Source organism: Poromitra crassiceps, assembly GCF_964638095.1.
Source record: "Poromitra crassiceps genome assembly, chromosome: 2".
In the NCBI taxonomy this organism is placed as follows: domain Eukaryota; kingdom Metazoa; phylum Chordata; class Actinopteri; order Beryciformes; family Melamphaidae; genus Poromitra; species Poromitra crassiceps.
The window spans coordinates 94341259-94485437 of NC_139624.1; the positions used below are offsets into that span (position 1 = coordinate 94341259).

General features: G+C 43.2%; 1 protein-coding gene across 1 annotated transcript; it reads left to right on the plus strand.

Moving 5' to 3' along the window:
- Positions 1 to 990: 990 nt before the first annotated feature.
- Positions 991 to 117600, plus strand: zcchc2 (zinc finger, CCHC domain containing 2; the record flags this gene model as incomplete). Its single annotated transcript, XM_083631852.1, has 18 exons — positions 991 to 1156; positions 2027 to 2491; positions 2737 to 2993; positions 4227 to 4730; positions 8138 to 8968; positions 14683 to 14782; positions 16700 to 16770; positions 37037 to 37108; positions 46190 to 46290; positions 65762 to 65865; positions 73267 to 73329; positions 77072 to 77126; positions 93035 to 93158; positions 98495 to 98562; positions 99951 to 100021; positions 107657 to 107773; positions 108431 to 110059; positions 117525 to 117600. 18 exons carry the CDS (start codon positions 991 to 993, stop codon positions 117584 to 117586), a joined length of 4860 nt encoding a protein of 1619 aa, XP_083487978.1. The 3' UTR covers positions 117587 to 117600.
- Between the last annotated feature and the right edge of the window lie 26579 nt (positions 117601 to 144179).

Here is a 144179-nt window from a genome sequence, read left to right on the forward strand (position 1 = left end):
AGGATACTAGTTTCCACACGGACGGTTGAGTGTGTTACACCAGGAACAGGAGTGTGTGTGGCCCCGTTCCAATACCCATACTTGTACTTCTTTCTTGTAGTATGTACTGCCGCTGCCCTCACAAAGTATGGATTGTAGTGTGCAGCATGCCGACGTCCGCAGCGCCACATTTGAGTTTTTTTTTTTTTTTTTTTTTTTATTCAATAAACAAAGTCTGGCAGTAACAAACAGTACATTATACAAAAAATTCAGACTAAACATTTACAAAATTGGAACAGACAATCAAATAAACAAAATAAAATAAATAAAGCAAAAACATTAAGTCAGAGATCTAAACAGGAATCAAGATATGCATGTTTTGGTACACACCATGCTTGTTTGGTTTTAACATATTTCAAGGCTTCATCTCATTCATGAACACGCAGCTCAGTCAGTGCGACGTAACTCTAGTATGTGGCGGTAATGCACAAAAAGTTGTTTGCCAACCGCCATAAAACATTAGAAGAAGAAGAAGAAGAAGACATAACTTCCTGCTGCGCAAAGGATTGTGGGGAAGTTTGGCTGAAGCAGCATGCATCGATGCATACTCCGAAATAGGAGCTGATGTAGTACAACATCCTGGTACTCTTGGCATACTGCATCTGACATACTATGTATTGGGACATACTAAATCTTTTTTTGCCTACTAAATAGTATGGAAGTATGGGTATTGGAACGGGGCCTGTGTTTTGCTATCAGTCTGAGCATGTTCATCTGAAGACTTGATTAATAAATAATAGTGTAAGCCACTAAAGAGCTTTAATCGTCCTTTCTATAGATACAAGATAGAATGAAACATGGTGGCAGCGGTAAGCTACTTTATGAAAAAGTGGTAAAAAATGAACTTTACCCAGCGCTAGCGCGAGCTAGCAGACCAGCTAGCAGCTAGCAGAAACAACGCAGGAGCTGGAGGGGGATAGCGAGGAGGAGTCTCCGGATCGGCAGGTGAAGATGGAAGGCTTGAAGCCGCCGCCGACGCTATGTTTGGACTCTGGCAACCTGGCGAAGTCGTGGAAGTCATGGAAAGAGGAGTTTACACTCTACATGGATCTTTCAATACCGGATGCAGACGAAGGTATGAAGATAAAGCTGTTCTACTACCTCATAGGAGAGACCGGTAGAGAACTTTGTGCAACCTTGATGAGCGATGCGACTTCTGCCGGAAGGAAACTGGATGATATGATAGCAAAATTTGATGAACATTGCAACCCGAAGATAAATGAGACAGTAGAAAGATATCGATTCTTCATGAGAAATCAAGGCAATGAGGAGAATATTGACTCATATGTGACTGATCTCAGAGTGCTAGCCAGCACATGCAACTTCGGAGACATAAAGGACTCACTTATACGTGATAGGATTGTCTGTGGCAACAACAACACAGGACTGAGAGAAAGGCTACTCAGAGAGGAAAAGTTGACATTGGACAAGTGTCTACATCTGTGCAGAGCTACAGAGCTGTCACGTGAAAATAGCAAAACCCTGCAAGGAAATGCAGTGGAAGAGGTCCACATGACGAGACACACGGCTGAGCATGATAAAAACACAAAGACAGTGTCATGCATGTTCTGTGGGAATACGCACGAACGAAACAAGAGCAAATGCCCAGCCTTCGGAAAACGCTGCAAAAAATGTGGTAAAGAAAATCATTTTGCGATAAAATGTAAATCCAAACAAGAGAAATTCAAACAAGAGAAATGGAGAGGAGGAAAACAGGTACACTATGTAGCTGAACATGACGGTGAGGATTATGAAGATATCTTGAGTGTCACTGCTACAGAGATTCAGGGGGAAAGTGGCAATGACAAAGCCAAGAGCAGCCAGCTTTTTGCAGGGATGCTGGTGGACGAAGAGCTCGTGAGGTTTCAAATAGACTGTGGAGCTACGTGTAATATAATCCCCATAAATCTAGTGAATCCAGACACTCAAATGGAACACACTAAAAAAGTGTTGGTAATGTACAATAAAACCAAGCTCTATCCACTAGGCAAATGCAAAGTGAAAGTGAGGAATCCGCGGAACCAGAAGCTGTACCGGCTGGAGTTTGTGGTAGTGGATAAAGACTGCAGACTGCCACTGCTGGGCAGAAAAGCAAGTGAAGCTATGAAGCTAATCAAAGTACAGTATGAAAACATACTGGCTATCGACAGCATTGTGACAGAAGAGGAACCATCTCAGAGTGAAACAATAAATATGGAGAAGATAAAGAAAGAGTATGGAGATGTGTTCACAGGTGATGGCTGCCTGGAAGGGGAGTACAAGATTGAGATCAAAGAAGAGGTGGAGCCAGTGAAACTTCCCAAGCGACGAGTCCCAGTCGCCATGATGACTCCGCTGAAGGAGGAGTTAAAAGATCTTCAAAGGAGAGAGATCATCACTCCAGTGGAGAAAAGCACAGACTGGATCAGTAGTCTGATCACCGTGCGTAAACCTAATGGGAAGCTACGGATATGTATAGATCCTAAACCACTAAATAAAGCACTCAAGCGCAGTCATTTTACCCTTCCCACTATTGATGACGTCCTCCCCGACCTCTCAAGAGCAAAGGTGTTTTCTGTCTGTGATGTCAAGCATGGATTTTGGCATGTTAAACTAGAGGAGAAGTCAAGCCATCTGACCACATTCTCTACACCATTTGGCAGATTCCGGTGGCTCAGGATGCCCATGGGAATCAGTCCGGCCCCTGAGATTTTCCAGCTGAAACTGACACAGGCACTGGAGGGACTGCCGGGCATATACAGTACATCATAGCCGATGATGTATTGATCACTGGAGAGGGTGATACACAGGAGAAGGCCAACAAAGACCATGACGAGAACCTGAGACAGTTCCTAAACAGGTGCAGGGAAAAGAACATAAAACTGAATGCGGACAAGTTCAAACTGCGCCAAAAAGAGGGGCCATACATCGGACACCTGCTGACAGATGATGGACTAAAGCCCAACCCAGATAAGGTTAGAGCGGTGAGAGACATGCCGAGGCCAACTGACGTGAAAGGCATACAGAGACTCGTCGGCATGGTGAATTATCTCTCCAAATTCTATGAACACTTATCAGACGACTGTGAGATACTGAGACAGCTCACCCACAAGGAGAATATGTGGGACTGGACGGAAATGCATGAGGAAGCATTTAGCCGTCTCAAGGACAATATGACCAAAACGCCAGTACTGAGGTACTATGACCCAGTAGAAGAGCTGACACTGCAGTGCGACGCATCAGAGACAGGTCTAGGTGCGGCGCTGACACAAAAAGGGGAACCTGTCGCATTTGGAAGCAGAGCACTGACGCCAACAGAAAGGGGCTATGCCCAAATCGAAAAAGAATGTTTGGCTATTGTTTTTGGCATGAAAAAATTCCATCAATACACATATGGTCGAAAAGTGACAGTACAGAGCGATCATAAGCCGTTGGAGAATATCGTAAAAAAGCCACTGTTGAGCGCACCAAAGCGGCTCCAAAGAATGCTGCTTAGGCTGCAGAGGTATGAGATAGATGTGATTTATGTCCCTGGACGTGACATGCTGTTGGCAGATACCTTAAGCAGGGCATACCTGCCAGAGAGCTCAACGGCAGGGTCGGTGGAGTCTGAGATCGAAACAGTCAACATGGTAGACTACCTACCTATCTCCACAGAGAGACTGAGCAAGATACGCTCTGCCACCCAAAATGACAAGACACTGCAGACACTGATTAAGACCATTCAAAGCGGATGGCCACAAGACAAGAATCACACACCGAGTGATATAATGCACTATCACTCGTTCCAAGAGGAATTGAGCTTTCAGGATGGAATCATCTTCAGAGGTGAGAGAGCCGTCATTCCAAAAGCACTCCAACATGAGCTCACTAGCCGTATTCACTCTACTCACCTGGGGGTGGAGGGATGCCTCCGGCGGGCGAGAGAATGTTTGTACTGGCAGGGAATGAGCGAGCACATTAAGACATTCATACAAAAATGTGACATTTGCAGATCTGTAGAAATGAGACAACAAAAAGAGTCATTGCACCCACACAAGGTAACAAGCAGACCGTGGGCCAAAGTTGGCACAGATTTGTTTACATACGACAACAAAGATTACCTCATTACGGTAGATTACTACTCAAACTTTTGGGAAATTGACTATTTGCCAGATACAAAGTCGTGTACTGTGATAAGAAAGCTGAAGGCTCACTTTGCCCGTCAGGGTATTCCAGACATTGTTGTTTCTGATAATGGGCCACAGTACGCTTCCCAGGAGTTCCAGCGGTTCCGTCAGCTGTGGGAGTTCCAACACAGAACTTCATCTCCCGGATACCCACAAAGCAACGGGATGGCGGAGTCGGCGGTGAAAACGGCAAAACGACTGATGATGAAAGCCAAGGCAGCGGGAGAGGACCCGTATCTGGCTATGTTGGATCACCGCAACACGCCAACTCAAGGACTACAGACAAGCCCAGCTCAGAGGTTGCTGAGTAGGCGGACCAGAACTCTGCTACCAACGAGGGAGAGTCTTCTACAACCAGAGGTGAAACACACAACACAAGCACGGATAGACAGACAAATGAGACAAGCCAAATACTACAACAGGACAGCTAAGGACATGGACACACTACAGCGAGGAGACCGTGTTCGAATCCAGCCTTTTGAACCCCGCACCATCTGGAGAAAGGCTACAGTGGTGGATCCAGTGGATCACAGGTCCTACGCGGTACGACTGGACACCGGCGGTGTGTTACGGAGAAATCGCCGTCACCTTAGGCGGGACCGGGGCACTGAACCCGGTGTGACAAACGAAACAGGGACGCTAGAACCACACACAAAACCAGACACTGTTGCAGCACCCGACATACGTGTTGGGGACACACAACAAACTGTGACCACCAGATCTGGGCGAGCAAGTGTGAGGCCAGGGTACCTTGCAGACTATACAAGTTGAACTGGGGTGAAAGAGGGAAGAAAATAAATGAATAAAATATTGAAAAGTAAAAAAATAAATAAAAAAAAATTGAAAAATAGAAAATAGAAGAAAAATGAAATAACGGATAAAGCATAAGAGAAAATGTGAAAGAAATGTACATGATCTGCTGGAGGAAAAGAAAAAATGTTGACAGGTTGGGAAGAACGGATTGAAATGTGTTCGGAAATGTTTTTGTGTTACAGTGATTGTTGATTACAGTAATAGTAGGCTATTGTTTGAAATGCCACTAGAATGTTTAATTTACAACAGTAACAGATTGTTGATTACTACAGCAGTGATGATAAGTGCCACTGAGATTATTTTATTTTCTAAGTTAATATAGAAAACATTCTGTTTATAATATTCAGTAACTGATTTGGTTATGGTTATTGTTAACAGGAGGTCACTTCAAAAAGAAAAGAAAAAGGATGTTACAATATGATTGTATCTGTGTATAGGATACTAGTTTCCACACGGACGGTTGAGTGTGTTACACCAGGAACAGGAGTGTGTATGGCCCCGTTCCAATACCCATACTTCATTCTTCATTCTCAAATACACTACTGCCGCATGCGCTGGGACGCGTCATCAGTGATGTTATCTGGGGTCGTAAGGTGTTTCGGGTCTGTCAACATCATACACCCTCGCCCAGTAGACCCAGCCGAGGCCAATTAAGACCCCGACTCGCGTCCCAGAAGCCGCTCACGGATCAGCCTTACTACTCTGTCTGCAACGTTGCCCGCGGGAGGGGTAAGCGAGAACGCCCAATCCGCTGCAATAGAGCTAGTGCTACGCCGCAGTATTGGCCCTTCGGTGCATGGAGGATCTAGGCTCTGTGGGTTACTCCCGGCCGTGCTCCTCCTTCGTCTCACCAGACCCTCCCGTGGCAAAGGCAATCCAGAGGCTGAGAGGATGCCTCAAGGACGCCTCAAGAGGGCCTGTGCGCTGCACGTCATTTACCTGCGTCGAGCACCTCGCTCTAGCCTGAAGGACCCCAGGCTGCGCCGATCTTTGCGCAGATTTTCAGGAGGCTAATCCGTAGCGTTTGTGGATTTCTCCCTCACGAGAGAGCCAAGATGGGGTGCTAATCCCATCCCGTACCGGTTGCCGTCTCTCCGGCCGTCAACTGTCTCTCCAGCTTGTCACCAAACTATACTTGGTTGTCACCTAGTCTTTCCTAAGTGTCACTGGCCAGAGGCAAGCCAGGGTTCTATATTCTCAAATACACTACTGCCGCATGCGCTGGGACGCGTCATCAGTACTTCCATACTATTTAGTAGGCAAAAAAAGAATTAGTATGTCCCAATACATAGTATGTCAGATGCAGTATGCCAAGAGTACCAGGATGTTGTACTACATCAGCTCCTATTTCGGAGTATGCATAGATGCATGCTGCACCAGCCAATCTTCCCCACAATCCTTTGCGCAGCAGGAAGTTACGTCTTCTTCTTCTTCTAATGTTTTATGGCGGTTGGCAAACAACGTTTTGTGCATTACCGCCACCTACTGGAGTTACGTCACACTGACTGAGCTGCGTGTTCATGAATGAGATAATTAACTTTAAGAAAGCCTTGAAATATGTTAAAACCAAACAAGCATGGAGTGTGTACCAAAACATGCATATCTTGATTCCTGTTTAGAACTCTGACTTAATGTTTTTGCTTTATTTATTTTATTTTGTTTATTTGATTGTCTGTTCCAATTTTGTAAATGTTTAGTCTGAATTTTTTGTATAATGTACTGTTTGTTACTGCCAGACTTTGTTTATTGAATAAAAAAAAATAAAAAAAAAAAATGTGGCGCTGCGGACGTCGGCGGAAGTGAGCAAGAGGTCGGAGTTCAGGAAGCTCACGTGAGGACAGAGTGTGTCCCAATAGTATGCATTTTGCATGCATGCTGCACACTACAATCCATACTTTGTGAGGGCAGCGGCAGTACATACTACAAGAAAGAAGTACAAGTATGGGTATCGGAACGCAGCCTATGTTTTGCTATCAGTCTGAGCATGTTCATCTGAAGACTTGATTAATAAATAATAGTGTAAACCACTAAAGAGCTTTAATCGTCCTTTCTATAGATACAAGATAGAATGAAACACTTTCAATATGAAACTTTTGCATTTGCCACTTTCTTAGAAGCTTGGTCAATGAGGAAGAATACAATGTATACGTAGATAAAATGGTATGGTCTCCAGTGCCTGTCTATAGCCTATCTGGATGTGTATACTATGTGCAGTATGTAGCCTATGTGTAATCTGTATGGGGATGTAGCCTAATTTGCCCGCTGAGAACACCCACTACCTAACCTACTATCACTAGGGTGCCGAGAAGAGCCTGGTGGCCGACTAGGGTACAGCACTATGGAGTCTGGGGAGAGCTCGGGCGCTTCTCGCTCATAGCGCCCGGCGAACGTCAACGCATTTCCCATCAAACAATATCAAACAATCGTGCCGCTCTCACGTCTAGGTATAAAAACCAACCCTTACCTGAGCCAAACACGTGAAGTGAAGACGCCATCCGATGCCCAACATCCTCTTCTTTTAAATACAAAATCCACTTTTCCGTCTTTGAAAAACCGAAAATCATTCATCTGGAGCAACCCGGCCGGAACAACGACTCACTGTATACTCACTAATGCCCCCCATACTTCCGGAATGGTATTGCACCTACATTTCCGGTTTTTCAAAGACAGAAAAGTGGATTTTATGCAACTATTTGGAAGAGGCCACCATATGTATTTAAAAGAAGAGGATGTTGGGCATCGGATAGCGTCTTCACTTCACGTGTTTGGCTCAGGTAAGGGTTGGTTTTTATACCTAGACGTGAGAGCGGCACAATTGTTTGATGGGAAATGCGTTGACGTTCGCCGGGCGCTATCCCCCGCAGATCCACACTCAGAAGGTGGCGGTAATGCACCATTAGCACCCATTTTCCACCCGTCATAAAAAAAACAGAAGAAGAGCCAGTGGAAGGCGCTGTCCAGTGGGAGGACCGTGTGGATGATTGACAGGACAACCAAGTGGCCATCTAGTGCAGGGAGAAACTACAGTCCCGTCGCCGCGTCAAATATTATTATTCTACTTAAAACACTGTAACGGTAGTTCCTCAATCTATCCTGCGTTACGATACGGTTGAGCTGACCAGTATCATGTCTAGTAGTCCATAATTGACAGCGGGAAGCCTCTGGCCTGGTCGCCTCTGCTGATAATGCTGAACATGAAGCTGCCGATGAGAACGGGCGAGGAAGGAGACGACACGGCCGAGGAGGACGAGCTGTTTGCGGATCGGTCTGAGCTCCAGCGCGCTCCCAGGCCCGACACAGACACACACTCCGCGGCTTCGGGACAGGCTGTCTGTCCGGCCCAGCTCGACAAGGAGGTCGTGTTCGAGTGGTTCGGCCTGCATCTGAACCCCGCTAAGCGGATCGAGTTCATGTGCGGGCTGCTGCATATGTGCCAGCCTCTGGAGCTACGCTTCCTGGGCTCTCACCTGGAGGACCTGGCCAGGAAAGACTTCCACGTTCTGCGGGACTTTGAGATCCGGGCCAACACACCGAGCGATCTGGGCGTGTTGACGGACGTGGTGGACCCGGTGGTGAGGTCTAAGCTGCTGGTGTGCCTGTCGCTGCTCGGCTCTGACAGCAGGGACTGTGCCGGGATACTCTTTCGGATACTGAGCCATGTCGATCCCACCTTGTTCTACAAAAACACCCCCTGCTCCCTGCGTCCATTCAGGGACCCCTCTCACCGTCACCACCCGCTGCACCCAACACCGAGCTGCGGGCTGGACCACCCGCAGCTGGCAGGGAGCGTTAGCGATGCAGCGACAGGAGCCTTGGAGCAGTTAGCGCTTCTGTTCACCATGGCCTCCTTACACCCAGCCTTCCCTTTCCACCAGCGGGAGATGGTCCGAGGACAGCTAGACAAACTGGAGCTGGCCACAGAGGAGGAGAGACGGCAGACACAGCTCAGAATAAACGCACAGATCACGGTAATGTAATATGAGCCAGCAAGTTTACCTTTAGCGCAACTTAACCTTCGCTCAAAAGTTGCCAACTTGTATGCTGGCTGCTAACGTTAGCTACACCAATTTAACTGACATGCTAACGTCAAGTGGTCGGCTCTTTCCTTGGCCTCCACGGCAGGGCAGCAATTATGCTAGTTAGCTACAGCTAGCTGTCTAGCTAAAAGCTCAAGTTAGCCACTTGGTTCCAACCGGTCACATTGGCCAGATTCAAGTCACTTATGGGACGTTATTGCTGTGACACCGCGGACGGTCCCGTTATGTAACGTTAGGTACCTGCCACTGTCATTGATCTGTATCCACACGCATTGGTTAGCGAACTCGCTAAACTCCTACAGTGTACTGTAAAAGTATAACTTAGCTAGGTTAGCTCAAATAGTTATTTTGCCCTCAAGCCAAACTGACTACTGGTTGATAGGCGTTGCCCCTTTCAAAGCCATATCCAGGTCCTGCTTTGACAGTGAGCACACAGCTAGCAGCTAGCCAGGTCCTGCTCTGCCAGTGAGCACACAGCTAGCAGCTAGCCAGGTCCTGCTCTGCCAGTGAGCACACAGCTAGCAGCTAGCCAGGTCCCGGCGATCACACAGCTAGCAGCTAGCCATGTCCTGCTCTGACAGTGAGCACACAGACACAGCTAGTAGCTAGCCAGGTCCTGCTCTCAGCTGCTGGCTGGAGCTGCAGCAGGTGTTTTGACCTGTAGTTCATGACCCGAGAGTCTGCAACCAGACACTGCTGCAATCAATGACCCTGATTAACACACATAATCATTTTTAGAATATGTAGTTTTTGTAGTTTTTGGTTGGTAAACCACTTGACACTTGATGCTACAGTACATGGTTGAATAATGCCACCAAGAAAAAATAAAGTGGCATGTTCCCTGGATTCTGGTGATGACATTCAAAGCTTTAGGTAGACACGTGTTTCCCACATAATCTGAATGTATTTGTGGTGGTAGGTGGGATGGCGGGATTCATTTTAATAGCCATATGCAAAGATTACATACAAGGAATTTGTCTTATTCCTTGTATGTAATCTTAGTTTTCATATTGTGGCAATGAAAGTGATTCTGATTCTAATCCATAGTGAGTAATCATAACAAACAATGAATTTGATTTATATTAGTGCAGTACAGTATGCAGCACAACAATCACAGCAATAGCAGAAGACTGAATCTCAAATTATGAATTATAAATTTACAAGTGCAAAGTAAAAGCCCTTTTAAGTGACATATTATTGGGGGGGGGCGGCAGTCATTGCAGAGCCGGTTTGCTCATCTCCTCAGGTGGCATCAGGGGGCGGGAGTGACAAAGTCCTGATTTGTGGGGGCTTTCGGGTCTCACTGAAGAGGCAGATGGCAGTTGGGTAGCTGTCCCTGTGAGGAGAGTTTCTGGTACTGCCAGATGTCAGTCTTCTGCTATGGGGGAGGACCTGTGAGAGCATTACAGACCCTAAAGAGTTTATGTCCTGGCCTGGGTGGGTGGGGTCAGCCCAGTGGTGTAGTCTACGTGATACGCAGGTATACGGCGTATACACACGGCGAAATGACTCAGATTTGCATATGCGCACTGGGAAATGCGCTATGATACGTATCGTTTTCAATTTCCATTCATAAAATTCAATGAAAAAGGGGGAAAAGCAAGCACACTCACAGATAAAACAGTCGGTGGGTGCACGGCTCAAAAAGATCTTTAAAGGAGAAGAAAGGCCAGCACTCTCAAAATGTCCTTTTTGTTGATTTAATAAAGCAGATGGCAAGGTACAAACGTTTCGACAGTAATTGTCTTCCTCAGTGTACAAAGTACCAGTGATTGACCCTTAAATACTATCAGCTACTTCCTACTTCCACTTTTCAAAATAAAATAAAACTTAACACAAGTCATATATAAATAAACAGAATTCAGATCATTTAGCACAGTAAAGTAAATAAAGTGCCTATGAAAATACCAAAATAAGATAAAACATATCCCGCACAATGAAGTAGATAAAGTGCATGAGCAAACAATAAAATAAAGACAAAATTCAGATCATAAAGCACAGTGAAGTAGATAAAGTGCATATGAACAAAGGTACAAGAAAAATAAGAAAATGGAATAAATCAGATCCAGATCCTAAAGCACAGTCAGATAAATAAAGTGCATATGGAGAAAAATACTAATAGGACATGTTGTCGAAGCTGTAAAGGCTAAAAAACAAACATGTCACAGCCAAATAGGTGGGCCACAGAACATGTAATGATAATATAGCATTACATGGACAATAAATAAATAACACTCTCAGAAATTCAAAATTCATAAAAAACATCCCAGTAATAACTCCTCATTAAGTCCTTTAGGAAACTCAGTCTGCAGTTGATGGATCCAAAAGGCTGCTCTCTGTAAAAGAGCTCTATCACGATTGCCTTCCCTACGAGGTGTACCCACCATCTCAATGCCCTGGAATCTAAGTGAACAGACATCATGACCTGCTTCATTAAAGTGTCTAGCAGTCTTCTGCTATGGGGGAGGACCTGTGAGAGCATTACAGACCCTAAATAGTTTATGTCCTGGCCTGGGTGGGTGGGGTCAGCCCAGTGGTGTAGTCTACGTGATACGCAGTTATATGGCGTATACACGCTTCGAAATGACTCAGATTTGCATATGCGCACTGGGAAATGCGCTATGATACGTATCGTTTTCAATTTCCATTCATAAAATTCACCCTGTGCGCTCTGTGTGTTACCCTACGTTCACACACAGCACCCAAGCCTTGCCTATGCCTTGCCTTTACCCATGCTTTTAAATAGGCGTGAACCTTAAGTTGCGTGTACCCACGCCTCGCCTGAGCTGCGCCGATTTTATCGTTTAGGCGTGAGTTCTATTTTCAAGCCGACTAGGCGCATGAAGGCAGACTCTTTCTGTCAAGCCATGAAAGAAAAACACGACAATATCTGTGGGAAATGTCAAAGTCAACTGAATTTCAAAATAAAATGGTGTTACAGCATTGAGCAGAGGGAGAGAGATAGAAAGCGAGAGAGATTGACGGGGGGAGAGAGAATAGCAACCGAAGAAGCAAGATGAAGCTGATAGCTGAAGCTATTCTGTAAATTTGGGGAGGAACAACAACAAAAAAATGAGTCGAATCTCCCCCCACTTCCGGCCGAAAGCACGCCCCCACCCACCCACCCAGTAGACTACACCACTGGGTCAGCCATGATTTTCTGAGACCGCTTTAGCATCCTGGCAGTGTGCAGGTCCTGAATGGATGTCAGGCTGCACCTGAGTACTTTTTGAGTACTTTGTGTCAAAGATAACATAGTGTAAAAAGCTAAACAGAGCTACACCGTTCTGTTTTTCCTTGCTCTCATTGATATCTCATTAAAATACTGGCTGTGCAACTTGAAGGATAACAAATCAGGAAAACAACTCGGAGAGCGACCAAACGGACAAATAGGGGACACCTCTTTATATTGGATTTTGTTTTTTTCTTGTATTTTATATTAATATTTTTATGGAAAATTCATGTTTAATTTCAATAGCTTTCATGCAATGTGATGCAGTGACTCTAAAGTACTAAAATCCAATATAAAGAGGTGTGTCTTATTTGTCCAGTGTAGTAATCATTTCTGGTATTGATTCAGAGTCAGCTTCTCACATTACATGGAAATTGACTATGGATCCTTGAAAAGGAAAATGTGTGGGAACCCTGTATTTGTCGACGCTTGGTGATGTTAATTTAGCTAGGTTTATCCATTTTCTCTTATTACAGTATGTCATAAGTTAGATATTAACTTAGGCTAATTTGGCTACGAGGAAATTTATTTTGCCTTGTAATTCGACACAGAAGGGGAAAACATCTCTCTGCAACAATCTTGTGGCTTACGCTTCCTTATGGTGTAACTAAATACAGCTTTAAAGTCCTTACACATCAAGAGCGATGCGAATATACGGCACGAAATTGCGATGCAAGTTTTGACCCACCTGTCAATCACAGCCACAGATGTGTACACGTCGGAAGCGAATTTCTGAAAAATCGACCGTGGTTCGAAAAAATAAACACCGCAATAACGCTCAGCGAAACTTCGCCGTTGGTATGCACGGTTGCATTGACTGATATAGGTTCGGAAAATATTATTGACGTGCGAATTAATCGCACGAAAAAAACACTCCCGATGTGTAAGGACCTTTAGGGGCACTTTACACGAGGACGGTTTCCTATGGAAACGGGGAATTATTTTATCGTTAGTGCCTCCCTTTTAGACGGCGACGGCGAATTCGCGCTTAGGAAACGACACATTTTAAAACCACCCTCCAGAGTGAAATTCTTGGTGACGCTCCCCGCTGAGCGCTCCATGTAATCACTTTGGAACGGCACATTTCAGAAACTCTGACGTGCCTGCACAGGCGACACATGCGATGCCGTGCACGAGTTGGCAACCAAATAAAACGTCAGTATGAATTAAGTTTGGCAACATTCAGAATTAAGCTACACTGCGGCCAACTTCAGTTACATGTTCATAACGTTACTGCTGCGAGGAGCCGATGGCTGTACCCGGTCGGCATTTAACGTTATAGTTACAAAGCACGTCGACAGTGTTTTCTCACTGCCAGTAGCAGTAGGGTGACAGATCACAATCAGCGCTCCCGGTCCTCGCTGCTCGTTAAAGATTTCCAATAGGCGTTATTCTGATAAACTGGTCACATATATGTTACATTCTCACCCGACAAATATTAAAACTTTAACAGTTTGGGTTTTTTTTTTTAGCTTGAAAAAAGCTTTTTGGCAAGTCTAAATGACTGCGGAAAGTGTACTCTACTTCCGCGTTTAAAGCGAAATTACGTCATGCAGTAAGCGTCCTTGTATGGGCAAAGAATAAGGTGATCACACTGCCACCTAGCGACCTGGCATGTACATTACGGCGTTTTAAAAATTCAACAGCGCTCATGTAAACAGGGAGAAGGTGTGAAGGAAAAGGTGTGAAGGAAACGCTATTGTGTCGTTTCTTTCAGAAACTGTCCTCGTGTAAAGGGCCCCTTAGTGTCCAATTAGGAACTAGTGTCAACGTAATGTTTATTGTCATTTTAAGTTTTAACACCACTAAATTAGCATCAAATTGTGTTCAGCCGGTGCAGCAGGACTCTCCCTTGATGCTGACCTCATGGTGGTGAGTCAGGGCCTGGCCTGGACTGTGTCAAAGCTGCTACAGAGACAGATGGACCAACAGTCAGAAAGGAAGGAAGGGTGGAAGTAGGGAGCAACCATTTTGAGGCAGTAAAGCAGGGGTAACCAACTAGATCAGGTCGCTGCACAGCCTTCAAATCTAGTTCGGTGGTGGGACTCCGGCCCAGTGTTGTGTTGTGTGTGTAAGGTCTGTGGTTTTATTTTGAAAGTCAGTATCGCTCAGTCGCGGTATCAGGTATCGATCCCAGTGTCGGTATGAATATCGGCATCGATATCGATATGCGCATGTCCAAATTGCATGAAATGCGGCACTGCACTCCGTCTGGTTCCCAGCAGTGCACTTCCCCAGTTTGAAGTCGATTGGACAAATAGTTCTCGAGATAAACCGCTTTTTGTGTTGCCAGTAGGAGGTGCTATGCTGAATTGCACGGAATTCGGCACTGCACTCTGTCGGGTTCCCAGAATCCGACAGTAATAAAGGGGGGGTATATGCTAATGTGGTGCTTGTGTTTGTGACCCTCCAGCAGCAGAAGGCAGATTACCTGCCCCCTGGCCCTGGCCCTGGTCTGGGTCATCCTCCTGGCCAGAGCCGGCGCTCCAGCCGGCGGGTGCCACAGAGGGACGGTGAGTGGACACAATGCAGTGTATGATCAAAGATCCATAATAGGCCCTTTTCACAGCAGCAATTTTGAGGTCTCAAAGCAGGGCAAACAGGTGTAACCAATTAACATTACTGATAGTTCCACTCTATTTAGGTGTTCCGGTGACAGGGCCCTCATTAATGTTATTTGTTACACCTGTTTACACTGCTTTGACACTCAAATTGGCTGCTGTGAAAAGGGCTTATAGGGGTATATATATGGCCCTAAAATAATGCAGTGGAATCCGCTTATAGCTGTCTATATGTTCTCCGAGGGGAGGCTCACTCTTGCACACTTTGAAAACCCCTGTTCTTGATGATATGACAAGATACAGAAAAATATTTTATTGTTAATTTCAAGAACATACATAACAGTTTGCCTTCAAATATGCACAATGAATGGTACAGTAGTCATTGGTACTGGCTAGCCTACTTCCATTAACACAAGCAAAAACATAAGAAACAACAACATAAAATGGCTCCACACTGCTCAGTGCTCACCTGGCGTTAGGCAAGTCTCCATAATCCCTGGGATGCCAAATTGACTTGAAAAGACGTAATTTACACCCCAAATCTCCACTGTAGCCAGGTACTGCACATTGGTGTCCGGTGGATAATAGCCTGCTATTTTTCTACTACACCCACAGAAATCAGATGGCCATCTATCTTCTCGTTTTACTCTTGGGACGATGGCAAATAGGCCAATTTCCCAAAATGTTGGTGTGTTCCTTTAAAAAATGGATGACAAAAATAAAATGGAATTGATTTGTGGACTCATGCTCAGTGCTGATGGCTCTTTATTTTCCCTGGATGGTGGTTTTGAAGCATTCTGATGTCATCTGGATTAATGTGCTGTTGGTCTCCTGTGGGTGGTGGTTTTGAAGCATTCGGCTGTAATCTGGATTCATGTGCTGTTGGTCTCCTGCCCAGTAGTTCAAAACTTTTAATCCCTATCTGATCGGATCAGATTTGGATTTTGGGTAGTTCAAAACCAAAAAACAGGATTAGGATCACTTTGATATCCGATCAGATCAGGAAATCAAATCCAAGCTTTAATCTGGATCAAATCTTCAAAACGGGTAGTTCAAAGCGACAACACAGGATTGGGATCAGTTTGATCCCAAAACACTGGATTATCTTGATCCCACCAGAGGGGTGGATTTCCAGTGGATTACCAGAACAAAATGTACTATACAATTTATTTAAAAATATGTTTCAATATAAATAAGATGGCAAAGTTTGTTAACTGAAATAATACACCATTTTTAGCCTTCATGGCAAATACATTTTATATTTCATTTTTTGGTCACGTTTGTGGTGGCCTATTTTGTTTTCAACCAAATGTTGATGACATAAATGTTTATGCTCATAAAAGTATCACAACAAAGATTGTCAATCACAAATGTAATTTAGATTAAAGGAGAATTTCTTTTTTTTTAACCTGGACCCCTCTCCTCACATTAATTATGATCTGACGACTCACCCAGTGATCTCCGCAGCGTTTCTGGCCGTCCTAGCGTTGTTTTGAGATCAATAGCATCCAAGCCAGTCGTAAAATGGAGCTCCGAGGGGGCCAAGTGGCAGCCTGTCTTTCCTGCATCTAAATAGCCAGTTTTATTCCCGTTTTCGCCACATAATCGTCATAATCTCATCCCTCAACAACCACCAGACTGATATTTCAGGTAGTTGGCCAGCCGGCAGGAAAGTATCGCGGGACTTGGTGACCGAGATCACGAATGAGGTAATTTGATCCCTGGGAGACTCCAGGGAACAGCCCGGGGGGAAATATCAGTCAGGCCTGTGTAATCTGGATTAATGTGCTGTTGGTCTCCTGTGGATGGTGGTTTTGGAGCATTCTGCTGTAATCTGGATTAATGTGCTGTTGGTCTCCTGTTTTGCAGCAGTGCATATAGAGGGGATCATGCTCAGGGGCATCTCTCGCACCAGGATAGACAAGGAATACAACTTTGAGGTAGGTACACTAACACTACAGTACACACACACACACACACACAAACACACCTCTACCAAACAAAGATGTTTTCTATAGTCTGTAGAATATGATGTGTAGGCCAGGACATCTCTGCAGCACACACATTTCTCCTTTAACAAATATTGTGCCTCCTGCGATTTGAAAATGGCAGTAGGTTATATTGCAGGCACTGTACAATGTAGGGATGTGGATTTACGGTTAATTTTACTTTCGACTAACCAACACCCTTAATCTTTATTAACCCTTAATCGGTTAATAATAATAAAAAGATGTGAAATATTAATTGAGTGGCGCGTGTCTTTCATTCCAGCGCTCCATAGCGTTTCAGACTGCATTTTTGTGACCATTATTTTAGTGTGCGAGTCCGGACTGCATTGCTTCCTTCCTACACTACAAAATCCGCTTGAATTTGACATTAATCTTATGTCATTATGGGCCCTATCTTCCCCCTGGCCTTAAAATAGCATTTAACACCAGGCCTAGCGCTATTAGTGAGCGTGGTCAAGCGCAGTCCCTATTTTCCCCTCGGCGCTAAACCCGGCCTTAATAAATTTTAACCACGCCTTTTAGGCGTAGAATTATTGTGTTCTGTGGTCATTGGTGAACTGCAACTACGCAATGACATTCTTCCTTTCGAAGCTCCGATCCACTCCAGTTGCGGCTGCATGCTGTCATCTCTTCATGCCAATTTGGATATCTCAGCACATCACAGATCATAGCCTGAATAAACAACCAACAGCCAGGCAAATACAGATCTGTTCAGCAGGGCTGATGCGGTCTCCCTGTAGCCTACAATATAGAACGTTAACTATCGGTGACATTCATGATACCATCCAATTCCATGATCTTTATGGAATCTCGACTTTTTGTCCTTTATAATGTTGTTTTGGCGTTCTCTTATGCAAAATATCCAACATCCAATATCCAGAAGTAGTGATTACTGCACAGAAGTAACTTTAGTTCCACCATTTGCTATTTGCTTCAAACATAATTTGGATCAGTTGTAACTTTGACCATTTCTAACAATTTCTAGACAGTGAATTTACAAACAACTCTATTAACTTGTGTTGGGTGCACCCACCCAACATTTATATGATAAACCAGTTTATCAACTGGTTTAAGAATTCCAAGGATGAAGGGCGCAGGGTGAATTTTAGGATGAATTTCAAGGATGAAGGGTGACTGGTTTATCAGTCTGGTTTTACAACCAGTTTATTTATGTATTTATGTATTTATGTATTTATTTATTTATTTATTTTAAGTAGGACTTAACACCTTAAGTGCCATAGCCGAAATAATTCGTCTTACATAATCCAACGCTTAAGTGCCAGAGCCGAGTTTACTCGTCTTACATAAACATTTTTTTTTTTTGACGGTGGGACATCAATCAACAACTTTTACATCTTCGAGATCACTATTGGAGCAAGATAATGTGTATAATCTATTTTACCGACCCACTAAGTGTTGACAGTGCTCCCCCAGACAACCGAAATCAAAGAAAAAACTGCCGCGGGACCAAGCCGTTCAAGGAAATGCCGTGGCGATTTTACAGTAATCCATTCAAGACTTGTCTTGCCTGAGAGCGGCCGCGCACCGGCAGCAGCACACAGAGAGCGGAGAGCGATTTGCAAAATAGATCATAGGTGAAACACACTTTGAAACACCTCAGAAAGGCCAGAATCAACATCTGCCCATCGCCCACGCATTCCCCGGCCCATCTTGACTCGCACAAGGAGCGTCCGCACGCAGGCAAGCAGGCAGGCAGGCACACAGGCAGGCAGCAGCAAAAGCGCTTCTGACACGCCCGCTGTACAGCCAGGAGGAAGGAGGAGAAGACACACGGAGGGAGGAGTTTGAATGAGAGGGGTGTTTCCTGTTGTTATGGAGGAAATTACTGTTCAAAACTATTGTTTAGAATGTCTGACGGTCTTACTGATGCCAAAAATGAATGGTTAAAGTGACTGTTTCACAAAAAGCCATTTATCTCTGAATAAATTTCCAGACGCTGAAACCATGCTGTACTCAACGGCTAATATCTACATAACTACTAACTCTGCAAACTAACTCTTTTAGACAGAGAAAGCACACATTCTATTAGTTATTTTTAGATGATTGGTGTTCATGAATTCTTAACAGAAAAGAATCCTCGGCTGTTGAAAAATGAGCCAGAATCGTCAAAAACACCCCTGGCACAACTTACCTACAGGAATGAAAACATGGCTGGCATTCAATGTGTTAAAAGAGCCACAACTAACCATGAAGGAGCCACATGTGGAGTCTAGAGTCAATCCATGATACTAAAGTGAGGTCTCAAGCACCCCCACTCGGCTCATTCAGGTTCATTATAGTTTTATAACTTGTAGGCTACCTGCTGCTCCTGCACATCACAGCACAGGCTAAATGATGCACATAAATATAGCCTACATTATGTAAAGTCATGGCATAAATGTGTTTTTATTGAAAAAGTACGTGTCAAGTAAGCTAAGTCTTGTTGGAGCGGACATCACAGTACAACCGTGTTACTCGTCTATACCACGTTGTATTTGCGACGGATATATAGGCCACCTGGATGTTTCACATAGGGTTGTGTTTTGATTTTTATGTTTTATTTTGTCCAATATTGAAATGTTCTAGAATTGCATGTTGTGTTAACATAAATATTATTTCTATCTACCACTTAGCCTACTTAGGCTGATTTGGTTGCTTTTTCTTGTCGAAATGTATTAAGCCCCAATGCATGCTGGGAGATGCACATGTGTGCCTGTGTGTAGCATTTGGTAGGGGAGTCGGCGCACTGAATAAAGCCTGGTTTTGAAAAGCACTAAGCGCTAAATTAACGTCAGTGGGGAAGATAGCGTGTAAGGCCGAAACGCCCATTCTGGCCTATTCTGGCACTGCGCCACGCCTCTTCGGCGTAAAGCGCATTTCGGGCCCTAAAAACATGATGCTATCTTCCCGAGTCAGGCGCAAAGTGTGTTTTTTTGTGTTTAACACCAGTTTAGCGCCTAAGGCCAGGGGGAAGATAGGGCCCAATGTCTACAATAGTGATATTTAATTTAGCTCCTGGCTCAGGGTCCAGCCGGGGCACAGACAGGCACACGGAAACGGAGGGAAAGATCAGCACAGCAGCCTCTGTGTGTATAGCAGGAGGCGGGGCAGCGGGGGGATCAAGTTACAGAGAGCCCCTTTTACACAGTGTGACGCTTTGACCCAATCCGATTTTATTATCGTTATCGTTGTCTAGGGGCGGACTGGATCAACACTCACATGCTGAATTATGGAACGTTACACAGGCTGGGTTTGTCAGAGAAGAGAGGGTGTAGGTACTCACTCAGGCTAGGAGGCTGCATCTGGTCTGGGAGCGTCTTCTCTGGCCAGCTCCGCTCTGCTGGTTGTGCATGAGGAATCCACGATCCCTCCTGCCATCAGGTGGGTCCAGAAGTGGACTAAAATAATCCTTAAAACAGTGCTCCTATATTCTCCTAATATGAGCTGGCAACACGCGGTCCTCCGCGAAGATCTTCTGTGTGGACAACTGAACTCTCCTCAGCTAGCCTAGTGTCAGGCTTCTATGGACGTACTGAGACCTCTTGCACGCCTAGATGGTGGCCATTTTATAGAAATTCTGGCTATCCCGAAATAGAGACAAGGGCGCCACCGTCACAATTGTACACCACACATCTCTTCATAAACAAGATCCTGCCATTTCTCAATATAAATGAATATTATGATCTCTATACGGGCGAAGGGTGAACCGTCACAACAGCCTGTGATGTTTATTACAAAGCCGTGAACGTTGTGGGATTATTACACCTGAGAAACAGACAGACCCGGAGAGAACTCAATTTACGTTAAAAGTGTGGATAATATTCCTCAGTATAATCGATGTGGAAGACGCAGCTTGTTGCTTGAAACACGAGGAGTAATCCGAAACACATAAGTGAAACTAACCTCACGGTTTCATGACAGCGGCTGGAAGACCGAGGGAAGGAGCATGACTGGCTCGCTGTAGCCTGTACAGGGCAGAAATGTTTTCCCAGTGCCTGAGCAGCATCGCACTTCTCCTGTCTGATCAAAGCAGAGGGGGGCTGGGTGGTTGTGAAGTCAGAGAACTTTCTCCTTTGAAAGACCAGCCTGCTGACTGACGCGAGTAAACACAGAGCACATCTCGAGCACGTGGGGGGAGGGGCGGACAGTGAGACAGAAGTCAGTCACAATGCACACTGCTTTTCTCTCTCAAACATTAAAAAAATCCTTTCTCTAAATGAATGTTCTGGCAGTGGCAGGAGCTTTTAATTCCTATATAATGCTGCTACAGTAGGTTATGTTAACATTGCTTCCCGCGAAGGAGGAAAAGAATCACCACATTTACAACACGTTGTATGCAAATGTAATATGCAAATTGACCGTTTGACCGACATGCTTAACCGACCAATGACGTTCTCGGCGGTTAAACGGTTAACCGTCGACATCCCTAGTACAATGTAACATGATGGTCACTATATTGCAGGCACTGTACTGTACAATGTAACATGACGATTAGGGGTGCACCGATTGCGATTTTGTTGGCCGGTTCCAATTTCCAATTTTTGAATAGTCTGACTTGCCGATACTGATTTTTGACGATTCTGATTTTCTTTCTAAGAACAATAATTGACAGCTTACACAAACATTTTTGTAACTTTGTTTCAAAATTAAGATTCATATAACAATTCTTATCATTTGCATGAAGCAGTTTGTGAAAATACAATGAATAAAAAATAAAATAAAATCCAGTAGCCTATATCCCACAGCTATCATGCATTTACTTTTCCAAAAGAAAACGGGTGCAACAGAACATCAGAATGTGATCCATGGACAAGGAGTTTATAGCCTGGCTCCAGACCACTCCTCTTGAGTAGAAGGGGAAATGAGTTTATGAGTTAACGATCTTCAGTCTGAATATCAGACGGAGTTAACACACAGTCCGAATTTTTGTATGCGTTTTCTTTAACTCATTGAGTGCCAAGGACGAGTATGTTCGTCAATTCGTTTAGTAACGTAGAGTGCCAAGGACGAGTATGTTCGTCAATTGCGTTTTTTGACGGTGGGACGTGGATCAATGCCTAATACATCTCCTGTAAAATTTTGGGGCATGTTGAATGTGTATAACCTATTTTACCGACCCATTAGGTGGTGACAGTGCTCTCCAGATTAGAGAAAGTTGAGTAAAAACAGCAGAAAAAGCCGTGATGAAACCATTGAATGGTTTGGCTTTTCGCTGTCGCGCTGGGAGCCGGCGCACAACGGTGGGGGGCTCCGAAAATAGACTCTGGGTGCAGCACACTTTGAAACGCGCAGCAGAAAGCCCAGAACGCCCAGAATCGGACGCAGCTTCATCCCAGCTCACAACCGAAACCCCAGAAACGAGCGAGCTCGATCCAGACTCCCCTGACGAGCGGCGGCCATCCGAACGTGGATCCGCAAGCAGCAGAGACTCGCCTGACAAGCAGCAGAGCGAGCAAAGCCACCAGAGACACACCCACGGAGGAGGAGTTTGGAGTTGAGGGGGGTGGGGGTGCTGTTATATTGAAGGAAATTACTGTTCAGATGTTTCAGGTCAGAAAATATTAGTTTCAGAGTCAGTGATTTGCTTGAAATGCTTAATTTCACAAAAGGCTCAATATCTCAGCTTTCTAGATGGAAACGCCTGTTTTTGCTGTTTTTGACCTATCTTCTCCGGCTGATAACTAAAGAACGGAAAATGATATCAATAAACTTTTTTTTGCTGCTGATACAATAGAGTCTCATCGTTCTTTGTGCGTGTTCGGTGTTTACATAGTAATATCACACAATATTCTGTGGGCCTCGAGAAATCACTGAAAACGCTCTGAAACTCTGGCACTGGGAGCGTCCGTTCTCCAAAAGTGGCTGGCACTCAATGAGTTAATCTGCCATCCGAAAAAAGATTGTCACACACAGAAAACCTTGCACACTGAGTCCGATGCATTTTATTATTATGTTCGTGGTTCTATTTGCAATACGAAACAAATAGTCTCTTGTATCCATGTTACAACATGACTGACAGGCTGAGGCAGCAGCGGTGATGTGGAATGGAGAAGGCAGCTGCCAGAAGGTTGGGCAATGGTTATCATTAGGGATGTAACGATAACCGGTTTTAATGATAACTGATAAAATTCCTTACGATAACTGTACCGTTTAAAATTTTCATTATCATTACCGTGGTACCGTGATTACCGTGTTACCAAGATTACAGTGCTTTGAAAAACATGGTAAACACTGTCCATCATCAACCAAAGTTGGCACCCGTCTCCCAGATGCAAACACGCAGCCTTGGAGAAATGATTTCAGTGAGTGTATCAATCCTTTTTGGGTCTGAGTTTTCAATATAAAACTTGGTGAAATGATTTCTGTGAGTGTATTACTACTTTTGAAAATTTTCAGCACATTTTAACAAACCGTGATAATACAATAACCGCGATAATTCTGTTCACGATAATTGTGATGTGAAATTTTTATACCGTTACATCTCTAGTTATCATACTGGACAGAATGCTCACGTTCACCTCAAAAATAGTGTCAGATAAAAAAAATCAAGTCAGATGGTTTTTAATGGGTTTAGGATTCAACATATTTTTCATCGAGCTGCACATGTAACCGAAGTGAATCAGCGCTGATTCCTCCTGAGTCCCGAGTGGTAGCGAGTAGGTTGGTTAAACTCACTCCCCCAGTATAAAGGCACGTTAATCAGCTCCGCCAAGGGAGCTAGCTCTCTTGGTGCAGTGGTTAACGTGTCAGCCTCGTAAGCCAAAGGTCGGCAGTTCAAATCCACCCCTGGGTAAGCCCTTAACATGGGTTGCTGCAAGTACCACCAACACAACGCCGTTAGACACGCACCGAACCGGGAACACGGGACGACTACACATACCGTAACACCCCTAATAAATGGATGGAAAAATGGACTGCATTTATATAGCACTTTTATCCAAAGCGCTTTACAATGTGCCTACATTCACCCATTCACACACCGAGGGCAGCCAGCTGCCACACAGGACACTGGCACAGCCATCGGGAGCAATTCGGGGTTCAGTGTCTTGCCCAAGGACACTTCGACATGCGGACTAGAGGAGCCGGGGATCAAACCACCAGCCTTCCGATTGGTGGACGACCCGCTCTACCTCCTGTGCCACAGCCGCCCCGGCTGTATATAGATGTATATAGATATATATACATACATATATATAGATATAGATATATAGTAGGGATGGGTGGGAGACGGGAGTACTCGAGTACTCGTTCATAACGTCAGTACTCGAGTAACGTTTCCGCTGTTCGGGTACTCGCCTCACTCCCCACCCCTTTAAAAATGGTCTAGATCTACACACGCATCGTCATGTGGATCTGGCAGCATGAACTGCACGGGCGTCAAGTCAGCCAGAATGTACAAGTACGTCATCCGCTTTGTTGCTTTCAAAATAAAACGCTTATTGTAACGTAACCTTATTTATTTTCAGTAATGCCTTAGAGCCACAGTTTCACGCCATATAACATCACGAGTATTTTGATACAAGGTTTGCTGCTTCGTTCGTTGAAATATTTTTTTCTCGTCCAACGTGCATCAATAAGCTATTTACTTTTGTTTAAGTAACATTGTTTTGAAAGTTTTAACCAGAAGTTTTCCAGTTCATCCCGAATCCGCGAGCTCGAAAATGGTGGCTGGAGATTATGCTCCCAAAGGAGACAGATGCACACTTCTTCATAGCACACGCCCGATAAAACTCATTCAAAACTTTGCACTAGTTTACTGACTATACTGTCATTTCCCATAACGTTAGTCACAAGAAATGTGGAGAAATAATCACTTTTTGGGGAAATGTGGAGAAAGAATCACTTTTTGGGAGACAATCGCTTCATGGTGATCACTATTTAGCTGCAGCTGTAACGTTAATCACACTGGTCAGTTTTCACTTTTTGGCAGAACGGACCTAATCCGTGGATTTACGTTAGTGTAACAGTGATCATGAAGTAAAATGGATGATACTGGACAATGGACATGTATTGGAATTGAGCCTTTGTTTGTTTCACAACATTATTGTCCGCTCCAAAAAGTGCTAATGCCATCCATCCAACCATCGGAGATGCTGTCTGAGGTAGGCTTTTAGACGTTGGCGTCACCTAATATCACAGTCAATCCCTCTCCTCACAAAAAATGCTCCAGGTAGTGCTTTTTCCATGCAAAAATGCAAACGTTATGTGTGAACAGCCCCATACACAGCAGATTACCCCTGCTCTGTCATTACTCCCCCCCGCGCGAGTACCCGGTTACTCGTTCATAATAGAAGGAGAGTACTCGAGTATTTAAACTGCTTAAAATGCCCACCCCTAATATATATACGGTATATACACCTCACGTTAGTCGGCTGTGCACATGGAGAGGGGAGAGGAGCAGAGGAGGAAAGAATTCCATGGCCCCAAACCTAGTCCGCAAAAAAAAAAAAAACAACATCAAAATTCCACATGATCGACGTGATTCGTAACGATCAATTGTCGATTTTTCAAGAATTGGTGCCCATTCCTTATAATTTGTGGAGGTGAATACATTGCAAATTCAAAAAAATTTTTTTAATAGATTTCTCTGCGGTATCGTGATACTACAGTGTTTCCCACAGGATTTTGAGTTGTTGTTCAGTCCTTACGGCTCGATCCCACCTGGCCCGTTCTGTACGCGTTCCGGCTCCGACACAACAAACAGAATGAGAGAGGCGCAATCTAGGGTAGTTGAACGAAACATGATGACACCCCAGACAGGGTGAGGGGCAGAGCAGCAGCGGCTGCAGGGTTTACTCGCTCAATACAAATAGCCCTTCACTCTTTGCACTGCGTGTTTCTCCAATACGGGACAAAGCGCGTCCCGTATCAGTTCAATACGGAACACGTCTTTTTGTTTACAAATACGGGACGATTCCGTATTTTAAGGAACAGTTGGCAACCCTAAATGCAAGAGTTCTCCTCCTGCTAACAGGCACTGTATGACAAATAAAGAAATAATTTCAGCCTACTTACCCATGGTAGAAGCACAAAAATCAAGGGAAAATGACCAAATCAAAAGCAAGTCAACGACAGACTGTGTTCTTTGTGTGTTGTGCTCTTTACATCCACCCCGTTGTACACACAGTATCGCGCGATCTCGCTGCCAGACAGCGCTCGGAAGCGCTCCGCTTCTGAAACGTGTGCAGTGGGACATGCCGCCGTGCGGAGGACAGAGCAAGGCTGCGGCGCAGCCAGAACGCTGCACAGACGGACTTGGTGTTACAGTGAGTGTGGTATGGCTGTTAAGTTAAAATACTTTCAAATGTCCAGCGCAATGCACGGAGTTCCAGGCAGTCAAGCAGAAGGCGGACTTGTTTTGTTGCCATTTGATGTATAACGTTAGTGAACGGTGGCTGGCTGATATTAGCGGTCTTTAACCTGGTCACACATGCAGCCCTGCTCCCCAGTGCTTCACAGACTCCCAAGCTGTTTTGTCTGCTGACCGCTGCCAGGTGTTTTTGAAGCAGATACGACGGTGATGTGTGATTTTCCTGGCTGCGGACTTTCCGAGGAGAGGCGGCCGCCTCCCCCACGTGCATCTCAACGAATCACGATGCATTTAATCGATCACGTGTCTTGAGAATGACATCTAACCCGTTCTACTCTGCCTTTGATTGCCCCCGATATCGCTCAATCATCACTCCACTAGTGTGTGTTTTTTTATACTTTATTTTTACATCCTTTTTTCAAGAGAAAATACACACAGGACAAACAACAACAACAACAAAAAACAACAACAACAGGAGGTCAGGAGAGGTCACAACCTATGCTGTGATGCATTCGTCAGGAAAAGTGTGCATTTACTCCAAAGAGTATGTCCCTTTCCCCTTTTTTTGTACAAGAGAGAGAGAGAGAGAGAAAAAAAAATCATTGAGTGGGAAATACTGTGCTACCCGGTATCATGATACTTTGGCTGGATACGAAGAATCAGCGGGACGTCACTCATGACACCGCAAATCCCCCGGAAGCACAGCCATTAACTAGTATGAGTTTTGCCAAACAAACATTCATATCTCAAAAACTATACATGACATTGCTTATATTTTGACATTCGCAGTTTTTAAAATGTAAACAACATCGTCGGGGCTAGAGTGAGCACTCAAGGCTGGCTCCATAGAGTCCCATTGCTTTTTTCCCCCGGAAACGCAGTTTGTTTACCAAAATGCTGCTCAGCTGATCCCTTGTATAGTATCGCAGGATATAATCTTGGTATTGTGACAACACTAACACACACATACGCCATTCATTTTAACTCATTCCCCGCCAGAGTTTCAAAGGAAAAGTCGCCAGCCACCACTAGGGTTTCTGATCATTTTCACTAATTTTCCAAGACCCACAGAATACTTTCTTCTATGACTATGTACAGATCCTTTCCAAAAAATTTGAATATCATGGAAAGTTAGTTTTTTTCCATAATTCCTTTCAAAAAGTGAAACTTTCATAGTGGATTGCTATCTACCTCTATGTGTTCTATTTTTACTGTTATGCGCATTGTATATGTTGTATCTTGCTAATAGTAAGTATAATTTTTTATCATGTATTAGTCTAGTAGGAACGGGGGGTACCCGCGCACCCGAAAGATATATTTTTCTAACATAGATTTTTGTACTCCTCAAGGTGTCTAATAAACAAATTTTGTTATTACCCCGTTGAAATAGTGTCCCATGGGTCCGTTTGGTGGCCATCTTTGCGGGCATATTGCGATGTCTGATGAAAATGGATAAGGTCATAACTTTTGAACTAGACGTCATACAGAGACAAATGACACCACTTTTCTGTATGATTTCTGCATGAGGAATTGATTGAGAGGGCTGTTTTAATGATTTTAACAGGTTTGGTATAGTAAAACTCAAAAACATTTGAAAAAAGTGTCTAATTTACTCTCAAAATCTTGCAAAAGAAATCTATCTACATATTACGGTAGTCCATGGGCCAGAAGGGTTGGGAATAATGCTCATATTGATTTTTGGCAAGGTATACATCTCTAGAGTTAGAAAATATGTGAGAGCATTGCACCAATGGTAGCTAAATGTGTGTTATCACTCGATTTATAACACCATGCAAAACATAATAGTTGCGGGACTTTTAGGGACATTTGAGGGTAAGTTCATGCAAATCAAGTCTAAAAGCACCAGATTTTGCCCAGAATTAGCCCAGGGCATGCTCTAACAATTGAGCCAGAGTGCCCGAGCCGGTGACCCCTGGGGTCACCATGGCGGCCAGATCCAATATGACCACTGTCCGAAAAAGATTTTGGCTATAACTTTTGAAAGAGATGAGCTAGAAATACAGACTTGGTGTCTATCTTATGTTTTTTGACCATTAGAAAGGTGTTGGAATGCTTATCTTTACTAATGAAGATGTGTGTGGACCCCTAATCTGCATATTTCCAAGATGGCGACTACCTGAATATGAGTTTTACCATAACTGTTGATGCTTTTAGTAAACTCGGTGTCCATTTTATGGTTTTTGAATTTTAGAAACACATTGTAATACTCAGATTTATGATTGAATCTATCTATAGCCCTCTACTTTGCATAGTAAGTAGGCTACCAATATGGCAGCTAAACAACTTTTTTTTTTTACATACACTTTTGTAGTTGTAAGAATGAGTTACCATCAAACTGGTGGAAACAAACAATCTACAGTATTTATCTTACATATTTTATTGAAACAATTAGTGAGTAACACTTAGGTATGTCCATGGGTTGGGGGGGTTAAGTTAGATTGAGTGTAAAGTGTTTTTTGTTTATATCCTTATATCCACAGCCAGATTAATCAAATATTGTTGTCTTGACTGCATTGTTGGTACAGGCACTCTTGCATCCACATTGAGGTGCCACGGGCTCCAGCTTTACAGCATTCACAGCATCCACTACATGACTTTTTGCAGCTGCAGCAGAGAATGATGACTCAGGCTTTACTGGCATCTGAAAGATGGGTCCAGTAAGGTTCCCAAGTCTTGGTCATGGGAGTCCCAGTACCAGCCCCACGTACTGAACTCTGGATATTTTGCTGGACAGAGGTTGCCTGATTCCAGTAGAAGCTGGTCTGCAGCAGTCCCCATTTGACATGCTGAATCAGTGCATCTTGGGTGGGAGGCAAGTTCTCAAGGGACTTGGTACCATTTGAGAAAAGCGGATGTCTGGCTTCATCTACTTGGCTGGAGACACAGCTCTTGCTGGACATGACAACAACCATAATGCTTCCAGTCTTTGGACATCGACATCTGAGTTGATCGGGTCAGGCTCCAAGGTGAAGGCATCCACGGTCTCAGTGAGATCCGCATGTTGCTTCCCAAGCTGTCCATCCACTCCTTTTCCCATAGCCCTGGAAGGCTGATGTAGTATCACATCATTTTAGCACATGGAAGAGATGTAATGCCAGTGATCTCTGGGGACCAAGAACATTGCAGATTTTGTGAACATAAATGTATTTTCCACATGTGAAGCCGATCCAGTGCTCTGTGAGGCCTAATGTGTAGACGAAGCGTATTGCAAGTATTACAACGTCACTGTCGGACGTATGGATCCTGAGTTTCTATGGCTACTGGCCCAGCATGTGCCAGGTGCTATAAATCATTCTACTGTAGTGTCTGCTTCAGGATGGTTACAAGGCTGAAGTGCAGATATGTCATATTCAGATCTGCTGGAAGGTACTGTATAACATCCTTCTTGGGAGAAAGGAGGAGTTCATCCCAAAACCCTGGTCGCCCTCACCTTGGGGTTGTCATGTACAGCAAAAGCTGTACATGTAGCTCCAGCCAAGTAGATGATGCTAGACATTGGCTTTTTTCAAATGCATCAAGAGAACCTGCCTCCCACCCAAGATGCACTGATTCAGCATGTAAAATGGGGACTGCTGCAGCCCAGCTTCTACTGGAATCAGGCAACCTCTGTCCAGCAAAACATCCAGAGTTCAGTACGTGGGGCTGGTACTGGGACTCCATGACCAAGACTTTGGAACCTTACTGGACCCATCTTCCAGATGCCAGTAAAGCCTGAGCAATCATTCTCTGCTGCGTCTGCAAAAAGTCATGTTGTGGGTGCTGTGAATACTGTAAAGCTGGAGCCCGTGGCACCTCAATGTGGATGCAAGAGTGCCTGTACCAACAATGAGGGTCGAGACAACAATATTTGAGTAATCTGGCTGTGGCTATAAGGATATAAACAAAAACCACTTGTCATCTGAAGTCTTTTATGCAAAATCAGTCACCCTGGTAAATCAAAAGGACTGAGCACTTCTAACTCAATTCAACCTATGGACATAAGTAGGCTACTACTCACTTGTACATATAGGCACCAATATATGTTTTGTTCTGTTGTTTTTGTTTCTGATATTGTAATATTTTGTTCAAATTCTAAACACCTTTGATCAGTATTGATAGCATTTCACATTTATGGAGAGCATTGATGCACAGACTGGCTATTACCTGTATCAATGGGAATGGGTTCTACTCTATTTGTCTAATTGTTTCAATAAAATCTGTAAGATACATACTGTAGATTGTTTGTTTCCACCAGTTTGATGGTAACTTATTCTTACAAGTCTACACTCAATCTGGGTGAAAGTGTATGTAAAAAAAAAAGTTGTTTAGCGGCCATATTGGTAGCCTACTTACTATGCAAAGTAGAGTGCTATAGATAGATTCAATCATAAATCTGAGTATTACAATGTGTTTCTAAAACTCAAAAACCATAAAATGGACACCGAGTTTCTAAAAGCATCAACAGTTATGGTAAAACTCATATTCAGGTAGTCGCCATCTTGGAAATATGCAGATTAGGGGTCCACACACATCTTCATTAGTAAAGATAAGCATTCCAACACCTTTCTAATGGTCAAAAGACATAAGATAGACACCAAGTCTGTATTTCTAGCTCATCTCTTTCAAAAGTTATAGCCAAAATCTTTTTCGGACAGTGGTCATATTGGATCTGGCTGCCATGGTGACCCTGGGGGTCACCGGCTCGGTCACTCTGGCTCAATTGTTAGAGCATGCCCTGGGCTAATTCTGGGCAAAATCTGGAGCTTTTAGACTTGATTTGCATGAACTTAGCCTCAAATGTCCCTAAAAGTCCCCCAACTATTATGTTTTGCATGGTGTTATAAATCGAGTGATAACACACATTTAGCTACCATTGGTGCAATGCTCTCACATATTTTCTAACTCTAGAGATGTATACCTTGCCAAAAATCAATATGAGCATTATTCCCAACCCTTCTGGCCCATGGACTAATATGTAGATAGATTTCTTTTGCAAGATTTTGAGAGTAAATTAGACACTTTTTTCAAATGTTTTTGAGTTTTACTATACCAAACCTGTAAAATCATTAAAACAACCCTCTCAATCAATTCCTCATGCAGAAATCATACAGAAAAGTGGTGTCATTTGTCTCTGTATGACGTCTAGTTCAAAAGTTATGACCTTATCCATTTTCATCAGACATCGCAATATGCCCGCAAAGATGGCCGCCAAACGGACCCATGGGACACTATTTCACCGGGGTAACAACAAAATTTGTTTATTAGACACCTTGAGGAGTACAAAAATCTATGTTAGAAAAATATATCTTTCGGTTGCGCGGGGACCCCCCGTTCCTACTAGACTCTTGACTGTTTAGACATTAGGATTTTCCTTTGCTGTATTTGATATGTACTGTGTGCGCACAGGACTCTGTGTGCCCAGGGACTACAGATGCAAATTAGCTTTTAGCTATCTCTGGTGCAATATATTTATTGTGTACTGTCCCTGCTTCAATAAACAATAAAGATAAAGATAAGATTACACACAAAGTGAAATCTAGCCTTTATTTGTTTCATTTTTCATAATTTTGGCCTACATCTCCAGAAAACCCCCAAAACAGTATTTCAAGAAATTTGAATAGTGTGAAGAAAATCAGCAGTTACTTCTCAGTTATGACTGACTCCAGCCTCAGTCCACTCCCTCTGAATCTCCGCCTAATTTTTTGAATCGTCTTTGCTTGACAATCCGCTGAAGCCTACAGTCATCCATGGTATTTCCATGATATTCTAATTTTTTCGAAAGGATCTGTAAACACTGAATATCCCAAAAGAAAGAAGAGAGCCTCTACTTTCATACGGGAAAATAAGTTTGATTCTACCTTCTACCTATCCGTTCTTTAGTTATCGACCCTTGAATGTAGGTAGTGTTCACTGAAAACGTCTGTCTCCTTTAGTTTAGTTTAGTTTTTAGTTTATTTGTTTGACATTTCAAATTAAAAGGACACTTCCAGAGTACATGCACAATTAAAAGAACATCAAGGATAACACAAAAAAGTCACAAAACGTATTTCCATTGTGGTCCTTGTTTGTAGTGAAATGTCATGGGTGTGCGTGCATACATGTACATGGAGATAGTGTAGAACAGCATTGGCCACACGTAAAAACACAGAAGCATCCAACACAAAAAGTATTCACAACAATCATAGTACAGATAACGTTTCAAAATACATACTACAGCATGCGCTGGGACGCGTCATCAGTGATGCTAGGTGGGGTCGTAAGGTGTTTCGGGTCTGTCAACATCATACACCCTCGCCCAGTAGACCCAGCCGAGGCCGATTTAAGACCCCGACCCGTGTCCCGGAAGCAGCCGCTCATGGATCAGCCTTCCTACTCTGTCTGCAACGTTGCCCGCGGAAGTTGAGCATGCCCAATCCGCTGCAATAGAGCTAGTGCTACACCGCAGTAATGAAACTAATAAAACTTCATTAAATGTGCTACATACAGTCCTGCACACAACTAACTTTACAGAGGTACGCTACCTAGAAGGCAGTGTTTCAGTTTTTGCCTTAAGCATGACTATGTTGGTAGTCTGTTTAATGCTGTTGGGTACCTTATTCCAATCATGGGCACCTGAGTATCTGAAAGAACTTTTGCCCATCTGACTACTGATCTTTACCAGTGTCAGATTTGCTACACTAGACCTGGTGTTGTGCCTGTGGGCCTCTCTGACCTGTGGGAAGAGGTCTAATAAGTAATTGGGGGCTGTACCATTTACAATTTTATGGACCTGACAGAGTTTTAGGGGCACTTTACACGAGGACGGTTTCCTATGGAAACGGGGAATTATTGTATCGTTAGTGCCTCCCGTTAAGACGGCGACGGCGAATTCGCGCTTAGGAAACGACACATTTTAAAACCACCCTCCAGAGTGAAATTGTTAGAGACGCTTCCCGCTGAGCGCTCCATGTAATCGCTTTGGAACGGCACATTTCAGAAACTCTGACGTGCCTGTAGCGTGCCTGCACACGCGATTACGCCATAGCCGTGCGCGAGTTGGCAACCAAATACAACGTCAGTATGAATGAAGTTTGGCAACACTCAGAATTAAGCTACACTGCGGCCAACTTCAGTTACATGTTCATAGCGTTACTGCTGCGAGGAGCCGATGGCTGTACCCGGTCGGCATTTAACGTTAGTTACAAAAGCAGTCGACAGTGTTTTCTCACTGCCAGTAGCAGTAGGGTGACAGATCACAGTCAGCGCTCCGGGTCCTCGCTGCTCGTTAAAGATTTCCAATAGGCGTTATTCTGATAAACTGGTCACATATATGTTACATTCTCACCCGACAAATATTAAAACTTTAACAGTTTGTTTGTTTTTTTTAGCTTGAAAAAAGCTTTTTGGCAAGTCTAAATGACTGCGGAAAGTGTACTCTACTTCCGCGTTTAAAGTGAAGTATAAGGTGATCACACTGCCACCTAGCGACCTGGCATGTACATTACGGCGTTTTAAAAATTCAACAGCGCTCGTGTAAACAGGGAGAAGGTGTGAAGGAAAAGGTGTGAAGGAAACGCTATTGTGTTGTTTCTTTCAGAAACTGTCCTCGTGTAAAGGGCCCCTTAGCTTGTGTCGCTCTGGACTCCACAGGTAGCCAATTTAGCTGTGTGAACTGGTTCTCTAGTTCAGTTTGTTTTGAGAGACCTGGAGCTTTGTCTTCCACAGCTTGAGGAGACTGCTGTACCAGGCTGTGCTCGCAAAGTCAAAGTGGCATTGAATTAAGCTGGATGCCACAAGTACCCGACTTTCCCTGTCCAGGAACTCTGACTTAGAACTTAGTTCTAGCATTCACTCTCCCTACTACTTTCAGGGCCATACCTGCGCCCCCTACATTGGCATCAAGTGTACGTCTGTAGTTTACAGAGGTGTTAACAGAGACATCGTTATCTTTAAAATGTAATTTAAAAACCTTGGCTCTGTCTCTCCCCAAAAAGCTGATGAAAAAAAGCATTTTTGTAAATGAAGTCATCTTCACGGGTCCTGAACCGAATAAATGTCTTTGATGGCGGATACTGGCCGGTGTTACACTTAACTGTGATCCCCATAATGATTTGGTTTCCCCTTCCGGTCAAACACGCCTGTGGGCACAGTTTTTAGTAACACCGGTGCGAGAAAGAGATTCACCCTGCTCTTGAGAGAGATGGGTCGGGCATTTGTTTTACACGGGTGGGGGGGGGGGGGGGTTGGGGGGGACTGGTTGTGTATGGAGGTCATGAGCAGATCTGCCGGTTGAAATTTACAAGGTGTGAGAGTTTAGGAACTGAGGACAAGTGACTTGTGGACGCGTTGTCAGTGCCTGCAGCGTGGAGGCAGCGAAAAGAAAATCCTTCACATTTGAGTCACAGGCTGCCCCCCGCTGTAATGGAGTCCATGCCCATGTCGATAAAACCTGCCGGACCAGCGTTTGAGCAGTGCCTGTACTAGGGATGTTCATCAATTATTGAAAATCGATAATTGATCGTTAAGGAATTGATTCGATCATGTGGAATTTTGATCGATGATTATTATTATTATTATTATTTATTTATTTAATTTTTTTGCGGACTAGGTTTGGGTGGAATTCGTTCCTCCTCGCCCCACTCCATTGCACAGCCGACTAACGTGAGGTGGAGCTTCATATAGTCTCTAGTTTTCTGGATGGGCACGGGCCTTTGTGCCAACAAAACTGTTTTAAACATGGGGAATTCACACCGGCATGCGCCGGGGACACAAACAAACGCACCCAGCAGTCTGCGGACCTCAGTGGCTCATGCCTGTTGATTTGACTCTTGTGCTGTCAGCTAAGCTGGAAGACGCCGATTGCCTTACATCAGGGATACTCAACTTGCTTTGCCCAGGGGCCACTTTCGTGAAATGATAGAAGGGGCCAGGGGCCAGTTAATAAACAATCAATATACATTTTTCTGTAGCGGATTGTGGGTTTTTGGGGTGTCAGTCGGAGTTTAGTCTGACAATGTTGTGCACACCGGATAGTTAGTTAGGTTAAGTACATACATAAGTGCCTGGGTAGCGAGCAGACGGCGGTATTCGACAATTTAGCAGCTAAATCATAGATTATTGAAAGATATTCCATATTCCAGACTGAAATGCTATAACAGAAGTGGAGTATTGGCCAGAATGACATGAACATTTGGACACTTAGGCCATGTTCACATTACAGGCAAATCAGATTTGCTGATAAAGTCATTAATCATCATTATCTTGATTGGTTTCCCAAATCTGATTTGGGAGTGTGTCCGCACTGCCACAAATCTGATTCTCAAGTCGGATCTGTGTGGCCAGACCTAAACAGCCTATCTGCATGGGTTGCTATGGTAACGACGTGGGCGTCAGTAAATACGTACGTTGGTGACGTGGTTTTCCTGCGCAGAAGCATTTGATGACGAGTTGCGAGTGACGTTCAAATCAGATTTGGTGGATCTGCGCGTCCGCACTCAAGTCACATCAGTCGAAAGCAGATTGGAAACTACCTCCATATGTGGTTTGGGACGAGTGACACAAATCAGACTTGGAACGTCCAGACTCATAAAACCAATCTGGATAAAGTCATTAATAGGTCACTAAAGTTCACAAATCCGATTTGGCCTCCTAGTCTGAACATGGCCTTATTCAGCGGGTATCTTGCATGTTGCGTTAAGGTGCACTGTAAAAAAAATAATATATATATATATATATATATATATATATATATATATATATATTTTTTTTTGCAATTCCATCGCGGGCCACACAAGTTAAGTTAACTTGTGTGGCCCGAGTATCACTGCCTTACATCATGTAACCTGACATGTAACATGTTTGTTTACCTGGCCACAGCGCTAGTGTCTGATATTCTTACTACACAGCGGCATCGCCATTATAGCTGGCCAAGAACGCGCAACGTTATTACCAGACCAGAGCAAATTATATATATATATATTATTATTATTATTATTATTATTATTATTATTATTATTATTATTATGCTATCGATAATCGATAATTGATCGTTAATTTTCCCGATTTTCGATTATGGAAATTGTTCAAAATGAACATCCCTAGCCTGTACAGCTGTGTAGGGAAATTGTTGCTTTCCTCTGCTTCCTGGTTTTGTTAGACAATCATGCTCACTCCTGTACAACTTTAGATGTGCTGTAGTATTTCACAAGGTGAGTAAGACAGCCATCTATCACATGACGGTGAAAACACCTATTGACGTCGCCTGACGTCAATGGTGGGGAAGCGTTGTCTCTTAAATGACGTTCCGAGACGAGACACCAATGGCGGAGAATGAGTTAAGGACAGCCTCTGACCCACATTTTCCAGTTCATCTCTCTCTGTACAGGGTCATTTGATAGCAGATAGAAAGGGTTACACGTAACCTGCCTTCCTGGTTGGCTGCTCCTTATGTACGTCAAAGCATTTGTAATCTCATGTACGAGACTTTTCAATATAAGCTAAGCACAAGTTCATCCATGAATGTACAAACTTGCTCCTCTTTGCAATGATATAAATACCTTTTATACAAGAAGACTTCCTGACTCCGGGGTCCTGCTTTGACCTTAAGTGGCTCATTTCTTCACCTTTTGACTGTTAATTTCAATTCTGCATCCCCTAGCTACGGGCCCTTTCCCCTAGCACCTCCCCCGACCTGGATCGGATCCGCACCAAAATGTAATGGCTTCTTCCTTGGTCCATGCTACACCCTTCACCAAGTTTCATGAAAATCGGTCCAGTAGTTTTTCCGTAATCCTGCTAACAGACAAACGGATAAACGTACAAACCAAAAACATAACTATGGCAGAGGTGATCTTGAGTGCCCCCTTGTGGTGTGTTTGGTGACGGAGATTCCCCTGTGCTGTGTTTCAGGTGAAGTGGTCCGACTCCTCGTCCAGCAGTGTGACTAAAACCCACCTGGAACTGGAAAACTTCCTGCTAAAGGTACTCACATCTAAGTACTGTGTTGCAGAGATGTCTACTGAAATTAGCATTCGCACCAGCTAACCCCGGTCTGTCCTTTCCTGTACCACTTGTACCTGAAAGGTGCTAGTGAGTCACTGTAGCATTGACTCTGCCCTCAGCCAGGAAGAAGTAGAAGAGCTGGAGAGAGACTCCCAAGCTGGATGTTTTTCTGCCATGGAATAAACTACCAAATCTATCAAATGGACCCTACTTCACTAGAAAGCTTGAATAATCCACAAACTAACAAACTAGGTTAGACCGCCCAAATATGTGTTTGTATTTTGTTATACATCACTATACATACCGGTAAGTGCAAAGTTTTTAATGATGCTTTATCAGACCTAGATTATGGAGAAGCGTGCATCTGATATTTTCCTAGGTATCGGTATGAAGCTAGAAATTCTATTATTGTGACAACCCTAGTTCGAAGCTATATATATATATTATAGATGGGATCGTTAACGCCATTAACGGCTGCGTTAACGCGAGACTCTTAACGCGCGATAAAAAAATTATCGCCGTTAATCTATTCTCAAAGTTGTCTGGTAGCAGGGTCCACTTATATTGAGCAGGCCATGATGATTATCACTTTAGAATGGAACAGGTATGTAAGCGCGGACATTTATGTCTGCCGCTCTCATGAGGTGGTTTTTCAGATGTGTCGATATAGCAGTTTATCGCAAAAGTGTAATGGAAACAGATTTTCCGCATTTGCACGTCATGTGACCCGTCTTCTCCTTTGGAAAAGCACACCGGTGCGGTGCTCCTGACTGAAGTCACTTCAGTATTCAGTATTCAGTGAAGTGAATACAGTGACTGTGAGTAATACATTACACACGTTTCAGGTACAATGTTATAATAGCCTACACAACATTCTGAAATGTCTAAATCGGACCAGTTGTATAGGCTACCTTTTTTCCTCTGTCTGTCGCGCTCGCATTCACCACAGCCAGCAACATTTTGCGACTCATTTTCTTTTGAATTGATAATCAGGCTCGTTTATATGCGTTGTAACTTCATGTTGTGATTTGCATTGACCATTGGTTAGATTTGAGCATGCAGGGGATGGGATATGGGCAGATCCCCGTGCGTAATCACTGTGGCAGCTGCTGGTAATGGGGAATTGCGTTCAGGTGTGCGCGCATCAGACCAAACTCAACTTCAATGGAAACGCCTACAAGTCGCAATTGTACATTGTCGAAGTTGTAGAAATATCGCAATTATTTTGCGAAAAACTGTAATGGAAACACAGCTACTGACAGTTTAATGCCAGTTTAATATTATTGATCCCAGAAATGTGGGTTGTTTTTCTTATACCCTCTGGTGTTCATTCCAGGTAGTTCAGGATAGAACTTTGTCCAGATGAAGACAAACCATGTGTGTAACCTGCTGGTTTCTTACCTTTAAATGCCTACTGGCTATTCAAGTTGAATTGAATAAACAGAAACCTGTTCACAAGGACTTACTTCTATATTTTGAATGGCTTCGACAGACTTCAAATGACCCATTTTAATCTAGATTAATCTAGATTAATGACCAGGATTAATCTAGATTAATCTAGATTAAAAAAATTAATCTATTCCCATCTCTAATATATATATATTAGGGCATTCACGACTAGTGAATTTTACTAGTCGACTAGTCGTCGCTAAAGGTAGTCGACTAGTCGTTTTTTTTTTTTTTTTTTTTTTGTATCTTTAAGAAAGAACATGAGGTATTTACACGACATACATGGACTATCATATCCCATATCCCATATCCCCCACAAAGAACATCAAAACACAACAAAACAAAACAAGAAAACTGCATAAGATGCACATTAATCCAAGAACAAACAAGACTATTGGACAAACAACCAAACAAAAACAATGCATTCAGCTCCTATCCTGATAAGCCTAATGACACTGGGGTAAAAAGTTCTTAAAGTCAAACTCTGTATGTGGTTGCCATATTTTGGGGATGTCTAAGAATCTGCCTTTGCTCTTGTAGTAAATGTTATCCAACGTATGGTAGCTTGAGAGTTAATTCCACCAGTGAACTACAGCTGGGGGATTGGATGCTTTCCAATTTAAAGCTATGCATTTCCTAGCTGCCAACAGGGCAAGATCTATGTATTTACTTTGAATGCATTGTTTTTGTTTGGTTGTTTGTCCAATAGTCTTGTTTGTTCTTGGATTATTGTGTATCTTATGCAGTTTTCTTGTTTTGTTTTGTTGTGTTTTGATGTTCTTTGTGGGGGATATGGGATATGGGATATGATAGTCCATGTATGTCGTGTAAATACCTCGGCCCCTATTCTCCCACAGGCCTTCGGCGCTAAAACGGGCCTTAAACGCAAAAAAACGTGCCTTGCGCCTGCCTCGGAAGATATCAACATGGCTTTACGCTGGCAAATGCGCTTTAGGCGGAATGGGCGTGGCGCACTCCCTGAATGGGCGAGAATGGGCGTGTCGGCCTTAAATACCGGCCTAATGATATCTTCCCACCTGGCGTAAATTTAGCGCTTAGCGCTTTTGAAAACCAGGCCTATTCAGTGCGCCAGTTGCGTGGAGCGCTCCCCTCTGGCTCTCCTCTGTCACCCTTCTCTGTGTCACTCTCTCCCTCTCTCCTCAGTCTGACAGGCACAATACGACTCTCTCTCTCTGACTCCCTCGCTCAGACAGACACAACACACGTCCCATAGAAAAAAGAAGTTGTGAAATCTCCCAGCATGCATTGGACTAATCCATTTCACTACTAAATAGCAACCAAATGAGCCGAAATAGATATAAAGGTAGATCTAAATAATGTGTAATGGTAAAACAACCTGCAATTGTAGAACATTTCAACATTGGACCAAATAAAACATTGAAATGAAAACACCACCCTATGTGAAACATATATGTCATATTGGGGCTATATATATCCCTTGTAGATTTAACGTGATTTAGATGAGTGACAGTGTAATGCGGTTCTACTGGCATGTGCTATATGATGTCCGCTCCAATAAATTGGCTCTAGCTACTTCACATTTTAGTTTTACAATAAAAACACATTTATGCAATGACTTTACATAATGTAGGCTATATTTATGTGCATATCCTACCATCCTAGCAGGGGAGAAGAAAAGGTAGCAAAACAATATCATTCTGGATAAACTTTCACCAATCTAATTAATCTCATCGTATAGGGATAGGCTATATTTTTCTAGCTGATGCTTTTAGAACATTCTTTTCACTTTGATCTTGCTATAGTGTAGCGTATTTACATGCTTGCAGTATTTAAACTGCAGTTAGATTGGTTTGAGAATAATATGGAATAATAGCCAGACAGACAGAGGGGAAAAAAGGGGAGGGGGGAGATCAGAGCCCTCGGCTTTGAAGCCGGACTGGATCGCTCCGTGGAATTGGAGCTGAAAAGTGAAGCATGTGATTTGTTTACTGGACTTACCCAATCAGCAGATAGTGCATAATATTACGCTTAAAAGGCGTGGTTGTAATGCTTAATGCTGCGTGTAGCGCCGATACCAAAATTTCAAGTGCGCTGGTCCACGCCCACTGATCAGCGCTGCATCTGGCTTTGAGCGCAGTTCATAGGCCGATGCAACGATAGAGCCCCTCATGTTCTTTCTTAAAGATTTTTTTTTTTTTTAGACTAGTCGACTACTAAGCACAGTGTCGACTAGTGGTTTTACTAGTCGACTAGTCTGTGAATGCCCTAATATATATACCGGTATATATATATTAGGGCTGTCAATCGATTAAAATATTTAATCGCGATTAATCGCATGATTGTCCATAGTTAATCGCGATTAATCGCAAATTAATCGCAATTTTTTTTTATCTGTTCTAAATCTACCTTAAACGGAGGTACCTTAAACATGGGAGCTTTGTGCAAAGATGCACTGTTGTATTAATATGGGTAGTAGCTATTATCATTAGTATGGGTAAGTATTTGGCCATTGGTATATTGTTATTATTGCTACTAGTTACTGGGAATAAACATCTCTCAGGATGCTCTGTGTGAAATTAACCTGCTATCCAGGAGCAGCTGTGTGCCAGCTCTCTCTCCCGCTCTCGCTTTCTCTCTCGGTCTCTCTCTCCACTCTCTGTTGGTCTCTCTCGTCTGATCGCCCTCCCGTCTTTCTCACTGTCTGTCTCGCTCGTTTTCTCTGCCTCCCCCCCCGTCTCCGTGTGTGTGTGTGTGTGTGTGTCTGTCTGTCTGTCTCTCTCTCTCTCTCTCTCCCTGCAACGGTCTGATCGTGCTGATGCGTTCTCTCTTTCTCTCCCTCACCCAAAATTCAGTAACACACTCAATAGTTTTGACTAAATTTGTCCACTAAGTTATCAATATAAAGTGATGTACATATTATTATACTACCTGGCAGTGTTGGGGGTAACTCATTACAAAAGTAACATATTACATGTAATATATTACTTTTAGCAGTAACTCAGTAATATAACTTATTACTTATAGGATTTCAGTAATATTATACCAGTTACTTTGTCAAGTAACTCAAGTAACAAATTCAGTACAAAAAAAAATTAATCCAAGCTTAACACATATTTAAAAAATATACAATCATTTCCTAATCAAACTGTGTTTTTATGCAAATAAATAACCACTATAGATGACAATAACAAAGGAAAAGAATAACATTTAGAATTTTGAATTGTTTACACTTCAAGGCGGTTGAAATTATTTTTCGGGATGGTTCCAGGACAGCGATGTCATTCTGCTGCTGCTGTTGTTTTGGTAAAAGCAAATGCGAAAGTAGTGTAATAAGTAACAAGTTACTCTACACAGACCGTAATATTGTAAAGTAACATTACTTTCAAATGAATGTAACTAGTAATATGTAGTATATTACATTTTGAAAGTAACTTGCCCAACCACCTGGGTGGTACACAGTGTGTTGTATTTTTAGCTCTATTTTTAAATTTTTAGTAAATTGTGTAGAGTAAAGAGTATTGCAATATATCACAATATGTATTGTATCGTGATACAATGATATCGCGACCCATGTATCGTGATACGTATCGTATCGTGAGGTCCTTGCCAATACCCAGCCCTATTCTAAAGGCAGATGGGGAAACACACCGCAGGGCGTTCCCCAAACTTTTGAGTAGCCAGTCAGATTGAAAAAGTAGCCGGATCATGTTCGCGCCGTTTTTTCCAGTGATCCTTTCCCCCCAATTAATAAACAAACCTCAAATATGTATCCATGACCGTGCCAATTGAAATAATAGAAATAAACATTCATATAAAAGCCTAATGCTCAATTTAATTAAAAACAAGTCATATTTCAAAACACAAACAGGCAATGTACATTTGTTAAAACAAAGAAAACATTCTCTAGTCCAGTGGTTCCCAACCTTTTCCAACTCAGGGCCCACTTTTATGTCTCAAAAATGTTCGCGGCCCACCTCCGGCCCCATAAATACAAAGGCCATATAATGCGTTCTCAGAGCACTTTTTTATTGAAAATTGAACATAAAGGACTGAACTGAATACAGGAGAAACATGTTGGAAGCTCCACAGTCACTAACACAGCACCTGTAACATGTTGCAACACCTTCAGTATTACAGTTTTCAAGGAGCTGTCCACACACACACACACATACACACACGCACACACACACACACACACACACACACACACACACACACACACACACACACACCAATCATTCAAGGAGCTGTCCATCAGCACCACACAGATGTCAGAAATGACAAGCAAGGGGCTGTCTGTAACAGGCTAATTAACAAATGATTAATAAATAACGGTATCCTTCAACAATGGAAAAATGCATTCTCATAACAATTTGACATCCAATATCAGATCCAAACAAAATCCAAATATCAGAAGAAAGCCCATTAAATCGATAGGGTTACAAATAAACACAAACCCAATATAAAGATGATGTAAAGATGAAACTTCAATTCAAGCAAAAGCAATAACATCAAAGAAACAAAAATCATACTTTTTCAAGTATGATTTTTCAAAATCTTTCAAAAAAAAATAGATTTTTTTTTTTTTCGATTTTTTTTTTTTCAAAAATCATACTTTTTTGGAAATGATTTGGCGGCCCACTTGCAATACCTTCGCGGCCCACCAGGGGGCTGCAGCCCACAGGTTGGGAATCACTGCTCTAGTCTATGAAATAAGGGGGCACAATTACAATTTGATACAGAATGATATAGCATGTATTCAATATGATTCTATTAATCTCTGATAAAGTATTATCATGATGCAACATGCATTTCCTATAGCGCTTTTATCCAAAGCGCTTTACAATCAGTAGATAGTCTACATTCACCCATTCATACACCGATGGCGGCAGGCTGCCACGCAGGGTGCCTACACACCATCGGGAGCAAGGAGGGTTGGGTGTCTTGCCCAGGGACACGGCGACGGCAGCTGGGAGGGAGCGGGGATCGAGCCGCCAACCCTTGCGTCATTGGCCGACCCGCTCTACCTCCTGAGCTAAAGCCGCCCCAAGCTTATGCTTGTTGATTTTTATGCCTCCGCCGGCGATAGCCAGGCCGGAGGCATTATGGATCCGGGTTGTCCGTCCGATGTTCGTTAACGCGATATCTGAGGAACGCCTTGACGAAATGTAATCAAATTTGCCTCAAACATCAACTTAGACTGAAGGATGATCTGATTAGATTTTGGTGGTCAAAGGTCAAGGTCACTGTGACCTCTCAAACGCCATTTTAAAGCTTGTTAACGCGATATCTCAGGAATGCCTTGACGGAATTTCATCAAATCTGCCTCAAACATCGACTTGCACTCAAGGATGAACTGATTAGATTTTGGTGGTCAAAGGTCAACGGTCAAGGTCACTGTGACCTCTCGAACGCCATTTTCAAGCTTGTTAACGCGATATCTAAGGAATGCCTTGACGGAATTTCATCAAATTTGCCTCAAAAATTGACTTGGACTCAAGGATGAACTGATTAGATTTCCGTGGTCAAAGGTCAAGGTCACTGTGACCTCACGAATGCCATTCCCAAGTTTGTTAAAGCGATATCTCCAGAACGGCTTGATGGAATTTCTTCCAATTTGGCTCAAACATCCACTTGGGCGCAAGGATGAACGGATTACATTTTGGTGATCAAAGGTCAAGGTCACTATGACCTCTCCAATGCCATTTTCAAGCTTGTTAACGCCATATCTCAGGAATGCCTTGACGGAATTTCATAAAATTTGCCTCAAACATTAACTTGGCCTCAAGGATGAATGCATTTGGTGGTCAAAGTTCAAGGTCACTGTGACCTCACGAACGCCATTCCCAAGTTCGTGATATCGTGATATCTCAAGAACGGCTTGATGGAATTTCTTCCGATTTGGCTCAAACATCGACTTGCACTCAAGGATAAACTGATTAGACTTTGATGGTTAAAGGTCAAAATTCAAGGTCACTGTGACCTCACACACCCAATTTCCAAGCTCTGTAACGCAACATCTCAGGAGCACCTTGACGGAATTTCTTCCAATTTGCCTCAAATGGTGATTTGGACTCAAGAATGAACTAATGGCAGAGGCATAAATCCACGGTGCGGTCGTTCTAGTTTGTGCTTGTACAAGCACCATGTAACCTTGTTAAGGTTGCCATACAAATAAAGTTGATAATTATCATCATATGTGTCGTGGAAAGTGGCATATCCCACAGTGTGACATCAGGCATAACGTTATTAATGCTATTAGTTTGATAAAGGAAGCAAGGACTGTTGAAAACCATAGCTGTGTAACGTTATTCAGATTGCTCATATAGATGGTCTATCTAACAGACAGCATAACGTTAGCCTGATTGTCAACAGGTCTTTTTTTTTACTGAATTCGGCCTAGTGGCATGCTAGCTAGCACTTGCGTTGCTAATAACGTGAACATTAGCTGCTAACTAACTAGCGTGAGCGATGTCATAGATGCAAGCCAGGCTAGCCAGCTAACTCTAGCCATAAGTATCATCTGCTGCAGCGATAGTTTTGTCTCCCGTGTATAATCCATCATCTGACACATTTTAATTCCATCTGGTTTTGTGGCTCTTGTCTTGCCAGCCAGCTAATGCGTATCGTTACAGACACTTTTGTATGGCTCTTAGCAGCCGACTGACTGAGCTCAGACGCTCAGACTGAGCCGAGCCAACCAGGCCCAGGGTAACTTCCACTGACGAGTCGATCACATGCTTTTTTCAATGGACACCATTGGTTGTGCACAGTGCTGCCTTCACACACACTACCTGGCTGCCTCATACATAGACTCAGCCCTCAGTCTTAATCCGTTTCACTCCTGTAACACTGAGAATATTAGTATTTAAATCTTTGCATAACGTTAGGTGGCGCTGTTGGAAGCCTTGCATCGGAGAACCAATCATGAGTGTTGTGGGCGGGCCTGCTTTCTGGGGGCAGATCTCATGCAGAACCGGTGTCTCGCAAAACATCGTCGCATTTGCGGAGAAACATATTAATCACGTAGAAACAAACATAACCTGTTAATAGGACGTGTTTCATCCGGCCCCGGCGGCTAGAGGTCTTTCCCCCAGCGATAAGCCTGACTCCCGAGGCTAACGTTACAGAGCCTGCTGGCTGCTGATGACTTCACACAAGTTCACAGTATCAAGCGGACCACTTCCGGGTAGGAAAAATGATTGTAAAATAAACCACAGCTATAACTTTTGTTTGGAGCATATCAGCTTCATGCTCTGTGTTAGGACTATGATAAATGGCATTGCCGCTACCAAATAAAATTCTAATAATAAATGTAGGCGTGTCTGCTGCCGGCGGTTCTCGCCGGGCTCGGACAGACAGTTTCTGACAGTGAAATTCCCAGACGTTTGGTGGCGCAGCTCACCAAACGTCTGGGAGCCGAGACTACCTCATACATATAAATACATATTTACGATATTTACGCATTTATATCTATGGCCTCAACCCTCCAAAAATTAAATCTATAAAGCAGCCGGTCGCACATTGGCCACTAGGCGGAGAAATCACTGGTGACCGGGGCTTGGGGAACCCCCTGCACGGACCTCAGTGTATGATGCTGTAGTTGATTGAACTCTTTGTTTTCGACAGCTTCCTAAGGATCAGTGCACAGAGTCTTTTGAGAAGGGCATCCTGAGGCTCCTGAACCAGGGAGAGCAGTATGAGAGCAGGGAGGTGGAGACCACCCTCAGGTATGTCTAACATCATCCTCAGAACATTAGGTCACAGGTCGGATTGTGCTGAAAATGTGCATGGCGGCGGGTTATGATCCGGGGAAGATCATGGACAGGTCCTAAGGTCCTGGGACCACCTGGAAAGTCCTGGAAACCACCTCATGCCAACACCCCAGGTCGGCTTGGTCTGAAATTAGGGCTGGGCGATAAAACGATCTCGAAAATGTTCACGATAACCAGATTCTGGGCCAGGGTATTTGACTGGTACTCTTAAGGCCTACAGCAGGGCTATTCAACTAAATTGTTCAGGGGGCCACATTGTCAGAAACCTAAGGGGCCGGGGGCCGGACCGTTCCCAGAGCCATTATATGTACACTTGACACAACCCGCCACCACATTTTCGCAGCTGTGCTGGAACTATTATTACATAGGGGGTGCCGGGCAGCGTCGATTTTTTTTTGATGTTTTTTGGACTTTTATCCATATTTAGAAGAATATTTAATTTTAAATTAACATTACTGTTGTGATGTCATTATTCAGTATCTTCTCCTTTTCTCATTCACTTTCATGTAAGCACCTGCTCTCCCTTTAGTCGTTTTACACTACAACAGACAGCAACACAGGCATAAACACTGAACTTATTATTATTATGGAAAACCAGATTATGATGAAAATCAAACACTGTAATGTAACAAACAAGGAAAAATAAAATAAAAAAGCTTCTCCCGGGCCAGTCATAGATCTTTGTCCCCCACCCATTTATTATTATTATTATTATTTTTTTTTATATCAAACTCTGGCGGGCCGGATCAAAATTCAAACGGGCTGTATCCGGCCCACGGGCGGCCAGTTGAATAGGCCTGGCCTACAGGATAGTTTGAGTTTTAACAAGCCTGTAATGAAACCTCTACCTACGACATCATGGCAGAGGACAAACACATTTTCACAAAACACGAAAACTCAGAACCAATGCAACCCCTTAAAAAACAAATTGTCAACACAGCAATACCAAACAAAACAAAACTGACCTGTCATGGACATTCATACACATTGTCAAGCCCTCCTCATCCCAACTCTGTGTTAAAAACCAGCTCTCCTCACTCCAGGGCCTACAGGATAGCCCTTCAGCCAGAGGCAGAACTTGCCATCTTCGGCTGCTCGGATTCCTCTTTGGACATCTCTACAGCTGTGCAGCAATCTCAATGCATCGTATATATATATTAGTGATGCGCGGGCCGCAGTTATAACCGCGCTGACCGCGGATATCCCGCCCCGCGGGCAGGCCAGATCATAAAAATAAACATTCTGATTAATAGCGGATGGGCTGCGGGTGGTTGAAACAATGTATCATTATTGAGGAAAAATAATATTAATTGCGTTCTCTAGTCTATTAATGTATTTTAACACGTTCACTGCCAATGGCGAGTTGACTCGTCAAAAAAATTCCAACGGTTCACTGCCAATGACGAGTTGCAAAAAAAATTTGACGGTGCTACGTGGATCAATGCCCCCCACGTCTCCTATAAAAATATTGGAGCGACCGAACGTGTACAACCCATTCCACCGACCCACTAAGTGGCGACAGTGCTCTCCATTCTAGAGGAAGGCAAGCAAAAAGCACTGTGAGGAAGCCATTCTCATGAAAATGGATTGGCGAAAACGCTTTCGCGCTTGGGAGCTGGCGGTGGGGTTTTGCAAATTTGCATAATAGATTACGGGTGGAACACACTTTGAAACACGCAGCATAAATAAGACCAGAATCGCAAAAGCTTCATCAAAGCTCTCAGAACCCCAAGAAACGAGCGAGCCCATCCATCCAGACTTGCCCAGCGGCCGCCAGGCAGACAGGCAGACAGGCACAGCAGCAGCAAAGCAGTGAGCCTGGTGACGCGAGGTTACAGCAGCAGCAGCAACGAGCTTGTGACACGCCCGCTGCAGCCAAGAAGAACACACACGGAGGGAGGAGTTTGAAGGAGAGGGGTGTTTCCTGCTGTTATGGAGGAAATTACTGTTCAAAACTATTGTTTAGATGTCTGACGTCTTACTGATGCCAAAAATGAATGGTTAAAGTGACTGTTCTATCAAATTTCACAAAAAGCCGTTTATCTCAGAATAAATTTACAGACGTTGAAACCATGCTGTATTCAACTGCTAATGCTTACATAACTACTAACTCTACAAACTAACTCTTTTAGACAGAGAAAGCACACATTCTATTAGTTCTTTTGAGATATTGTGTGTTCACAAAATCCTAACAGAAACGAATCCTCGGCTCTTGAAAGATGAGCCAGAATCCTCAAAAAAACCCTCTGGCAGAAGCTAACTACAGTTTTGAAAAACGGCTGGCAGTGAATGTGTTAAGCTAAATTTTTCATCTGGCACATTCTTAGTCACCTATTAATTGTAGGATCCCCAAAGGATCCACGGCAGTGGGAAACAAAACAATAGCCATGTGCTGGGTCGCTAGGCTCAACTTTTGGTCCATATACAGTATGGTCAATGATGTCGCCCTCAAAGAGGAGTCTCCGCTGAAGACGTGTTTGTATTTTCCCATACAATCAATGAGGCAATCCAGTAAACTAAACGTAAAGCTATAGCGTTAGCCGAGTAAGCTACATGAGGGCAAGTGGTGGACTGGACATACAGCATGGAAGTTTATTTGGAGGAGTCTTGGACTCCTCCAAATAAACGCGGGCGCGGATCTATAGTATGAAATAATTTGCGCGGATTTATGGTGGGCGGTTGGTTCATGCATACACGCGGATTAGGATGGCATACAAGCTCATCCGCGCATCTCTAACATATATATATATACACAGCAGCAAACAGCAAAATATGCACCAAATAAATATTTTGTAATACTTGAGTGAGTGACACGCATGTGACATTGTATTGCTGTTACAATCGGAACGATGTTGCTAATTACCAGACGGAACCCAGACACGTGCGGTGTGTTTACTCAGGTCAGACGTTGCGCGCACACCGGCTCAGCTGCAAGCACACGTTTGATATGGCCAAACAGATTAAGTTGTCTGGCTGAGTGAAAGCCCCAACTAACGTTAACCTGGTGTGGTGTCAACATCACAAATGAACGAGCAAGAAAGATGATTTGACTGACAAATAACGAGATGAACCCCCTGCACGAAAAAACCATGGCATTTGAGAAAAAGAGGACAACCGTGTCAGGGGAAACAAACCTACTCGTAAACTATGGACTATTTCAGAACGAACAAACAGCGTGCTCTGAGACAACAGCCGTGGCTCAAAGGTGTGTACTTTTCATTTGAGATTGGTGCATGTAGGAAGAAGAAGTAAGACCGCAGTCTGTGCGGAATTTCCTGATTAGAGCGGTAGGTGAGCCCCTTTATAGTTGTGCGTTGCCGCTAACTGCAAGGCATGTACAGAATGCCGCCAACTAGGAGATCCTTAAAACACTTTTTAACAGCGCGTATTATGTGCTGAGAAATGAGGAACCCTTTACACCCGACTGACGAGCTACGTCAGATCAGGCATGCAGGACGTACCTCCTGCATGCTTGATTCTCAAATAAATGAATAACGTTAGCAGATAGTTCATTTATTTGAGAAAAGAGGTGGGGGCAAATACTGTTAGTTTTGACTGCTGTTGTATGAAGGAATACGCAGATAGGCCTCCTATATTACTCTAGTGCGTGACCTGCCATATACGGGGGAAGAGAGAGAGGGAAGGAGGGAGGGAGGCTGCAGTGAATAGACGTAGTTATTTTTATTTAAAGCTAAAATATTGAAACAGAGTACTTCATTTAGTAAAAATATATGATATTTTTAGCAAATGATTAAATCTTTCTTTTTTCGATAGATTTTGACAGTTGTTGACATAAATTGTAGCTCTACCCTCAATGCCATGGGAGAGAGGGAAAGAGAGAGAAATGTAACATCTTATAGAGCTTACACAACTACTGTATGTCTTGGATATTATATTTCTATACATCTTCATAATATATCTGTAATATTTTGCTCTCACACATATCCCACTTCAAATGTATTTTATATTATTTTATACATTTCATTACATAGAAATATAATAGCCTATATTGCATGCTACAACAAAACCAACAGAAAATCAAACAAGACTGGAGTCACTTTAGCTGCAAAACAACTATTAGTCCTAACCTACCCTAAAAAAATCAACAGAGAAAAATGTGCTGGGTTAGTGCTGTAATAAGATAAAAATATTCCCTAATTACCAACATACATAGTATACGATTATACTACAAATATAGACTATTATACTACAATGTGACTTTCTGTCACATCTTCATTATTAAGCCGACTTATGATTGCATAGTATCTTAATTACTCAAAATATAAAGCAACTAAAAATGGCAACCATATTTTTATTTGGGCAACCAAAAGCTGCCAGATTGACACTCCGGCAACCACTTTTCGACTTTTCGACCCCCAGGGGTCCGTGGCACTTTGCCAGGGGGTCCGCGAAAAGTTTTCAGGTAATTTTCTTTTTTTTTTTCTTTTTTTTTATTAAAAAAAAAAAGCTACATGTTACTTATTCCTTCTCAAACTACTTCCTACATGGTGCTAGTCTATCAAAATATCTTGGCTGTCATTGATTGTGTTGCATAGTGGTTTTCTGTACTGTTGACAAATTGTGATATTGTAAGTCGCTTTGGACAAAACAAAAGCGTCTGCTAAATGACGTAATGTAAATGTAATGTAAAAAATATATATATATATTTTTTTTTATGTATATGTAAATGTATATATTTTTTTTATAGTTTATGCTTTAAATCTAAAATGGTTCATGGATTACATTCTAATAACAAACCTATCAAATTAAAAGTCGAGCACGTTACCGTGGAAACAATTAAGCTTAGCCCAAAATCACAAATCAGAATGAGGGGGTCCCCGGTATATTTTCTATCTTGTAAGGGGTCCTTGGCTGAAAAACATTTGAGAACCTCTGATCTATGTAACACGTACCACCATTGGATGCTAGACCCGCCCAGCTTGGTTTTGTGTGATTCTGGCATCGTCTGACGTAAATAGATCAATAAGGTGTTTTCGGGTTGTCCTTGGGCTGCAAACTCATTTAAAGTATGGAAATCGATATGGTTTCTGACGAGAATAATGTCACGTTACTCTGAGACTGCTCAAGCCCATGACAGAGCCACTCTCCCTGGCTTGTGAGAGTGAAGAGCTCCGTCCGTGCGTCCCTGCTGCATGGAACACAGCGGCTCGTGCTCGCGCTCTAGAAGGCAGGCGCCCACGCGCTGCTGCCTGGCCTGTAGAAAGTGCCCCAGACTCGGTGTGATAATCCTGTAACATCATTTGAGCTTATTCAGGTAAGATATTAATAATGTAATGACACATTCAGCGGGAAACTGTCTATAATGAAGACGTGTCAAATATGACAACGTGGTATTCAGTATTTTAACACGTTCACTGCCGTGGACGAGATATCTCGTCAAGCAGAAACCAACGGTTGACTGCCGTGGACGAGATATCTCGTCAAAAAAAAAAAAAAAAAAAATTTGACGGTGGGACGTCGATCAAACCCTTTTACATCTCCTATAAAAATATGGGAGGTATTAAATGTGTATAATCTATTTTACCGACCCACTAAGTGGCGACAGTGCTCTCCAGACTAGACGAAGCCAAGCATAAACAGCAGCGTGAGGAAGCCATTCTCATGAAAATGGATTGGCGAAAACGCTTTCGCTTTCGCGCAGGGAGCTGGCGGTGGGGGATTGCAAATTTGCATAATAGATTACGGGTGAAACACACTTTGAAACACCGGCAGAAAGCCCAGAATCGCACGCAGCTTCATTCCAGCTGAGCTCACAACCGAAAAACGAGCCCCATCCATCCAGACTCGCCCAAAGAGCGGCCGCCAGCAGCCAGGCAGCACAGACAGGCAGGAGAGATTCGCTTGTGACAAACGCTGCAAAGCCACCAGAGACACACCCATGGAGGGAGGAGTTTGGAGGAGAGGGGGGTGAGGGTGCTGCTATGGAGGAAATGACTGTTCAAAGAACTATTGTTTAGATGTCTGATGTCTCACTGATGCCAAAAATAAATAGTTAAAGTGACTGTTCTATCGAATTTCACAAAAATGCATTTTTCTCAGCTTTTCTTCTCAGACGCTGAAACCATGCTGTATTCAACTGCTAATGCCTACATAACTACTAACTCTACAAACTAACTCTTTTAGACAGAGAAAGCACACATTCTATTAGTTCTTTTGAGATATTTTGTGTTCACAAATTCCTAGCAGAAAATAATCCTCGGCTCTTGAAAGATGAGCCAGAATCCTCAAAAAAAACCTTGGCAGAAGCTACCTACAGTAAAAAAAAAACTGTTGGCAGTGAATGTGTTAAGAGCACAGCATTTTTTCCATTTCCTGAAAAGTTGGCATTTTGGAGATAAGTGGTTGTCATAGGACAACCACTTATCAAGCACCTTCACCACGCTGTAATATTGGAGTGTGTGTGTTTTTTTTGTTTTGTTTTGTTCTTGTTTTTCTTGTTGTTGTTGTTTTTTGTCTGTTTGTTTGTCTTTGTGTGTTGGTGTTATAAAAAAAGGGGGGGGGGGGAAGAACACCCCCTCCTGGTCACATGCGCACACACACACACACACACACACGCACACACAGGTGAGTACAAGAGAGGCCTATATAGAGTAGGGCTGTGCAGTAAAATCTATACGGCAATATATCGCAATACTTTTTCCCGCAATACTGTATCGATATTTCAGAAAAATAACGTGATATATCGTCATATCGATTGTTTTGCACATCCGTGTGTTCAGTGACACAATAAGAATACTTTTTTTCAGTGCGTTCGGTAAGACACTCAACACTGGGTAGTTTTGACTAAATTTGTCCACTAAGTTATCAATATAAAGTGATGTACATATTATTACACTACCTGGGTTGTACACAGCGTGTTGTATTTTTAGCTCTATTTTAACATTTTCAGTAAATTGTGTACAGTATTGCAATATATCGCAATATGTATTGTATTGCAATGTATCGGGATACAATCGTATCGTGACCCATGTATCGTGATACATATCGTATCGTGAGGTCCTTGCCAATACCCAGCCCTAATATAGAGGTCCTTCCCTGTATAAATAAAGGTTAAAATAAAAATGTATACTGTATATATATTAGGGGTGGGAATCACCAGATGCCCACGATACGATACTAAAACGATACTTGAGTCACGATATGATAGTATTGCGATATTGCGATATATTGAATATTGCGATATATTGAATATTGCGATATTTCAATATATTGCGATATTTCAATATATTGCGATATTTCAATATATTGCGATTTCTTACTTTTTCAACTGCAAATTATGTCACCAAAGGAATACTTTGTCAACATCTGGTTTATATAAGAACAATTTTTCAGTCTGTACATCTGACTTCAACCATTTTATTGCAGCAACATTGTCAAGTAGACAGACCAACAACTTTCATAAAGTCATGTCATAGTTGCATGCACCTGACAAACTGAACTGTTTGTTACAGTCTACTTACAGTCCACCTTAACTGGATGTGTGTGTGGACTACTGTACTTAGGTAGTTTTTGAACAATGCAACGTCACTTACACAAAGCATCTTGTGCAGCCCATTCAGTAACTGGGGAATTTGTAAATTACTGTTATGACAAAACTGTTACTGTTAAAACAAAATGAAAATATGCTACCGTTTGTTTACTGCTGGCCTTGGAACGAAAGTTTATAGTAGCCCGGTGGCCTGGCATGGCCTGCAAATTTATTTTTATTTTTTTTCAATATCGATACTTGGCGTCCAAATATCGATACAATATCGTCAGGCAAAATATCGCGATACTATGGTGTATCGATTTTTCCCCCCACCCCTAATATATATGTCCTCCCTAGGACAAACGGCCCTCTCTGTACAGGGGCCGTGTGTGGAACTCACTGCCCACACACATTAAACAGGATCGTAGCTGTGAGCATTTGAAAACCAATCTAAAAGAGTAGAAGAGTAACTACCAATTCCCATGAATGACTGTGTCTGTGGGTGTGTGGGTGATGACCTATGCTGTTTATATCCTTTGTGTATGATTGTTTATGTTGTTTTATGATTGACCGATTGATTGATTGATTGATTGATTGATTGATTGATTGATTGATTGACTGATTTTATAATGTCCTTGTTTATCTCTATTGTATATTTTACTGTATTTTACTGTACTTCGCTTTTAACAGGTGATTTTAATAACATCTAGGGACGGGCATTGCAAATTAGCTTAGGCTACAAACAAATGCTGTTATATATGACATCAGTTTTGATAAATGTCATGTTTGTGTATTCCCTAACCAAGTGTGTGTGTGTGTGTGTGTGTGTGTGTGTGTGTGTGTGTGTGTGTGTGTGTGTGTGTGTGTGTGTGTGTGTGTGTGTGTGTGTATATATATGTGTGTGAGTAATAGGTCTAGTGTCCATCAGTTTGATGTTTGTGTAAAGTGTAAGTGAAAGCTATCTGTCTGCTTTCCAGCACTGCCCAGTTGCATTATGGCATGCATCAGTCTGATTTGTTGTCAGCGTTCACATTTTTTTTGTATATCTGGCATTACAATTCATAGCATAATTGATCTCTCTAAAGTTAACAAAATAATAAGCAGTAGAACCTAGTGTTCACACCATTAGTTTAATGTGAGAAGAAGCCAGATAAAAGCTCGATTTCACTGTCAAAATGGTCTTACTACAGTATGTCTTAGACACAAGCATTTCCAAGTCCAGATTTAGCCCTTTAAAATGCCACTGTCCTGCTGGCTTAGACTTCCCAACTTGACCTTTGCATCATGCAGCACTTGTGCAGAAGGTCAAAGGTCTTCTGAGTCTAGCAGTCTGTGGCAGTCACACCCGTGCAGTTCTTCAAAGACTTGCTGAGAAAACTACAAGTGGTAACCGGTAACTAAAAATCCGTCCCAGTGCAAAACCACCCATACCAGGCATTCATACTCATCTGTCTCTTTTTTAGATTGCCAAGTGCTGGCAGGACTTATCTCAATAAGCAACTTCCCTAAAAATGGGTAGCTAGCTTGTGGCCACCCATGACCTTTGGTTAAAATGTTAAAATTGCTAACAATGCTACTGTAACAAGCCCTTTTAGGAAAACTGAAAGATAAATGTAGAACATTTCCCCCCACAATGACAAGGGTCTAGTGTAGCAAATAACAGACTCCATTTCTTATACTTTTAAGTGAGGCGGCACCGTGAAGTTTTTTGTTTTTGTTTTTTTAGACAGTGGGAAAAGGCCACCAGATCTACAGTATATGGAAGTCTGGGGGGTTTGAAGGCAATATGAAATGGCATTTTTAGAGTTCAAGATAATTTATTTACAGTATAGCCCTTTATCACAAGCATGTGTTAATAATGCTCGATATGCCTTACAGCGTATCGACGCAGGTTACACTCTTACTTCTATAGCTAGCCTATCCGCTGGTTTATTTTCTTAAGGACATCTGCTACGGTATATCATGACTAGCTCATCTAGTAACCCGCGGGGTAGAGGGATTCATCCAACTTTTCACCACCTTCATTCTCAAGTCTGACCTGCTGTGGTCACCCGTCGGGGGCAGTGGCTCCTCATCCCCTAGGGGTGATCACTCGAGTTAACGGTGGCTCCCTCTAGCACTTTCTGTTGTTGTGTTTGTTGGAAAATGAATTTTAACTATGTGTTAATCTGCACTGGTTAAGGTCATGTTAAAAGTTCTTCCCTCGAGATGACAATTCTTGCTTAATCCTGGTGATGTTTTAATACACCTTCTCTGTCAGGTAGTCGTTTTAAGCTTGTCATCACAAAGGCCTCCAGAGTAACCTTAAAAGACGTGACACGTCAGGCTAAATCAAATGTTCCTAGTATTTTTACATCACGAGAAGAGGCTACTACCTAAAGGATGAACATTCGTTCAAATAAGAGAGATGAGATCCGATATTGGTGCAAATAAATTGCTTTTTAATTAGAGCATAGCGTAGCACAGCACAAATACAATCTCAATACAATTATTAAACATTCACATGGCATACATTTAAACACAACATGATAACACAAATCATCTTTCTTAACCTTAAATTGAATAAACCCTTTTTATTCAAGCTCAAATACTCCTGGTGTGGTGCTCCACTTTAATATTAATTAACCTGGTTGGAATCATCACTACTGTACTCGGCTACTATAACTCGTATCAGTATAAGTTGAATGACTACATGTGGCCTTCTGCACCCATTCTAATAATAGCTCAGTCAGGCCACTGTTAACCTGTTGCTTCATGCAGTGAAAAGAGGAAGTGTTTTCTCTCCCCTGTTCAAGTCTAAAACTCCTTGTTCAAAGTAACGCTTCCACAAGATCTTATTATCCAGGACTTGAAATGATCCAGCTAAGATCAAAGTAAATAACTAACATGTATTTCCCTTAAATATAGCCTGCTTCCTATAGGCTCTGTTCCGTTATGATCCCCTCTCGGTGTGAAATGAGTGTCAAACTCTGTTGAGCGGTCCTCAAACCGTCGGTTTCTTACTCCTCTAAAAATAGATCTACTCCGACTTCCCTAAACGAGTTCAAAACACAGATATATGTTACTGTACACTTCAGCGTGATAAACCACTTTACATTTGTTCCCAGACTAAAATGCTGCCTTATCCAATTCCCAGCTAGGTGAGTTCCAGTACAAGTGTTCCCAGAATAAAATGCTGCCTTGTAGAACTTCCATATGGAATGTTAATAAAAATGCTATATAACCCATCATGCATGTATTTACTTCAAATGTGAAACCCAATCAGCTCTGATTGCCAACTGTCCAGTTCAGGTGTATCTTTAATGAAATAATTTATTTCCACCATATGGGGAATAATCATCTGTATTTCCCGAGGGTTCGAACTCGCCTCCCATGTGAAGTGTTCTATATTATATAAAACACTACATAACTTATCCTCAGTCTCCCAGGTCCTGGACAGATCGTCAATGGTAATATTACTATTATGGCCGGTCTGCACCTTCTAATACACGGGGCACCGGCCATCGTCAATCTCTCACCATGAGCCATCCAAACTTATTGAATATCATTGCTTCTTCATACTAGACTAACATTTCCATTCAGACTGAAACAGCATATATTTCACATTTGAATTACATAACACTTTGTATTCATCAGATCCCTACGGCCCACTAAAATGCATACCTCAGAATATATCTTACTCCACGCATTGCATTTGAAACCACTCTCCAAACGTTGAATCCTTACAGTTGGTCGATTGGTTACTGTCATCTCATTCAGTTGCTTCACTGGGGCTTCCTGTCATCTAATAATAGCTATCAGCTAGTGAAGAACGGGGAAGATCGCTTCACTGGTGGTTCTCTATTAATACTCCATAACTATCAATGGGTATTTTTGTCCAGGACTTGAAACGATCCTGCTATGTGAATTTCAGTATCACTGTTCCCAGAATAAAATGCTGTCATGTCAAATTCTCAGTCAGATAAATTCCATTACAACCGTTCCCAGAATAAACTGCTGTCATAGAACCTCTAATCATTCACAGTACACGTATTCACTTCAAATGAGAAACCATTCCAACCCTCTTTCCTAATAAGTGAATGTCATTGCATTTTGACATTTTGATCACGGTGTGCAGGCCTGAAAATGAATTATTTCTAAACTTTCAACAAATAGAGTCTATTCCTCTATAAGTGTACATTATATAAATGCAGTTGTTTTAAATGAGGAAATTCATTTAAAGGGTTTTAGCATAACAGACATTGCATGTCACTTTAAAAGTGCCGGTGTGCCGGTATGACACGGATCTATTTCAAAACCTTTTACAACTACAATCTATTCCTCTATGAATGCATATTACATAAATGCCTTTACTTTAAAAGAGGAAATTCATTTAAACCCTTTTTCATGAATGACAGTGCATGACACATTAAAAGTGCAGTGCGCCGGTATGAAACGGAACTATTTCCTGTTTTACGACAAAACGGCTTCGCTAACCATAGCGCGTTCACCACCGCTAAATCACATTGAACTTCCCCCCAGACGCTAACCAACAGGCAGATAATATCATTTAACAGTTAAAAACCCACTTCCTTTCCTGCGGCAGAGAGAAACATCGGCCCGACACCCATCTGTACTGTACATCTGTGCTAACCACAGATGATTTCCAAATACGGACTACATCCTACACCTGGGTTAGAATTGTTTCCTACCCGTCAAAGTCAAACTGTGTCTCGGTCAGGGATGGCTCTCGCTCCGTGGCTGGCTGAGGCTGGCTGAGCTGGTCCGTGGGTTGGTTCGTGGTTCAATTGGATATAGCATCTGCACGCATAGGGACGTAAAGACCCGACTGAAGATCTCCCCTGTCTCTTATAATAGATTTTCGCTGAATCATTTCCCTTAATCATTATCTTGACTTCCCAGCACTTCCTATTTCCCCCGACTTGCTTCCGAACAGGACACAAAACTTACTCAATATCCACCTAGCAACATCTATTGACCAACACCCTGGCATGCATCGATCATGCAGGATGGATGCCGGATACCTGACAGGATGCGTGATAGACGCGTGCATTCTTGCTACACACCGCGTGTCTATCCATAGCTCTGCGCGTGTGCCCATCGACTACTGCTTCTTTGAACAACACCAGGGTGTCTCAGATATCATCACTCCTCCGCTGAATGTGCACGTTGGCTTGTAGGGTATATGACCCAAAATCACTTCTGGGGTTCGAGGGGATGTGGGCGTACCGTACACATTTTCACACATGTCTCACAGGACTTTACAATGTGTCTAGCTAGATCAGGGATGGGCAACTGGCCCGAGCGCCCCCCTGTGTGGCCCGCGCTGGAATTGCAATTTTCTTTTTTTTCTTTTTTCTTTTTTTTACACAGCTGAACGCAACATGCAAGATACCTGCTGAATAAGTGTCCAAATGTTCATGTCAGTCTGGCCAATACTCCACTTCTGTTGACTTCTGTCCACATTTCAGTCTGGAATATGGAATATCTTTCAATAATCTTTATGACTAAAAGGCTAAAAGTAATCTCATATGTAAGAAATGACTGTTCTACATTGAAGTAAAAATTTAAATAATTAACTTGTTTTGGATTTATTTAGCTTCAAGAGTGCATTTTTGTTCTTGTGTGACCCTCAACACAGGCTTTGAGAATCCCGGGCCACTTACTGATACTTATGCTTAACACATTCACTGCCAACAGTTTTTTCAATACAGTAGGTAGCTTCTGCCAAGGGTTTTTTTGAGGATTCTGGCTCATCTTTCAAGAGCCGAGGATTATTTTCTGCTAGGACTTTGTGAACACAAAATATCTCAAAAGAACTAATAGAATGTGTGCTTTCTCTGTCTAAAAGAGTTAGTTTTTATCATGTTCTGTTATGTAGGCATTAGCAGTTGAATACAGCATGGTTTCAGCGTCTGAGAAGGAAAGCTGAGAAAAATGCATTTTTGTGAAATTCGATAGAACAGGCAGAACAGTCACTTTAACCATTTATTTTTGGCATCAGTGAGACATCAGACATCTAAACAATATAGTTCTGAACAGTAATTTCCTCCATAACAGCACCCCCACCCCCCTCTCCTTCAAACTCCTCCCTCCGTGGGTGTGTCTCTGGTGGCTTTGCAGCGTGTGTCACAGGCGAGTCTCTGCTGCCTGTCCGTGCTGCCTGGCTGCTGGCGGCCGCTCGTCGGGCGAGTCTGGATCGGCTCGTTCGTTTGTTGTGAGCTGGGATGAAGCTGCGTGCGATTCTGGGCTTTCTGCTGTGTGTTTCAAAGTGTGTTGCACCCAGAGTCTATTTTTGGAATCCCCCACCGTTGTGCGCCAGCTCCCAGCGCCAGCGCGAAAGCGTTTTCGCCAAACCATTTTCATGATAATGGATTCCTCACGCTTTTTCCTGCTGTTTTTGCTCGGCTTTCTCTAGTCTGGAGAGCACTGTTGCCACTTAGTGGGTCGGTAAAATAGGTTATACACATTCAATAGCTCCCATATTTTTATAGGAGATGTAAAAGGGTTTGATCCACGTCCCACCGTCAAAAAAAAAAAAAAAAGATTTGACGAGTTAACTCGTCCACGGCAGTCAACCGTTGTTGTTTTTTTGACGAGTTAACTCGTCGACGGCAGTGAACGTGTTAAATTAACCAACTCATATTCTGGTTTATTTCAAGAAAAACATTTTAGCTAGTGGAAATTGGCTGGTAACTTTAAAATCTAGCAGCCATATTGGCAGGTGGTGAAAAAAGTTAATTTCAAGCCCTGCAGGGAGAGCAGGTGGTGACATAGGAGTGAGTGAGAAAATGATCAAATATTGGTGGTTAAGACTGAATAATGACATCACAACTGTTAATTTAAATTAAAATGAGTTATTCTCTAAACCTGGCTTCAAATGCCCCACATTTTTCGCGCCGGCGCCGTTCGCCCCCCAGCCCTCAGTAAAATCTGGCCCTCTCGTAGCGAGGACATTTTCTTTGTGGCCCTCTCTATCATCAAAGTTGCCCATCCCTGAGCTAGATCATTCAGTTAGATCTAACTAAACACAATCAATGAACAAAACGGAACAAATAGGACAAGCACAGCTATTCTACAGCCTAACCTACCTGGCAACCCCCAGCCTTAAGTTTGTTTTATGCTCGCCGTGCCACGAAGGGTGCAGAGCGAGGGGTGCGAGCGTCAAATTACGTCAATGTGTTGGGCGCGACCCCCGTGGGCCGCCCAACGCGTACCTGAAGGTTTTTCTAGCAGCGCGACCTCCGCACAGCTTCTCTCCAAACATGGACGCTTTCGAGCCACTGAGCCCTGAACACTGAGCTGTGTTTTCACCACATTTCTTGACCCATGTGGTAGGCTAAACTGTTCGTTTTTAGTCATTTCACAAAATAAATGTGTTGTGTTGAGAGCATGGTTGAGAGAGATTAAAAGCAGCACAGAGTAGGCTATCAGGGCTGAGAACTGAAACGGCTATTCAGTAAAAACAAGTTTGGTGATTCATTCATGTGCTGATATAGAGATGTTGTTTGAGAGTGAAAGCGCACTCAGTACTGCACATAATAGCGTTTCATTGCGACTTTTCAGGGGCTGTTCTCACTATTACCATTGTACAATGTAACATGCTGATCACTTGGCTGCCATTGAGTATAAAAGCATCTGCCCCAGTGCAAGGTCCGCACGTGACTCGCGGAGCTCCGCCTCGCGGAGCTTCGCTCGAGTATAATGAGCCCTTTAGACCCTAATGCACACAACGACCCCCCCCCCCCTTCAAAAAACAAACAAACATAGGAAAGCTTGGAAGAAAGCTTGGGTAGGCTGAGGCAAATAGGGATCCCCACCGCTGGCTGAGTGTGCAATAGGTGCAGGGCAAAACATTGACAGAGTCATGGGCAACAAAGACCAGCAGGGCCAGTACTGGTGACGAAGAGCCAGGGCAGTACCGCTCACTGCCAGCAGGGCCAGTACTGACGACGAAGAACCAGGGCAGTACCGCTCACTGCCAGGCCAGCAGGGCCAGTACTGATGACGAAGAGCCAGGGCAGTACTGCTCACTGCCAGCAGGGACATTACTGATGACGAAGACAGAGCCAGGGCAGTACCGCTCACTGCAGGTAGAACACTGAGACACCAAGCGCCCCGCAGTGATAGTTTTCGACGTCTGGTCTATTTTTTGCACGAGCCGCAAGCAATTGTGTGAAGCCAGGCAGGAAGTGAGTACAAGCTGTGACTGGCATGGAGCAAAACAGACCGTGTCTGTTTTGGACAGCCAGGCTCCTGTTCAAGCTGAATTTACGCACGGTGGCGCTCTCGGAACCACTGTGTTTGCGGTGTAAGGCCAGTGCCAATGACCGTCTGCTGACAGCACGAAGACTGCACAGGAATCTGAGGAAGGGTGGAGACCAGCCCAAGAAGAAGACTGCACAGGAATCTGAGAAAGGGTGGAGAGACCAGCCCAAGAAGAAGACTGCACATGAGTCTGAGAAAGGGTGGAGAGACCAGCTGCACAGGAGTCTGAGAAAGGGTGGAGAGAACAGCTGAAGAAGAAGCCTGCACAGGAGTCTGAGAAAGGTTGGAGAGAACAGCCCAAGAAGAAGCCTGCACAGGAGTCTGAGAAAGGTTGGAGAGAACAGCCCAAGAAGAAGCCTGCACAGGAGTCTGAGAAAGGTTGGAGAGAACAGCCCAAGAAGAAGCCTGCACAGGAGTCTGAGAAAGGTTGGAGAGAACAGCCCAAGAAGAAGACTGCACAGGAGTCACTCTGAGAAAGGGTGGAGAGAACAGCTGAAGAAGAAGCCTGCACAGGAGTCTGAGAAAGGGTGGAGAGAACAGCCCAAGAAGAAGACTGTACAGGAGTCACTCTGAGAAAGGGTGGAGAGACCAGCTGAAGAAGAAGCAGCACAAAAGCCAGACGTGTTCGTGCACAGACACACTCATGCACACATCAGATAGTGTGTATGAATGCTTAACTAAGTTAAGAGAAATTACTGTCAAACCAAAGCCAACGGTGCTCAGGTAGGCCATACAGTTGGGAGAATAGGTTTGGTTCTAGTCTAGATAGGGTTGGCACGATGGGTCATTGATGGGCCGACCCTCATCGACCTCTTAGCCTTCTACATCAGACCATCGTGATGTCCATCTGTGGGCTGTGTGAGCGCAAAGTGTGCGCGCGTGTGTGTGTGAGAAAGAGACAGTGGCTCCTGCATGGCGAGCAGAGAGATGTGTGACGCAGCAGTGAGTGTTGTGTGTGTTCAGACTATTTGTCAGTGAATAAATGCTACTACATTTAAACATGTTTCTGATGTCCGCAATGAGCCTCGTTAATAAAATCTTTAATTACAAACCTGTTTGCCGTCGTCGCTTGTCCTTTGATCTGCATCTCATCTCTTCTTTTTTTCTCTCTCGTTCTCCACATGCCAAGTGGCCTGCTCACCAGAACTTTAATCTGCTCAGCTCCATAAGAGTAACGTTATGGATATTATTAAAGATCAACTAATAATGTTAAACTGACATGATGCTGTGATATTGTCGCACAAATACACTAGGGCTGTGCCGACTCACTTATCTCCCGATTCGATACTATCACGATACTTGGGTGCCGATTCGATATATATTGCGATTCTTAAGTATTGCGATTCTACGATTATTGCGATTCGATATTACGATTTATTGCGATTTTTGTTTCTTTTTTTATTTTCTTTTTTTCAGTTTGTTTGCTTTTTTACTCTAGAGAACATGGGAAAAGTTGAATCATACACTTCTAGAGACTGTATATTATATCATGAGTAGGGCTGGGCGATATAGTTAAAAAGTATATCGATATAACATCTTTCATATCAGTCGATATCGATAATTATTGATAATTTTAATTACCTGTTTTTGTTAATAAAAAAACATGAGCAGAAAAATGTTGCATTTAGCCACTTCATTTTGAACCACCTTATTTTCAAGGCACAGAGGTAGGTCTAATTTGTCACACACACACACACACACATACTGTACATGCATGCAGTGCAACTGCAAGCAGTAATTTACAGACATGGTGACTATTTTACTTTGATGACAGCCTAGCGTTGCCAGCCTTCTAAAAAAACGTTTGGTAACGTGTATTTCAGGGTTGTAGGGTTAACGTTAGGTGAATCAGAGGTGTGGAAAAGCCTGGGTTTTGCTTTGACTTGCTTAACTACAAATATGCCATAGGCTTATGTAGGGCTGGAGGGCGACCGCGCGCCGTTTGTTGGTCGAGAAAAAGCCTTGCCTCGCTGAAAATGCGGTAGGCTACATTTCTTCATATCAGTTATATACCGATCAAGACTCCGCCCAAGCAGAAGACATAAAGTTAAAGCTGTGTGCTCAATAGATGACACGAGTTATTCCTGTCCCAAAGTACAAGTAAAACCTTTCTAACAGTTCAACTTTGTCTCTGCTCACAGTGGATGCCATTCCGTAAAGGAACGTTGCAGACGTCCATATTTGTGAAATTGATGTCTTAACATTAACGTTAATTTCCCGGGCACTTATTAATAGATAGAACACATGTTAACACGTTACGTTAACACGAATTGAAACTCGATCACCCACATCGAATTCTTTAACGCCGGGTGAGATCAAACGAGTGGCGTCAGCGGAGGACCAAAATGCGAGACTCATTAGCCAGGAATGGGTCTTGCGTTACTTTTGCATGCTAAAAATAAAGCTGATCATGTACAATTTGATTCAAGGGGGGGAAACCCTTTCAGAGTACAACACAAACTGTCTATTTTGCTGCAACTCGACAGTGCTGCTTAATCCAGGACAGGAGATGTCAGGACTCTCGGCTCTGCATTGTCAAGGGATATGATTAGCTGTGTGTGATTGGGGCCGGGTCATGGGGCGGGTGCACTCGGAGTTTGTCCGTAAATGATTGGCTGTTTCTGTGTCACTTATACTAACAAGGTACATGATTGGCTGTATGAGCCACGGAGCAGAGGGAAGTGCTCTATATGTGATTGATGAAAGTGGGAACATTTCATACATAAACAGAAAAAATGCGATTATCGATTCTGGAATAAAAGATCCATTCAAAAAATCTTGACATTAAAAATCGCCATACTTAAGTGAATCGATTTTTTCCCCCACCCCTAAAATACACGGACGGACTTTTAAAAGGGAGCTGTTGCTCGAAATGAGAGAAAACCTTGCTATTACAGTAAATATTTTTTGTGTGTGTTTAAATATTTTAAGATTGTAAATGTTTATTCACGTTAACTCGGGAGAGAATCGGCAGCATTATCAGTTTAGGAGCGGGTGGCTGTCATGAGCAAATGAGGGCGCACTCTGGCACAAACTGGACCGTGCATGCAGTCGAAATTTCTTTGAACAGTCGCACTCTCATTTAATGTAGAGAACATCAGATTGAATTTACAAACTCACCCACTCCCAGCTCGTCAAATTAACCGTTTGAGAGTAAGGACAGGTGGTCAGCTCATTGTGCTTCACATGCTGCAGCATGTGGAGGACGAGAGAAAAAAGAGGGAGATGCAGATCAAAGGACAAAGCCACGGCAAACAGGTTTGTAATTAAGATTTTAATAACGAGGCTTATTGCGGCCATCAGAGACATGTTTAAATGTACAGCATTCACACACCTCTGGCTGCCAGGCACTCAGGCAGGCACTGCTATCAAAACACATACACACACAGACCCAGCCCAACCCCCCCCCCCACACACCCCGTCAACGACGATGCCATCGCCCATCATGATGTTTCACTGTGGAACCATCACGATGGCTATTTTGTTGACATCACACAACCCTGGTTCTAGATTTGATGATTTCAACATACGGTAATTAGCTTCCCTGACTGTAAGAGGTAGCTGGACTGTTTCCAGAGATAGGGAGCTCACCCTCGGTAGGACAACACTACTTGTCAGCTGATTTTTTACTCTCTCTCTCTCTCTCACTCACTCACTCTCCCTTCTCAGGGAAAGGTTCCTTTCTGCTCCTCCAGTGTTCAGACAGACCAGAAAGGTCTGTAGCTTCTTCAACTGTGACTCCAGCTACTCTACAAAACCAACATGCTGTAGATGTAAGTATCAAACTGAGAGAGAGACAAATAGAGATCTGGGCCCGTATTTATCAAGCGTCTCAGAGTGCCATTTTAGTCCTAAGTGCTGAGAATTTGTGAAATTTAGTCCTACTCTCACACTTAAGAATAAAAGCTTTTTATCAACCTTCTTAAGACTAGGAAACACTCCTACTCCCCCAGCTATTTAGGAGTCCTCAGGAGGTGTCCTAAGTGGTTAGGAGTTGCCAGCAGGGCAATGTTGACCAGTGGTGTAGTCTACCTTTTTTCAGAGGGTATACTGACTCTGACTGACATTTCCCACGGATATTGTCGCGTTTTTCTTTCATGGCTTGACAGAAAAAGTATGCCTTCACGTGCCTAGTTGGCTTGAAAATAGAACTCACGTAAAAATCGGCGCAGCTCAGGCGAGGCGTGGGTACACGGAAGGTTCACGTTGAGGCGCCCTGTGTACACAGCCTCATTGACTAAAAAGGACGCCTATTTAAAAGCGTGGGTAAAGGCAAGGCTTGGGTGCTGTGTGTGAACGTAGGGTAACACACAGAGCACACAGGGTGAATTTTATGAATGGAAATTGAAAACGATACATATCATAGCGCATTTCCCAGTGCGCATATGCAAATCTGAGTCATTTCGCAGTGTGTATACGGCGTATACCTGCGTATCACGTAGACGACACCACTGATGTTGACATCATGGCATTCAGGAGACAGAGACGTGCGCGAATCTTCTCCACTAAGCACAGCGTGTCATCCTCCCTCCAATTCGGCTTTCTTTTGGATTCCATGTTTGCTCATCATACAGCCTATAGAACCTGGCTATATAGGGTAGTCAATTGACAGCACACCAGTTTCGAGTCAGTTGTGGGATTAGGTAAATTGGGTGGATTAGGAAACATTTAGCCTATTCTTGAGTCATTTTCAATGTAGGCTATCTTGTATTATTTTGTTGATAATTTCTTCTGAAATTATTGGTGAATATATGCTACACTCCCATTGTGCATTTCACTGTTGAATCATCTCTATTTAGGATATTCGTGCATAAGGGATTCCATTCAGCGATTGGCCATTCCTGTGTACTTGGAATTGCGTCATCAACATTTCCCTTTACGGCACACACACCTGTCGTAAATCAGCTCTGAGATTGACACTTAGGATTCAGTCCTACACCTCGCTGAAAGAGGGAGTGAGATGCATAATAACTGACTTTTAAGTGCAGCTTTTAGCTGGGATTTTTTTTGCTCATAAGTGTACTCTTAGCAGTGTTCTTAGGAGTAATTCTAGGAAGCTTGATAAATACGGGCCCTGATCTCATTGCCGGGCATTTTCAAAATTACACTAATTGGCCCAAGGTTGGCATTGCAGTGTTTGTTTACTTGCTGGGATATTCAGAGACTTGGGTGGAATGATGCATAATTTATTACACTGATTGGTCCATATTCAGAGACTTGGGTGGAATGATTCATCATTTATTACACTGATTGGCCCAAGGGGGTAACTGCAATTACAGCATACCCTCCGCCACGGCGTGGTGTTATGTGAATCTGTACTTTAGAAGTTAGGCACCTTTTTGATTGGCTACCCCATTAGCATGCCTCCTTTTGGCCAGTAGGCGTGGAAAGTTAATCGCTACATCTTCACTAAGCCATTTTCAAAGACCCCGTAGTTGAAGCCTTCCCAGTCTACACTAGAGCAGGCTCCGAGCAGTCTCCGTCCATATTAGCTCATGCGAGACGCCCGCAATACGATGCTTTACATACACTGGGCATGCGCACGCCTCTATGTTTAGTACTGGAGTCCACAACGAGAGGGCAGCAACTACGCCTACGTTCAAGTCGAAGAAAAGAAGAAGAAGCAGCAAACTGTCAGAAAACAGCGTTACCTTTATGATCTTTTCATAATGTTAGTAGACACATAACTGTAGGCTATAGATCCCCGTTATGAGGCCAGTTTATCAAAAAATAACGCCTATTTCGAAATCTGACTTTTGAGGGCAGGGGATCCAGCCAGCACATCAACCATGCTAGCTGATGGAAGCTCACAGCTGCTCGCTTCATCGACATATAATAAAGATTCATATTTATCTCAGTGGCCTGGACACATTTACGTCCGTGATACCGGGCGAAATGGTCTGTGTGGCTCTGTGGTGATTAGCTCATGTCTTTTTAGCATTATGATTATGATTTAATTCATTATGGAAGATATATGTTGGTTTAACAGATGCAAATGCTTTCTTACATAGCCTCCATGTAAAGTGACGCTATGGGCAGACCATTTGGGCTCTATAACGTTATGTAACGTGACGATCACATTTCAATAAATATAGTTTTTGCAGATTTGTTTAATGCTCTTCTGTATTGGACATTAAGCTGATACACACTTGTCTTGAGGTAATTCCACCAAGCTCAGTTAACTCATTCACTGCCAATATCTGACTGGCATTTTTGGCACAGGCCAAGTATTTCCATAATGTTTGGTCATCTTTCAAGACCCACAGTAAATTCTGTACTAGGACTACAGTGATGTCCAATACCTCGAAATGAAGATCTAAGTCTCTACTTTCACCCCCAAAAAGAAAGTTAGCTTTTAGCATGTTCTGTACTCTACTTATAACCCTTTTTATACACCCCATGTTCACCAAAAAAGCCTGTCTGGGAAGAGAAAAGGGAGAAAAAAGCATTTTTGTAAAAGGGCACAATCTCAGGCATAACTCACTCTCAATTCTTTTATTTTGAACTGTATTGACATCAGACATGTAAATATTATTCGTTAGGACACAAATGACAAAAAAAAAATATATATATATATATATATATATACACACATGAAGTGCTTTTTTTTTTACATTCAACAATACAGTTTACTCTGTGTGAGTGTGCAGACAGACAGACAGACAGACAGACAGACACACCGACAGACAGACAGACAGACAGACAGACAGACACACACACACACACACACACACACACACACACACACACACACACACACACACACACACACACACACGATCCCCCTTTTAGATTTCTAACCCAACATAGGATAAGCAATAACCACGCCCTGTGGCGCTGGGATTGGCCAGGAGCAACACTGGAGGGCGAGCAGCCCAGCGATTTCATGAACGAGCTCTTGAGAAGGACAGCGGGCTGCTGTGAGTGCCTTCTGCCCGCTGCTGCCTAGCTGTTCCTGTGTTTATTTTGATTTGTTCTGGTACACCGTCCTCGTCCATGTCTCCCTGTCATATCTATGATCGTTCCCGTTTTCCCCTCGGCTATTCAACACGTCCTCACCGCCCTCGCAAACTGATCGATCATTTCCTCATTCCTCCGATGATCAAACACATCTCTTGATTACTTTCTCCCGTTTTCTCCTGGCTGGCACAGAGGAAGGCGACTCCAGCTCGGCGTTTCAATGGCGTTTCTCCTCTCTGCACAAGGAAGCGTTACCCGTTCTCTGCTTTTCCTCTAGCTCAATTTCAAAACAACAGCTGCGGTATGTGTTTGATCGCGTGCTGTCGGCTACCCTTTGAAGGCAGGGACCTGTGTCTGTGTGACAGGCTGGGCAAGTGTTTGCTGCAGGCGCTGCACCAATAAAAACAAAAACACGTCAAACACGTCCTTGGCGGGGAAGGCCATTGCTGATAACACGTCAAAGACGTCATTGGCGGTGAATGAGTTAAGAATAAGGCAAGCTAATGTGTCATTGGAAAACATTTATCGATAGAGTGTAACACTTAACACAATCAAATGTGTAGTCATTTTTTCACAGCAATAACCTACTGTAGGCTACAGTCCAGCCCACCATGGTATGGGAAAGGAACCGTTGTTTGAATTATATTGAAATATAGGCTAACTTGTCCCAATTTCCCCCCGGGGATCATTAAAGTCTTTCTGATTCTGATTCTGATTCTGATATATGTTATGGTGTAGTCTATGTAATGTATGCTGAATTTATACAGATATCACCATATTTCATTTCAATAAATATAAAGCATTGATTTGAAGAAGGCTGCTGGTCGGTTGTTTGGGCCGTCGTCATGTCCTCTGGTCCAATCTTCGGTTGGTGTCCTCTGGTCCAATCTTCGGTTCGTGTCATAGTTCGTGTTCACTCAACATCAACAATCTTTATTATATCACATCTGATCATTTTATCCAACCTTCTCCGGTCACTGGCAGATAGATCACTGGCAGATAGTGATCACGTACAAATAGTTCAAAACAAATCTCTCAAAGTCTCAAAACTGTTGGCATTTGACTTGTGTTATATCTGATGTTGAAACAACTGATTATCAGCAGTATTAACCTGCACAGTAGCCTAACAGGTTAACGTTATAATCTCAGGAGAGATTTAGTAGGCTAAATAAACCATACACATGAGAATTACCGTTAACGTTACAGCATTTAATAACGTTAATTTTCCACAAATCCTTTGATCCTCTGTTGTGTCTGTCCCCATCACTCGATGATCATCATTCCCTTGAATAAACTAACGACACGCGTTATTAATCAATGGGCGTTTGTTTACCCAACACAATGCTGTTCAGCATGCAATAACGTTTTTAAAACATTAATACGTAACTTCTGCTTCTCTAGAATGTTAGTCCTCATGTAATATTTGACAAATGGACATGTTAAATGCCATGCTTGCAATTACGTTAGCTAAAGATTGCCTCAATTTTGTGGAAGGTAACGTCAAGCCGCAGACGGCCGGGGCAGACTGGTGACGCGAGGTCTGGAGATAATATCCACAAACTACTGGCTTTTTCTTTATGCTAAAAAGTTACCCGGTCGTTCTGTTTTGCGGGCAGTAGGCTACAGTAGTGTAGCTAGCTGTAGCAACAGAGCACTTTCTTCTTCTGTTGTTTGTAGGCGGGTCGCCGACAGCTTCAAGCTGCTTACCTCCACCTGCTGTACAAGTAGGTTAGTTGCATCGTTTCAACACTATACGTCTATATTAGCATTCCAAGACGGAGTCTGATGACGAAGACGGGCTCAGCCGCCGGTGACCGGAGTCTCCGGCTTTAACACTCCAAACATTAGAGGTAGTGTGGACAATAGGTGCAAACGAAGTGCAATACGGCCTAGTGTAGACATGGCCCAAGTTGGCCCATGACCAACCTTTGTGCAAAGTTTTGTGGTATTACGTGAATCTGTTTGGAAGTGAGTTTTCTGATAGAACACGGCCCATTTTGGCCAGTGGCCGTGGAAAGTGAATCACTTATTGACCTGCTTTTCTACCAAATTTCGTGCAAATCCGTTCATGACATTTTGAGATATCCTGCTGACAGACAGACAGACAAACGGACGAAAACATAATCTCCCGCCAACTCCGCTTTGGCACGGTCAACTCCCTTGGCCGAAGTAACAGGGTGACATATTTGTTACTGATTGGCCTGGATGGGGGACTTCATTTTTCATAGGGGATGACATTATCTTGATATTGATCAAACATTGTGTTACATAGAAAGCAGAATGATGCGTTTGCATCTTTGCCTTTTGCCATCCAAAACTACATCAGGCAACCAGTAAGGAATAGTTGTGGGATTTCCTGATTAGTGAAAGTGTGCATAATTGTGTCATGAAATTAAAGCTACTTTTAGTTTTAATGTATGTGCTTTGCAAGTTTTCCGTTTACTCTTGACGGAGCCTAGAATTTGTTTTCATTTGGCTCACCGACAGCTGACCAATATTGTTTGCGAGTAAATTTACTGTAGGGTTGATAATGGGGGTTGGAATCGCAGAGTAACTCACGAGTCGTGATACAATACTATCACGATACTTGGCCCTCGTTAACGATGGTATCACGATACAGTGATTCTGCGATAATCAATACATTGCAAGAAAAGTCATGTAGGATACATCACGCTACCGGTGTACCTGCAGAGGAAGAAATAGCCCTAAAAAGGAACACTGACTGCAACTTGCCATGACTCCACATGTGGAGTTTAAATGCTTAAAGGAAGTAAAAATGATTAAAGGAAGGATACAAAATAATGTCTTACTAAAATCCTTTCAATCTATGCAAATTAAGTTTACAGAACAAAAATAATAATACAAAAAAAATTCAAAAGATTGTAGAAGCAACAAAGAGACAAGTTGGTTCTCTGTTGATCCAGCAAGGAAGGTCGCTGGAATAGTTTATTCCACATCCTCTGTCAACAATACAGCAGGCAATAGGCTAAGCTACATGCGCTGACTAATATTACCCATGCTAGCTAGGTGTGGCAGCTCCTCTCAGTGCAGAGAGAGGGACTGGCTTCTAGGCAGGAAACGCAAGGCTTTAGGGCCTCGTGGCTATCCCATCAGGCAACAGTCTTAAAAGAGCCACGTACATGTACTGTATATATGTGTAAGTGGTTTATGTCCCAATAGTAGTCCACTACAAAATACACATTTCAGGATAAATGTCATGATATGGTATCATGATATGGTGCCAGTGTATCAAATGTATCGCAAGAGGAAGTATCACAATATTTAGATATTTTGTCCCACCCCTAGGTGAGAATTGGTTGAAAAACTGTTGAATAAATCTTGTGGTCAGAGTTGAGTCCACATTGAAAGTAGGGAGCGTTCAGATGTGTTGCCTGGGAAACACAGGACCAGTGCCAAGAAGACACTGGTCCTACTGGAGCAGCTCCACTGGTCAATAATTGTAGGGGGTTATACCACAAGGGGGTTCTGCTCAAGTCTACAGCTGTTGCTGATTTTAGTCACTTAATTCCTTTTTCCTTTTTTTTACAATTCTCCACTTTTTTCATAACCTTAGATCGATTTTCTGTCGTAGTCCAGTGAAAGTAGAAGTGAAATAAAGGGAGTGAACATGACAAAAACACACAGCTACTCTCCAGGTCCTGAAAAAGTCTTAAATTGTATTACCTAAAACTCAAAGTCTTAAAGGGGCTTGAATAGTTAACTTGCATTTTAAATCTCAAATTCAGTTTTAAACACTCTTAGAAATATTGTAGTTTGTGAACGGAAAAACGGAGAACCAGAAACCAATTTACAATTTGTTGCTAACGTATTCAAGCAGTACTGTGTGTGCGTGCATGCATGCGTGCGTGCCAGTAGTAGTTAATATCCTTCACACCATTCTGTGACAACCTCAACAGTGTTCACAGGGTCTGGATACTTGCAGATTTTAAAGGGAAAATCCACCCTAAAACACTGTGAAAGAACAACTATTGACGATGTTCCCCCGAGAACGCAGAACTTTTGTGTACCAGAGATTTTCTTTTAGATTTGTGTTCATTTTCTTTTTCTTCTTGGTATGTCACTTGTGTCACAGCGCCAATAGCAGGCGGTGCCGCATCTCTGTCTTGCTCTCCCTGTCTAAAAACAAAAACAAGATGGCGATGGTCACAAGTCGAAACTTGATAAGTGACCATGAACTGTGTGTCTTCCTATAGGCAACTGCCAGCTAGGGAAGGCCTACCAGGGCGACTGCTCCGACGCCTCCAGTCAGGAGGAAGGTGAGTAGAAACGGACTTACCGGTACTCTACAACTCCTTTCCCACAGTGACGCCCACCGTTTAGCTGTTTGCATTCTTTAAAGCACTGGTTCTGTCAAAAGCCCCTAAACGGACACAAATTAGACCACGGACCCCCAGTTTATAAGATTTTCTCCCAGGGCCTCCCATCTGATAAGATTTGCTTTTTCTGTTTGTTAAAAGCCTTCATTGGTGGTATTTCAGCAATGCTTTACTCTGTGAGAGAAGCTTTGTCTGGAGTTACCGTGTCAGTGAGGGCAAGGGAAGGTTGGCTAACCTGAGCCTCAGTGCTAGCTTTAACTGCATGGCTAACATGATAAGCTAACTAGAGTTTATTTTGGGAGGCCATTGGGAAAGGCTGAGTGCCTGTGTCCATCTCCTTCCCTCATATTTCACGGCTATATTTGCCTGGTTGTGTGCTGGACTCTGTTCTGTCTGGCCAACAGTAATCATTCACAACCCTGGGCTCGCTAATACTAGCTTCAGCATTGCTAATGCTACAGTAACTTGTATATGTTAGCCTAGAGTTATGCTAATATAGGCTAACCACTTGTCAAAGCTACAGTAGGTTGGAATATTTGTGGAAAATAAAGACACTGAACGAAGTGCTGAATGTGACAGAATGGAACATAAGCTTGATGTGCAGTAACACCTTGTTACACTTCAAGCTTATGCTAACCAAAGAGAGATGTGCTGAGGACTGAAGAGTGTGAAGTAGACTGGATGAATGGTTCTCCAGATAGACAGACAGATGCACACACACACTCGAAAGCCGTTTTCCCACATGCGTACCGGAAAATTACCTGTAAGTCAATATCGGACATTTCCCTGAATTTCCCTTCACACCTTAGCGCGCGCATGTGGGAATCTAGTCGTCAAATAGCCGATATGTTGGGGGGCGGGGGGAGGGGGAGCTTATTTGGGGGGTCGGCAAAACTTGCCACACAATAAATCACACTCGTTTGACAAGAGCAGCGTCAAGCCAGCGTAATAAACACAGCCGATTTCCCCCCTCCCCTCTGAGAGAGGCCAGTCCTTCACTCAGTCCTCCGTAATTCGCAGCAGCCTGACACAGGACAGACACAGCGAGAATGGCAGAGGCTTGCAAGGCAAGCTGCCCAACGCTTGTATGTATGTAGAGATAAGCAAATGCACGAAGCGAAATGTGGAAGTAGTTTGCTTTGATGTGCGCAAATGATTAGATGATGCACTTTGAAGAAGTTGGGATCCGTGTCTGAGAAATAGTTGCTGGTTCGATGTTTATCCGTTCACCTGCGTCGCGTTGAAGCACTTTTTACAGACTGGCTTCGTTTGATGTGTCCGGGGTTGCCTTCGGAAATCAGCAAGCTGACATACTGCTCTTATTAGGCTATCACAAGATAATTTCACCAGTTTGCTTTAATGTGCGCGAATGATTAGATTATGCCCGCTGGAACATTAAGCAACGTGTGTAGGCTACACCTCGCCCATGATTGAAGGACCGCTGTCGCGGAAAATGACTGGACCCGTTTCCACTTGCGTCCCCTTAAGAGCATACCGCTCTTCTGACTGGCTCGAAACTGGTGAAATGTCGGCGACGACGGGGTCGCGCTTATACCGGCACGACGACTTTCCCACATGCAGGCATTAGACCACGTTCCGGTCATTTAGCGGTACAAAGCGCATGTGGGAAAACGGCTACAGACAGACACACACTCAGACACTCCTTGCTTTATAGTATGATGACTACCGTAAATTCCGGACTATAAGCCGCACCTTTTTTCCCGTTTTTTGGGCTTTTTTGGCCCCTGCGGCTTATATAACGGTGCGGCTTATCTATGGATTTTTTTCCCAAAAAAAAAAAAAATCTCTCTTTTTTAGCACTCTTTCTAACTATAAATCCTATATAACTATAATAAGTTTTAATTTCCTCTCTTGCCCTCTTTTCACCACACTGTATGACACTCTATGACACTGTGTGCACTGTAAAAAACAACACAGGTGGTGTTGTGTTATGTTGTTTTGTTGAAATGTTAATAAATGGGAGCTTCCTCAAACAGCCATCTCTTTCCCAACAATCCCCTCTGTGCATGAACCCTTACATATGGTAATTAAACATTAAAACAAAAAAAAACAAAAAAAAATACCATTAAAACACCCGCGGCTTATAGTCCGGTGCGGCTTATATAAGAAAAAAATAGTCAACTTTGCAGGTGCGGCTTATACACCGGTGCGGCTTATAGTCCGGAATTTACGGTAGTCCATACCCGGGAATGGCCATGTCTCAACCCTGTGCAGAATTGCCAAAAAATGCTAATAAACAAACAAGCTTGAATTTGGGAAATGGAAAAATCAGCTTTGTCAGGAATCAGGACTTCACAATTGAAATCAAGGTGAATTGTAGGCCTAACGTTACATGTGTCAGCTAGGTTTTCAGTCATTCAGTGGCCTTTTGAGAAATTGTTATGTGACATGAAAAGGTAGTGAATATACCAGTACGCATTTTTTGTCTGCAAGGATGGCGACGGCATGTCCTGCCCACGATATTTTTCCCCCCAGGATGGTGAAGGCATAAATGCTCATAAACAGCTTAAATGTTGGGAAATTAAAAAATCTGCTTTGTCAGTTCCTGCCTATGTGCCAATACTCAATACCAATGTGCAGTTTCAGATTGATTGGCCAACTCGCTGGAGAGATAAATGTGGTTCAGACAAACAGAGAGGACAGAGTTTCCTTCATTCCATAGTAGAATAATAGGATTCTATAGTAGGATAAAGCCTACTTATTGGAAAGTGTCACTCAACACATGGTCGCCGACAATAAGGAAAGTGTCGCTCATGTTGCTGCATTTATGGTTCAGTGAACATTGTCATGTGACACTCGACATAGAGAACGCTATAGAGAACTAGTGCAGACAGCCAAGAGCGGGAATATGCTGTATGCTGGTTTGTTATGTCTAGCCTGACATCGCCAGACCAATTCCCAACAGTCAAAGCAAATTAAACATGAGCTCGCAGATTCGTCAGGTTCCCGGGCAGTAATAAAACCGCTACAGTGAAACCACGTTGGAGGCAAGGTGTACCGTACTTGGCTGCAGCCGCATATAATGACACACAACCACACAACACAACTCGCCTCCTCTCTCTCTGGGAAGTTGGTCACGGTGTTCTTTGTGATTTTCACGAAGCCATACATCAAGGACAGGCTGATAAAAATAGCGGAGACACGTTCATTCATTTCAGTACAGCAAAAACCAAAACAAGGAAGTCAACCGCGCATGCCTTCTATATAGCCAATGAGACTTGCGTGACACTATGTGATGTATTCAGCAACATTACAAATTTCACTTGGTAGGAGAAGGAGACACTACTCTGCGACACTTGAAAGTGTCGACAAAGACCTAATTTCTGTCGGTGATGGTTTCAAACGTGTCGACAGACCAAGTATAAATTGGGCTTAATAGGTAGAATTACAAACTGTTGCATGTACTTCTGTGGAATCTGATCAAAATATCTCATTACAATTAATTCAGGTTCAGGGCTTCCCATATATAACCAGTGTCACTGATCAATTCTACAATAGATATGTAATCAAATTAACTGAATCATACCGTACCAGAGGTTGTCGATACAATAAAGGACAAAATCTGCCCAATACTGTATATTGGCAACCCAATAGTTTGGTCTAAGCATCTTTGCGAATGCTAAAAGCAAATGGTGTTTTGTTGCTGTTCTCTCACATTTAGAGTCGTATGTTCAGGGGCACAAGAAAAAGCATGGAAACAAGAGTCCCTCTGTTGGGTAAGTAAACCAGTTCCCTGCTCTTCTGCTGGTTTTGACTATCTTCTCTGCCTTTTCTGTTGTGTTTGTTTATTCTATTCTAAGATCAGATGAAATGTTGTTGATCCCCATGGGTAAACAGTTTAAAGCCCCCCTCTTTTTCTAATTTGAGTCATGACCTGGTCTGTTGGAATAGCCACATTGTTCGCATGTGTGTATATGTATATATATATATACAGTATATATACCAATATTACCAAGGGATGGGACTTTAACGCGTTCATTTCGATTAATTAATTGCAGAAAAAATTACATGTTAAAAAAAATTACGCATTTTAATCACACTTTATTTTTGCACTCCAGAGACCATGGAATGTTTCTCGCATACAAATCATACCGATGCACAACGTGCATTGAGTGACATCAGACAACAAAGCCCCACATGTGGGAAGTGCGCTGTAATGACAAACATTTGCATATCAGCCCTTCAAGCCTCCGTTATCACCTCAATGCTAAACATGTTGCAGCTGCGTGGAAGCCAGAGCTACATGTAACGTTAACTTAGCCGCTGATCATGCTAACGTTAGTTCTAGTACCAGCAAGCAGAGCCGCCAACCCACACTTGACCAGATGACGGGGTTCAGAGCCCAGATGAGTAAGTCCACGTCTGACAAGTACAAATACAGCAATATGTGTTGTCTGTTCTAACTGAACAATCCCTTCACACAAAAACACGTCGCCATCTGAACTCTCCCATACCAAACCTTACTAGACTCCTGAACCTCCTCCATACCCCATAACATGTCCTGTTGGTCTGGTCTCCTTTTGTTTGACTGAAAGTGCTATTTTAATTAGTGAAGCTATGTGCTGATGTCTGCATTTTAACCTGTGTCGATTGTGCATTTTAACCTGTGCTCATGTTTGCTTTTTAACCTGTAAATTGGTCATTAATTCAGTCTACTGACTGCTATGTGCCAAATAAAGTACTACTGCTGCAACTACTACTACCTATTCACTGATTCACTCATATACCAAAATCCATTTGAATTGAAAAATGTTGCTTCTTGTGTGAAATATTGATATGCGATTAAAATGCGAATAATTAATTACAAAGCCTCTAATTAATTAGATAAATTTTTTAAACAAGTCCCACCACTAATATATATATACCGTATATATATTATATATATATATGGGAGGAGCATTCCATACAGCCAATTTTATTTCTAAAGCCTGGGAAAAGAGAAAAAATATGTTGTATATTTGATTTGAGTTCTGTAATGTGTATATGTACGTGCATATTAGGGATGCACACAATTAATCGAAGCTCGATTACTCGCTCGTTAATATTTACTGTATATATATATATATATATATATATATATATATGAAGAGTTATGAAGAGAAACATCTGTTTGATACTCCCTGGAGTGCACATAGAAAACATTATTGAGGTGATTTATGTGAAAATGATCAGATTAATATGTTTTAGTTATGATTGATAATAAAAAAGTCCCAAAAACAAATTATTTACAGTATAAATACATCAATATATAAAATAAAACGATAGAAAATCTAAACGGAGATACCTGTTTTTGCAAATGAACTCTTCATACATATACATATACATATATATATATATATATATATATATATATATATATATATATATACATGTGAGGTCTCTAGACCATAGTTCAAACAGAAGGCCATTCGTGCATAATCTAATCCGATCACCCCTGACGTCAATCAAGTTCTAGTATGACGTGGTCAGTCAAAGTCTTAGTATGACGTCCGTAATGACGTCAGATATGACGTCAGTTAATTCTCATATATATAGCAAGGGTTCTACGTCACCTCTCTCTCTCTGGCCGATCATAACAGCAGCAGCTTCACAGCAGTCCATCTCCCTTGAGCCCTCCTCCGGAGCGTTGTTTTGCACCATATCCGGAGACCGAATCAGCACCCTCAAGCCTTCTCTACCCGTGGAAATCCAACGCAGATATTCCCCGCATATTCCTCAACGCTTCCCACTCCATTCCCGGCATGTCGAGCTCCGAGCCAGAGCAGGCCATGGACAGCGACAGCAGCTCAGCCAACGAGACCCCGTTCCAGATCGGCCACGGTGCGTTCTTGCTTTCCGAGACGTCTGATGAAGACGTTGGCGAAGCGGCCGGACCACAGGCCGCCAACGCAGCCACGATGAAAAGGCCCGGCGCGCGTTCCCGTGGCACGGGGCGCGCCACTGCGACGGCCCTTGGAAGGAAAGCAGATGACGAAGTGCCGCGTGCGCCCGGTCGCCCAAGAACGCGTGCGAGCGTGCCAGAGGGGGAGGCCGCTCGGCGTGGACGTGCGAGAGGCCGCGGACGAAGATCAGCAGAGGCAGCCGCTCCGAGAGCGGGGAGACGCCGGGGAAATACAGGCCGTGGGGCCACCGCGAGACGCCATGTCCTTCCTGGCCGCACTGACCTCCAGGCCGCCGCCCCGGAAGCGGAAACGGCACCATTCGCAGCTCCGCCGAGCCGACAGGGGTCGTCAAGAGCCATTCTGCTGTCCCTGCTAGATGCTAGCAGATCAGTGGATGCTCGTCTGAGGGCCCTGGAAACCCCCCCCCCCCTTCCCCCCACGTTCGCCACAGCCCAGCCAGTGCAGCAGCCGATCCCGCCCCCGCCCACGCAGCAAGCCGACGTGCTCCTCACCACCGCCCAACCCGCCCAGATGAACACCCTGGCGTCCGCCACGCCCGCCATCTCATTTGGTATGCCTTTTGTTTCTCCCTGTGCCGATGTGTCTCCCAGGTTGAGATCCCAGATTTTGAAGAGCAGAGACATCAATTTAGTTAGCATACTCCTGCGCCCACCCCCGCTCCCGCTGCCCGCAAAGGACCCGCCCCCCACCAAACAAGAAATATTGATTTACATTGCTTTGAAAACACCACATGTACTGTAGGTGTCCCTCGTGTTTGATTAAATAAAGCGAGTTGATCGACAATCTACCCGGTCTGCGATCCGATCATCCCATCTTTAAACGCCCACTAATAACAATAGTAATAACACAAAAAAGGGCCAAGCCGGGAACCCCTAAGCCACTAAGTCACCACCCCCTAAGTCATCCCCTAAGCCACCAAGTCACCAACCCCTAAGTCATCCCCTAAGCCACTAAGTCACCAACCCCTAAGTCATCCCCTAAGCCACTAAGTCACCAACCCTAAGTCATCCAAGTCCAGCGCCAAGTCGGGAAGTCACTAAGTCACCGAGGCCAAGCTGGGAACCCCTAAGCCACTAAGTCACCAACCCCTAAGCCACCAAGTCACCAACCCCTAAGTCATCCACTAAGCCACTAAGTCACCAACCCCTAAGCCACCAAGTCACCAACCCCTAAGTCATCCCCCAAGCCACTAAGTCACCAACCCCTAAGTCATCCCCTAAGCCACTAAGTCACCAACCCCTAAGTCATCCCCTAAGCCACTAAGTCACCAACCCCTAAGACATCCCCTAAGCCACTAAGTCACCAACCCCTAAGCCATCCCCTAAGCCACCAAGTCACCAACCCCTAAGCCACTAAGTCACCAACCCCTAAGTCACCCCTAAGCCACTAAGTCACCAACCCCTAAGTCATCCCCTAAGCCACTAAGTCACCAACCCCCCTAAGCCACTAAGTCACCAACCCCTAAGCCATCCCCTAAGCCACCAAGTCACCAACCCCTAAGTTCATCCCCCAAGCCACTAAGTCACCAACCCCTAAGTCACCCCCTAAGCCACTAAGTCACCAACCCCCCTAAGCCACTAAGTCACCAACCCCCAAGCCATCCCCTAAGCCACCAAGTCACCAACCCCTAAGTTCATCCCCCAAGCCACTAAGTCACCAACCCCTAAGTCACCCCCTAAGCCACTAAGTCACCAACCCCTAAGCCACCAAGTCACCAACCCCTAAGTCATCCCCCAAGCCACTAAGTCACCAACCCCTAAGTCACCCCCTAAGCCACTAAGTCACCAGCCCCTAAGCGTCAAGTCACCAACCCCTAAGCCATCCCCCAAGCCACTAAGTCACCAACCCCTAAATCACCCCCTAAGCCACTAAGTCACCAACCCCTAAGTCATCCCCTAAGCCACTAAGTCACCAACCCCTAAGTCATCCCCTAAGCCACTAAGTCACCAACCCCTAAGCCATCCCCTAAGTCACTAAGTCACCTACCCCTAAGTCACTAAGTCACCAACCCCTAAGTCATCCTAACTCCTGGAAACAATCTACTCCCCATGGCTCGCTACATCAGGCTCAGGCCTCAGACTGGCCCCAGCGCCAAGTTGGGAAGCCACTAAGTCACCCAGGCCAAGTCGGGTCACCAACCCCTAAGTCATCCAAGTCCAGCGCCCAGTCGGGAAATCTCTAAGTCACCCAGGCCAAGTTGGGAACCCCTAAGTCACTAAGTCACCAACCCCTAAGTCATCCAGCACCTCAAGAGGACGCTCCAGCTGGTCTTCATCAGCTCTCCAGCTACACCCGCCCGGAGCAGGCGGCCATACCGCGGCCCAAAGAACCCTCCTTCCTCAATCGGCGAGCATGGCAACAAACAGTGTCCCGGGCTCCGTGCCAAAATGTCTCGTTGGTGGTGGCTCCCCGAAAAGCACAGCGCCCAGTAGGCGCAGTAAATCTCCCGGATCATTTTTGGGGGAGAGAGAGAGTCGAGAGAGAGAGTCAGGGTCAGTCAGAAGGCCAAGTCGTGCGGCGCGCAAGGCCCGACCGAGCTGGGAAGCGCCAGCCGCAACGCAAGTAGGGGGGTCAAGATCGAAGGCCCGACCGAGTTGGGAAGCGCCAGCCGCAAGTAGCCATAAGTCGTTAAAAGGTCGAAGGCCAGAAAAGTACAATCAACTACCGGTGCCCGCAGATCTCAATTAACCTCCGGTAATCAGATCTTCCTTTTGGGGGATCTCCTAGCCTAAGCAGATGCCCTCCTCTTGCCTCAAGAGCAGCGCCACTGGCTAATGGAGTCATGCGCCAAAGCATTTGCCATGCATGCCGATTGCTAAATAAAGTTTGTTAAATCCTACGAACTGGCCTCTCATGATTGAAGTGAGGTCTCTAGACCATAGTTCAAGCAGAAGGCCATTCGTGCATAATCTAATCCGATCACCCCTGACGTCAATCAAGTTCTAGTATGACGTGGTCAGTCAAAGTCTTAGTATGACGTCCGTAATGACGTCAGATATGACGTCAGTTAATTCTCATATATATAGCAAGGGTTCTACGTCACCTCTCTCTCTCTGGCCGATCATAACAGCAGCAGCTTCACAGCAGTCCATCTCCCTTGAGCCCTCCTCCGGAGCGTTGTTTTGCCCCACCCACCTCCCCAGTCCGCCACCAACGAGTCGTGACTCCTGATCCCCCACGGGGGGGGGGGTCTCCTAGCCTAAGCAGATGCCCTCCTCTTGCCTCAAGAGCAGCGCCACTGGCTAATGGAGTCATGCGCCAAAGCATTTGCCATGCATGCCGATTGCTAAATAAAGTTTGTTAAATCCTACGAACTGGCCTCTCATGATTGAAATATATATATACATGTATATGTTTGTAAATGAACATAAACCAGGGAGTGCCTTCATTCCCAAAAATAAAATGCCACAATTTGAAAACGAACTAAATAAAATTGACTGGAATGACGTTTTACAAACCAATGATCCAGATAACTGTTGTAACACTGCTAAAAACTCTCACAGAACTGCTTGAGAAATATACACAGATCTTTAAAAGCAAACAAAGAAGAGTCTCTTTACCCTGGCTGAATAATGATATTCGCAAGTTAATGAAAAAAAGAGATCTAGCATTGAAAAAGTCACTGCTCACCAAAGTGAATACGGACCTCCTTATTTTTAAAGGCTTAAGAAACATGGTTGTAAGGGAGCTGCGTAAGGCAAAAACCACTTACTTTACACAGCTGAGCTGATTGCAGAATCTGGAGGAAATAGCGCCTCTTTCTGGAAGCACTTAAATAGCCTCACTAAACTTAAACCCAGTGAACAAAAATCAATAAATGAGCTGGAGGTGAAGGGAGTAATCAGCACTGATAGTACAGAAATAGCAAATGAATTTAATAATTACTTTATACAATCAGTGGAAGAGCTTGCAGACAATTTTGAACCAGTAACGTCACCACATGTTATTATGAAAGACTCATCACAATCCTTTTATATTAAAGAGGTTGACCAAGAGAAAGTGGGTAGAATTATCAATAAATTAAGTAACTCAAAGGCAAAGGATCTGTTCGGGCTGGATACTGCTTTTATTAAAACACATAGTGCCACCCTGATCAAACCTATAACTCATATGATAAATACCTCCATAAGAACTGGTAAATTCCCACAAAGCTGGAAAACAGCAACCATCATACCAATTTTCAAAGCTGGAGCACCAAATCTAGCTAGCAACTATAGACCAATTGCTATTCTACCCGTTTTCTCAAAAGTCCTGGAAAAAGTTGTTGCAGAACAACTCATTGACCACCTGAGTAAAGCAATAAACTTATTTACCCCAAACAATTCGGATTCAGGGCAGGGTTTTCAACGGAAACGGCTAACTGCTACCTCACTGAAAACATCAAGAGTTCACTGGACATGGGTAATGTAGTGGGAGCGGTGTTTTTAGACCTTAACTCATTGAGTGCCATGGACGAGTATGTTCGTCAATTTGTTTAGTAACGTAGAGTGCCAAGGACGAGTATGTTCGTCAATTGCGTTTTTTGACGGTGGGACGTGCATCAAAGCCAGATCCATCTCCTGTGAAAGTATGGTGGCTGTTGAATGTGTAAAAGCTATTTTAGGGACCCATTAGGTGGCGACAGTGCTCTCCAGATTAGAGAAAGGCGAGGAAAAAAGAGAGAAGAAGTAATGGGGAAACGGAAATCGCATCGATATGCATGAAGCATAACGTTAGCTGTGCCTGTGAACAGCAGTCATCTGCTGCCACAATTGAGCCCCATCCGTGTCCGCTGCGATAGCCCCTCCATATGATTTATTTGCCGACACCAGTGTCTTTCTGAAAAGTTACATTATTCTCAGCTGGGAGCCGGCGACAGGCTGTGAAAAAGCGGGGTGCAGCGGACTTTTCAGTGCAGAGCACACGCAGAGCAAACGCACTCGCAGCAGAGCCCCAGAGAGACACTCCTCCCACCACGGAGGAGGAGGAGGAGGGGGGTGGGGCACACAGGGCACTACAGCATACAACCATTGACAGTAAACAGACCCAGGCAGCAGCAGGCTCGATGCACAGAGACAGGCAAACAAGCTAGAATAGGCCATCTGATGCCCACCAGCAGTAAATCAAGACCAGCAAGAAGGTGTAGGGTCTGCGCACGCAGGGGCCAGCGCTGCTGGTTGCAGCTAAAAAATATTATTTGGCCAAACAAAATTCCTTTGTTTTCACTCTTTTATTGAAGGAAATTATTTTTGAGGTGTCATTACATCAGAAAATATTAGCTTCAGAGTCAATGATGTGCTTGAAAGGCTTCCTTTCACAAAAGGCTGAATATCTCAGATTCTAAATTGAAACGTGTCTTTTTGCTCAAAACAACCTATCTTCTCCGGCTCATAACTAAAGAACGGAAAATGGTATCAATAAACTTTTTTTTGCAGATGATAGAAGAGAGTCTCATCGTTCTTTGTGCGTGTTCGGTGTTTAGTAATATCACACAATATTCTGTGGGCCTCGAGAAATCACTGAAAACGCTCTGAAACTCTGGCACTGGGAGCGTCCGTTCTCCAAAAGTGGCTGGCACTCAATGAGTTAAAAAGGCCTTTGACACCGTAAACCACAAGATTTTATTAAATAAACTTACAACTCTTAATTTTTCAGAGCAAGCAACCGGCTGGCTGCTTCATATCTCGGCATTCCACAAGGCTCGATCTTGGGGCCTTTGCTCTTTAGCTTATACAGTATATAAATGATCTACCAGCATGTTGTAAAAGTGCTGGTTGTCAAATGTATGCTGACGACACAATCATTTATGTATCAGCTAAAACCCCTTTTCAAGCAGCTGAGATACTAACTAATGAAATGAAGGCTGTATCCCAATGGCTCAAAAACAACCACCTAACTCTGAATCTCACTAAGACTGTATCTACGGTATGTGTTTCTCCATAAGAAGGAGAGCACAAGACAGTCTCATAATAAAAATAGATTGAGAGGAAATAAAAGAGGTCAACGATTTTAAATTTTTAGGTGTCATCTTGGATTCTCAACTTAAATTTGACAAACATGTGAAAAAAAATATGCAAAACAGTCAAGATAAATTTGAACTGCTTTAGAATGATAAGACATTACATACCTCTCAAGGCAGCTCAACTGTTCATGCATGCCATGATATTTTCTCACTTATCCTACTGTGTAACTGTATGGGCCCAGGCTTCACAGGCAACTGTCAAACCTGTCACATCACTGTACAAACAGGCACTGAAAATAATGGATCGAAAACAAATGAAATGGCACCACTGTAAAATTCTACACAAGTACAAGCTGCTCAGTTTTGACAGCTTCATTAAGTTTTTATTTGTCAAATTGATTTTTAAATGTGTGAATAATCTCGTCCCAGCCGTACTTTCACCATATGTCACAAAAATAAACAGCAACAGAATTGCCACAAGGGGATCAGCGAATGGCAATTGTAGAGTGGCCCAACGCAAAACTACCTTGGGTCAGTCATCCTTTTCAGTAAAAGGGATACACATGTGGAATTCCCTACCAACAGAAATAAAAATGCAAACTAATCTGAAAAGCTTTAATGAAAAGGTGAAACACTGGCTGAAGCAAAATCAAACCTGCGACCATTGATCACTGATGTAGTTGTGTAATTCTACTGTAAATCTTGTATGATGTAGTAGCATAATTCTACTCTAAATTTTGTATGATCGTGCCACAATTTTTATGTTTGCACTTTGTTTAGATTATGTTTTTTATTAGAAAAGCCTACCCAGGGACAGGGATTGCAAATTAGCCTTGGCTAGATATCCTATATGCATCGCATATGTTTCATGTTCCTGTAACTTGTTACAATGATTCTTGCATTGTCCCTGACAAATAAACGAAAAAAGAAAAAAAAATACATATATATATATATATATATATATATATATATATATATATATATATATATATAGATGGGATCGTTAACGCCATTAACGGCTGCGTTAACGCGAGACTCTTAACGCGCGATAAAAAAATTATCGCCGTTAATCTATTCTCAAAGTTGTCTGGTAGCAGGGTCCACTTATATTGAGCAGGCCATGATGATTATCACTTTAGAATGGAACAGGTATGTAAGCGCGGACATTTATGTCTGCCGCTCTCATGAGGTGGTTTTTCAGATGTGTCGATATAGCAGTTTATCGCAAAAGTGTAATGGAAACAGATTTTCCGCATTTGCACGTCATGTGACCCGTCTTCTCCTTTGGAAAAGCACACACCGGTGCGGTGCTCCTGACTGAAGTCACTTCAGTATTCAGTATTCAGTGAAGTGAATACAGTGACTGTGAGTAATACATTACACACGTTTCAGGTGCAATGTTATAATAGCCTACACAACATTCTGAAATGTCTAAATCGGACCAGTTGTATAGGCTACCTTTTTTCCTCTGTCTGTCGCGCTCGCATTCACCGCAGCCAGCAACATTTTGCGACTCATTTTCTTTTGAATTGATAATCAGGCTCGTTTATATGCGTTGTAACTTCATGTTGTGATTTGCATTGACCATTGGTTAGATTTGAGCATGCAGGGGACGGGATATGGGCAGATCCCCGTGCGTAATCACTGTGGCAGCTGCTGGTAATGGGGAATTGCGTTCAGGTGTGCGCGCATCAGACCAAACTCAACTTCAATGGAAACGCCTACAAGTCGCAATTGTACATTGTCGAAGTTGTAGAAATATCGCAATTATTTTGCGAAAAACTGTAATGGAAACACAGCTACTGACAGTTTAATGCCAGTTTAATATTATTGATCCCAGAAATGTGGGTTGTTGTTCTTATACCCTCTGGTGTTCATTCCAGGTAGTTCAGGATAGAACTTTGTCCAGATGAAGACAAACCATGTGTGTAACCTGCTGGTTTCTTACCTTTAAATGCCTACTGGCTATTCAAGTTGAATTGAATAAACAGAAACCTGTTCACAAGGACTTACTTCTATATTTTGAATGGCTTCGACAGACTTCAAATGACCCATTTTAATCTAGATTAATCTAGATGAATGACCAGGATTAATCTAGATTAAAAAAATTAATCTATTCCCATCTCTAATATATATACACACATATATATATATACACATATATATATACATATATATATATATATATATGTATATATATATATATACCAATCTTACCAACCAACCAATCTTACCAATCCATCCAATCAACAACCAATGGTTGTTGATTGGATCGATTGGTAAGACAACCAATTTGGTTGTTGATTGGTGAGGGTGGTTGAGGCTTCACTGTTGTGAATTGCATGTGTTTTTCGACCAATCATAGATTAGCATGAGATAAATTACAATGGAAAAGAAACGCCCAAGGGGGTAATAATATGCAGCATACCCCTGAGGGCACAGACAGACCCAGTGGCACAGACTCTGTCTGCATGCCACCAATGTCCTTTCCATCAGTGCCCTACAGGTGTCACTGTTGAAGCATTTTAAGATCAGCCATGACTTTTATGAAGAAAAAACACATTTGATTGATATTTTATTAAAAATATATTATATAATGTATAAAATCTACCTCTCCTTCTCAAAAAACAAGGGAGGTGGCTCCTACCCTGCCTCACTAGAAAAACCTCCTGTGATATATATATACACGTGTATATGTATATATATATATATATTATATATATATATATATATCTGTATATATGTATATATATACATATATATACGTGTATGTATGTATATGTGAGGTTTCCATACCAAATTTCAAGCTGAGAGAGAGGTCGTCATATCTGTATTACCTGATCAGCCCGTGACGTCAGTCAAGCCTTAGCGTGACGTCAGGCATGACATCAGTTGTCCTCAGTTCATGACGTCAGTCCTCCCTAGTATATACAGTATAGCGAGGGTCCTACATCACCCCCCACTCTGGCGGATCACAGCAGCAGCCGGCATCGCGGCTGTTCATTCCCCCTGAAACCATCCTCTGAAGCCATCATTTCACCCCACCCACCTCCCCAGTCCACCACCAATGAGTCTTGACTCCTGGAGAATCCCGGGGGGGGATTATCTCTAGCCCAAATAGATGCCGCCCTCTCGCCTAAAGAGGAGCGCCATCTTACATTGGAGTCATACGCCAAAGTACTTGCCATGCACGCCACTTGCTAAATAAAGTCCCCTGTTAAACCCTTACCGACCGGTCTCTCATGATTGAAATATATATATATACAGTATATATATATATACCATGGTCTGGGTGAATACTCGATTCTGATTGGCTGCAGGGTGTACATTAAAAAGTGATAATGTACACCTAGTAAAGTAGTTCAGTCAAATGGTCTGTTCACCATTCATATCATTGCACCATAGTTTCAACAGTGGTATCAAGAGAGCTGTTTGAGCTCTATACCACCGTTAAGGGTTAATATGGCACTTTTGTAAGTTGAGAAAAAAAATGAGTCGGTCATAGTAAGTATTTAAATCACCCATGTGTGCTCAGTTTATCAAAAATAACTCTTATTTACAATTTTGATTTTTGTTTCAGAGATTTCCCTCCCTGACAGAATCTTTATTGCGAGCAGAGCGATCTATAATGGAGAGTTCCGACATCTCCATTCACTCCAATGGACCTGTTTTTTTACCTCACAAAAGTTACAAGAAGTAAGGTCCTGGATTAAGCAGTAGGGCTGGGTCGGTTTGAAAATTTTAAAACCGGTTCGATATTGCCGTCTAAACCGGATCGAACCGGTATACCGATTGTTTTTGTAATTAAAAAAAAAAAAAAAAAAAAAAAATTCAAGCAGGGCTCCTGAGTGTGGCCCATAACTGTCTGTAGTGCAACTTCAGTCCACCTGATAGCGATAATACACCTCTAAGCTGGTATTGTCAACCAGCAATGATACTGAATAAAAAGAAGCAGGACACCTGTGTAACAAACACACCCTGTATTTATTTCTCATAACTATTCAGCTCAACTTTTCTTCTAAACATCAAAATAATAAATGAAATAAGACTTCTGCCTATAGTGCAACTTGAGAAAAAGGCTAATAAAAACACAAGCAGTGCAATCAGAATGGATTGGCTTACAGCTGAGCTGCCTTCTAAACTTCAAAACTCACAAATTCACACAATATAGGGCCTAGGCATGGGTCGGTTTGAACATTTTGAAACCGGTTCGATATTCCCCAAAAAAACGTATCAAAGCGGCTGCAGTTGGTGGCGATAATGCACCTCTAAGCTGGTATGCTGCCAACCAGCACGAACACTGAATACAAATAAGCAGAACCTTTTAACTGTAACAACACACTGTTTTTATTTCTCATAACTATTCAGCTTAACTTTTCTTCAAACATCAACATAATAAACAAAATAAGACTTTTGCCTACTAGTGCAACTTGAGAAGAGGCTAATACGAACAATAGTGCAATCAGAATAAACTGGCAAAAAAAAAATTTTTTTTTTTTTTAGGTTTTTTCGGTTTGCACGTGATCAAACCGGTTTGGGCTCGTATACCGAACCGAACCGGTAAAACCGGAAATCGACCCATGCCTATTAAGCAGGGCTATCAAGTTACAGCAAAATTGACCATTTGTGATGTACTTTGAAAGGGTCAGACGTTTAAAAAATTCTAATTGTATATTATCAGCTTTATTTATGCATCCAAACGTAGCGCAAGCCCCCTTCCTGGCTAGTCATTTGGCTACATGGTTAATCATTTTCGACCTCCGCTGACGCAACTCTCCGACTAAACCGCTCTGGTCGCCTTGACTGCTTTCACTTGCTGAAATTCCTTCCTGTTAATATACTGTACTTGGCCAATACGTATGTAACATAGGGTTAAGACTTTGACTTATGAATAACAGCCATTTAAACAGCCATTTAGATTGCTTTATTTATTACACATGGAAATATAAATGACTGGTCTTGTTTTGTTGGCAAGTGACCATGGTATAAGCGGGTTAATGCCCTTCGAGGTGTACATTATCACTTTTTAAGGGACTTCGGCTGTGCCTCGGCCCGGTTCTCGCTTCAGCGTCGTCCCTTAAAAAGTGATAATGTACACCTCGTCGGGCATTAACCCTTACATATATATATACTGTGTATATTATATATAATACAAATAACCTAATTTTGTGCTCAAAGTTTAAAAAAAATAAGAACAGGTGACATCAGTCTGACGTCCCCCCCCCTAATTAGCCCCCGCTAATTTCCTATCCTGCGTCAGACATAAAAATGGTCTGACATCTGATAGACAGATAATACAGTATATACAGTAAATAGCTAGCGTTACCCTCTGCCATTAGCTAGCTGTTAGTTACGTTAGTTACGTGGGCATAAAACACCACTGAATGACCAATTTGATATAACTGTTAACCAGTTCGAGTCACGCTCTTTCCATAAAGCCCAGCACCTTTGATATCTGTTGGCCGGTTGTTAATATTATAACAATATTGTGGCTTCTAAACTTTTTTTTTCTTTTTTCTGCGATGCGGGGAGACAGTATGGTGTCATACTGCTTCCAGTATTTCTGGTGTGGGTGCAGACAAAGCGTATAATCAAGGCGAGAGGTGAGGTTTTTATGCCTCCGCCGGCGATAGCCAGGCCGGAAGCATTATGGATTCGATGTTCACGTGTTTCATCAAATTTGCCTCAAACGTCGACTTGGACTCAATGATGAACTCATTCGATTTTGGTGGTCAAAGTTCAAGGTCATTGTGACCTCACGAACGCCATTCCTAAGTTCGTTAACGCGATATCTCAGGAACGGCTTGACGGAATTTCTTCCAATTTGGCTCAAATATCGACTTGGACGCAAGGATGAACTGATTAGATTTCGGTGATCAAAGGTCTCACAAAGATCAAAGATCTCACGACCGCTCGTTTCATGCTCGTTAACGCGATATCTCAGGAACGCCTTGATGGAATTTCTTCCAATTTAGCTCAAACATCGACTTGGACTCAAGGATGAACTAATTAGATTTTGGTGGTCAAAGGATAAAGGTTAAGGTCACTGTGACCTCACGGACGCCATTTTCAAGCTTGTTAATGTGATATCTCAAGAACACCTTGACATAAATTCTTCCAATTTGCCTCAAACGTCCACATGGACTCAAGGATGAACTGATTCGATTTTGGTGGTCAAAGTTCAAGGTTACTGTCTCATCACGACCGCTTGTTTCATGTTCGTTAAGGCTGCTCAATCGTCCCTATTTTCATATCGTCCAATCGTGGCCATTAGAGATTGGCGATAGACGATCAGATCGTCATAATATATTAATTAGCCGTAATTTTATTATTGTAATTTCTTTTTTATAAAGAGACCTATTCATATTTAATGGCATTAATAATTTCGAGGGGAAAAACAATCGATCATAATATATTATTGAATGAAGCCTGTAGAATAATAATAAACATAGATTATGCATTTATATGAGAAAAGACTCAAGCGTTCTGAAGCCGCCTCACTCCAATGGCCTCACTCTTGCTGAACTCCATTACTTTCTTTTCTGCAATCTACTCTTCCATGTTAATTTTGCATGATTTAACACCGGCTGTAAGGTAAAGTAATTGTTGCACTCTGACTCTTCATAGAAAGTAACAACACGGAGGTTGGAGAACAGTTGGAACGAGATCTAACCTTGCGTCACCCAGAGCACGGCAAATAACACAACCACTTCCGTTTCTAGCCTTAAAAATAAAAGCACAGAGTGCAAAATAAACTTAAATAAATCTAATAGCCAATAGCTAATAATAGCATTAACTATGAGGAACTTCCATAACATAGCTTACACATCAACAATACTGTTTTTTTTTTATCACCCTTAACTCATTGAGTGCCAATGACGACAATCGTCGTCAATTCAAATACTAACGTAGAGTGCCAATGACGACGATTGTCGTCAATTGCGTTTTTTGACGGTGGGACGTGGATCAAAGCCAGATCCATCTCCTGTGAAAGTATGGTGGATGTTGAATGTGTAAAAGCTATTTTACGGACCCATTAGGTGGCGACAGTGCTCAATGAGTTAAAGTGATACCAGTACCAATACCACCAGTACCCTTAAAGTGATACGGATACCAATACTTCATTACCAGTACTGTACTTCATTCAATACCTTTTTTCCCCCTCTAGTTCGATACCACAATGTGAACGATAGCATTCAGCTGCGTAAAATGGCACCACTCCTCGTCCCCATCCAAATCATTTTTACACAAATACATTTTGAAAGTGTTCAAATGACTGAATATGTATTAAATAACTGTACAGTCCACCACAGACTGTATGGGTTGTAGCTGCTTTGGCAATGGACCAATCACACATCGTATTAAATCGAAGAACGCTTGCGGTGATTGGCTGCAAGCAAAACCATACAAATAGTATTTTTTTTCTAGATCTGTGTACAAAAATGATCAAATGCAGGCATAGTTTGACCAGAGAAGTTCCAATACTACTTAGTACTGGGTTATTTCGTTTGTTACCTAAAGGTATTGAGTACTGATATACCCAGCCTTAGTAGCAGTAGAACATACGACTTTAGACTATAGTGTTAACTTCTGAGCAGCTGATCTAGTAGAAAAATGCATTCAACTGTAGCAGAATTTAATACTGTCCAATCCTTCCTTACCTTTTTCACAGTCGACTCAGTCCTATACAATACAGTGGCAGTAAAGAAACACACTTCTCATTGCCCATTTGAGAGAGCCTATTTTTGGCTCCCGTCCTAATTCGTCCCCTCTCCACCAGACCTTCCAGTGCCAAAGGTTCCCAGGGGGAGTGCTGGAGGGGGGGGCACAGCTCGGAGCACAACGGCCCAGCAGAGTGGAGGAAGAAGGCCTGTACACTGAAGAGCACCCAGGACGCTGAGCAGGTGAGAGAGAGCATTCCCCTCACTAGAACATCTGAGCAGGTGAGAGAGAGAGAGCATTCACCTCACTATAACATCTGAGCAGGTGAGAGAGAGAGAGCATTCACCTCACTATAACATCTGAGCAGGTGAGAGAGCATTCACCTCACTAGGAGCAGATGAGAGAGAGAGAGCATTCACCTCACTATACACATCTGAGCAGGGAGAGAGAGAGAGCATTCACCTCACTATAACATGTGAGCAGGTGAGAGAGAGCATTCACCTCACTAGGAGCAGATGAGAGAGAGAGAGCATTCACCTCACTATAACATCTGAGCAGGGAGAGAGAGCATTCACCTCACTATTAACATCTGAGCAGGTGAGAGAGAGAGCATTCACCTCACTATAACATGTGAGCAGGTGAGAGAGAGCATTCACCTCACTAGGAGCAGATGAGAGAGAGAGAGCATTCACCTCACTATAACATCTGAGCAGGGAGAGAGAGCATTCACCTCACTATTAACATCTGAGCAGGTGAGAGAGAGATCATTCACCTCACTATTAACATCTGAGCAGGTGAGAGAGAGATCATTCCCCTCACTATAACATCTGAGCAGGTGAAAAATAGAGAGCATTCACCTCACTATAACATCTGAGCAGGTTAAAAATAGAGCATTCACCTCACTATAACATCTGAGCATGTGAGAGAGAGCATTAACCTCACTATAACATCTGAGCAGGTGAGAGAGAGCATTTACCTCACTTTAACATCTGAGCAGGTGAGAGAGAGCATTCACCTCACTATTAACTCATTGAGTGCCAGCCACTTTTGGAGAACGGACGCTCCCAGTGCCAGAGTTTCAGAGCGTTTTCAGTGATTTTACTATGTAAACACCGAACACGCACAAAGAATGGGGAGACTATTGCATCATCAGCAAAAAAAAGTTTATTGATACCATTTTCCGTTCTTTAGTTATGAGCCGGAGAAGATAGGTTGTTTTCAGCAAAAACAGGCGTTTCAAATTAGAAGCTGAGATATTCAGCCTTTTGTGAAATGAAGCATTTCAAGCAAATCACTGACTCTGAAGCTAATATTTTCTGACCTGAAACATCTGAACAGTAATTTCCTTCAATAAACAGCACCCCCACCCCCCTCAACTCCAAACTCCTCCTCCGTGGGAGTGTCTCTGGTGGCTCTGCTCGCTCTGCTGGCTGCTGCGTGTGTCAGGCGAGTCTCTGCTGCCTGCTATGGCAGGCTCTGCTGCCTGCGGATCCACGTTCGGATGGCGGCCGCTCGTCGGGGGAGTCTGGATGGGGCTCGCTGAGTTCGTCTGCATTTCTGGGGTTTCGGTTGTGAGCTGGGATGAAGCTGCGTCCGATTATAGGCTTTCTGCTGCGCGTTTCAAAGTGCGCTGCACCCAGTCTATTTTCGGAGCGCTCAGCCTTGTGCGCCGGCTCCCAGCGCGACACTGAAAAGCCAAACCATTCTCATGAGAATGGTTTGGCTTTGGTTTTATTTTCTGGCGGCTAATCGTGTGGAGAAGCTATGCAGCAGAGACAGAGGGGCTCATTTGTGGGAGCGGATTGGCTGCTGTTCGCAGCTAACGTTAACTCCAGCCAGAGCAATCTGTGCCGCTCTGGCTCATGCATCGGTTTCTCTTTCATCACGGGGCTTTTTCTGCTGTTTTTCCTCAACTTTCTCTAATCTGGAGAGCACTGTCAACACCTAATGGGTCCGTAAAATAGGTTATACACCTTCAATAGCTACAATATTTTTACAGGAGATGCAGGAGGCTTTGATCCATGTCCCACCATCAAAAAACACTTTTGACGCCGATCGACGTCATTGGCACTCTACGTTACTATTCGCTTTGACGCCGATCGACGTCATTGGCACTCAATGAGTTAACATCTGAGCAGGTGAGAGAGAGATCATTCACCTCACTATTAACATCTGAGCAGGTTAAAAATAGAGAGCATTCACCTCACTATAACATCTGAGCAGGTTAAAAATAGAGCATTCACCTCACTATAACATCTGAGCATGTGAGAGAGAGCATTAACCTCACTATAACATCTGAGCAGGTGAGAGAGAGCATTTACCTCACTTTAACATCTGAGCAGGTGAGAGAGAGCATTCACCTCACTATAACATCTGAGCAGGTGAGAGAGAGCATTCACCTCACTATAACATCTGAGCAGGTGAGAGAGAGCATTCCCCTCACTAGAACATCTGAGCAGGTGAGAGAGAGCATTCACCTCACTATAACATCTGAGCAGGTGAGAGAGAGCATTCCCCTCACTAGAACATCTGAGCAGGTGAAAGAGAGAGAGCATTCACCTCACTATAACATCTGAGCAGATGATAGAGAGAGCATTCACCTCACTATTAACATCTGAGCAGGTGAGAGAGAGAGAGAGCATTAACCTCACTATAACATCTGAGCAGGTGAGAGAGTATTCACCTCACTATAACATCTGAGCAGGTGAGAGAGTGAGCATTCACCTCACTATAACATCTGAGCAGGTGAGAGAGTATTCACCTCACTATAACATCTGAGCAGGTGAGAGAGTGAGCATTCACCTCACTATAACATCTGAGCAGGTGAGAGAGTATTCACCTCACTATAACATCTGAGCAGGTGAGAGAGCGAGCATTCACCTCACTATAACATCTGAGCAGGTGAGAGAGAGAGAGGGTGAGCATTCACCTCACTATAACATCTGAGCAGGTGAGAGAGTATTCACCTCACTATAACATCTGAGCAGGTGAGAGAGAGAGCATTCACCTCACTATAACATCTGAGCAGATGAGAGAGAGAGCATTCACCTCACTATAACATCTGAGCAGGTGAGAGAGAGAGGGTGAGCATTCACCTCACCATAACATCTGAATCATGGCTGATACCAACATATATCACAGAGTGTTGTAGTCCAGTCTGATGTACAGTAAAGGCGGTGACCATGGGCGTGTTTGGCTGGAAAAGGAAACCAAATCATTATGGGGTGCGTAGTTTGGTGTAACACCGGCCACTATCCATCATCAGAGACATTTATTCGGTTCAGTATGCGTGAAGATGACTTCACTTACAAAAATGATATTTTTTGTCTCTGCTTTTTGGGGACAGACGGACATTTTCAGTGAACACTACCTACATTCAAGTGTTGATAACTAAACAGATGAAGGTAGAATCAAACTTTTTTTCCTAAGAAAGTAGAGGCTCTCTTCTTTCTTTTGAGATATTCAATGTTTACATAGTCATAGAAGAAAATATTCTGTGGGTCTTGGGAGATTAGTCAAAATTCCTGGCGGTGGCTGGCAACTTTTCCTTTGAAATTCTGGAGGGGCGCGCTCACAACGGACAATTGTGTTCATACATACAGCCCAACCGAGTAACGTGATATATTCAGGAGTTCACTGCATGTCTGAAACGCGCTGTGAGAGAGAGAGGACCTGACACACTAACTACTAAGCCACATGAAGGAGAGTACTCATCACTAAGCTTTAGTGATGTAGGTCAAGAGAGAGTGTGTGTGTGTGTGTGTGTGTGTGTGTGTGTGTGTGTGTGTGTGTGTGTGTGTGTGTGTGTGTGTGTGTGTGTGTGTGTGTGTGTGTGTGTGTGTGAGAGAGAGAGAGGACTCTGCTGACAAAGCACATTCTCTCTCTCTCTCTCTCTCTCTCTCACACACACACACACACACACACACACACACTATCACAGTAGAGTCATTCACAGCTCATTCCTTGCTACTGGATCTACACAATTCACAGTTTGACCAAAACCAGGGATACTGAACACAAAGTGAAAATTCTTCATGGAAGGTAGTTATAAATGTCCCATTTTCTGTATCTTTTAGAGCCACTTCAGTGCCATATTTCCTTGACTTGTGATGTTGACCAATTCATGCAAATTCGGACATTATCCGACAGACGCTAACCCCCAGAACAATAGGGGCAGTGTGGACCAGGGATGTCAACCGATAACCATTTAACTCATTGAGTGCCAATGACGACTAAAGTCGTCAATTCAAATAGTAACGTAGAGTGCCAATGACGACTAAAGTCGTCAATTGCGTTTTTTGACGGTGGGACGTGGATCAAAGCCTGATGCATCTCCTGTAAAAATATGGGGGATGTTGAAGGTGTATAAGCTATTTTACGGACCTTTCAGATGGTGGCGACAGTGCTCTCCAGATTAGAGAAAAGTGAGGAAAAAAACAGAGAAGAAGCCGTGGGCACACGGAAACCGATGCATGCTGTAACGTTAGCTGTGCCTGTGAACAGCAGCCAATCTGCTCCCACAATTGAGCCTTTCTGTCTGTTGCGATAGCCCCTCCACATGATTAGTTGCCAGAAAAGGAGCACCCGACAGCCGACACCAGCGTCTTTCTGAAAAGATAAATTATTCTCAGCTGGAAGCGCTGGGACAAAAACGGCGGAACGCTATGAAAATAGGCTGGGTGCAGCCAGCGCACTTTGAAACGTGCAGCGGAAAATTCAGAGCAGAGAGCCACCAGAGACACTCCCACGGAGGAGGGGTTTGCAGTTGAGGGGGGTGGGGCACGCAGGGCACCATACAACACCGACCCAGACAGCAGGCTCGATGGACAGATTGGCAAACATAAGCTAGAATATCTGATGCCCACCAGCAGTAAATCAAGACCAGCAAGAAGGTGTAGGGTCTGCGCACGCAGGGGCCAGCGCTGCTGGTTGCAGCTAAAAAATATTATTTTGCCATCTGTTTTATTGAAGGAAATTATTTTTGAGGTGTCACTACATCAGAAAATATTAGCTTCAGAGTCAGTGATGTGCTTGAAATGCTTCATTTCACAAAAGGCTCATTATCTCAGCATCTAGTTTGAAACGTCTGTTTTTGCTGAAACCAACCTATCTTCTCCTGCTGATAACTAAAGAACAGAAAATGATATCAATAAACTTTTTTTTGCTGATGATACAAGATAGTGTCATCGTTCTTTGGGCGTGTTCTGTGTTTACATAGTAATATCACACAATATTCTGTGGGTCTTGAGAAATCACTGAAAACGCTCTGAAAGGGCTAGCACTGGGAGCATCCGTTTTCCAAAAGTGGCTGGCACTCAATGAGTTAACTGATAACTGACCGTTAACCGTTAACTGACTGATAACTACCCTAATGTAGACATGGCCCAAAACTCCAAACATTGTATCATAATTGTTGAGAAAACCCGCCACATCATTGTGTTTTTGAGTTGCAATAACCACACACAAAAAACAAAAAAATTCTGGAGGGACTCTTCTTTGAAGGCTGTTGTGAAAGTTTAGGATGAAAGTTGAGATGCGGAAATGTGGGTGACCCTTGACCTTGCTGTCCTCCTCACAGCACCAGCACAGTGAGAAGAGAGTGCACCAGTTCAGCAAAGCCAAGAGCCGAGCCCCGGCCACTGAGAGGTAGGCCACAGACCACTCCTAGAATTTTTATCACAATGCACATCAGTTTCCCCTAGAAAGAATTTCAGGCCTAGAGGGATTTCGAAACGTACCCCGACCGCAACGGTGGGGGCCCTCGCTGGCGACGCTAAACTTTTAGCTAACCTGTTCGCATCTATGTTGGCAATGGCATCCCAAGTATCGTAAACATCATAGTATTATGGGATGCAACGTGAACAGTTGTATTATGGGATGTGCGTTTCCCAGGCAACGACACGTTGACACGTTTTGGAACAGCGCTGCACGCTGGCACAATGCTCCTAAAAGCAAAATGCTTATTGTTTTGAATGATTTGGCATCTTCTATTACTGTCCACTGTCAACACCAGTATTGTTGTATTGTAATATGCCATAAAGGTTTATTGAAATTTTGGGGAGAGCAGGAAAACATTTTTTTTTATGGCCTGGCGGGGGCGCTGTCGGCCTGGCCAGGCCTGTAGAATGGTAGGGGAAACACTGCACATACGTTGTAGGTGAAATCCACCACCCCCCCCCCCCCCCCCCCCATTCTGTTTTTTGTTTTCAAATTCAATTTTCTCCATTTTAATTTTAATTTAGGAGTTAGGATCCTTTTTTTCTTTTTCTTTTTAATGACTTGTCTCTCAGACAGCCTCTTCGACATGTTTCTCAAAGTGAAAACCAAGTTGCGCGGTGACGCAAGACCCCCCTCTCAAAACACCTCAATCGAAAATGGAATCATTTCTCTAGGCCTATTTTACAATTATGAAATCATTTAGGTTACTACAATAATTAGGACCACTTTTGTTTTTGATTATTAGGCCTACTTTTTTGATCAATTTTAACCAAATTATGGAAAATTTTGCAATATTACATGTTTTACAGTTGACTAAATCTTTATTACCAAATTCCATGATTCCCTCAGTTTTTTCCCATTTGGTGGAAATCATAATGGCCCTACATTTGTTTTGACAGCCAACTAATGTGTTAGAAATACAGAGATAGATAGATAGATAGATAGATAGATAGATATCAATCTATATATATATATATATATATATATATATATATATATATATATATATATATATATATATATATATATATACTTCAAAACAAAACCACTTTGTCACTGACAGAAAAGGCTTTGGCCCCCAGCAGAGTACATGTTGATACCCATTGATACCTGATGCATTTGTGTGTGTATCCCTTTAAGACCGCGAACCGCGTGGACGCAGTTCGCGGTCTTAAAGGGATACACACACAAATGAGGGATATACACGCAAATGCTGCATCAGGTATCAATGGGTTAATCCGCATATTGTGATATTTGTTGTTGTTGATGATAATTGTAATTATTTCCCATCTCTCTCTCTCTCTCTCTCTCGTCAGGGAGAACGGGAGTAAGGGACCTGCCTATACTAATGGTAGTTTGGTGCCACGCCCAACGCCCCGGAGGAAAGGTGGGTGTCTACTGGCTGTTAATTAGGGATGGCTGTTAATTAGGGGTGTTACTTAGAGATGGGTTTTAACTAGGGGTGATGTACAAGGCTTTCGGTTCAATACGCATTAGAGGTCGACCGATTAATCGGATTGGCCGATTAATCTGCGCCGATAGCATGTTTTAAAAACTATCGTTATCGGCGGATGTGAGCTCCGATAGCGGCCGAGGCCTGAGCAGCCTCTGCCGGCCACGCAAGGACGCACATCACTGTTCTGCATGGAGGCTCCAAACACGAAGTCAAGGTAATGTCATTGTTGTGTACCTGAGATAATTTTGCCTATATTTAAATTAAGTTAACTTTCAGACAGCCTTGTGGGCAAGATAAGGTTGCTGTTCATCATATGGCAGTATTAATGCATTATATTGAAGAAGCTGCTTTACCGAATGCAGGCAGCCATGCTGTCTGATTGTGTTTTGCTAGCGCTAGCATGCTGCCACAACTGCAGTGGAGGGGGGAGAGAGAGGGCAGCTAGTCACTGGTCAATGTCATCAACAACGGAGGTATCATATACGGCTGGCACTGCGAGACTAATGTTGCAGACAGACTTTTAATTACGTTTTTCAATGTAGACTACATCAGATAACGTTATGCTCTCTGTGTTTTACTAGCGCAAGCATGCTGCTGCTGTGGACGAGGGCGGGGGGTAGAGTTTACCTCAAGCACTTCGCTCAATGGAAAAGCCTTCAATGAATGCAATGCATTTGATTCAACTAAAACGTGCAATCTGGCAAATAGTGAGACCCGTAGGAAGACCCATTAAACTTTTAACTCACCAATTTGCTTTCCCTTCCAAATCCAGCGACGTAAGATAAATCCATTCACGAAAATAATAAGCACTCCCAGGAATAAGCATGGATGATAAAAGTGGAACGTTATGTGCAGTTAACAGACTGTCGGCACTCCACAGTAAAAACTCGCTGCATCCATATAACGTTAATCCATCGGGTGTCCTGTTCTTTCTGTCATGAAGACTATAATCCATCAAATCACACAATGTTTGTTTTGTCATCAAGTCTTTCATCCACCGTCACACTTCAGGACATCCTCTTAATCCATTCTAAAGCGGAGTGTGTGAAAAGTTGTCTCTCCTTTGTTGTGTTTGTGAAACAAAGTAGTCGAGGCTTACTGTAACCAAAGACCTTTTATTGTAAAGATGCGACAGCACACAGCCAATCCGCCATTTTGGAGAGACGAGGCTTCTGCCCGAGCAAGGAGCCGTATTTCAGGCCAGAATGGCCGCAGCGCTATTTCCAAAAAGGCACTGTAGCTCTTGCCGTCTCAATTATCTTTGCTGTTACATGCTGCACGCAGCTGAGTTTGTTTGTTTTTTACCCCAGTGACCCCACGTGACTGATGTTGACTGATAAATTAAATTAGGAAGCTTCTGTGATGATGACAATGATAATTTCTTAACTTTAGCCGATCTGAGGGGGTTTTATTTGAACAACAATCTTACATCAATCTTACAGATTAATGCTACAGATTAATGTACTAATAATGTAGCTTCTCTTTCTATTGCCCAAGTACTGAACTCCATATGGATGCCTTGTTGTCCTCATCACATCAACTGTGATGCTATAGTTGTCTACATTTTTTAACTTTTATGGCATTTCTTATTTTATGTGCCTATTTGATGTATTTGCATGTTCCTGCCCTGTGTCTTTGTTTGGTACTGCATATGGGCTGGACCCTCTGATTGACTGACTGCACACAGTCTGGGGGAGTGTTTTGCCTGATAGCTCAATGTCTCTGATTGGCCTCATCTGACAAGGTGTATGCTATAAGACCTGTGGTGTTCCCTTGCTCTGCATTTTAACCTGATGAAGGTCGATAGACCGAAACGTTGTTAATTAAAGTTTAAAGTTTTTTTGCAAGTAATTGACAGTGTGCGGGAATCCTCTTTATTTCTCTCATATGTACTGCATCTCCGACGCACCTGCCTTTAAGAGACTGAAGGTGTGCATCAGCTCCTTCTGACTTTAACAACAATCTTATGAAAACAACTCCATCTCGCTATCAGCCGATTAATCGGCTATCGGCTTTTTCCTGCTCCAAACTATCGTTATTCTATCGGTATCGGCCTTTTCCACTATCGGTCGACCTCTAATACGCATTGCAAACCGAATTAATCTTTCACTGCTGAACAGAGCAAATCTTCTACTAGGATATCATGGAAAACTAAAACTGGGACAAAAAAAAGATGAAAGGTTAAAAAAACATTGTCGTGACTTGTAAATTGGAATGACATTTTTAAATAGACTGAAAATAAAATAAACTAGAAGGGCACTCGGAGAGTGCAGACCTCCGCCAAGGCAAATACTCCAGTCTGCTATGATGTGCAAATTTTGTGAGTCGGATCAGAACCATGATCCCCCCATATCCATAACCCATATCCCCCCAGCCACTCCCCTACCCACCCCTCAAATCCTGACTCTCTCTGACCCTCTATCCCTAGCTACCACTGCGTTTCCCTAGCCCCGCCCCTTTTCTGGACACGCCCCTCACACCACCCAGATACACCTAGCCACTCCCCGTACCCACCTAGAGTTGCACGATCTTGACCTCAGTCAGATCGTCTAATTGCCACCCTTTGATATCGCCAATGCACGATGTCATCGCAAGACCCCCCCGTGGACGGACAGTGTGTGTGTGTCAGTGGATGCTGATGATGGCAACTTGCAGAGAGATGTGTGGCGCAGCAGTGAGTGTGTGTTGTTCGGACTATTTGTCAGTGAATAGATGCTGCTGCTGTATATTTGGACATGTTTCTGGTGTCCGCGGTGAGCCTCGTTAGAGTAAGGTCTCATTGCAACCCTGTTTGCCGGCGCTTGCCCTTTGATCTGCGTCTCAGTCCGTCTCTTTTCTTTTTTCACTCTCGTTCTCCACTGCCTTGTCTGCTCACCATCGGCTCGCAGTAACGTTGATAAGATGAAGATAATATGTTAAACTGAACATGAGATGCAGTGATGTCGCACCAAAGCACATAGACACACGTAGCCTACAGACTTTTAAAAGTGAGCCTCCCCCCACACAGCGACTTTCATCCCCGCTGACATCTCCGCAAACAAATCTCATGGCAGTTTAATATAGCAAACATGTAAAATATAACGCTATACTATAGCAAGACTGTGGCAATGTGACAATGCTCTTCTAAACACATCGGCTACTATAATATATTTCCCTGCATCTCATACTGAGATTAGATCGGTATTAAGTTTGGACAGACTGGAATGGATTGCTTTTTTTTCCCTCCCGCAGCACTGCATGACGGACAGGTAGGACGATTAATTACAGCCTCTGACTGACAGTGGCCAAAACTACGGTAACAACTTTTTATTCGTCGGTCATTGTGCCTGCCTACATACATTAGGGCTGTTCGATTTTGCCTATAAATTAAATTGACGATTTTTTTCTCTCAAAACTCGATTTTTGATTTAGATTTAGATTTTTTTATACTATTATACTTCTCTAAACATTTGTTGCCCTGCAGAGCTATTTTTTTAATCAATTTTTTTCATAAGTGACAAATTACGCTTTTACTCTGAAGGCAGAACAACCCAACTTCCTGTTTTAGCCTAACTTGCTATACCTAACTTCCTGGCTGTTGCTTGCTAACCTGCAGTCACTTGACACTGGTGGATTTGATTGAGCACTCTGTACTCTTTTGGAGGTGAGTCCTGGTAACGTTACTCGGTGGCCTCACGTGTTGTTTTGTTGTTATGTGAACTATAAAGGCAACATTTCAGCGTCCGGTGATAACGTCTTTGTTCGTGTGCGCGCGTGTGTGTTGTGGTAATCGTTATCTTGCACAGCCCGCAGTGCAACACGCTGCTCAGTGCTCACACTCTGTGCTTTTTGGAGGTGTTGAAATAAGTTCATTGCTGCTGTCTTTAGTAGACAGCAGTAGTCACAACCTCCAGAGAGACTTTACAGCGGGGAGAAGGGACGAGTAGCAGCACGCGTACATGAGAGAGAGCCTAACGTAATTACCCTAGTTAAAGTGTAGATCGATTTTACGATTTTCATTTTTTTAACATTGTCCTAACGAATTAATTCGATTACGATTCAAAATCGATTTATCGAGCAGCCTTAACATACATATAACATTACTCTTATGGAGCTGAGCACAGAGTAGTTTTGCATGGCAGGCGGCATGTGGAGAATGAGAAGAGAGATGAGATCGGGGGACGGGCGATGGCAGGGAGAGTTGTAATTGTGGCTCGTTGCGGACATCAGAAACATGTTTGAATGCAGTAGGCTAGTAGCGTTGGTTAATGGTCTGGTCTGAACTAGGGTTTAATCCCGGGAAGCAGGATTCCCGGGAAATGCCGACTGGACCATTTCCCGGTTCCCGGGAAATACAATAGCGGGAAACGGGAAAAAATGAATTTAAGAAAATAGCTGTACAGCCTATTGTAGCCTAAATAAAATAATGACAGTGATGGCGTAATGACCATTACTTAAGTTAATACAGTAATTCGTCCACACAGCCCACACCCACCCGTTGAGTGAGTCACACAGAGAGCATCTCTCAACAATGCACCATGCTGATGGATTCCACCACGATGTCTTCTGCAAGTTCTGCTGCCAGTAGTTTTTCACAAACAACCAAAACAACGAGGATGCCACATGTAACCTCTGTCAGCGAGTGATAAGATGTGGAGGACGATCAACAAGCGGGTTGCTGCAACATTTGGAGTCGCAGCACCATAAAACCCCAGAAACCCCGCAAGTGAAGCGTCCGAGAACAATGGACTCATACTTAACACCAAAAGCCTCGGTGGCCGAAATACTGTCAGAAATGGCAGCATACAGTATGACGGATTTACAATCAACAGCATGGCAAAATGTGCCTACCTCAGAGCAGCACTCAAGAGAGACGGCCATACTCTCCCGAAAAAGCAAAGTAAATGAAAATAAATAAATATTCTGTTAATTTTGAGTGATCATTTAGTTTATTAGGCTGATATCCAACATTGTTTGGCTATGTTAGAAAGGCTGCTGAACGCTATCAGAATATGGAATCCATCTCAGCTTAATTGAAACACGCAAAATAACTTGCTTTAACAAATTTCATTTGTTTATTGTCCAATATCACTTCCCAAATTACGGTAAGTGCTGTAACGAATTCTGTTTATTTATTGTCAAATAACATTTCCATGAGGCTGTTCTTATCAGCAGACCGATCACATGCAATGAACATGGCATTTCATATGAAGATTTTATCTTAAATTATAATGTTTGTTAACATTGTTCTTTAATCCTATAATAAGAATGAGAATAGTTATTGATATCAGCAAATAAAACGCTACAGCATCAAATTAGCAACCCATAGATTTATTAAAAAAAAAAAAAAATCTTCATTTCCCGTTTCCTGCTATGCCTCTTTTTCGGGAAAAATATTAAACCCTAGTCTGAACACACTCTGCTCAGTCAAACTGCTGCTCTCAGGAAGCAGCCACACACGGGGGGCTGGGGCGATCGAGATCGGCTAAGAAAAATCAATCGTCATTTCAGCTATAGAGTTGGCAATATACGATCCGATCGCCAATCGGCACAACCCTATACCCACCCCTCAAACCTAGACTATATGACCTTCCTATCCCTAGCCCCGCACCCTTTCCTGACCACGCTACCTCCCACCACCCAGATATACCTAGCCACTCCCCCTACCCACCCCTCGAATCCCGACTCTCTACGACCTTCCTATCCGGAGGTAATAAGTAAAATAAATAAACTTGCAGTAGTTGATGTGTAGCAGTTTAAAAGCTCAGTAGTTTAAAGGTCCCAATTCGTGCAGCTGTAACCTCTTAAAAACGTGTGTCTCTGGTCCATAAAACATGATTCTGGATTAATTTGTCGAAAATATAGCAACCCCGTTCGTTCTGACGGAGTTGTCACTTCCTCATCTCGTCGCTTCCCAAGAATGGTCTGTTTCTATAATATATTCAGAACTAACAGTTCCCATTGGCCGCTGAGGGAGAGCCCGCCCCAGGCTCCCAGCGGCCAATCAGATTAGCGTCCGTGGACCAGCACGCTAGGTTGTGTCCACAACTAACGTTAGCAATGAGCTATCGCTAACTTAACAGTTGCTACGCTAAAGAGGACATCTCAAAAGGCCTAGACTTACCGAATGCACCTCCGCAGTTGCTGAATCATGTACAGTTGGCGTCGCTCCAGCTAGAAGTGTTAATTTTGTGGCAAAATGGTGCAGGTAGCTTGTGTGAGAGAGACGGCGCGCAGTATGCTTAACTCATTCATGGCCAGTTTAGGACTGCCAATATTTAGCACAGGCCAAAGATTTTCATAATTGTTGGTCATCTTTCAAGACCCACAGTAAATTATCTATTAGCACCAAAGTGATTTGCAATACCTCAAAATGAAGATGTACGTCTCTGGGTTCACCAGGAAAAAAAGTGAGCTTTTAGCATGTTCTGTACTCTACTTATAGCCATTTATATACACCCTGTTTTCACCAAAAAGGTCTCTCTGAGAAGAGAAACAGCAGAAAAGGCCATTTTTGTAAAGGACACAATCTCAGGCAGAACTCGCTCTCAATTCTTTTATTTTGAACTGTATTGACATCAGACATGTAAATATTATTCGTTATGACACAAATGACAAAAAAAAAAATATATATATATATATATATATACATGAAGTGCTTTTTTTACATTCAACAATACAGTTTACTCAGTGTGAGTGAGTGTGCAGACACACAGACACACAGACAGACAGACAGACAGACACACACACACACACACACACACACACAGAGAGAGAGAGAGTTCTGTCCACAGCTGCTGCTGGATTGCACCTCCTTCCCAGGGAACACTATTGATCGCCCCGCAAATTAGCATAGGAGGGGAACACCAAACTGGTCTGAGATCAGCGTCTAGCCTCCTCTGCCTCTGCATCGTTTTCCTCCTCTCGTTCGGGCTGGGACGAATGCTGCGACACAGGAACGGGTCCGGCTTGGCTTTGGGACCAGGCGCTGGAACCGGAACGATCATGTTCGTCACGGGTTTGACTACCGCGAACAACTCAATCCAGGTTCGCCCTGCAGCAAGGCGACCAGCGCAGCGCGCCGAGGGGCGTTTCAATGGCGTTTCTCCTCTCTGCACAAGGAAGCGCGTTTCTCTGTTTTCTGTTTTTCCTCCTGCTCATTTCAAAACAACAGCTGCTGTATGTGTTTGTTCACGTGTTGTCGGCTTGGCTTTGAGGGCAGGGACCTGATACCATGTCACAGGCTGGGGAAGTCTTTGAACTACGTGCTGCACTAATAAAAACAAAAACATGTCAAACACGTCATTGGCGGGGAGGGCTATTCCTGATAACACGTCAAAGACGTCTTTGGCGGTGAATGAGTTAAGGACCTGAGTGACATCACATTAACCCGTCTGGGGGAACAGAGTGTAAGGGGCGTGGCTTGAAGGAGACTGCAGGGGGAAGCTGGATAGGGACAAATCCAACTCTGGCAGTTCTGAGGTTGTGACCACTCATTACAGGGAGGGATGACAGCAGTATATATGCATTTACAAGTAAAAACAGCTTTTGCACGGAATGGGACCATTAACACTTATATTGTTGTAGAGGGCGGTTGTGGTCCAGATACGTTTGGTGAGACGTCCTCAGAGAGCTACAGCTCTCCATCCAGCCCTCAACACCACCAACCAGAGAGCCTGGACAGTGAGGATGACAACAACAAAGGTATACAGTAGGCTTGGCCTGAAAGCCCCCACTAATAAGGACTTTATCACTCTCTGAATCTGAATACTAGAATTTCTAACTTCGATACCAATACCAAAATGTTACAGAATGTCTAAAGTATGTTATAGAACTATCGAATATACTTATATAATATTACAGAACATATAGCATATAAGTATAGAATAGGTTTTAGAATGGAACAATTGCATTTATCATTTAGTTTACATGAGAATATAAAATGTCTTCCTCCCCTTCTTTCATTTCTTTGGTTGGGTGGATTGACAGTGGGTCAAATTTACCCATTTCTAAAAAGAACGTCAGAATGAGGATTGAGAAATTTGTCAAAAAAGAGAGAGAGAGAGAGGTCAGAACATTGAGTTATTTTGATAATGTTGAATCAGTTAGCTGGATACTGTTGATGAGTCCTGACCAGTGTGTGGGGGGGGGGATCACAATATCAAATCACATCAAAAATGAATGCATCAAATGATCTTGTTCAGAGATTTCCATCTTCTGTTGAATGAATCCCTAAGTGACTTGTACTGTATGTAGTCAGGATATTTTTGGGCTGTGCATTTGTCAGTCAATCCTCATAAGCATAGCTGTTGTTGATGGTATATTGACATAAGCTCTTACCTAACCTTGTTTCCTTGTTAGATACCGACAGCCACTCTGACGACTCCAGTAAAGGCAGAGTCCCTGGCAGCTTCCCCCCCCACCAGACTGAAGCTGGGGATGTCACCTATGTCCTCCCTCTGTCTTCCAACACCCATCCGGCCCAGATGGAGTGCCTGTGCCCAGAGACAAGCGCTGAGTTCCCCCCTATCTCCTCCATGCATTCCCTGCCCTCTGTGCTCCCCAACGGGGCCTCCGACTCTCAGGTTTTGGCGGTTCCCCCTCCTGGCCAAAGCGGCATCCTTGATGGTAAGCCCTCTTCTGGGACACTCATGATGCAGATACCCCTGGTGCCTCCGGCCGTTGCAGGCCCTGGGACTCCGGGAGACCCGGAGAAGAGGGAAGCACCTCTCGCCTTTGGGGCTCCAGCCATGGGCCTCCACCCTCTGGGAAGTCCTGCTCTCCAGCCTCTGACTCAGCGGTTCAAAGCAGCTTTGTCTCAGAGCCAAGGTGGCACCGATGGAGGTTTAGAGGGTGGTTCTACTCCAGCTGCTCCCCAGGCTTCTCACCCTGTAGGGGCCATCAGTGTAATTTCTCCAGGCCCCGCACCCTACTCCTCTCCTCTACAGCAGGCCTTCCCCAGCCCAGAGCCAGCCAGCATCAGCTCAGGCCTGCTGGAGCCTTCACATGCCAAGCACCCTGGCCTGACCTTACCCTCCGGCCTGCCTTCCCCATACACCATGCCGCCTATCCCAACCGCTGTCATGCCCAGTATAGGAGCACCTGTGGGTGCTGGGGGAGGGCAGCTTCAGGCAGCTGTACCTCCGGCGGTGCCCACCCATACTCCAGGCCCTGCGCCCAGCCTCAGCCCAGCACTTACCCACAGCACAGCACATAGCGACTGTACATCCTACATCAACAGCAGCACTTCCTGTGGAAGTGCCCCTGTTTCCCAGCAGCAACCCCAGCAACAAGTGGCTCCCCAGCAACCAGCACCCCCACAGCAGCAGCAGCCAATGGGCTGTGGGACCTGTGGCTGCCACAACAACTGTGGCAGCCGAGGCAGCAGCAACAGTGGCGGCGGCTTGTCGGCTAGCCACGCCCCATTATTCTTCCCCGCCCAACAGATGGCGGCGGTGGCGCGGCAGGTGTTCGGTGTTCCACCTCTCTTCCAGCTCACCGCCCTGTGCAGCAACAGCTACCTCACCCAGGCCCAGCCCCCACATCTCACCCAGGCCCAGCTCACCCAGGCCCAGGCCCAGCTCACCCAGGTCCAGGCCCCACACCAGGCCAACGGCCAAGCCAGCCTGTCGCCCTTTTTCCCCAGCCCTCCACCCCCTGCTCCGCCCCCTCCCTACGGCCCTCTCCACACTCACTCCCACACTCACGGCCACGCCCCAGCCGACGTGCCCTCACACATGCTGGGCACCCAAGCGGCGGCGATGGCAGCCGCAAACTACAGCCTCCACCAGCAGATGGCGCCAGCGGCAGCGTTCTGCCAGCGCTTCTACCAGCATGTCTACCCCAGCGCCCTGGGGCTGCTGCCTGCTGCTGCGCTCGGGGGCGCTGGAGTTAACAAGAAGAACGGCAACGTGTCCTGTTATAACTGCGGCGTGAGCGGCCACTACGCTCAGGACTGCAACCAGCCCTCCATGGACTCCACACAGCAAGGTAATACAGCTACACAGGACAGGAAGAAGGGGCTGCTATAAGCTTAGGGCCGGGTTCTTCATTCTGGTCCTTGTGGGCCAGTGTCTGGTACGTCTTTGCTTCTTTCCTCCCCGGCAGTGAATGAGGCACACTGGGTCTCAGCCATGTAGACACAGGCCAGGTGTGGCTCCTTAACCACCATGCAGGACTAAAAGTCTGCACAACACTAACCCACAACGACCAGAATGCAAGACCCCTGACTTTGGGCCAAGCATGTTCTGTAGTGTTGTGGTCGAGACCACCTAAACCAAGACCGAGTCAAAACCAAGAGGGAGGGTGGAGACCGAGAACAAGCATTACTTAATTGGCACATTCAGTCCTCAACTCTCCACTGTGATAGCTGATGTGTGGTGAGCGTTCTGGCGCAAACTGACTGCCGTGCATCACCCAGGTGGGTGCTACGCATCGGTGGTGGATGAGTTGAGTTCCCTCCCTCTCCCTCCCTTGATATGTGAAGCGCTTTGAGTATCTAGAAAGGCGCTGTATAAATCCAATCAATTATTATTATTATTATTATTATTAACAAGACCAAGACAGAGGGGGGGCGAGACCGATTCAAGACCGAGGGGGGGACAGATCGAGACCAGACCAATGCGGGACCATTTTCAAGACCATCACTCTAATGATGGCTTAACCTTTACACCATTGCTCTGCTAACAATGAAATAATTAATTTAGGAATTTTAGTAAAATACAAATGGCTTGAAAAATCCACAACCATATTACTAACTCAGGTTATTTTAATATCTGATGACAGTTCTAGGTAAGGAATATGAAATCAATTCAATTTACCAAACTGTTAATCCGCCTTCGTGACGGCAGTTGATGCAGAATGGAAATTAACAGTCATGGTGAAGAATGAAGCCATCTTGAGAAAACGCACCTGAGATCAAATAATTGGAGCCATGAGTCGAAGGAAGTCGTCTTAAAACAATGTATTTACATAATCTTTGCATTAATGTTCATGCATATTCCTGTGCGATTTCATTTCATGAATGGATGTAGTTACATGGATTATTTGGAAGATAAAATGCCAGATTTGTGAATAAACAATGGCAAACAGGTTTGTAATTAGAGATTTTAATAACAAGGCTCATTGTGGACATCGGAAACATGTTTAAATGTACAAATTATCCACTGACAAATAGCCTAAACACACACTGCACTCACTGCTGCTTCACACATCTCTCTGCTTGCCAGGCAGCCACTGTCAGACATGCACACACATCCCCTCATGCATCGGGCATCCGTGATCTCAAAAGGTGAAGATAGGACAATCGATTTGACTGTGGTCAAGATCGCCCAACATTATTGGCTACTAAACAGCTCGCTGGTTAGTTAGCGAGGCAGCTGCTAACACACTATGTTGTAGCCTTACACTTTCAGGACAAGGGTCGTGTGGTTAGCTCACTGAGCCTTGAACTAGCAAGACTGAAATGGATATATACTGTATCTTCGGAGGGTGGCCCAATCCCAATTCCCCCCTTGGTCCTACCACTTAGCCCTTAACCCTCCGTTTTGCACGTTCACGTGAAGGGGTAGGGTGTCACAATTTTTATTTGCGTCAGACCTAGGGTGAAGGGAGAGGGCTTACTGGCCCTAGAAACTGAGATTTTCCAGGGGCACACTCCAAAGCGAGGAATGACAAGGAAATCACTATTAATCAGCCAGAAATTAGCCAAAAGTTACAAATAAATGTTTATATCTGAGTTTAATGTCGATACAAAGGACTCTGGATGTGTGGAATTCGTTTCTGGATTTAAAATACATGCTACGCTGGGACGTGTCATCAGTGATGTTAGCTGGGGTCGTAAGGTGTTTCGGGTCTCTCAACATCATACACCCTTGCCCAGTAGACCCAGCCGAGGCCGATTAAGACCCCGACCCGCATCCCAGAAGCAGCCGCTCACGGATCAGCCTTCCTACTCTGTCTGCAACGTTGCCCGCGGAAGGGTTGATCACGCCCAATCGCTGCAATAGAGTTAGTGCTACACATTTCAGAAAAAATTTTATCGCAATTCGAGCCGTGGCAACCCACATCACTCAGCCGAGGCAGGTTGCCTGTTTGCAGGCAGTGCAGCGGGGGACAACCTGCATGTGTGCCCTGGTCCTGGAAGAGGAGAAACACAGCTATCTTTGCAAATATCGAGTTTTGAAATGCGTGTTTCAACATTTGCAGTGATCCTTTGAGTCGCTCATCCCGATCTCGACTCTTTTCGTCCCTGACACCTCAATGGTGGAACGAGCTTCCACCTTCGGTCAGGACAGCTGAATCACTGCCGATCTTTCGGAAAAGACTAAAGACACACCTTTTCAGGCTCCATCTGGGCCCTTCTTGATCTAAATTCTTTCTTAAAAAAAAAAAAACTAACCTAAACTTGTACCGCTGTTCCTTCAGAAGTTGTAGTTGTCATAGACTGTGCTGCATAGTTGATTGCTCTATTGCTAACAAAAATGTGTTATTGTAAGTCGCTTTGGATAAAAGCGTCTGCCAAATGACGTAATGTAATGTAATCCTTTGTATCGACATTAAAGGAAGACATTCACATATTTTTGTTAGTTTTGGTTAGGTATTTTGCAACTATTTTAACATAGACGGTATGGGCGCCCGCTTCCAAGCTGGGAACAGAGTCGCAGAAGCGCCAGCCAGCATCTGCAATAAGGTCTGTGTAAAAAGCATTACACTGAAACGTGACTATGGAGCTATAAAATAAATTATTTTTGGACACCCAACCCAGCGAAAACCACATGCTCCCGATTATGAAGCAACCCAATTGCCAGAATAAAATGTAAAAAATATATATATATAATATTATGTACAATATCAACATAAATTTGAATGGGCTATACTATCCTATAGTAGGCTAGCCTACTATAATTTTTTTATCGTGTTTTCCAGTGACTCCTGAGCAAACCAGTCAACTAATAAAATACTATAATTTAACTCATTGAGTGCCATGGACGAACATGTTCGTCATTTAGTTTAGTAACGTAGAGTGCCAAGGACGAACATGTTCGTCAATTGCGTTTTTTGACGGGGGGATGTCGATCTAAGCCTCTTACATCGCCTCTTACAATATGGGAGCTATTGAATGTGTCTAACCTATTTTACAGAACCCTTGGGTGGCGACAGTGCTCTCCAGATTACAGAAAGGTCCGGAAAACTGCAGGAGAAAGCCGTGATCAAAGAGAAACCGATGCATGCTGCAGCCAGAGCCATATAGATTGCTCTGTCTGCAGCTGACAGTTGGCTGCGAACATCAGTCAATCCGCGCCCACAACTGAGCTCCTCTGCCTCTGTCTGTCTGTCTGCATATAGTTTCTCCACACGATTACCCGCCAGAAAGGCAGCACCCGACGCCGAACGGCCAAACCTTTTCCTGCAGTCCCATTTGGCATTTCCTTGTCGCGCTGGGATCCGCCCGGGAGCCGCCGTCAGCCGCCCGGCGCAAAAACGGAGGCTCCGAAAATAGACTGGGTGCGTGTGGGGAGGAGTTTGCAGCTCAGGGGGGGAGAGGGGGGGTGGGGCACGCAGGCTGCACAGAACTACACCACGTCACTACATCAGAAAATATTAGCTAGAGTCAGTGAATGTGCTTGAAATGCTGCATTTCACAAAAGGCTGAATATCTCAGCTTATAATTTGAAAACTGTCTTTTTGCTCAAAACAGCCTATCTTCTCCGGCTCATAACTAAAGAACGGAAAATGGTATCAATAAACTTTTTTTTGCAGATGATAGAACAGGGTCTCCTCGTTCTTTGTGTGTGTTCGGTGTTTACATAGTAATATCACACAATATTCTGTGGGCCTCGAGAAATCACTGAAAACGCTCTGAAACTCTGGCACTGGGAGCTTCCGTTCTCCAAAAGTGGCTGGCACTCAATGAGTTAAATGAATAAGTTATCAATAATTTAATTAATTAATTTGTGGTCATATGCAATATGATGACAAAATAGTGTATCTATGAGACTCTGCAGACTTTAATCAATGTGAACCAGAAATAGCTTTATTATCCCAGTTTGGCAAAATTATGACGTAATGAGTGGTGTCCCATTTCCTAGGCGATTGTTTTCAACCCCTATCCCTTGTGGCTCCGTTTTGAAGAGCAGGGGCTAGGGGTAGTCAAAAACAAGGGGTAGGGGTAAAATTAAGAATTGTGATTAAGACGGTGTCTCCATTTTTATTTAACCCTACTCAACAACAGGTAACTAGGGTTGGCTATTGTTTGGATTTGAACTATTCTGATTCCGTTTACAATTCTGCTTATCAATCCCAAAACAGGTGAGATGCTTATTTCAGAGATTTTTTTTTAACCATTACACATCATATTCAGCCATATTCATATTATCATAACATTGCTTGTCGTTTGTTATGAACTTTTGTAATCATCAACAGTTTAACGTTTTATATATTTTTTAATTAACACTTTATGTAGCAGTCCGTGTCCGCCACTTAATATGTCTGGGTGGGAAATCAGATTTCAAGTATGTTCTCCACACAATATCTGTTTAGGAATCAAGCAGAATCAAAATGAAAATCCTTTGGAATCAGAATTTTGGAACTGGTTCCAATTTGGAAGCGGTTCTTGATGGCCAACCCTCCAGAACCCACGTTCTTTTTGGTTCTGCGGATCAGTCTGGCCTCCAGCCCGCCCCCAGCCATTTGCACGGACCAATCAGGGACGCTGCTGGTAAAACAGTATGGCAGCTCCCAAAGTGAAGAGCGTAACGTCAACATTAGTAGAGTAAACACAGCCATGAGTGCAGTAGGGCTGCCCCCTCCTGATCGATTAATCGGTCGACATGCTCTTGGTCGACGAGATTCACGTTGGTCGAACAATCGCTGGTGTTAATAATTTCATAGGAGAGATTCAATTTCATAACAAGAAAAGCGATCTGGAACGAAGTAACGTGCCGCGGAAGCAAGTTGCAACACGGACCTTTTCTAGAAGCACACAGGAAGTGATCCAGGCTAGAGAGAGACAGGCTAATAGTTAGCAGGCTATCTAGACTGAGTGCAACCAGCAGAGCGATGGAATTAACAATTAAATGGCTCAGCTATCAGCGCAAACAATGGACACGTTTCAGCATGCAGCCACCATCAGCTGTTAACGAGCAGCTAACTACGCAGTAGGCACCTTATGAGTTGAGACTACAGTCGTCAGTGAGACTGCACGTCCACACTCCACAGAGATACACTCCAACTCCAGTAATGTTAGACAGACTTAAGATGTTACTGGAATAAATTGCAAAAGCTGTCTAGTTGTCCTTTCTGCCAACTAATTAACCATGCCACATGTGCTAACATTACATAACCATCGCACATGCAACTCAAAGCTGTTTCCCATTAGCTGAATATGGCCAGGTGTTGCATAGCACACTGATCAGTCTGTCCATTCCGGTAACCAGTGGCGGCCGGCCACTAGAGGGCGCCAGGGCGCCGCCCCACCTACAGGAAGGAGGGGAAAATAAAACGTTATACTGTATATATATACGGTATATATATATATATATATATTTTTATGAGCGAGGTGAATATTAGATAGTGAGTATATAATCTGCAATAAATATGTAGATTCATAATGATGTACATGTGTACTGTTTTTGGTCAACTTTTGGTGGAAGCCGTCCGGGGACTTCCGGCTTCCACCAGTGCTGCAGCAGGATCTGTGTAAATTGCACATGCGCTGTTCACTCTCAAAACAAAGGGATTCCGAGGGCGCTGGTATCTAGCAACCAGGTGGAGGTCGGGCCAGGTAGAGGGACGCAATGCATTCTTGACGGACTCTATATTTGCATGTACGAACATGCTTTCCTCATAGGTAATGTAATGTAACTCATTCACATTCTGTGGGAAGTCTAATCTGTTGCCCATATGATTCAGAAGGTGCTAGTAGGCTAACGTCCGTTACTACTTGCTTGATTTAGGGCTGGAGTGGATGATAATTAATTCAATAGCCTATTATTGTTTGTTGTTTTCAGTAGAATCATCGTGATGATATTGATATGAAGTTATTTTAATAGTGACATTTCTGCTGTCTAAATTGATGATGACAAGCAAATGTTACTTAAAAACTGATCAAATGAGGTATGGCAGGAATATTATTTGAAAATGTAAGGTTTGTTTGACATCACCATTCAGTTCAATGAGATGAACACTGATTTTGCATACGTGAAACATATGCTATTCATATTGAGAATAATCCTTATGATTATCATATTGATTTCAACCCCATTGTCCAGGCCTATATTTGGTATAGCCCTCCCTGGACAAAAATGCACCAGCCGCTACTGCCGGTAACGTTACAACGCTGCAAATAGCTTTTATTTATAATTATCAGCTATCGGGTATAGTGCGCTCAGTAGTCAGTACACTGCACAAAATAAGAAAAAAGTACACTGCAAAAAATAATAACAAAAAAGTACACTGCAATTTTATTTTTTATTTTTTACCCCGTTTCAACCAATCGATTGGTCGGAGCTGTGGTCAATTTCTGGTCGACCAGGATAATCTTTGGTCAAGGGCAGCTCTAGAGTGCAGTTATTGCAGAAATAGACTCAATGACAACAATTAAACAAGAATAGGAGAGTGCACCTATAGAGTTTCTCTGTGGAAAAGACGTTTTCGACATTCTTCCAATTGGATTTGGCAATGCTGATTGGTTGAAGGAGTTGTCTGTAAAGGCAAGTACTCCCGCCCACTGAAATCAACATGGACGGTAGAGATGCGCGGATGAGCTTTTATGCCATCCTAATCCGCGTGTATGCATGAACCGTCCGCCCGCCATAAATCCGCGCAAATTATTTCATACTATTTATAGATCCACGCCCGCCATTCACCCAACATTTCACAACGCTATAAAAGGAGCGAACTTACGCTTTCTGCTGCCGTTGGTGCGATCGCTGCAGTCCAAGACTCCAAATAAACTTCCTGTATTATGCTGTATTATGTCCAGTTTACTCGATGCGTCTTCTCTCCAAACACGTCTTCAGCGGAGACTCAGCTGAAGCACATGGCTATTGTTTTGTTTACGGCCGTGGGTCCTTTGGGGGATCTACAATGAATGTGCCTGACGAAAAATGTAGCTTAAAATACGTTCATAGACTAGAGAACGTAATTCATATTATTTGTCCTCATTAATGATACATCGTTTCAACCGCCCGCAAACCATCCGCTATTAATCAGAATGTTTATTTTTATGATCCAGCCCGCCCGCGGGGTGGGTTATCCGCCGTCAGCGCGGTTATAACTGCAGCCCGCGCATCACTGGAGTCCAGACTGAAACTTAGAGCGAAACGGGATGTGAGGTCACGTTATCAGGATGGTTTTTACCAGGCTAGCAAAAAAAGGTGATAGGAGCATCCCTGTTTTCTTTTGTTTCTTGAATGATCCGCTGATCTTCTGTCTGTTGTGTGTCTGGATGCAGGTGGTTTCCGGCTAAAATACGCCGCCTCTCACATTTCAGACGCGCTCGACAACGGCGACTGAAGAAGAGGAGACTGAGAGGTCTTCTTCAGCTCTGCTCTCCACAGCGCCACCTTCAGCTCTGCTCTCCACAACACCGCTTTCGGAGATCCCAAGGAAGAGCAAGCTGCCAAGGGCTCAATGGATGAAGCCTGCGTACTTGTGCCTGAGAAAACCTTGTCACGGACGGACCAATGAGAGCCAAGCAGACGATCCGCGCTCTTGCACAGCGACTCCCGGTCCCTTCCCTTTCAGTTTGATTTGTAGTATTTTTGCACTGAAGGTTGGAAACGATTAACTTATTACGTCACGACGAGGAAGATGGGAACTTTTTGGGAAGCCGAGACTAGTCTCAACTCCAAAAGTTCCGTATTCCCTTTTATTCGTCTGTTTTCTACAACAGTATATTTATGCTTCTTCCCCGTCACCGCTACTCTTCTCCGAAGATATTATAGTCTGACAAACTGTACGGCAATTTGCCAAGATTATAACACAAATCAAAACAAGGCAAGCCTAGTAAAGCCTGACTGGACTGCTGCCGATGCAGCACCTGGAGCGGGCCGGCCAACAAACGGCTCTGCTCAACACTCACGCTGTTTCAACAATGGGGAGACAGGTAGTAGGTCAGCCAGACGGTCGGTCAGACACACGGTCTGTCGGTCAGTCAGTCAGCCCCTGAGACATTTCTTTGCCGGCCCATTCCAGGTCCAGCAAAAGGTAATGCAAGCAAAACGCTGGGATTTTATGTTCCACATTCTTTCTTGATTTTCGCTGCATTTTTGAATGTATGTCATTTTTCTTTGTTTAGGAGTTGTTAAGGAATCTGACTGTATGGGAAAAATGTGTTTTCATGCATTTTTGCCACTTGATATATAATGTGAAGTGCATAGTAAGAGGTTCTGAAAAGCATTGTGTCCGTTTTGTCAGAAGGTAAATGCTGCTCTGTGTTATAATTTTTTTTCTTCCAGTTTTAAAGTTTTATTATTTGGTGATATGCACTATAGAGGATCAGTAACACTAGAAGTGTCACAAGTGCACTAAAACAGTCCTCAGCCTAACCAACCTGAGCAAAGGATTCATTCAATAGATCCTTCTCACGGGGGCCATTTTGTGTCGAGAAGCCAGGGTAAACACAGGTGCAAGCAAAACACTAATGAGGGTTTCCAAATCCCAATCATGGAAGTTGGAAACCCTCATTAGTGTTTTGCTTGCACCTGTGTTTACCCTGGCTTCTCGACACAAAATGGCCCCCGTGAGAAGGGTCTATTTCACCTCAACAGGTTCAAAATCCACATGACTTTCAGCATTTTTCCAAGTTTAGTTTACTTGTAGTATTTAAGTATTATTAGTGAAATGGCTTTTTATGGCCAACCCTTTTAAGAGAGTGAGATTACTCAATTTCCTGAATTCAACCCCTGCTGATCCGTGGCATCATTTGCTCTCCATACTGATTCTCCATAACCAGTCAGACCTGATCCAGGATCTGATTGACAACATCATGTGCTTGACTGTTTGTCATCCTCTGAATTGAGATCAGCGTCCTTCTCTGAAACATTTAAAAAGGTGTGCTCTTAAACTCAAACACTTAGAACCTTAAGTGAGATGTACCTTACATTTCTCGGTCCATTTAGTAGTTTGGCGTATTTCTCTTCCCAGAGATAATTGGACAAATGATGTCGAGTCATGTCCAGATATTTCCAGCAGTTGGAGGTTGATGGCAGAAAATCTCGGTTATCCAAAACATCAGCGGTAAACATCTGGTTCTGGTGTCAGTCCCTCAGCATCAAAGAGCGAGGGCTTTTTTCTAGAATGGCCATTTTGTGCCAAGAGACTTTCAACAATCTTACAGAGAGAAATCCATCATAGAAGAGGAGAGACCAATTTCTCCACTGAGATTAGCCTCATTAATTCAGAATACTATAGCCTCATGATCATAACACACCCCAGTGTTCACAAACTACTTAGCTACCTTTATTTATGTACTGTACGCACCCATCTGACTGATAGCAACCAGTTTAACTCTCTTCTCTGGTGGTCGTCCAAAGGCATTCTGGGAAATGTAGGAAATCACTAACCTATGTAGAATTGGATTGAGGCATGTTGAGGGAAAGTGGGTACACCAAAACAGGATGTCGTAACACTTCATTAATCTCCTGCAATGAACGGAACATCATAAACTGATCTATAACTGTTGGAGGATTTGAGACTGGGTTTTCTTTTAATGTGTTTTGCATATCAGCTTTCACTAGCAATCACTGAACTAGCCAATTAGATTCTTTAAAGGTGCTGTCGTTTCCATGCATTTATATTAGTGTCAAATGGATGCCACCTTGGTATAATTACCATAAACAAATGAGACAATGGTGAAGACGATTGGTCACCCTCCTTCTCACACCAGACCATCCTGGTGGCAGAAGTCTTGCTGGAAGCTCCACTTGTTTTGTTTTGATCTGTCCTGGTATTCCACATCCCAAATAAGAGCCATTATCGCTGAACTCCATGTCTGTGCATTAGCAAAATGCAATGAGAATCTATGCATATCTCAACAATCACGTGACACTTGTGACATTGCTCCTGTTCTGGAAGAGAATTTCCCCATTCATTTTCTCCATAGATGTTTTGAAAGAAACCTTATAGCCTAAATTATAAAGAGTTTTAAGCCTGGAACCCATTCAACCACCTAGCAAAAGAATCGTGACCACAAATCATTTGATTCAGAGCAAAACAAATTACATTAAAAAAAAATTGGGGAAAACTCAAAGGTACACGAGTGTGTACATTTATTATTTTAAGAGGGAATGGACTACGGTACTCATCCCATAATCCATTGTGGCCAATCAGATTAGTGGATGATTGAGTGACACAGCATTTCAGCCAATGGGGGAGCTCTCTGAGCAGCGGTGGGCGGGACCAGCAGTGTAAATTGCAGCCATTACAGCCATTAGGCTATTGAGTATGAGTCCAGAAGTAGCACTTCCACATGTAAAAGGCAATGGGATTTTTGTATGGGGATTTCGGTTAAATGCATGAAATAAGGTATGTGGTTAACAAAAGTTTATGAAACAGCAAAGTTTGTGCTCAGCAAGATAACCTTCACAAACAAGGACCACTTTTATGTCTTTTGAAGTGTAGATTTTTAGAAAATGCTTCAAAAGACATGGAAGTGGTCCTCATTTGTAAAGATTATCTTGCTGAACACAAACTTCGCTGTTTCGTAAACCTTTGTTAACCACAGACCTTATTTCATGCATTTAACTGAAATCCCCAAACAAAAATTCCATTGCCTTTTCCCCCTATGAACCAGCATGGCGGTGATTTCTGAGTAAGCCAATATGTCATCCCTGCGGTACTCTATTAGCTCCATGGCTAACGTTAGAGTATATAGCCACATTTCCTTGCTGAGATATCAACACCTGGGCAACTGATTTCAAAACTGGTGTGACTCGTAATGACTAACCTAACATTGTTTGGCGGTTTGAGCCCTTTGCAGTAGCTTACTGTAGAGTGTAGACTCTTTCACACACAGATCACGCAAAATTGCAGTTTAGGAGTCCCGCAAAGCCCGTAGCCTCGTCGCCACAGAAATTGCTTTCACACAGAGCCAAGCAGCACGGCCACATTCCCGTGCTGCGGTGTACTTTCAGGTGAAATCCCCCGCTCCCGGATTGAAAGGCGAGCGGAGGGATTTCCAGCTCCTCCTAGCCCAAATTAATATTTTCATAGGTTAGTGTAGCCTAGGCTACTGTATGATGAACAAATTCATTCAACAACAAGACTTCCCTCCTTCTCTTAGTCCGCTGAGCAGGGAGGATAGGTGCACTCGCATGGTGGGCAAGCTTGCCTTAATATCAAAACGGGCTCTGCCGTGCATCTGCCGACTTTCTGGCAGCGAAGTGTTGCATTAATTGCATTCAAGGAAAGCCAACTTTATTTATACAACACATTTCATAGAAGTAAATTCACTGACTAAGCAGGTCGATATGGTGTCACCTTGTGTAATTCATTCAACAACCAAACATCGCTGATGTATGCTTTCAAGAGTTGCCTAGCCTAGTGCAATGGGCTTCATAAACGTTAGCCGACCTCGCCGCTGGAGCTCCACCAATGATCAATGGCCACAGATGATCAGTCAGCGAGCTCCACTAATCAGAGATGTCAATATTACACTAGGATTCTGGGTATTGTAGTACTTCTCCATGACATTGCGAATAAAACATGTTCTTCTTAAAACAAGGATGATGTTATATGGATGTGTGGCTTCTACAGGAACATAAGCCATTGTCACCTGTAGCTCGCTTGTGGTAAGTCTACCTTGGGTGGTTACGACATTATGGCTAATCATCAAAATCTCAATACAGAATATTAACGGGATTTTTACTTCCGGGACCGGAGTGTCACGTGACTTGAATTCTGTACTACCTTTCCCTGTCAGTGGGTTTGAATGCTTTGAAGATATGGGTGGAATATCCTTGCCTGAGGAGGCTATGAGACGCTACTTGATATAAAATGCATACTGTACACCTCCACACATGTCAAAAACATACTCTGTACTGCTTTATTTGGATAATCCACCTACAGAGAGTCAGAGTATTTGACATTCAACAAGTCACCTGTTTAACAGGTGTTCAACATATTGTAGTGTGTATGACCATTCATGAACATACCTACTCCAGGTGATGAGAATCAGGTGTGTGGAATGGGAATCTCAACTAATAAGCTGTTAAAACATCTACAGACAAAGCGAAGCATTTGAATTGTTGAATGTCAACTAATAAGCTGTTGAAATGTTACAAATACTGTAGACTCTCTAGGCATTCTATCCAAATAGTGTTACCACATACTCCAGTGTTGGTTCTTCGAAGACCTGGTTGCTTGTTTCTCTCATGAGATCTGGCAACACTGCTCTGTTGACATGAGCTGTGTCAAGTTTCCTGAACTTTTATTCCTGCTTCTCTCCCAGAAAGTGGTTTTCCACGGCTGTCTTGTGCTCTCCGTGCTTGGTTGACACGGGTTGGGTTTTGGATCTCATTAGAGACTTGAAGTTGATCTGAAGTTGGGATCCAGCACGAATCTGGATCCAGTGAAACCACATGTCCATGTGGACCACTAGATGTATTGGATGCAGAGAGGAAGTGTACATAATGAGGATGAAACAACCAACCCAAATGTCATTTGGTTGAACTTTTCAATGGTTTGAATGAAAGATGCTGTACTGTTTATTTGCAGAGGGGCACTATGCTGCCATTCTCAGTTGTGATGTTTACTGTACTCTTTGATATCTATGTACTGGAAAGGGTCAAATATATTTCTAGAGCGGAATTTGGATTTTATGCAAATTGTTGATCTGTTTTCCTGGAACTAAAAGCAATAAATATGGCAAAAAAGAAAGTCTGTCCACTCATTTAAATACTGATTACTATGGGGTTGGTTAGCGCCATACTGTATGCCACTAGTCACTTATTCTTTTTTGAATTATTAAAGTTTAGTTAAAGGTAGTACCCACTGATCAGATATTATCTAACTGAATGAGAAGTACATTTAAATACGACTTCCCATGTCGTAACCACAAGCTCACGAGTTGGATTTGAAGGCAGCATAACACATTGGAGATGGTTTATGGTAGTGACATTAACATTCAATTCATGGGCAGCAGCTCTGACAGACATTCCTGCACTCAGCCAACTGCACGCTCCCTCACAACTTGTGACATCTGTGTCGTGTTGTGTGATCAAACTGCACATTTTAGAGAGGCCTTTTACTGTGACCAGTCCCAGGCTCACCTGTGCAATAATCATGCTGCTTAATCAGCATCTTGATATGCCACACCTGTCAGATGAGTTATTTGGGCTAAGGAGAAGTGCTCACTAACATGAATTTAAACAAATTTGTGAGCAAAATGTGAGAGAAGTAAGCCTATTGTGTGCATAGAAAAAGTCAGAGCTTTTATTTCAACTCATGAGAAATTTATATTTTTGTTCAGTATAAAACAATTTGGTTAGGGTTTGAGTTTGGTTGTGGTTAAATAAGAAAACCCTAACCTTAACCAAGCTGTTCTTGCCTAACCACGACAAGCAACATGCTTAAAACAGAGAAAAAGGCAATGACATGTTTGAAGGGCGATTTTTCTGCTCTCCGTCATCCCGAAGGCAGCTCGGCCTTCTGCGGGCTGCAAGGTATTTTTGCCAGACTGTTGTTGAGATTATAGGAAATCAGGGTTTTTTTGTATTGTGATTGTTTATTAACTTGTAGAAATAAAATGTGCTTGAATAAGAGTTGTTGAATATTGGTCTGTCATACAGCAGGAGAACTAAGGTATTTCCCAACATTTGATAAAATTACCCTGGAAATTATCCAAAATGTCCCCGAAACAAAATCACTTCTTTTTTTATACTTTTCTATTTTTTATAGAACAATATACGAAACAAGACAAATAGGCTCAGACATGCAAAAGACATGCATACACCATTAACATTCAACAATACAACATGCTATCAGCCGCATAAGGTGCTTATGTGTTTATAAAAGGTATCGTGTACCTGGGATCCCGCCTAAGGGGTCCATGGGATACCAGCCGGGCGAGCCATCCATCATCCCCAACCCCAGTCACTTATCATTCTTAACCTCGTCAAAGTAGGTCAAAAACGGGTCCCAGATATTTGAGAACCTTTTAGGTGCATTGGTTCTCAGGGACCTGACTCTCCATCTGTAGAACAGAAATCATGTCCATCAGCCACACCCGAAAAGAAGGCAAAGAGGAGGACCTCCACTCCTTCAGAATAAGCCTTTTGGCGACAGTTGTCCCCAGCGTCAGAGATTGTTGCACAGCCGAAGGGAAGTTCAGAGAGGATTCAGAGCAGCCAAAGATGGCGAGTTCTGCCTCCGGCTGTAGGGTCATTGTAAGCCTTGGAGTACCAGTCAAATATTTTGGCCCAGAATCCCATTAATGAAGGGCAGACCCAAAAGGCATGAGATAGTGTGCCCTCTGACGCCTGACACCTGTCACACAGTGGTGAGACAGAAGGGAAGAGCCTGTGCAGTTTATGCTTGGAGTAGTGAAGACGATGAGCGACCTTAAATTGGATCAGCTAGTGTCTGCTATTAACTGAGCAGAGTTGTACCAGAGACAGACTTCTTTCCCATATAATATCAGATAAATCAATACCAAGTTCCCCCTGCCATGCTTCCTTAATCCTCTCAGTATAGAGGCTGTGTTGCGGTTGTCAAACAGACATACAAATCTAGAAATAAGATGCTTGGAGTGAGGAGGGCCTAGCAATACATCGAAAAAAGCATTTTCACTTGGAAGGCGTGAATCTTGGATCGAACATAATTTCTGATTTGCAGGAACCTAAGCCAGTTCGTGCCGGGCAACTCAAACTTCCTCTTCAGTAGATCCAAGGATGCAAAATTACCATATATGTATAGGACTTTGATGGAAACTAGCCCCTTCTCACTCCAGGCATGGTAGCTTTTGTCCAACCATGGAACCAAAAAAGTGATTGAAACAAATTGGTTTGTGGACAGAAACATCTGGTAGACTCAAAACACCTCTAACCTGATTTAAAATTCTGACAGAGTTTTTCATGGCAAAACTTAAATTTAAATTCTCTAAGGTCCCAGGTTTCTCCAACTTAGCAAATAGCATGGCCGGCAAGGAAGAGTTGACAATGGAGCTGGCCTCCATTTTCAGCCACAGGGGGGCCCCGGAAGTGAAATTACCCGGAGTCCCTTGCCGCCAGTACATCAGAGCCCTAATGTTGGCAGCCCAGTAGTAGTGCCTAAATACTGGTAAGGCCAGTCCTCCCTCAGACTTGGGTTTTTGTAAGTGAATTTTCGAAATTCTGTGGTTCTTATAATTCCAGATGTAGGACAGAATCACGGAGTCTAGTTTTTTGAAAAACGCTGATGTGAGAAAGATGGGAAGATTTTGACAAATATAAAGAAACCTAGGAAGAGAAACCATCTTGATTGAGTTTATACGGCCAATCATGGAGAGGGGCAGGATTCTCCAGTTTTCTATACACTGTTTAAGTCTTGAAACAAAGTCTGCAAAGTTCAATTTGAATATTAATTTAGAATCTCTGGGAATGGTCAGGCCAAGATAGGTGAGGCGGTCCTTTGCCAATTTGAATGGGAGATTTTCCAGGAAACCAGGAGTGAAGACATCGGAAAGAGGCATAAAGTCACTCTTTGTCCAGTTAATTGTGTATCCGGGCAGCTTACCGAAGGAGGTGATTAATTCTAGGAGAGGGGGGATCGATTGTTCTGAGTTATGTAGATATAGTATTACGTCATCGGCATACAAACTGATACGCGTCTCAATACCTCCGACCTTCAGGCCTGTGATATCTGGGTGACTACGTATTTTTAGGGCCAGGCGGGGCTCGAGCGCAACGGCGAAGAGGGCCGGCGAAAGAGGGCAACCCTGCTGGACCGAGCGAAGTAATGGAAACCTGGCTGACTTATCACCATTGGTTATAACTGAACATGTCGGACTAGCGTATATAAACTTTACCCAGGATATGAATGAATCGCCAAACCCAAATCTGCGCAGCAACTCAAACATATAAGGCCACTGAACCTGATCGAACGCCTTCTGCGCGTCAAGTGATAAAATCGCTGCACCGCTGGTCTACCTATGATCTGCGTATATGGTGTTGAGGAGACGTCTGACATTGGAGAAAGAGAACCTATTCGGGATGAACCCTGTCTGGTCAGGATGAATGATGGATGACAAATGTCTATTTAGCCGGATAGCCAGAGTTTTAGTGATTGCCTTTCTGTCAAAATTCTGGAGCGCTATGGGTCTGTAGCTGGCTGGATCTGCTTCCTCCTTCCCCTTCTTTAAAATGAGAGAGATGTTAGCTTCATACAGAGTTTTAGGTAAGACTTTGTCCTTCTTCGAGCAATATATCATTCTGAGGAGGAGTGGGGCGAGAATATCACAGAATTTCTTATAAAATTCAGGACCGAATCCATCCGGCCCAGCTGCTTTGCCTGATGGAAATGATTTAATGGCAGAAATTAGTTCTTCCAATGTGAAATCAGAGTCTAAGTCCTCTCTGGCAGCGTTTGGGTGTTTCAAGAGGGTAAAAAAAGTTATTCAGATCAGATTGAGCGGCATCACACTTAGACTAATAGAGCTCACTGTAAAACTCTCTTGCCCCTTTTCGATTTGATGGAGAGGATTGACCTGGAGGCCTGGGTGCCCTTAAGCTGCCATGCCAGGAGCCGCTCGGGTTTATCTCCCAATTCAAATTGCTTTTGTCTGAGTTTTAGAAGGAGAGTGTTTATTTGGCCACCCAGGATGCAGTTATATTCATACTTTAGCTTCAATATCTTGTTGTAGTCTTCAGAAGATTTGGAGACCTGGTATGTTGCTTCAAGGGTGGGAAGAGCATTTTCAATCTCCACAAGCCGCCTTCCCCTTTCCTTCCTGGCCGCAGATTCGTATGAGATTATATCCCCACGAATGACAACCTTTAATGTTTCCCATAGTGTGGAGTCTGATACTTCACCGTTATCATTGAATTCAATAAAATGTTTCAATTTGGTGGTAACATAATCTATGAATTTCTCTTCACTGAGTAAGGATGGGTTGAAATGCCAGGAGTAAATTTGTTTGGGAAGAGAGAGACTTAAAGACATTGTCAAAGGGCTATGGTCAGAAATTAATATGTTGTGGTATATGTCAGTAGGGTGTTGAATCCTCCAAATATCAACTAAATTCCTGGATTTAACCAAATTGTTCAGGACCTGCACTGATAAGATGCTGGGGGGCGGGCGTGGGGACAATCTATCTAAATACGGATCGAGGTAACAGTTCAGGTCCCCGCCAATTATTATATTTGAATGGTTGGTGTTGGGGAGTAAATCAAAAAACTTTCTTAAAGAAATTGGGCTTGTCAATATTCAGACCATAAATGTTAAGTAGGGTTAACGGGAACGAGATAATGGTACCGGAGACTAGATGTATCTGCCAAAGGGGTCGGTATTCATGGAGGTGAGTTGAAATGGGATATCTTTTTTAAACAAAATAGCCACGCCTCGGGAGGAGAACGACGACTGGAAAACCTGAGAAATCCAGCTACGCCTCAGTCTGCGTTGTTCAGTTGGCTTCATGTGCGTCTCCTGAAGGAGAATTACATCTGCAGATAGAGACTTCAGGCCAGGCCCGTAGCTACCATTGAGAACACCGAGGTCATGACCTCGGTATTTTCACACACAAAAAAAACAAAAACGAAAAAAAATGAAAAATTGAAAAATAGCCCCGACCCCCAGATCTATTCATCTGTCATTGATGTTTTAAAGCCCTCATAAATTAACATCATATATGACAGTTGATCAGAAATGCAACAATTTGCTTCCTCTCTGTGTGCTATAGAAGGAAGAGACATAACTCACCACAACGTTAAAATTTTGCATTGGGGCTAAATTGGGGCTAGACTTTGGGGACAGTTCTATTGAAGTGAATGGGTAAGTAACTTCCCTGTAAGTGATGTTTGTATAGATGGGCCATTGTATTTAAATGAGCAGTATTCTGCCATGTGACCTGTATGCAGAATATAAATTATATTATGTGGGAAGACATTTATTTTTTGTATCATTTTAAACCAACAGCACAGTAAAGAGGATATTAATCTAACATGATGTCTGTAGTTCTTTATAGATCTAGCCTCTTAATTTTGCTCTCAAAGTGCACCAGATTGAAGCATTTTACTTTAAAATTGACACAATTTTCTAACTGGGTGGGCACAGCCACCCCTGGGCCCCCCACGCCGCGCTAAAATGATCTCGGTATTTCTCAAACTCTGGCTACAGGCCTGCTTCAGGCGTCTAAAGACCTTCTCCCTCTTCGTAACTTGGGCAAGCCCTCTGACATTCCATGATACAACGGTAACATTTCGTTGCCCCACCTGAACACTACCCTGGGACCCAGGCATACATGAACAGAAAAAAGACTGACATAAGCAAGCATGGATACAAACAGCAAAATTAAGCAACTGGTAGACAAAAGCACTTCTTTAAAAAAGTTAATTTCCTACCCTGGGGTGGACTCATACAACTATATTGGGATCCAAATCAATATAATAGATGTGACTATTAGGTCAACTTAAAGGATTTTGGTGTCTGCAAAAGTAGGTGACAGCACTTTTTTGGTAGAATGACAAGATCATTTTCTCAGCTACAGTCATAAGCAAAACATGTCACAGTGAAATTGACCTTTGAAATTTTAGATATAAAATGTCATCACGTATCCAATAAGACATTTGTGTGACTTTTGTCATAATTAGCGTATTAATTCATTCTTGAGTTATGGCCAAAAATGTCTTGTGAGGTCACAGTGACGTTTGACCACCAAATTGTAATCAGTTCACCCTTAAAGGAACACTCAGCTGATTTTCAACCAGCTTTGTATCATTACAAAATCAGTAATATATCAGAAAGATGTGAACAGTTTTGCAGTCATAGGGCTGGGGCACGTGTGATGTAAGCACGGGTGAGGAGCGCTTGCATTGTGGTCTAGTGTGACAATCGTGGCTAGTAGCCCCACCAAACTCCATTAATATGGCAACTAAATGTGGCCCTATCTATCGGTAAATTGAATACCACCAGAACATAATTTACAAACCTTGTGAATCCTTAGACGCCACTCTCCAATTCGACATAGCCTATAGTCTAGTAGAAATTTCTTGGACCCAGAAATGTTGTTTCCTCTGAACTTTTATGATTGAAATGTCATCTATAGGCTTAGTGGATGAAATTCAACTTGGTTGCTAAAAGTTGCATGTTGGGCAATTAGATTAATTAGCATAATGAGCTAATTAATCGTTGCAAACAGGAAATGGCTATAATTCTGCTTGTTGTTGACTTAGAAAGGTGATCTAAGAGTCTTAAGACCATGTTTGTGATGTCCAGAAATTCATCTATTACCATGGTGTAGTCATGCAACCATTCCTCATAAGCATAATTTCCATAAATTATGGAAAAATTTGGTCAAAATCAGGAAATTTTTATATTTTTCACTTTTAGTCAACTTAGAAATGTGATCTTGTCTAAGTCTATCATAGTTTTGATGTCCATAGATTAATATCTTGCCTTGCTTGCTAAGAGTTGGATTTTGTGCAATTTGTGTCCCTTATTAGCTAATTATCAAGCAAAGAAGAAAAAACAAAAATCGCCACAGACTTCCCAAAGCACTTTATTTCAATGATAATGTACCATATAGTACATATAAAATATAGGAATGTCTAGCCTCATTGTCATGCACTTGAATTTGCATATTAATATAATAAGAACACCATATTTAATGAAACAAGTGAAAATTCAATAATGGTAAAAAAAAAGAAAAAAAAAGGCCCAAGTTAGCTTATTTGAAATATATAAACATGTAGATTGAAATCACAGAATACAATAAACAGCAATAAGTGCATTTAAAGTTGACTTAGAACAACCACAACCTCACACTCAATGGCCTTCACCCTCTTCATCATCTCTCTCCTCATTCCCTTCAGCCTCCTCATTTTCTATGTCTTTGTCTTCATGTATTGTGAACGGATTGCAGCAGCGGACCTCCCCTCCTTCACACTTGCAGTAGTCAGTGCAACTGAGACCTGCAGCATGGCAGCTGCAGTTCTTTTGGCTGCAGGCCTTCAATGCGCTGCAGCTGGTGACGTCAAGCAAATTAACTGGAGCCACTGCTTGGGTGGAAACGGCGGGCATGACAACCCCTCCTTTTGCAACCTCCCACCCGACTTTAGTGATGTCTCTGCAGGTGGTTCCCTCTGATCTGCAGCCTTCCACAACATTACCTGGAGATGTGCACGCAGTATGTGAAGCATCATGTTGACATCAGTTGGAGGAAGCTTTTTAAGTTCAGGTGGCTTTTTCCTCTGTCTGTAGATCTGGTAGCGAGCGTTATTCATCGACTTGGCCTTTTTCTGCCCATAGAATGTGAGGAAGAACTCAGTTCCTGTATCTTTTAGGTCAGTGTGAGTGGCATCAGGTTCCCCAAGCACTGTAGTAAGACCAGGGATGGGACTTTCAGTGCAGATACCTTGCCCTTTCCACAGGGGTAGGAGACAGTGTCACATCCCGACAATGCATGCATCCCCAGGAGACACTGACATTTGTCACCCAACGCCCTAACTGTGGCATTTATGTCCAGGATTGTGCCATCCCACTTCTCCATCTGCACTGCTGATTGAATGTCGGCCTTCGACGTCCAGTACACTAACAGGACAAATACATCAGTGTCATCATCACTTAGGATACGTATGATAGGTGCCCCTGCTGCAGCTGCTTGCAGCATGTAGCTAACGAGGGTGATGTCAGCCTCCTCATGCTTGATGAGGCAGTCCTTCTGGTTCATAAGCAGGATCTTATCAGCAGTGAGGTCATAATGTGCACAGAAGATGTGATAGTTGTGCCTTGTTTGATGTGCTCTTCATCACTGCCTCTCGACCTGGAAGCGATGTGTTGATTGTCAGCTTGTACTCAGCTGCACCAACTCCTGCTCGTCTTCTCCTCTCATGATCTTTGGAACTGGGCTCATCATTGTAACGGTCAAAGATGACAAGGGTCTCATCAACTCCAGCTGCAGTATAGGCATTGGCGAGGCGTGCTTTGATGCTACATGCAATGTTGCTGATTGTACCTGCCACAGGCCAGACAATGTGGTAGTAGAGCAGCGGACTTGCATCAACTAGGACAACATATCAGGTACTCCCACTTTCCTGACAAGGACAGACTTGTCACCCTTTCTCAGACAACCAAATTCATCGATGAGTGATGGTGGAACAGGGCTGAGCAAATGATCAAAAACATCTTTCATTTCTATGCCGCGCTGCTGGCCCACGACTAAGAGTCGAGCAAAGAGGGCCTTCATGTCGTAGATGGGCTTGCCTTTAACAGTCATGGCTTTCTTCATCACCTCCATGGTTTTGATTCTCCTCTCAATGGTGCTATGGAAGCCTTCTGGGAGAGACTCTGCAAAATCTTTACTCTGCTGTTCACCAATCTGAAGAGCATTCTGCACATTCACACAGTCTGGAGCCACCTGTCCATTCACAATGTTGTACAGGATTTGCTGATTCTCTTTCAAGGGATGAGAGTGTTTTAAATGGACGTGGATCCAGATTGCGCGGAAAGGTTCCATGACTTAATTTAGGAAATAAATGAATTTCTGGACATCCAAACATAGGCATAGACTCTTAAATAACCTTTAAACGCACTAAAATAAAAAATATAGCTATTTCCTGGTTTCAGACTAATTATTACACAATGTATGCAAATTATACTAATAAAGAAAGGTTGCATGATTTAGTTATGGCAAGAGATTGATTTCTGGACAACAAAACATAGACTTAGACTGTAAGAGAATCTTTCTAAGTTGACTGAAAGCGAAAAAACTTAGCCATTTCCAGGTTTTGACCACATTTTTACATAATTTATGCAGATTATGCTAATGGGGAAAGGTTGTATTAGCACACCATGGTAACAGATGGATGTCTGGACATCACAAACATGGACCTAGACTCTTAGATCACCTTTATAAGTTAACTACAAGCATAATTATAGCCATTTCCTGTTTTTAGTGATTAATTAGCTCATTATGCTAATTACGCAAATTGCCCAACATGCAACTTTTAACAACCAAGTTGAATTTCATCCACTAGGCCTATAGATGACGTTTCATAAAAGTTCATAGGAAACAACATTTCCGGGTTCACTATAGGCCATATAGGGGTTTCTACTAGACTACTACATATTATCTCCCAAGAAGCAACTTTGTGAATGTAAAATCTCATTTGGAAGTGATAGTTAGCATTTAGCTGCTAGTCCAGCCTAGGCAGACATGAATCAACCACCGCAAAATCGGCGGAGTGTTCCTTTATGTCCAAGTGGATGTTTGTGCCAGATGTAACCTTCCAGGCTTTCCTGAGATATCGCGTTAACAAGCATGGAACGGATGGATGTGAGGTCCCAGTGACCTTGAACTTTAACCTTTGACCACCAAAATCTATTCAGTTCATCCTTGAGTCCAAGTGGATGTTAGAGCTAAATTGGAAGAAATTCTCTCAAGGCGTTGCTGAGATATTGCGTTAACCCCGCATGGGATGGACGGATGGACAACCAGAAAACTACGGCTGTCGCCGGCGGAGGCATGAAAAGCCGTGGAATGTAATAGCCTACGTAGTGAAAACAACATTCACCTGTATGTTGGGACTTGATCATTTACATGTTTACTCACATATATTCATGACAAAAAATATATGCAATAAAAATACCACATGCCTGTTTAATGACAATTTAAATTGAATGAGACAAAGACCATTTATATTCTAAAGCATGGCACCCATTCTACTCTAAAGCATGGCACCCATTATCTTTCTCTTTCCCCCTTCCCCTGCTCCTTCCCCACCTCTCCTTTCCTGCTCTCTCCTCCCCCACATTTCCCATCCCCTCCCCACCTCCTCCCTTCCCCTGCTCTCTCCTCCCCCACATCCCCCGCTCTCCCTCCCTCCTCCCTTCTCCTGCTCTCTCCTCTTTCCCCCTTTCCCTGCTCCTTCCCCACCTCCTATCCTCCCCTGCTCTCTCCTTCACATTTCCCATTCCCTCCCCACCTCATCACTTTCCTGCTCTCTCCTCTCACATTCCCCTTGCTCTCCCAACCTCCTCCCTTTCCTCATCTCTCCTCCCCCACTAGTCTAAAGCATGGCACCCATTCTACCCTAAAGGATGGCACCCATTATATTCTATATTTCTATATTTTCTATATTTCTCTATCATATGATTGTTCAATGTGTTATTCTTACTACTGTAATTGCTACTGTTGTGTCAGCTAGAATTAGCTAGCCATATTTTCTGTGAAGCCCTCTGAGACATGCTTGTGAATTAGGGCTATACAAATAAACTTGACTTGACTTGACTTGACTTGACAATTTGGTTTGTAAAAAGCAACAAATGATTGAAAAGTGGGACATTGCGAGCTAGCTTAGTCCTCCATGACAAAGCTGTTTCTCTCTTAACAATTCTCCACACTCCATAGGCCCAGCATGGTGTGCAGGCACTTTTATAAACTTTGGCTGGGAGGGGCCTAGGCCCGAGAGATGGGCGGGCTGGGTTTGGTGATGTCACTGATCAAGAGCTCTGCCAACAGAAAGAGAGGGAAATGTGAGTCTACAGCTGGCCTTTTTGCCTTTTTGGATTGTATGGAACTGCATAGGTATGTGAGAAGAGATGAGGAATTACTGAGTTTTACAGTAAATGTCAGGACTTTGACCTGGATTCATCAAGCACACAGCTAATTTCCAATATATATTTTCAGCAGAAAAAAGTGGAAAAAGTGTTGAGTATCTCTTTAATGAAGTGACAAGGGTAGAGATTGATTGGCCAAATGTCATCAGTCTCTGTCTCTCCATCTAAACATAAATAACTTCATTCATACATTTAACAGTTCCATTAACAGCCTGCAGGGGGAACTGTGCAGAAAATGGATTTGAGCCTCTGTGTGTGAGAGCTGTGTTCTAAGTTGGTGAAGACACTAGCCAGGTGATGTCTTAAGCTCTGTTTATGCATCACACTGATACAGCCAGGAGAAAACACAGATAGTATGACATACCGCATTTAACCACAGGGTGGAGCTGTTGACTAACCAGTTACAACAAGACAACCTGTAACATCTCCCTTCCTGTAGTAAGATATCAAAATATTGACTGGCATCACAACTGAACATGGCTCTCAATAAAACTCAACCTGTTAAATCTCTGCAGAGAGAACATTTGGACTTGACCATGGCTATTCTGATTTAGTCAGTGTTAATTAGGCCTACCTGACATTACAGTGATTTGGCAGTACTCTGAACAACAGCCTATTGTTCAAATGTTATTCCAATGTAATCTGTAATTAAGTGTTAGGTAACGCTTTAGATTACAGCCCACAACGTAGGCTACAGCATCATTAGTTATCATTAGTAGAGTTACAGTGTAATCTTTAATAGTAACGGTGTACCAGTACAAAATACAATATGTACCAATACCTGTAGGCCTAGACAGGGGAACAAGATGTGAAGTTTGTGGCAAATAAAGACAGGGTTGTCCGTCCTGTACCTTTAAGGTGGTAACAATGGGAACTTACAAAGAACTTGTGTGATAATTATCCTGTACAGAGTGAGTGAACCATCCTCTCAGTAGCTGTCTTTGGTCAGCAGTGTGTTTCTCCTCCTCTATCTGACAAGACACAGTGAGGAAGATCACCAAAACTCAGCCCAGATCCTAAACCCAGGATAGAGTGGTTCAGTGAATGGAGTGGAATGTGTGGAGGTGGATCAGTGTGTCAAGGGAAACTGTAGAAGGACAGAGAGCCAGGAGGCCAGTCCAGATACTCAGAGGAGCAGGGATAAAGTATGTCTGTTCTTCTGTTATTGTGACCGGGAGAGTAACTGTTATTAGAGCAGTCCAGACTCCAGGACTTTTCATTCCCTCCAAGCTCACAGTCAGCACCCTTTCCTCTCCTTCTGATTCCTAAGTCACTCCTATAGTAATCTCCTTCCCACTCGACCTCCCAGTAACAGCAACCAGTCAGACGGTTTCTACACAGCAGCTGTTTCCAATAGTCAAATCGCTCTGGCTGTTCAGGATATGGCTGGCGGTCTTCTAACCATTGCACCTTTCTGTTGTCCAAAGACAGCTCCAGCTCTCTGTGCTCAATTTGGGTCCAGTGTGAGTTCACAGCCATCTGATGAGAGAAAAAGACAGAATACAGCAGCAGATTATCATTTAATTAATACACCTGTAGTGTTTATTTGTCAATTCTTTAACAAGTTGACTGTTGATTATTTAACTATTTTATTTTGTGAATAATTATATTCATTTATTGATTTAAATTACAAGAAGAGGCAAGCAACCTCTGATGTGGATTACATACAGTGAGGTTTAACAATTGGGAAAATATAGCCTAATAAAAGGAGACAAATTTTTCCCTTTCAGAAATATGACTAGAGGTCAAGTTAATCACTTCATACAGCATCATTGTTAATGCCCTGTGGTGAACCTGGGTGACCATTTTGTGTTGGAGCACTTACATCTGATGGGTTTGACGCGAGAGCTGTGCTGAAGCCTCAATGCTCTCCAAGCCCTCCCAGCAGCTCCTGGCTCCGGCCTCTGTCTCAGCCCAGCGGGGCTGTAGCTCACCATGACCAGTGGGCTGTCAGCTGCAGGAAATCAAATGCACCCCCACTCTCCCACAGGCCTACTCCTCCATGTGCTCACCAGAAGCCAAGATGGAGCGCCTCCCCCCTCATCCTTGTTCCCCATGCAGAGGTGCATTGAGTTACAGCCTGAGGAGGAGAGACATTGAAACTCACAGCTAATAAAGTCAAGGCCTTTCAGAGCCAAGAGTGTTTCCACAGACACACCCACACACTCCTATGGTCTTTGGAGGAAGGACAGGATTGGTCGTGTGGCCCTGGATCCTGCAATGATCAGGCTCCCATCCAAATCTACATATGGGATATCGCTATCGGGATATCGGTATCGGGTGTCGATACTGACGTAATTCATATATAGGATACCGGATGACATTGCCGATCCACGTTCTGGTCCAGATTCCATTGATAGCTTGCGCTGGATTATGAAACCACCGTAACATAACATGACACAGTGCTAGTATGTTGTAGTAGAAATGAGCTAGTAACCTTAGCTAACTCAACAACAACACGTCCTTAATTTTGGAGATTATGTTAGTCTTCAATTACATCTTGCCGGCATAAAGGTGTCCGTGTTGCCATGTTAGCGGTGCGTTTACTCTCTCTCTCTCCCTGTTTCTGAGGCCAACAATCGTATTGGTAAAGTTAACACATAGCAACACAATCATAGTTGTATTCATTTACACAAAACATGTGAGTGAAAAGAAAGGCCAAGATGTTTGGTATCACAATCACTATCGGTATCACCAGATATCCAAATACATGTATCGGAATTAGATCGGAACTGGGGGGCAATGGATCGGTGCATATCTACCAGGCCACCGTCCTCAAAATTATGAAATCAGTCCATGCTCAGAATTTATTAATTGCCTGTATTTCCCCTTCAAACATGGCATATTCACAGGTTTCAGTCACAGAACATGTTTGTTGTGGTCGCCATCTTGAGTCAAGTCAAGTTTATTTGTATAGCACATTTCATACACAGAGGCAATTCAAAGTGCTTCACATAAAATGGTTGACAGGAAAATAAAAGAATAAAAGAACAGAATAAAATGGACATTTAAAAGCCTCACAACAAAACTTTAAAAAAGAGTATAAAAGGTGCATCAAGCAACAGGCGCAGCAGTTGCAAAAAGAGCTAAAAACTTATAGAGGACCTACAGTATTGGGTTTGCATAATAGAATACATCAATTTATCTATGTTGAGTCCCCCGACATCATGACTATAAACATGACTACACACACATAAAACTCAGGTCTGGATACAGTGTCCTCTTTTCCTCTATACTGCAGTTTGGACGCCAAGCATACCCCCGCTTGTACCTTGCGTCATCTGTTGCCCGTCGACAAACAGGCCGTTTTTTTCTCTAAACCTTGCTTAAAACGAGTATGGCTCTAGTAAGCTCCCCTTACACGTGCGTCCCTCCTGACGCATCACCTCACCCTCTTGTGAGTATATCCGTAACCATCCCCCAGACCTGCAGCGCAACACTCAGGTCTGGGTACGGTGTCCTCTTTTCCTCTATACTGCAGTTTGGACACCAAGCATACCCCCGCTTGTACCTTGCGTCATCTGTTGCCCGTCGACAAACAGGCCATTTTTTTTCTTGCTTAAAACGAGTAGCTACGGCTCAAGTAAGCTCCCCTTACGCGTGCGTCCTTCCTGACGCATCACCTCACCCTCTTGTGAGTATATCCGTATTATGGAACCATCCCCCCGACCTGCAGTTTTTAGCAGTAATTACAATCATTTATGTTTTAAAACCAATTGTATAATAGTGATTAAGAAACAGCTGTCAGCAGTTAAACGCGACGGTAAACATAAAAGTCTTTAGTCTATTTTTAAAAGTAAGTAAAGTTGGGGCAGATCTGAGGTCTTCAGGCAATTTGTTCCAGCTAGCAGAAGCATAGTGGGTAAATGCGGCCTTCCCATGATTTGATTTGATCCTAGGGACAGTTAATAAGCTGGACCCTGCTGACCTGAGAGGTCTAGACAGTTCGTAGCGTGGGAGCAATTCAGCGATGTATTTTAGGTCTAGGCCATTAAGTGATTTATAGACTAATAACAGTATTTTAAAATCTATTCTATGACACACTGGCAACCAGTGTAAGGACTTAAGGACTGGAGTGATATGATCAGCTTTCTTAGTCTTCGTTAGAACTCTAGCAGCAGCATTCTGAATGAGCTGAAGTTATTTTTTGGAGAGACCAGAGAAAAGGCTATTGCAGTAGTCTAACCTACTATAGATGAAGGTGTGGATTAGATTTTCTAGATCCTGTCTGGACATGTAGCCCCTAATTCTTGCTATATCTTTAAGATGATAAAAAGCTGATTTTCTGATTGACTTAATGTGGGAGTTAACGTTGAGATCGGAATCAATAATAACGCCAAGATTTTTGACTTGATCCTTGGGATCGAGACTCAAGGCGTGCAGTGATTTTAAGCCTTTGGGACCAAAGACGATCACCTCTGTTTTGTCTTTTTTTTTGTTTTGTCTTCGTCTGCGTAATTATGATAAGCTACTTTGTTTTTTTTGCATAATTAGGCCTAGAGGGAGCATATAAAGGTTGAAGAGAACGGGCCCCATAATGGATCCTTGAGACCCCACAAGTCATACTAGTTAGGTCAGATGTGTAATTGCCAATGGAGACGAAGTACTTCCTGTCTTGAAGATAGGACCTGAACCGCTGGAGGACCGTACCCGATAGCCCAACCCAGTTTTCCAGTCTGTCCAATAATATTGAGTGGTCAACAGTGTCAAATGCAGCGCTAAGATCCAATAGCACTAGAATTGAATTTTTGCCTGAGTCTGAGTTCATTCTAATGTCATTTATGACTTTAGTACGCGCGGTTTCTGTGCTGTGATGGGGGCGAAAGCCTGATTGGAGTTTATCTAGGAGATCATTTGAGGTTAGGAATCTATTGAGTTGTAGGTAAACAACCTTTTCAATTATTTTGCCTATAAAGGGGAGATTAGATATTGGTCTGTAGTTACTGATTACCGATGCATCAAGGCTACGCTTTTTTAGTAGGGGTTTAATAACTGCAGTTTTCAAGGACTCAGGAAAAGTGCCAAAAGGGAGCTATTAAAACAGTTTGAGTGCCACGGCCCTTGAGCAAAAGGTGCTGTACTGTGCCACATAGGCCGCAATGCATTTTAATATAGCCATATCATTTTTTGTGTTCCTCTTATATGGACAACCAATAGCCTCAATGAAACTTTGAACCCTTCTGTTTCATTTAAAAAAAAACGGTGTTTATAAACCGTTCCATTGTGGAAATACACCCCTCTGAAAAAGAGTGTTTTCGACCGAAAAGAGCATGCTGAAATTAGTTTCTGAGATAATCACATCTTTATGTTAGAAAGGCGACAGAATGAATTCTGCTTTGAGTTGAACAAAATGCTATAGCTGAAATGAAAGGTTAGAATGTCTAGTTTACCTGCGGGAAAAGTATGTCAAAAGAATGTTTTGTTTATTTCCTACAAATATTAGTATACAGCTTGGTCTAACATCAAAATGCTCACTTTCATGGGTCATGCTGGATATTGAAGTCTCTATTTACATAGGGAAACAAGATATCACCTTTATTTTTTATTTTTATGAAACTACACATTGAAAGCTTTCCTTTGATGTGTAACATAATAACAATATTCAAAACACAACATGTCCTGCACTGTTTTATCTTCTTCACATGGACCTTCAAAATAGTTGGAAATCAAGACAACTTTATGTAAACATAGGCCAACATCGAGCCTGCTGCTGCCTGGGTGTGTGTGTGTGTGTGTGTGATTGGCTGCATGTGCCCCTGCGTGCCCCACCCCCCTCCTCCTGCTCCTCCGTGGTGGGAGGAGTCGTGTCTCTGCTGCGGTTTGCTCTGAGTTTGATCTGCACTGAAAAGTCCGCTGCATCCCCCTGCTTTTTTACAGCGTGTCCTCGGCTCCCAGCTGAGAATAATGTTACTTTTCAGAAAGACGCTGGTGTCGCCGTGTCGGCAACTAAATCATATGGATGGACTATCGCAGCGGACACGGATGGGGCTCAATTGTGGCAGCAGATGACTGCTGTTCACAGGCATGGGTAACGTTATGCTTCAAGCATATCGATGCGATTTCCGTATTCCGTTTCCTCATGACTTCTTCTCTCTTTTCTCCTGGCCTTTGTCTAATCGGGAGGGCACTGTCGCCACCTAAGGGTTCTGTAAAATAGGTTAGACACATTCAATAGCTCCCATATTGTAAGAGGCGATGTAAGAGGCTTAGATCGACATCCCCCCGTCAAAATATGAATTTGGAGTTATTGACGCCATTTGGCGTCGCTGGCAGCCTACGGTAAATTTCTCTTGACGCCATATGGCGTCGCTGGCACTCAATGTGTTAACTATTTGCAATAGGTCAGACGACAGGCAGTTATAAACGCGGACTGAGTTGAGGACTGTATGCAGCACACACCTTTTTAGTACCTGCGCTTACGCAGAAGTCTATGGGAGGACTGTTCAAACCATGCCCTCTTTGAACTCTAAACTCTTCCATAGGTTTTACTACAAACTCCATTCAAACTTTAAACAGGCCAACACTTTTAGTATTTTATTGCTCTTATTGAGCTTTTTGATACTTTTTGAGAAATAGAAAACCTTGAGTGTGTGAAGTCACAATTCACTCTACCAGACTTTACAGGCTGCACTTTTGACTCAATTCACACATTTTAAAACTGTGACAGTTCACACAACTTTAACACTACATACATATAATTTATTAGCATATACCAAACCCTTCAGCTACTTCTGCTCTCACTCGCAATGATAAGCGATGCCATGTATTGTTTTTGAGATATTGTTCGTTTTGACACTAGTGTTCCCCTCTATTTCCAATTGAGCAGCAAATAGAGGGTATTGTGTTGTTTCCAATTTGTCCTCAAGATGGCGCTGCAACAGTTGTATGATGTCAACAAAAATGTGAGAGAAGTTCAAGGTGGACACTGGTTGGAGGCCTCTCTTGAAAAAGGGAAATGTAAGCTAGAATTCGCATAAACCTTCAGATCTGTTTCACCTCATCAATATCCCTGCTAACAGGGGACATCCCCAGGATATTTATGATGTCCCCCATTGATCCCCACCATGAGGTTCTCTGTGAGACATCCTGTGGACACGTTTTTTGTTATTGTTGTTAGTAGGGGTGTCACAATATATCGTCCCACGAAATTTCGCGATAGTAAAACGTCACGATATGTATCGTTGAGATGAAATCTCATATCGTGGAAAAAAAAAAAAAAAAAAAAAAAAAAAAAAATTTCTTCAAAAATAGACAAAGAAACGTCTTTGTTTGTTGAAGTTCAATGTGTGGAAAGTAGTTCAGTTGAACAAGTCTCTGAAGAGACACATGAGAAGTTATACAGGAGAGAAACCATTCAATTGAGTTTCTGGCAAAACTGTTTACTTGACAGGAAAAACTGAAGATGCATAAAAAATAAACTAAGAAAAGTCTTGTTGTTTGAGTTTGAAGAAAAACTGAAGATGCATAATGAGAATTTATACTGCTGAGAAACCTTTTAGTTCAAAGTAAATCTAAGTGACGGTGTAACTCATTCTATTTCAAGATAAGCCTTATCTCCAATCTCATGTTTTTTCTAGTTGTTATTGTAATAACAATTTCCCACAACAGCATGTTTTGTATTTGTGCATTTCAAATAAAATACTACTTTTCCAGTCATATATTGTCATTATTCAAGTTAAAAAAAATATTGTTAAAATCGTATCGTATCGTATCGTTATCGTGAACCCAGTATCGTGATACGTATCGTATCGTGAACTGAGTGTATCGTGACACCCCTAGTTGTTAGTAGGGATGCTATTCTTTACAGCAACCTGACACCACATGCAGTATTATAGCTGTCCATTAGCCAAATTAAAGTTATACATTGCATCATTTACTACACGTACTTGGCACAAAGGCTGACATGTGTTTGGTCCTGAGCAGCATGCAGAGTGGGTGGGTCCTGGTCCTGAGCAGTATGCAGAGTGGGCGGGTCCCATTGAGTTGGTTTGTTTGCAGCCCTCAGCCCTGCCTGGGCTGTACCCTCCCTTCACGGGCCCTCTCTCCGCGGGTTGCTTTGGTTACCATGCTTTTTTGGACTCCCTCTCTATAATTGAGTGTTGCGTTTTCACCCCGGATTCCACAAACCTGCACAAAGCACTGATTATTCCTGCGCAGTGGACTGGGGGGGTACAGGGCTCTTGAATGAATGCCATTGCATTCTCATGGATCCTATTGGCTGTTTGTTCTCTGTGCTCAACATGATGAAATCCCCTGGTCCACTGAGCCCACAGCACAGACACAAGCCTGTTTGATCCACTCATCACACGGTGCTCACAACCAGAGATGACTCAACTCAACCACTGGCGCCCACTGTGCCGCACTCACCATATAAAAACCTCTTAACGCAGCGCTCACCATATAAAAACCTCTTAACGGGAATTTAAATGGTTACAACTCCAGCAGACAGCCAAACAGCTCAAAATGGAAAATATACAAAGCACTTAAAGCAGGAAAGCACAGCGCCACACAAAACACGGATACATGAAGGACTCAAGAGCAGTGTTGGGGGTAACTCATTACAAAAGTAACTACATGTAATATATTACTTTTAGCAGTAACTCAGTAATATAACTTATTGAATATTATACCAGTTATTTTGTCAAGTAACACAAGTTACAAATTGAGTAACTTTTTTTTAATGAAAGCACATATTGAAATAAAGATACACTCATTTCCTAATCAAATTGTGTGTTTTTATGGAAATAACCACTATAGATGACAATAACAAAGGAAAAGGATAACATTTAGAATTTTGGACGGTTTACACTGACTTCAAGAAATTATTTGTCGGGATGGTTCCGGGGCGACGATGTCATTAGCTACTGCTGTTATTTTGGTGAAAATAATGTAAAAGTAGTGTAACAAGTAACAACTTAATCTACATAGACATATTGTAAAGTACAGTAACTCATTACTTTCAAATGAAAGTAACTAGTAATATGTAGTATATTACATTTTGAAAGTAACTTGCCCAACACTGCTCAAGAACAGTGTTTGGCAAGTTACTCATGCAAATTAATTAGTTACTTATTACTTAGTTATTACTCCTTTAAAAGGTAATACAATTACTTTAGTTATTACTTGGTATCAAAAGTAATTATTTACATAATACTTGTTACTTTATTATTACATAGCTACAACCTGTTAAGCCAGCTCCTTTTAGAGCTGGATCAATTTTATTGGAACAATAATTAACTTACAGGAGGAGTCAACAATTAGCCAAACTGCATAAGCTACTTTTTATTTATTTACCTAGTTAGGACAAAAAACTAATCACGTTCTGGCAACGCAGTAGTCTCACGTATCTCGACTCTACACTTTGTTTAGCGCTGTGCCACCACCACTGGAGAAAGTAATGCAGTAACTTGAAGTTACTTGGATTAGTAACGGTAGCCTAATTACTTTTTAGAAATTTTAATCCCTTACATTACTAGCTACAGGGAAAGTAATACAATTACAACTCGTTACTTCACTTTACTTTGCCCAACACTGCTCAAGAAAGAATGTTTGTTCCAGGTTTAGTTTACCATGGTGCTAATGTGGTGAGAAACACAAGATGGAAGGCCACATAAAGTCAGTAAAGCATTTTGCAGCTTTTAACATTCCTTCCTGATTGAGACCTTGAACGTAGCGTAGCTCTGTAGCCCATGGCCGACACAAATGGGCTTCTCAGAACGGGTTCAGTCATCCATCTCAGTAAGCAATGTTACTGTTACCTACACCACTCTCCCTGTTCTGCTCTCACTGACCATTGGGAAAGGACAGAAGAGAGATTGACTGTCTGTGTTTGGTACAATGGTCCTCAACAGGCCAGCTTGAGTGGCCATATTTTAAGCCCATTCACGGTTTGGAGAAAGATGAGAGATTTAAAAAGTGGACAGACAAAAGGAGAGGACAAAGCTTGTCCCCTGCTTAGTGCTTAGACAAGGCAGGGTGGATTACTCTTACAGTAGGAACATTGTGTAGCCTACCGTCCATAGCCTTTCTAATCCCCACCCTAGATATCAGCAGCTATTTCCGTTTTATTTTCTAAGGTTGTGTAACTTAAAGTCAATGTCTGAGTGGCCGGCTTGGAAAAAGCCTGCAGCCTTCTTGGCCAAATGTAAAATACTATTGCCCAACCAACAACTAACGACACATTCCATTTGTATTGGGAAGTAGGAATTTCACAGGTCAAAGATGGGAATGCCCCCCTGTGATGTCACCTGACCTCGGATGTCCTACCCGATATCGAGGGAGCCTCACCAGCAGGGGTGTAGTGGTAAATACAGAGGTGGGTAAGCTATCCAAGGTGAGTAGTTTACCCACCTTGTTT